At 36.1% G+C, this 124086-nt stretch overlaps 10 protein-coding genes across 23 annotated transcripts in view; 4 read left to right on the plus strand and 6 right to left on the minus strand.

Annotated features, from left to right (window-relative positions):
• Nucleotides 1-383: 383 nt before the first annotated feature.
• Nucleotides 384-26367, plus strand: grnd (grindelwald). 3 transcript variants are annotated; one of them, XM_074096352.1, is made up of 5 exons: nucleotides 384-472; nucleotides 10053-10258; nucleotides 15301-15366; nucleotides 17187-17320; nucleotides 17813-26367. In XM_074096352.1, the coding sequence occupies exons 2-5, from the start codon at nucleotides 10057-10059 to the stop codon at nucleotides 18128-18130; spliced, it is 720 nt and encodes a 239-aa protein (XP_073952453.1). In that variant the 5' UTR covers nucleotides 384-472; nucleotides 10053-10056; the 3' UTR covers nucleotides 18131-26367. The 3 variants fall into 3 exon arrangements, with proteins under 3 accessions (XP_073952453.1, XP_073952444.1, XP_073952433.1); XM_074096343.1 differs by lacking the exon at nucleotides 384-472 and adding an exon at nucleotides 1585-1748; XM_074096332.1 differs by lacking the exon at nucleotides 384-472 and adding an exon at nucleotides 8088-8377.
• On the minus strand, nucleotides 25182-30514 carry LOC141434083 (uncharacterized). The gene is made up of 2 exons (XM_074096366.1): nucleotides 30207-30514; nucleotides 25182-27794 (listed from the first exon to the last, which is right to left on the minus strand). Exons 1-2 carry the CDS (start codon nucleotides 30222-30224, stop codon nucleotides 27150-27152), a joined length of 663 nt encoding a protein of 220 aa, XP_073952467.1. The 5' UTR covers nucleotides 30225-30514; the 3' UTR covers nucleotides 25182-27149.
• A 133-nt stretch (nucleotides 30515-30647) lies between these two features.
• On the minus strand, nucleotides 30648-35032 carry LOC141434046 (uncharacterized). Of its 5 annotated transcripts, none has more exons than XM_074096300.1 (4): nucleotides 34903-35032; nucleotides 34706-34811; nucleotides 33023-33169; nucleotides 30648-32540 (listed from the first exon to the last, which is right to left on the minus strand). In XM_074096300.1, the coding sequence occupies exons 3-4, from the start codon at nucleotides 33026-33028 to the stop codon at nucleotides 31791-31793; spliced, it is 756 nt and encodes a 251-aa protein (XP_073952401.1). In that variant the 5' UTR covers nucleotides 33029-33169; nucleotides 34706-34811; nucleotides 34903-35032; the 3' UTR covers nucleotides 30648-31790. The 5 variants fall into 5 exon arrangements, 4 of the variants coding, with proteins under 4 accessions (XP_073952401.1, XP_073952393.1, XP_073952409.1 ...); XM_074096292.1 differs by having other exon boundaries at nucleotides 33023-33172; XM_074096308.1 differs by having other exon boundaries at nucleotides 33023-33172; nucleotides 34899-35032.
• A 3228-nt stretch (nucleotides 35033-38260) lies between these two features.
• Nucleotides 38261-40941, minus strand: LOC141439392 (uncharacterized). 3 transcript variants are annotated; one of them, XM_074103677.1, is made up of 4 exons: nucleotides 40845-40941; nucleotides 40638-40757; nucleotides 39597-39780; nucleotides 38261-38613 (listed from the first exon to the last, which is right to left on the minus strand). In XM_074103677.1, exons 2-4 carry the CDS (start codon nucleotides 40644-40646, stop codon nucleotides 38294-38296), a joined length of 513 nt encoding a protein of 170 aa, XP_073959778.1. In that variant the 5' UTR covers nucleotides 40647-40757; nucleotides 40845-40941; the 3' UTR covers nucleotides 38261-38293. The 3 variants fall into 3 exon arrangements, with proteins under 3 accessions (XP_073959778.1, XP_073959784.1, XP_073959789.1); XM_074103683.1 differs by having other exon boundaries at nucleotides 40638-40768; nucleotides 40845-40932; XM_074103688.1 differs by having other exon boundaries at nucleotides 40638-40750; nucleotides 40845-40927.
• Nucleotides 40942-46288: 5347 nt separating this feature from the next.
• Nucleotides 46289-47338, minus strand: fln (flightin). Its single transcript, XM_074103694.1, has 3 exons — nucleotides 47223-47338; nucleotides 46924-47109; nucleotides 46289-46820 (listed from the first exon to the last, which is right to left on the minus strand). The coding sequence occupies exons 2-3, from the start codon at nucleotides 47088-47090 to the stop codon at nucleotides 46514-46516; spliced, it is 474 nt and encodes a 157-aa protein (XP_073959795.1). The 5' UTR covers nucleotides 47091-47109; nucleotides 47223-47338; the 3' UTR covers nucleotides 46289-46513.
• A 15329-nt stretch (nucleotides 47339-62667) lies between these two features.
• On the minus strand, nucleotides 62668-74279 carry LOC141434089 (uncharacterized). Its single transcript, XM_074096376.1, has 3 exons — nucleotides 74190-74279; nucleotides 69749-70047; nucleotides 62668-63388 (listed from the first exon to the last, which is right to left on the minus strand). Exons 2-3 carry the CDS (start codon nucleotides 70034-70036, stop codon nucleotides 62906-62908), a joined length of 771 nt encoding a protein of 256 aa, XP_073952477.1. The 5' UTR covers nucleotides 70037-70047; nucleotides 74190-74279; the 3' UTR covers nucleotides 62668-62905.
• Nucleotides 74280-75119: 840 nt separating this feature from the next.
• LOC141434099 (V-type proton ATPase 116 kDa subunit a 1-like) lies at nucleotides 75120-89982 on the plus strand. Of its 2 annotated transcripts, XM_074096391.1 has the most exons (16): nucleotides 75120-75432; nucleotides 77871-78042; nucleotides 79661-79837; nucleotides 81139-81293; nucleotides 81709-81871; nucleotides 82110-82286; nucleotides 82426-82638; nucleotides 83758-83908; nucleotides 84319-84480; nucleotides 84857-85065; nucleotides 85490-85599; nucleotides 86003-86127; nucleotides 86709-86944; nucleotides 87659-87881; nucleotides 88476-88650; nucleotides 88936-89982. In XM_074096391.1, the coding sequence occupies exons 2-16, from the start codon at nucleotides 77926-77928 to the stop codon at nucleotides 89069-89071; spliced, it is 2529 nt and encodes an 842-aa protein (XP_073952492.1). In that variant the 5' UTR covers nucleotides 75120-75432; nucleotides 77871-77925; the 3' UTR covers nucleotides 89072-89982. The 2 variants fall into 2 exon arrangements, with proteins under 2 accessions (XP_073952492.1, XP_073952484.1); XM_074096383.1 differs by lacking the exon at nucleotides 75120-75432 and having other exon boundaries at nucleotides 77798-78042.
• A 2754-nt stretch (nucleotides 89983-92736) lies between these two features.
• Nucleotides 92737-124086, minus strand: part of LOC141439424 (uncharacterized) — a 49272-nt gene continuing 17922 nt past the window's right edge. The window contains exons 1-8 of one of the 5 annotated variants that reach the window (XM_074103730.1): nucleotides 121913-121979; nucleotides 99661-99829; nucleotides 98901-99062; nucleotides 98371-98551; nucleotides 97745-97996; nucleotides 97352-97426; nucleotides 94665-94780; nucleotides 92737-93012 (exon numbers count right to left, since the gene is read on the minus strand). In XM_074103730.1, coding sequence (XP_073959831.1) covers nucleotides 92827-93012; nucleotides 94665-94780; nucleotides 97352-97426; nucleotides 97745-97996; nucleotides 98371-98551; nucleotides 98901-99062; nucleotides 99661-99828 — 1140 coding nt within the window. In that variant the 5' untranslated portion in view covers nucleotide 99829; nucleotides 121913-121979 and the 3' untranslated portion in view covers nucleotides 92737-92826. Of the gene's footprint in view, nucleotides 93013-94664; nucleotides 94781-97351; nucleotides 97427-97744; nucleotides 97997-98370; nucleotides 98552-98900; nucleotides 99063-99610; nucleotides 99830-100323; nucleotides 100410-105388; nucleotides 105462-121912; nucleotides 121980-124086 lie in introns of those variants that run through there. The other 4 variants (XM_074103724.1, XM_074103718.1, XM_074103713.1 and 1 more) reach the window with 4 other exon arrangements.
• LOC141439417 (lipase 3-like) lies at nucleotides 113527-116085 on the plus strand. The gene has a single exon (XM_074103706.1). It carries the CDS (start codon nucleotides 113558-113560, stop codon nucleotides 114887-114889), a length of 1332 nt encoding a protein of 443 aa, XP_073959807.1. The 5' UTR covers nucleotides 113527-113557; the 3' UTR covers nucleotides 114890-116085.
• On the plus strand, nucleotides 118274-119848 carry LOC141426574 (lipase 3-like). Its single transcript, XM_074085618.1, has one exon. The coding sequence runs from the start codon at nucleotides 118274-118276 to the stop codon at nucleotides 119846-119848; it is 1575 nt and encodes a 524-aa protein (XP_073941719.1).

Here is a 124086-nt window from a genome sequence, read left to right on the forward strand (position 1 = left end):
CCCGCGGCAATTAAGGCCATTGTTTTTTAGTACACAGGCATGGAATAACGTCATTGACGAGCAAGTATGATGAAAAATACTATGCTTTATTATATATGTTACTGAATTTGCACCATAGAGCATAGAACTTGGAACAGACGTATAACGTTAGCTATTATTGTATAGTTTGTGACCATATAATTGACAGATTATACTGGAGTAGAAAAAATTATTAAATACCTACAGGTTAACTGAATAAGTGATAATCGTTAAAAAGTCTTATTTACCTACTTGTTTACAATATACCTACCTAGCTATTACCTAAAAGGCCTCTGTATCAGAACGCCATTCACAGTCATAAGTAGCATAACTTTCGTTGAAGTCGTTTCTGCCAGCTCTTGGAAATCAATCTTTTTAGATTACCTATTATTTATTTTGTGCTTGACAAATGTTTCAATTAAATAATCAACGTTCAAAGTGTATCGCGTTAAAGGTGAGACCTTAGAGCAAAACGCGGGCTTCCTTCCGGTAGGAAGCCCGCGTTGCTCTAAGGGTGAGACTAGGTACTACATTATGACTCAAAAAATACGATGAAAAAAATTATATCCTCTTTCCAGGGGTAGGTAAGTAGGTACTCAGTAATTCTAACCGTGAATAGCCGTGAAACTTTAAGATACTTACTGATGACGTACATACGTATAATAAGTAGTGAAATTTGGCATCAAGTAGGTAAAGCATCACAACCAAAGTAAAGGTTTAAACGCGCACTTTAAAGTTGAATATTTCGCAAACAGATCACTGAATCGAAACATTGTCTTAGCAAACCCCTAATGGTTTTAAAAGACCAATCCAACGATACCCCACACTATAGGGTTGGATGAGAAAAAAGAAATCACCCCCACTTTACGTCTATGGGAGGTACCCTAAAAAAATTTTTTTTTAAATTTTTATTGTACCTACCATTTTGTCGGCATAGTTTACATATAATATCTGTGCAAAATTACAGCTTTCTAGCATTAATAGTCCCTGAGCAAAGCCGCGGACGGACAGACAGACAGACAGACAGACATGGAGAAACTATAAGGATTCCGTTTTTGCCATTTTGGCTCCAGAACCCTAAAAACACCCCCACTACCCACTACGCTAATTTTTATTTATTTTACCACTTTGTTGGCGCGACTACAGTGTTCATGCCAAATTACAGCTTTCTAGTACTTACTAACGGATTCTGAGCTTAGCCGCGGATAGACAGACAGTCGGACAGACATGGCGAAACTATAAAGGTCAAATATAGGAACAAATATCGAATCAGAAAAATATGTAGATTCTCTATATAATTTTTCTAAGTAGGTATGTAAACATTATTTCTTATAAAAAAATTTTTTTTTTATTAGACTGGATAGCAATATTTTAACAAAATACGATTGGCTGGATTTATTCTTCTGAAGTACCGGAATCCTTAAAACTGTGTAATTCGAAACCTCTGTTCTACCGAGTATGCTTTACTGATTAAGTTGACTTTACACGCGCACGACAATGGCTGTGCGTAGGTACTCGTATTGTGTCAGTATACACCCACACAGCCACAATAGCAACACCAACACAGCGCCGTGTTACCTGCGCAAGAGCCGCATTCCGTTGCCCACCTCCACGATTGGCCGTCGGTAAGGCTTCGAAGCGTTCGAATTTAAAAGTTAGAAAGTTATCCGTTTTGGTGCTTGTGTCAAGTCAGTGTAGAAGTTTATAATCGGCATGAAGAAGTTATAAAGGTAAGTTATTGCTAATTGGCTTGCTTAATTTTTTATAAGTTAATTTTAAACGTTTTGACCTCGGCACGAAGGAAAAACTATTAAACTTATAGTCTTATCGCGTCCTGAATCATAGTTTAATTACATAGTCTTTGGATACCTACTCATTTTTATAACTGAAGCACCTGCCGTTTCTTGCACCTGCTCGGCTACTTTCCAGTTAGTGTATATATTTTGTACCTACCTCTTTATAATTATGTCTGCTCGTATGTAAACTCGACATTGTCTCTGTCAATCTCACGTGATTTTAATGATCAGGTTCTTTAGAGTTCCTTCAAAATGACTCATCTACATAGTTAACGCGCAAAATGCCATTAACAAGTTAATATCTGCTATAATCGTCATTAATTTTATTATTACCAAAACTACTCACAAAAGTAATGGTTCTAATCATTATTTCCTTCTGAGAACTAAAAGAAACATGTTAGATAATGATCTAGGTAGTAGATATAATGTAGTGACCGAGATAGGTAATCCCACTTATAGGGTCCAGAACCAGTTCTATTGCTAAAGGCTGCCAAGAAGATAAATTTGCGTTAAAACGAATATTGTCATGACATATACGTACATGTCCTCATTGCATGAATAGCTACATTAAACAGCGAAGGATGCAGCAAGCATTACCTTCAGTCTGTTAAGTTGTCCGGATATTTACCTAGCACTTGCAGTTATTTAAATTAGCCGAAAGAATCTGTGTGATCAGATCACAATGTGTAGGTACCAATAGGTAGGTTGAATTGGTATACTCGTAAGGTGCAACATTGGAGTGTGAAGGCTAGTATTCAAAAACATTAAGCACAACCTCTCGTACAGGCCTACCTAATTTACAAGTGTATGCTTAATGAGCTTAGGCCACTTAAGACAAATTTTAGAATTCTAAGTAAGTAAGTATCTTTGGTTTCTTTGCAAAGAGATCAGTGCTAACATAGGTAAACCTAAACATGCAAAATATCTTTTAGTTGCTCATATACAATTGCTGGGCACAGGCCTCCTCTCATCCTGAGAGTGGCAGTGGTGAGCAGTGGGAATGTGTGCTGGGATGATTTTGGTTAATCATCAGTATTTTTCAACCTTTTTCATGACACGACCCCTTTAATATGAAGAAATATTTCGCGACCCCCCTACCCGTTGTTTTTTTTTCATGTATTTTATTTTGCGCCAAACATTTTGTAAATATTTTTAAACTGAATGTTTTTTTGACTGAAGTAGTTTTCGCAGCAACTTATAGGGGCTTCGCGACCCCTTAAAGAGGCTTCGCAACCCCGGGGGTAGCGACCCGTAGGTTGAGAAACACTGATCTATATAATACCGCCCTTAAGACACCCTGTCTGACAGATACGTGGCATAAATGTGCTATCATGTAGAATGTGACTCCTTCAACTTTTAGAATCGCGATAAGTATAACAGAAATGGTAATTCTTAGAAAAAAAAGTATGAAGACCATATTTTTGTAGATCATTTTAAGATCTATAATTTTTGCCTAGGCTACTTTTTGATAAAACTTAACAACTACGAAAAAAAACAAAACACGTCAATTTTGACCTTTGACCCCGAATAAATTTTTTAGCACACATGGGATCAATAGGGACTTTTGAAACTTTATTCCTAAAAATTAGTATACCTACCCAAGGTCATCACCAAAATTCAGCGGAATTTATGTAAATTGAAATGTCTACATTGACCGGAGTATATTTCTTATTATTATTTATGTTTCTGGTGCTGGTGGTCAGAGAGAGATATTAGTTACATCTAGATATTTATGAAACTAACATTTTATAAGTACCTACCTAAATATAACTCGGTAAAAAACTGGCCTGGTGTGAGTAGTACTCGTGCACCGAGGGTTACAAATTTGTAGGTAAGTATGTCAAAATATACTACTTACATAATTTTATTATTTGTATTTTTTTACATTATTCGTTGAAACAAATTAATTATGCATATAAATTATCTTTCTATAAAATTGTATTACGTTTCATGACAGACGAAATGACATACAGCGTAGCGAAATTAAAAGGGTTCCATAATATTAATTTGTCACCTTTCAGGTACGTAACGTTTATTTTCACAATGTTACTTTACAACTTTTTATACCAATAAAAAATTAAGTACACCATTACAATTATGAAATCAATGCGCTGTAAAATTCAATTATATATATTTAGGAAACACAAAAAATACAATATTAAAACTACTTAAGGATTTTGTACAAAAGTCAGTGCATTTCAATTCACCATTTCGGCGTAGTCGATGGCGGCGTACCTATGTGATTGAAATACAATCCGCACTCCGGATATTACGACGGGCCAACTCAAATACAACGTCATGTGGTTTCCTGACCGATCGGAAAAGCAATCTCCACTGTGCCCCTGGACAAGACTGCAAGCGTAAATGTACACACGTAAATTTAGCAATTCGCGGGGCCGGCCTTAACATCTCTTTCCACCCATTATACCGTGGCATACCATGACCGACGACCGTAATAGCAACGTGTCAGTCAAAAATATATACTTTTCATCACATTTGCTCGTAAACAGTGTCGTAACATGCAGGCTACCTTAATTGCAACCCCCCAAATAAAATGTGCTGCAGCACACGTAGGGCACATGTTGGGGGGGTGTTCAAGAGCAATTTGTGAAAAAATATTAGTTTTTCTTTTACAAATATACAATTTTACTCGCAAATGTGATGAAAAACATTGTATGTCGCACGGGCGGTACTAGAATTACGAACATCGACTCAATAAAGCCCTCAGTCTTCGACTTCGGGCTTCTAATAGACTCTCGTTCGTAATTCCTTATTTACCGCCCTTAAGACACAATGTACTTTTGTATCGAAAAGTATGAGACTATGCCCACTAGGTAGCACGCTTCCTAACCGACCGTCGCCCGTCGCCGTATTTATGCGCTTGACATTCCGTTCCTGACACGTTCCTATTACGGTCATGGCATGATACGGTGCAGTGGGTAGAGACCTTTATGCATCTAGGCGCCGCGGGCGAGTCATGCCTTTAGCACCTTTTTAGATACGACAAGCCACAAACAGGGACTCCTATACGTACGAGATGAGTTTATAAAAGCTAATAAGTATTCTGTGTCTGTTATTCCTTTAAATCGATAGGTAAACATAGGTATTCAAAGTGGTTAAGTTGAACTGGCGCGCACGACGCCATAAAATGAAATAGGGTATATTTTGAGATGACTGGAGGAGGAGGAGGAGTGCGTTGTATCAGTGTTAAGCTCCCAATCCGCATTGGGTCCGCGTGGAAAATACGGACCAAACCCTTTTATTCTGATATATCTTATTATGATGATACTTGCTTTTGCCCGCGGCTTCGCCCGCGTAGAATTCGGTTATCGCGCGCTGTTCTCTCGGGAACTGTGCATTTTTTCTGGGATAAAAAGTAGCCCATGTAACTCTCTGGCCCATAAACTACCTCTATACCAAAAATCACGTCGATCCGTCGCTCCGTTTCGACGTGAAAGACGGACAAACATACAAACATACTTTCGCGTTTATATGTAATATTACTAGCTTTTGCCCGCGGCTTCGCCCGCGTGGGATTCGGTTATCGCGCGCTGTTCCCTCGGGAAATTTTTCTGGGATAAAAAGTAGCCTATGTCAATCTCTGGCCCATAAACTATCTCGAAGCCAAAAATCACGTCGATCCGTCGTTCCGTTTCGACGTGAAAGACGGACAAACATACAAACACACACACTTTCGCATTTATAATATTAGTATGAATTAAAGGGGAAATAGTTTTATTTCCCATAATCCGGCGTGTGTCTCCGTTCTTACCTATCTACTGGCAGTGGAGCTCTATTCAACAAGATCAAAGTGATATGGAACCCGAGAGACGCCGATGCTGTATCTTATTTCTACGATCACGGATTATTAACGGAAATACGTGAGTTATCATAGACGAGAGAAAGACCACATTATAAGCGGAATCAATCACCTGTGGTGATAAGATAAATTAATTATCTTGCTAGTCACTTCACTATGCGATAACACGCAAAACCTAACCTGTTTATTTCAGAAAACTGACCCGTGATTAACCCTTATCTCACCTGGTTATTCTTTTATACCTGTCACCTCCTTTATCTATTACTTATACCTTTGTTGTGAGATTAGAACGTAGGTACCTACCCATCTTGCGTTGAAGCAGCAGACGTCCTATAGATGGGAGGCCGAAGCTATGCTCGCCGTCTCAGCCACTCACGACTACTTTCCTTGCATACAAATGAGTTGAAAACAATAATATAATGTGATTGTCATTCGTGCCAACTGCGTTCCGTTTGCACTTTCCTTGACGTTGGCCAACTTTGAAGCTAGCATTTGAATGGCGCAAAGTATCTTCGATTTCAAAGATTGGTTTTTATTCGTCTTTCTTATTTAGATTATTTAGGCACCTATTGCAGTGTTTCCCTACATAAGTAAACTGTCACAAAATTATGCATTTTAAATATTTTATACACCGTGTTATTTTGATTTCCGTTTACTTTAAGGGGGAAATCTACTTTACGGGTCCAATGAAGTTAATTTCTCTAAGTCACTAGTGGCCTAATAATTTATGATGTTTTTTCAAAGTCCAAAACTAATCCGTTATTATTTTACAGATATTTAGCAAATGAAAGTTTAACATGTGGATTTTATGTCATGCCAATTTCACTTGTCAAGTTTGATAATTTTACAATTTTAACTATTAACAATGTCTGCGAAGCTGTTATATGCATGAAAAAAAGATTTTTCACTTTTCATGCTCGTAAAGTTAACAAAAAAGACAAGTTTAAAACAAGTAGAAAGAAGAATTAAATACACATTTAATTAATGAACTGCAACAATTACTTTGCTTACCCGCGCCCTTATGATAGCTACGTTTATGCAAGAAAATGTGTGTTCATACAGTTCCTCCACCTCCACACGGTAAGAACACCCACAAATCACACCCATGGATCACCAGCCACCCCACCACACTACACTGACACTTTTTCAAATTGGTTCGTAAATGACGGAGTTATTTATTATTTATTTATTTATTCATTGCATTGCATATTACATTTATACATAGCAGTTGTTACAATTTGGTATTAGTCACATGTGACGCCCTGCAAAGGCCCAGCAACATGAGAGGTTACTACTACATAATTATATCACTCAATTATCGTCTTAAGAATATTCTACGTACATTTAAGAGTATTAACATCTTATTAATTTATTTCAGTATTCATTTATATTTTCATTGAAGTAATCTCTTAAGTTATAAAAACACCTCTCGATGAGGAATGCTTTTAACTGTTTAGAAAATATCACCGGTTTGACCAAGTTCTTAATTGAGTTTGGTAAATGGTTGGTTGTAAACTGGTGGTTCTGAGGTAACAAACATAAAAAAATACAACCGAATTTGTAACCTCCTTTTTTTTAGGGTTCCGGAGCCAAAATGGCAAAAACGGAACCCCTATAGTTTCGCCATGTCTGTCTGTCTGTCTGTCTGTCTGTCTATCTGTCTGTCTGTCTGTATCAATGCTAGAGCAAAATGGTACAGTTAAAAATTCAAAAATATATTTTTTTAGGGTACCTCCCATAGACGTAAAGTGGGGGTTATTTTTTTTTCTCATCCAACTCTATAGTGTGGGGTATCGTTGGATAGGTCTTTTAAAACCATTAGGGGATTGGTAAGACGATTTTTCGATTCAGTGATTTGTTTGCGAAAGATTCAACTTTAAAGTGCAAATTTTCATTAAAATCGAGCGTCCCCCCCTCTAAAACCTAAACCGGTGGGTGGAAAAATTTGAAAAATTTCAGGATGGTAGTAAATATATCATAAACTGAAACTGATAAAATTTTCTTAAGGCTTGAAGTAAAATTAAATAATTATGTACCTACTCTAGTGTAGTGAGCGTCGCAAGGAGGCGCAGGCGCAGTCCTACGCCAGCCCTAAACGTGCGCCGGCGGCGGTGCGCCAAGGTGATCAGGCCTGACATCACCACGCGCCTCATCTGTCACGTTTAGGCACATTCTTGCGCACAACTTTATCTTTTGAATCGTGGCTATACGTATAAATAAGTGCTACAGTAGTGATCGTTGTAATTAATTCCCCTCAAGCAAACGTACGTAATGCAAGAATGTACTTAAGAATGTACTGTGTATTGCATTCATTAACAAAGAAACTTTAAGAAATTAAGGAAAGTAAAGTTTATAAATCATCTTAATTTTGTAACTGTCCGTAAAGTATGTAGGTAGATCAATAGGTAGTAATCAAATTGTTTAAAAGGTTTTTTTAATGTAGATTATACCGGACACACGATAGCAAAATGATTAGGAGGCGCGGATAAATCATTGGACCAGACTCCAACCAGACCATACCAGTTTACAGGTCATCGCAGTTTTTTTTTTCAATCCTGGAATCGTTCGAACTTCATCGCCTAGCAACCGAGGTAACAACTCTCACGTTCAGCAGTACAATGTTCATTGCAGCCATGTCCAAACTGTTTGAAATACTCGAACCGACATATCCCCCGTGAGGTGTGTGAAGTGCTTAGTGCGGCATGTGACACAGGACATTCAGAGTGATGAGCTTCTGTCCGAGGTAATGGTTTTCCATTGATTATTTCGTACCTACACTTGAGATCTACTACAGAGAGATTTAATTAACCAGCCAAAATAGAGAATAAAATCTTGTTGGCTTTGGTTATGTGTTCGTTTAGCGTATACAGAGGTAGATATAAATAAATATAGGTGCAACTGACAATTAAGTACCTACATAAGTAAATAATGTGTAGGCGACTTTCACACCGGCACTATTGCAATTACAGTGAAGTTTTTTATCTTATCTTAAATTTCTGACCTTTTGGTAGCTGTAGTAATTATTTTTTGGTTTTGAGATTGTGTCTCATCTTTTGTTATCAGCAGGAACTTGTAACAGGTGTCAAGTCAACGGTCCTGTTAGGGATTCGTTTTGTTGGCACCCGCCTTTGAGGCGCCGTCAGGTAGGGTGACTCATCCTCTTTACTATGCAGCGAAAGTAGCTACCTGCCTATTATTTGATTTGGTTTGGTGCGAGTTATTAGGCGGCAAAACCATTAATTTAGCCTCGAAGTAAAATCTAAGAATTATTAACTTAAATTATTACCTACTTACATGTGTTTTCTTCAGTCTGATTGCCTGTCTAAGCTGCTTCCTTAACGGCCGGGCCGGTTTGACTATAAGATAACACCAGATTATTATTATTATTAGCCTATTCTGTCCCACTGCTGAGCAAAGGCCTCCCCCCAATACTTCCACTGCACTCTGTCCCCTACATACAAGGGCCAGTCCTTCAAGAAGAACACCAGATGAAAAATTTAAAAACCTCCGACATAAAAAAGGTCAGCAAAAATAATAAGAAAACGCCCGAAAAAAACGCAGCCAAAAAGACAACTAAAAAGTAAAAAATAATTATGCACTACCTAGCTGTTGCCCGCGACTTCATCTGAATTCGTTTATCCCTATCCCGCGAGGACTATGCTGATTTCCCAAAAAATTAGCCTATGTTAATTTAGTACAAGTACCTAGTAATATTTTTTTATCTAAGCGTCGTCGGTGTCGGGGGACGGCTAAGGTTAACAGGAAACTAAAGTACATATATTGTATTTTTTTAAGTATAAGCACGGTAATTGGTGATCGCTTCAACATAGTTTGTTGACGTCCGTGACAGGGGTTGTGTGAAAGTAATATTGATGACTTATACGGCACGCGGGGCAGTTGTCTCACCGCCGGCGAGGAAACGATTGGCTATCGACTATTATCTCGCTCAAGAAACGAACAAAAGATATAAGATCCTGTGTGAGTAAAAGAGACATATATATTAATAGTTGATCGCTGGCGGTTCACACTGCCGGCGAGAACTCGCTCTTACATCTTTTGTCGCAGCGACCAGAGCTATAAAACTCGCTCAGCGATACTGGCTCAGCGATACTCGCTCAGCGCTGTTAGCTTGGCGGCCGCCCGGCTCGAGCGAGTGGAGCGAGTAATCGCCCGTCGTGCTCGAACACTCGCTTTTCACTGCTCGCCCACTCGTTTCTAGTTACTCGCTCTGCTCGCTTCTCGCTCATCGTCGGCGGTGGGACAAGTGCCTTATGTTCCAAACAGCTAGTCAAGTGCCGTAAGGTACATAGATGTCAATGGTAGAAGGTCAATGGAATGCGATTGCGAGCGTCAAAGCGTTAGAGAATTCGGCCTCTAGTTCCAGTATGGTCGATTGTTTTACGTGTTCGTTATTTCAGAGAGATGTCGCGACTAGTGTGTCTGCTGGCGGTGGCGGGGGCGGCGTCGGCGCAGCTCGTACTGGACGGCGTGCGCTGCGGGCAGCTGCTGTGCCAACTGGACGAGTATTGCTCGCCCGAGACCAACCGGTGTGCGCCTTGCTCCATCATATGCAACAAGACTCATCATAACTATGACTCGGGGATGTGCATCAAAGAATGTCAAGGTTGGTACATACATAATAAGTTTTTATTGAAAAATAACTTTGAACTGTTGACTGTAGTAGTCAAATATTTAAAGGAAAACTATCACAGCCTTGCAGGTTTTGCAAGTTACCGAATAATAGTCGATTCAAACTTAGCATTGAATATTTATTTACAGTAGATATTAGTACCATAGAAAAAGAGAACAAGTAGGTCCACTCCGACCCTTTAGGAGACTTAACTGCCTACTCCGGCGCGAACGTCTATTTTAGATTAATTACCTACCGGCAAATAATTTTAGTACGAAAGTTAACTTAAAATTGTCTAATGGCTGTGTCTAGACTAGACTAAACTAGACAGATTCAATGTCGTTATTATTATTATTATACTAAAATTAAAAATATTATTTATAAATTCGCCGTAACGGTGATGGCGACAGTACACATAATACTATAACTATATTGTTTATAGGTAGGTAAGTATCTATTATTTTTTATGTGTCCTTGCACAAAACTATTACACTACACGTATATACCACTAATTTACACCTATACCTAACACAAAAAAATAAGTACGAGTACGCGAACGTAAAAGGTGATCACTTTTGTTTGTATAGTGAGCCTACTTGCTCTCTTTTACTATGTTAGTACTGAACCCAATACTGCGCAAATCACATCAGAAGAAAAACAATAAGGTTGACTGTCACACTGTCTTGGAAGGGAAAACAGCCGTTGAGTCAAGAAACTGACATTAAGTAAATATCATTATAATTCGGTGAAAATCTGAAATGTTTCGGTGATACAAGTCAAAAAAAGTTCCACAAAATATGTGGTATGAACTGTCAAATTCTGAAACAAGATCTAAAACGTATAAAATTGTGACATTTGTCGAAATTTCATGCAATTATTAATTTTAGTTTAAGTAGTGTAGTAAAGGAATTTATTGGTTGAATATGAAAAGATACATATACTCGTATGGAACAATTGGCCCATAAAACATGTCAGCGCGCAGAGAGTGTAATTAGATAACCAGGTGTAAACAAAATTCCAAGAACAGCGCCATTTTCCGGTGACTTATTGTGTACGATGAAAATCCTCGACTCAGAGTCGAGTGATGACTAATATCTACAAACAAATAATAGGACCATTAAGTTGTTAGACGATCTACAATCAACTTAATCATGTGAGACATAAAGTCTCTTATCACCTTAGTGAGGATCTGTGAAACTGGTTTCGTGACCGCAAACCTCCTACTACTATGGTTGCTCTCTTCTAATCTTTTGCAAGTCTCGTTTACTCGTGCGGCGAACAGCATGGCCGTTTCAGGTCCAATGACACTTAAGTCAAACCACGCCATAGAACTACGGTCCACGCTTATTTTTTTTATAGATAGGTAATAAATGTAGCGGTCATATTTGCGCACGTTTTTAACTCAAAACGAACACGTGAACAAGTTAAGTTAACCTTCATTAAACCCCGACGCAAAAGAGGGGTGTTATAAGTTAGCCGTTGTCTGTATCTGCCTTTGGCCTTGTACGAATGGACCAATTTTGATATTTTTCTTTACTGGGAATAGGTATAGGAAGGATTAATTTTGTTGTTCATGGAAATTAAGTTTACTTAACCTACTTATACCTTCATGAATTACTTACTATCGTTTTAAAAATACCTACTCCTGTTGATGGTATTTGATTGCCTATTGAATTTTCATCTGAGCTTTATACCTATATGGACCAAATATCAAGTCAATTTGACCACTGGAAGAGGCCATAAATCGAGTTACACGATTTTACTTACCTACACACAATGTAGTTTACTAGACCTAAAACTAAACTTAAAACCTTGTTCTTAATAGGAACTAATTTTCAACAAATTAAGCTAGGTATAGCTATACCTAATTTTTCTTTATACCAGTAACTTGAAGTTGTACCCCGTTTAACGAGAGAGGGGTTAAATAGAGTGTTCACGTCATATTCACGAACTTGCACTACTATAAAAGTAATTTAACATGCAGCAGGTTGATCCCTCGTACCAAGTTATACGTAACTCATGTACTTTTCGTTATCTTCTATGGTGCAACGAGCGACATCAGAGTTGAAACCTTTTTATTGGTAAAGGGTACAACAATACCCTAGGTGATACGGTCTGTTGACTCCGACAGGTACGGCAACGGAACACACACATGCGCGACACTGAGCACACAGTGAAACCATACGAGTGTGCGTTCACCACCACACTAAAACCTTGCATTGCATCGACTTCATTAGTGTGAACCAGTCCATTAATATTTCTTTATTTTTTTTAAAAGCATTCATATCACATCCTAAATATTATTAGTTTTGATGAATACATTTTATTATAAATACTTCACAATGCTCATTTCAAAATTTCGTCGAGAACTATAATTAAACAAGTTGTATCTGTGGAATAGCAAATGTAAGTGAGTGTTACTACAAGCTTATTTTGATTTGGTCTATGCTAAATTATTTTTTGATGAGCATCAAAACAGGTTGGCAGGTAAACTACTAATTGCGCATCCGAAGACGTAGTAAAAATTATTCGTTAAGTGAAAATGTTAAGTATTTTTTTACCTGGATGTATTTACTTATTCATTATATGTTTCGCAAATCATCGCGCATATATTTGCGCAAGAATTGACAATTTTTTTTTATGAAATCTGGGATAAATCATAATGATGTAACCCGAATATTTCAAGTTTGACCTTTATTACAAGCTTTTATTTATCTTGCCGTGGTAATTTGGAGAAAACATCATGGAAGTTGAATTTTACCCACTTCCAGTGGTTGAATTGATTTGGTATATGTACGTAAGTCAGTTGGATGACGATGTTAGTAAAAGTCAAAAAGTACAGTTAGCAAAATAAAGTCGTCTTCTAATTTCATATTTTATGAAAAACTCGTTGAAGTTTCTAAAAATCCAGTACACTGTTGTTCGTCCGAAGTCTGTCCGCTGCGCTGGCTGTTTAACTTTGACTGCCTTGAAGTAATAATGGACAAAGCATAACTTTTTGCTTAGTTTTATACACTGTAACTTCAATAATAAAGCGTAGGTAGTTGATTTATTAATAGAAGTCGATGTGATGCAGGTTTATCTAAAACTAAGTATTTAATTACTTAGATATTATACACCGGCGTAGTTACTTTAAATTATTATTTTAGTAGTAAGTACGTAAAATAGGCTCTTGTATAATAAAGTTAATAAAAAATAATCGGAATGCTTGAACTCTGAAATCGGAACACCATGTCCGTGTAGCAAAGTATCATGTGGTGCGCTGATGAGTGGACAGCGTCACGATTTAGCTTTCAATATTCATCGTAATAATTAACCCTTGGCAAGCAAAAAAATTAAAATTTATATTATGCTGTCTTTTTTCAAACTTACATAGTTCTAGTAAATCATGAAAAAACACTAACAATTCTATTTATTTTATTGTGGAAAAAAAACCATTTAAGTACCTATGTCACAGCATACATTGCCAAATTAAGAGTTGTTATCGTGCAAAAAGTACAACAATCTTTAGTAGCATATTACATTATTATTTATTTAGGAAATACATAAAACGAACATTATCAAAGCTTTTCTTTAAAAAAAACAGTAAATACTCTGTAAAAAAAGAAAAAAACGAATACATCGTCCTTTTTCTCCAGAAACATAACCCAGAAAAAATTTACTTAGTATGAAAACAAAAAATATAACCTCGTATACTTAAATTAACGAAACAAACGTAGCGGTGACAAATTCAGTGTTTCGTGTCGTACCCCAAATGACAATTTATTTCGTTTTTTCCAGCAACAAAATACAGGCGAACATTGCACTTCATGTACGTAGATCACACTGATAAATTTAGAGCAATGACGGCATCTGCCTTGTGTGTGTGTGTGTGTGTGTGTGTGTGTGTGTGTGTGTGTGTGTGTGTGTGTGTGTGTGTGTGTGTGTGCGCGCGTGCGCGTGTGCGTGTGCGTGTGCGTGTGCGTATGCGCGTGTGCGTGTGCGTGTGAGCGTGTGCGTGTGTGTGTGTGTGTGTGTGTGTGTGTGTGTGTGTGTGTGTGTGTTAGGATATCATTTACTTAACTACTTAATTCGGAAACTAGCTACTCTGCACCAATCTGGACAGATTCGGGACTTTTATTTACCACAGCTAGACAATTTTGAACTTTCTCTCTGCTTTTGAGTGTCCCGGCACCGAGACCGGCTTACGGTCACCCGCTAATTGCTGCGACTGCCGAATCCGTGTCAAAATACCATGGAGTGTCGCGGTTTCGGCTTCTGGTCTCTGGTTGACAATTTGACAAATGTGTTTGGTCTCTTTTAAAATCCTACACTCCACACTCAGGGCAATCCGTATATGCATGTCAACACCACGTAAATTAAAGAGGAAATGAACACCAGCGGGGACATTTAACTATAATTGGGCTTCAATCACTCCTGCTGGCTCAAGCTGAGGCACCGACTTCAGATTGGTAGAAAATTATGTTCATGGTTTTTGTATTCGGTTAAATTTTTAGTTATATTTTTTTTCAATTAGTGTAAACAGACAGTACATTTTAGGGTAGTAAAGAAACTGTTAATAGACTGTTGGATTTTGTCATGCCTTTTTTTGTTACTAGGGCAGAGTCTTTCCGAAACAGTTCAATTATTTCTAATCGCTACGGTGTGCGGGTTGTAAGCACTTGTTGCTCGTTGCTCTGCGCTATACCTATAGAGCGTTATTTGACCAGACAATGTTGACATGGTTCCTCTGAAGCTGTCCGTGACTTTTATTATTAAATTTATCTTGTTTGTGCTCCACACTTATCCTGCATCTTCCCACAGGGAAAATTTTAAATATCTAACGAGTGCCTTGTCCCTACGTTACGCATAGGTACCTAATTTTTAATTTCTTATCGGGATAGGCTGGGGGAGGCTATGTTTTTTAATGCAGTGCTTGCATGTGTGGGTGTGCTTGTTTGAGCTCTAATGGCTGAGTAGGTGTAGGTGTGTAGGTTTACGCGATGTTTCTGTTGTGGTGAATAATCAAATTAAAAAAATAAAATTTTGTTTTTCAGGATATCTCCTTGATCTGAGGTACATGCGAAGGAGCCAGGATTCGGAGTCGTCCGAAGATTATGGTAGTAAGTATTTTTATCACAATTTTTAGCAAAATATGGTTGGAATGATAAATTTTACTAGTCAAAGATTTGACATTTTATTCTGTGTATCTTGACTTAAGTTAGCGATTTATGGGACTTTTTATTTTTTAGACTGGTTATCAATTTGTATTTTAATACCAGTTCTCTAATAATTTTACGTCTTACTTTTGCTGTGCTTATTTATCTAATTGATTTTTTTTTATGTAGATCTTTGATTCGTGCTAAGCGAAAACTTGTTTTTACCGATAGAGTAAAAGGTACTCTCACATAAAAGAGAAGAATATAAACGGAGCCATTTTCAACTATTTGATTTATAAAGTCTCTAACCTGAGGCCGTATTGCCTGACGTTTCTAACGCTCGCGATCGCAATCAAATGACAGTGATTGTATGCGAAATCTGTCATTTGATTGCGATCGCGAGCGACAGAAACATTAGGCAATACGGCTTCTGTTTATTAGTCATGCTCGTAAACTTCGTATTTAATAAAATGTTATACTCTAATGGATAAAGTGAAATCTTTATCTAAGAAAAAGGCAATTAAGCGCCAACAGTCATGAATAAAAGACAAAATAAATGTTTTATTTTTATAGAATAAAAATTAAATTGCAATGCACAAAATGAGATTTCTGTCAATTTACAGCTGAGCGAATTTTTTTATTAAGAGTGAGTAGGAAACTTTGTTTTTACTGAATATAGAAATATGCATTTTTAAAACACTGCCTCAATAAATAATATGAATTTCCTACACCTATAGTTAAAATCAGGAGCAAGCTATTAATTTGATTAAATGCATTTGATTTTGAGTTCATGCTTTTTGTGCAGGTTATTTTTCTTGCCTTTCTTACTTTATTTTTTAAATGTACCATATCTTACATTAGAATTTGATAAAATGTGTGTATTGTCACAGTGATTGACTCAGAGCACAAAAATAAATAAAAAGAAGAATATAAATTTAGTGTGTATTTTCTTCCACAATCGATGCTGTCAGTTTTTAGCATTCTCTCGCTGTCAGTGAGCATATTATGTTTATTCATCTTTTCGTGTTGATTATCGTACTAACCAAAGAAGTGGGTACCTAATCCATTAATCATCTTTGCAATAAATATTTTTTCTTACATTTTATTTACAATTGTCATCGTTACAGGCTGAGCTGGTAAAATTAACATATGGCTTTTTTGCCATATACGCGGTCTTATTTTTATTTGGCTTTTGTTATTTGTTCTGTGGTTCAGAATACTGCTTTTTCTATTTTTCTACTTGTTTTCAATTAGTTAAGTACTACTCGTATGCACCTACTTCTCTTAAAATATTGCTAACGAATTTTGTAATTTACTGTTAATTTCCTCATTTGTCACTATATTTTGAGGGCAGCTAGTCGGGTCATGATTATACACAATATAAGTGATTATTAAAGGAGAAAATGCTTGAAAGTAGTTGTGCAAATACCTTTTGTCACTGACTGACAGTCAACTTTTACCGAACACACTACCGTGCATCTTATAGTGTTTAAAATGGAGTGCTCGCAGATTGTTCTGTAAGAAGCTTTTTTATTTACGAACTGTTGTTGTTATAGGTAAAAAAAATTAAGATGTTGTATGTAGTATTTAGTGCACGAAATTGATATGGGGCTTAAGTCATTTTTCGAATATGGAATGTTGACTTATCTAAACGGACGCGTTACTACTACATACAATAGGTTATCTTTTTAAGCTTTTTACCTACAGCCTCAAATGGCTTTTACAGCTTACTGCAGAGAGAGTTTGTATGAAGCAAGTAATTGTACGAATTTTGTATTACAAAGGTGTGCAGCGGCAGGCGCGGGCGGCGCTGATCATGAGCGGGGTGGCGCTCGCGGCTCTACTCCTCGTGATCATCCTAGTCTGCCGCTCCAAGTTCTCTTGGAGATACCTTAAACAGAAGTTCCAGCCGACTAAGGTAAAGTAACCAATATAGAAGGCCTACGGTTAAACGAGCAAGATCAATCATATTAGTATCAATCTCTCAAAGGGCCGACATCCTGTTGCGAGTGTCTATGAGCGGTGGTGATTGCTTCCCATTAGGTGAGCCGCATGCTCCTCTTACATAAAAAAAGAGTTCACAGATCCTAGTGTAGACATTTATTTATTTACACGCTTAAATGCAGCGAACAGAATTCTATGTACTCGTATCTTACTCTAACAGCTTGCTTGTTTATGTTACTAAAAAAAACTTTCATTTTTAGAAAGCTAAATTACCACTAATTTTTACACCAGAAAAATGCAAAGTTCCTGCGGGAAACAGATAAAGTTGAAGCCAACAGAGATTACATACAATAATACTTATAATCTACTGATAGTACGTTTCCCACACTAATAGGTGCTTTTTAGTGTTCATAATTAACCATAAGCCGGGCAGCATACTGTATCATAGACTATATTCAATTTGCAGAATCGAGTGAAGCAGTACCCCGCTACTGGTCTGACGCACCACAATCCACACGCAGAAATGCCGAAACCGAAACCCGAATTGAAACTAGACATTCCTAATCCCGAACCATTGAAACGACCGCAGCCGTTAAACGCGCGGGACTTAGAAACGAGGACCTCGCAAACTGAGAAGAGCCAAGGAGCAACAACCCCTAAGACCATGAGCACGGCTCTCAGCAACCGGCACCCTGCAGAAGACACTACCCTGGATTTCTCGTACGATAACATGGGTATGAATGTCACGCCTCCAGAGCGCACGAGTGCCACGCACAAGTTCTGAGTTTCTTGAGCTTTATTGATTTGATAATGGTCATTCTTAGTTAAATGTCTATCTAATTACCATTTCACTTATTTTTCTGCAAAAGCAATATGGTAATTAGATTAAGCGCGCAGATCTGGAGAAAGTATGGCAGCGATGTTCATTGCTCTGTGCAATTAAGTCTAAGGCTGCTCTTTGAACCAATAGAAATACTTCATTTACCTATGTGTCCTCGCACAGCACAGTTCTAGTGAAAGCATAGTCTAAATTAAGCGTTTCTATTGGTTCATGAAATACACATTCCTGGCAACACATCCTCGTCGCGCACATCGCTAGTAGCAAAGCAGCCTAATGCTCTAAGTAGTGCGAAAAAAGCGGCACGGTAATTAGAATAAGGTGAATGAGAATGGCTGAATCAATGTTTTAATGTAACGTTTTGACCTATAAGCTACTACTATAACATGGATTCACTGCATAAGGTACATCACAATAGGTTAGGTTTGTTTTACAATAGCGGAGAACGCACTGGATCTATAGTTTAATAAATTAAGTTAGCAATACATTTGGACATTGGCTAGGGGAGAGAAATCTGCGTTAACTAGGTATAGTCAGCATCAAAAGTAGCTGGTTACTTTTGTACTTTGTCGTTTTATAGCCACGTACTTATCGCCATACAAGATTGACAAATGTGTTAATGTGACAGAGTAAATAAGTAACCAGCTACTTTTGATGCTGACGGTAGACTTCAGAAGTAAAACTTTAAAATGGGATGGTATTCAGGTAAAATAAATATAGTATCAGGTAGACGAGGTGCCCTACATTAAATTAATTCACATATCAATGTCTTTTTTAATAGATTTTCATCCTCGTAGTTTTGAGTATTAAATAAATCTAGTTTGAATTGACGAATGCCATCCAAATTTTGTTTAAAACTACATAGCAATTTTCTTAAGTTGTTTAATTATCGCTTCATTATATTTAAACGTACTATGAATCTTATTATTAAGGGCCAGTACAGACGGACTGCATTCCAACTGCAACGTAACTGCCAACTGCCGACTGCCCATACTAGGGTGAATATTCGGGCGTTTGTACCGCCGTCATTGTTCTCAACACTTTTTTTATCAGATTTCTTAAGAAATAGGTACAATAAACATCAACATGTGTCAACATTCATCAATATTCACCAACATTTGTCATTGCAGTTCCATTGCAGTTGGCACAACTGCACGCTGTCTGCAATAACAATGTATGAGCAGTCGGCAGTTGCGGTTACGTTGCAGTTGGCACAACTGCACGCTGTCTGCAATAACAATGTATGAGCAGTCGGCAGTTGCGGTTACGTTGCAGTTGGCACAACTGCACGCTGTCTGCAATAACAATGTATGAGCAGTCGGCAGTTGCGGTTACGTTGCAGTTGGCACAACTGCACGCTGTCTGCAATAACAATGTATGAGCAGTCGGCAGTTGCGGTTACGTTGCAGTTGGAGTGCAGTCCGTCTGTACTGGCCCTTAGTCGTCCTTTATAAATTAGGCCTAATTATTATGCAATAATTTATTTTAAGTTAATCACAATTTGACCCTTCACATCGCAGCTCAATTAATGTTTATTTGAGATTATTAATTTAACAATAATTTTAAATATACACATTAGATAATTCCTATCTACTTATTAACTATGTTTTCTGAACATCAGTAGGTTTTTTTATTATGATTTATATTTTAGTTATGATGAAAAAGAAAGTGCTTGAAAGAGGTCGCGTAAGAATATCCCACTGCAATACCTATCGGTTTTTTCTTTGAGCTTGTCCGAACGCACCTGCCGTGTGTTTTGATAATATATGCATCACAATAGAAAAACATTTTTTGGTCTACCTCCAAGCCATGATTGTTGGTAGGTACTCATTTTGGATGGATTTAAACTTTGAAATTTCACTAAAGAATCTACATAATCGCATAGTGGCTATTGTTAAATAGAAGGTACTTACAGGTTTAAAAAAAAAACACCTTTAGTCTATTTGGTATTTGTAGACAAAATTCAAATTAGAAATTAATAAAATGAGATCAATTTAATGATGAATTTTTAGACATTTTCAATAAAATATACGGAAGCAAGGTTAGGTTGTATTAAATAGGTAGGTCTATCTAGTTATTTCTTGAATTTAAGTTTGTACGTGTATTCTTATAGCAATAAATCCAATTTAATTAGTATTGTAGGTATCTATGTAATGTCACATATTCGTAGATTAGTAAGTAAGGTATAATTTTTTATAATGTATATTTATTACACTCGTACATATAAAAAGATTAAAAAGTGCACTTGAAGTGCGGTCAAAAAGAGAGTTCACGTGCGCTTTTAAACTTGTATAAGTGATGAAATTAGTATTAATGTAATGTTATATATACAATAACTATGTTATCTGAACGGGACTTTGTCGCGCAATATATCTAACTTTATATACATTTATATATTTTATCTCAAACTTCTCAACTTGAAATGCCATAACCACTGACTTTTTTGTCCGGAAGCTTTATGGAAGCGTAATTTAATATGAATATATATTTACCTAGCCCGTTGAAATTTTTCGTGAAGGCTCTTTACTGGTCCCGTATCTGATAAAAAAAGAGCTAGTTAAAATATCTTCAGACCAACAATACTATCTAACGCAGTAATTGAAAATTTACCTGTATTTTTGTAGCTTATAGTGCTATGATTTGTATGATAGCTCCATTTTACAGTTATAATATCGTTTTACATTGTTTCTTTAATTAAATATATTGTACTTAATGTATTTGTGATTGTAACTTGTCGAGTTCGACTCTGACTCAAATAAATTCAGCATGGCTGAGGTCGTTTTTTACTGAGGGGTATGTTGTGTGCTTTGATGAGTTACAGTTGATTGCAATGTTGATCGTGAATTTATTTTATATGTGTTAGCTTTTGTGTCGACTACGATAATTATGCTGTGTTAGTGTTAATGTTTTATAATTGTCATTGATGTATTCCCTTGCTTTATGTTGTGGAAGCTAGATAATTGACTGTTTTTCTCTGACAGTGACATGCACACACACAGTCACATGTCACTGGTAATGACTTTTATTATATTATCTTCAATGATAATTATGATCCTTTATTTAACAGTAATTTCTCAATGAATTTGAGAGTTACTTCGTATGACGGTACAAATTGAGATGAAAATATTATTGCAAAGCTCTTCTGAAAAACACACTAAACTAAAATATCTAAAACCATGATATTCACTATTTGATCTGTAGGTACTGTTCAAACTAAAACTGTGCTGTTGTAAAACTGCTCATTCATCTGTTTAGCTACAGGTACACTTTTTTTTCTAATTCTTGATCTTGCAATCAATCCTTAGACTATAGCAGATGGGTTGAAGTGAGATTGGCTTGTCCAGGAGGATCCCCACTGGGAGCCTCATCTCTTTTAAAGCTATACATATGTATAAATACATTGCAGAAAGCATTCATAATCATAAACCTATGTAAAAGGTAGCACAGTCGTCGTGTGCAAAGCATTCAGCTGATTTGAAATGGGCAAGAATGTGTCAATACATGCATTCCATGTATAAGGACGCTGTTATACAATAGTGTGTCAACCCTGATTAATTCTGCAATTCCTACAATGTCAACCCTTAGAAAATAATTTTAACAGTTGACATTGCATTGCAAAATGACAGTAGGTTGACTCAGTCAGTATTGCAAAACAGCGATTAGCCTTTGGCTTTATGTTCCGCTAGAACGGTACATTAATATGTTGCTTTAAATCGAATGTCATACATAACAAACAACCTCGAGCAGAATCACCATATCACCGAATTACTTTTTGCATATATTTTTTCACATACTATCATTTCTCATAAATTTGTAAAGCAGATCATTAACATAATGTTCGAATAGTTATTACGCAGAGAGATATATCTCATAGTATTTGAAGCGTTAAAAACACCCGGTGCGGTGTAATTGTCATCATCATCATCATCCCAGCCTATATACGTCCCACTGCTGGACACAGGCCTCCTCTCAGAACAAGAGGGCTTTTAACCAACCTAGCCCAACCCACTTATGTAGCGCTGCTGTTCTGTTCTAGTGCTTCGCCTGCTACTGTCATAGCACGCTTACTTTTTTGGCCTTACTTTAACCTTAACCCATTTATATGGTAACTGTTCTTTCATTTTACTGTGTAGTTATGCCATATTAAGGTCAGCCCTATTTAAAATTCCGTGAAAATACATTAGTCCAAACTAGTATTTTGCTATGCCATTATGCCATACAAAAATCGGCGATACTAATGTTGTGCTATTTATTATTCCGCTGAAGTAAATTCGGCGATAACAGTGTTCTGCTATTTAATATTCTGAGAATTGACTATTATTTGAACTGATAGTTATGCAAAGTATATGATAAAGCAAAAGTATTATTCGGATAAAATTATGTGATAGCTACCTGTTATGCGAAGTGTATTTCGGAGAATCGATATTATGCAAGATAAAGGGAACCCAAGAATAATTGTGGTTCAAAATTTTAGTATTACTGACCCTTCTCTTACAGTTGATGTGCTAGTTTGACAAGCCAGGTTTAGCATAATTTACGCAGGAAGGAACGCCAAAAAAGAGAAAAAGTGCTTTTTTGTCCTTAATTCGTGCTAATAATCGAGCAATAGGGAAAATACAACGTGTATTTTTGATACTACCTCGAACTGTAACCAGACGAAGATATATGTGCTGCGAACCGATATCAAAGCAAATTGTTAATTTAAAATTAACTACCAGACCGTAATTAATTTTTGAAATATTTTCGAGCAGCAATGTAATGCGTACGATAATTTGATACAAGACAGATAACGTTCTGTGACAGCTCTCACGTCAACAAGTGCGACGTATTGAATAAAAAAAAAAGTGGTATCACGTAGTGATACATTGCGTGCTAATTAATTTTGTAAGGAAAATAATAAGTATTGCTTTTTACTAAAACACAATTAAATGTGATTATAAGGGCCTTCACTAACCATCCTTAAAGTTTGAGGTAGTATCAAAAATACACGCTGTATACAGGTTTCGAAGTTGTTCATGAAAAATTAAATAGTTTCGTTCAATTTTGACAAATTTTGCAGTAGCTGAATCAAAGTGATTTTAAATTGAAAATTTATCAGATTGAATTTTGAAGGTCATAGACCTTTGCTAGCAGACTACGAGTAAATAGAAAGGAATATTGTTAGTACAGTCACCAGCATTAATATCTGCTACAGCAGAATGTGCAAAAATGTACTAAAGTACCTGTTTCTTGTCGGGAGCGCCAGCGAAACACATGCTATTTCCGTGACGGACGGTAACAGCTACGCTTTCATTACGTCATCCACCACATGAAGGTAGAACAATGTTGTACATTAGTGTTGGTTTTGTACTCTAGGGATTTACAAAAACAAAATAAAAACAAAAAGGTTTGCATAATTAACATCGACTATGACGCTAGTTGTTATATAACAGATTTCGAGTAGGTATGTCATCATGTTTTTTTTTTTTATAAATAGGCAATTTCTCTTTCCCATGTTGAAAATTTGTTTGAGCATAAATATACTTTTTTTAAATTCACAATTCATTGATAACGATTTTTCTAATATCCCAGAGACCCCAAAATGCAGTAGGAAGCTGTAATTGAAACAGTTTAGTATTAAGTATGTACTTTTAATAAATATTTTTCTGACTGCATTATGGCAGCTAAATATTTACGTGAAGTACTTTTACTTAAAATGAAGTGGTTTTTTATGACGATTTTATTATCAGGGCTCTGAGGCTCATGCTATATTTTTGGCTCATCCTATGATGTTAATTCATTGTGTTATCATTACGACATCTAGATGTCATCTGTTAAGTTTTTCCTAGAAATACTAATTTAGGGTTCCGTACCCAAAAGTTCCAAGCGGAACCCTATTGCTCTTACTCGTGTGACCATCTTTTCAAGGCCCTGATTTTCATTTGATTCACATTTCACAGGATAACCGTTATTGCAACAACACCTATAGGCATTTTAATGTTCGAAAATTAAAACAATAAATTCTACACTAAATTTAAAATAATGGGTAGTTCTACGCGCGTTTCAACCGCTATCAGTTACCTGTCGCATATGTTGAAGAAATGAGACCGTAAGAAAGAATTTTTAATGAATTGTAATTGTACCGCACGCACATCTATATTTAGTTTTATAAAGTCCTTTTACTTAGCCCATTTCTTTAGTATAAGCGACCAGAAAAAGTAAAGCGGATGAAACGGTTCTAGAACTACCCACCACTATAATATTACTTCTGGTAATATCTATCCATCATCTCAGTCTCCTTGGAATTATCTCTAAACAAAAAAAAAACATTCGTTATAATATATAGCCTAGGTTTAATTAGAGCGGTAGATATAGGTAGTTAAGTTTTTACGAGTATACAACCGTCCATACATTACATTCCAGTAGGTTTAAATAATATACATAGCATTTAGTTTTATGGTAGACTTAATTGTAGTTCTTAGATAAGTTCAGGGTAACTTTTAACTAGATACATATTAAATTAAAATTAGAAATAAATTCTACATATGTAGGTAGCTATTTTTTATAACTAAATTGTTATGTCCAGGATAGGGAAGAGCGGCGGAAGAAAGGGGAAGCTTTTGCCCAGCTGTGGGACATATTACGGGGTACATAAAAAAACAAATTTTTACTGGATTATCTCTTTCTCGGCAAATGTTATGCGTTTTGTTTCAGTGAATTAGTTTGTGCGTGTACAGTCACCTCCATTAATATCTGCTACAGCAGAATGTGCAAAAATATCTGACACGTCCTACCGGCCTTAGAAATAAAGACACTCAGATATTTATGCACGCATTTTCGTGTCAAATATTAGTGCTGGTGATTGTACTGTACATACAGGAGCCAAGTTTGTTACTTCGTAATTAGTCAAGTTTTGGGTTGGTTCACTTTCAAACGCAGCCCTAAATCTTCAGACGAGGTTTGTGTAGATAATAATACCCCTATTTCTATTTAGTATTTTTTTAGTATGGAATAGATCTGGTACGTAGGTACTTATAGTTTAAATTTATAACAAGTCCGTTACATCACGGAAGTGAAGCGACTATGTCTCGATTGATTTCCGAATAAACTTCAGGTCAAAATGTTATTATCATGATTTTATTGTTTCTAAAAATTTCATTTATATGTGGTTCAAATGAAGCGTGGGATTGATAGTCAAAATGATTTATTCGGCATCTCTATTTGATTACGAGTACGACTGTAATGTAAGAGTACCCACTAATTCTTAAAATATCTCAATAAAATTAAGAAAAGATTTCCATTGCACTAGGTACGTTTGAGTTGCAACCAGTTTCATCTTCTTAATGTGCCCAAAGTTAAGGCGGGCGCTGCAAATCAGCTTTCGGTTAATACTGTTCGGATTGCTTTCCAAACCTTTACTCCCACTAGGTAGTCGCTCCAAATTTACGGCGAAATGTATTGCGTATTGATTCCATCAACGTGTTCTAATTACGAATAAACACACTCCAAAACTCGTCTCAGCAATCAAATATGAGAGAGAAATAATTAGGTACGAGTAGGTACTTACTTACTCGTTCTTTTTAGTCGTTAGTAGATATCTGTATTTCTTTTTTGATACATTCCCAACAAAATTAAATGCATTCAGTTTTTTTTTTAATAAATAAATGGTATATCAATTGGACAGTTTTATATCCATTTATATACCTATACGATTTTTGTATTAGGGTATTTGTACCTAAATAATTTAGTCTAATATTATCGTCGCTATAGGCACTCTTGTGGCCGATTGTACTTAAAAGTAGAAGTGAACGTTTCAGTAGCAGATTATAGAATTAAGTTGGCAGTGAATCAGTATCTGTACCTGTACTTGCGTATGTTCTATTGAAGATCTTGTAATTAGCGTTATCGAAATATATTAGGATATAAGTAGTTAGGCGGCATGTGGTTCACTAACATTGAATTTTATGAAATATATTTCTATGTTAGTGCACATTTATACATTTAAGTAGCTATAACTTATTAGAATTATTTATGGAGAATATAATTGTATATTTTATAGCCTTCAGGAAATCCGTCCATTAATTAAGGAAAATAGACATGATTCGTATTCTGTCTTTATACCTAGAAATATTTCGATAAGTCACGTTTTAAAAGATTCTTACCGCAGAGTTGTATTATAGTTGAAATAAATGTTTACATTATTACACATTGTTTTGATGAAACATACCATTCATTGTTTCTGGTAGCCTTACTGAACAGACACGCCAAAGAATGGAACAATTATTGTGTCACTGTTGTTCGTTGACATACTAAAGGTCACAGCTCATTAGATACTGCCGGCACCCGACCAGCACCGTCTTGACTTTCGGCGTCCACTTGTTGTCGACAGGTGGTCCATGGGTAGACGCCGCGTTGACAACGAGTGGACCTCGCGTGTTCAACGAGTGAATGTCGCGTGGTCAACGAGTGGACGTCGCGTGGTCCACGAATGTCCGTGTAGTATATTATGAAATGAGGGTGGGGAGCGCTGCGCCGAGCTATCACCGAGCGGTCTACTCGCTGTCCGCGCGTGGCCACCTCGCGAGCGAGGCGATCAGGTGACGCTGCGGGCTGCGGAGTTGATGTAATGAGCGCATGCCCATACAAAACCATATAAAGAATCGCTCGCGGCGAGGCGGTGCTGATCGGGTGGCGGGTGGATCTAATGAGCTGTGACCTTAAAACTGTTGTTTGTACTGTTGCTGCTGTAACACAGATAATAACGGGTATAATGTTATATCAAAACTATACATAGAAGTCCACTTGGTTTTACCGACTGGCAGAAAACAGTGTTTAAGTATGTATTTATCTAATAATATACGTATGTTTATCTGTTGCCTAGTATCCATAGTACAAGCTTTGCTTAGTTTGAGACTAGGTCATTTATTAGTGTCAAGTACCCCATGATATTTATTTATTAAAGTAAATAAAAACAATCACACTGGAATTAGTAGTCACTTTCATAACATCTATTATGATGACATTTCTTTCGTCTCGAATAATTATCATATTTGTTAAGAAGTTTCTGGAGCCTTATTCTAATCATTTTCTGTTTATGATGTTCCAGTAGGTCTGCGTAAGCGTCCGAAAATGGCAGAATATTGATTCCGCCATTGGGGGATACTAGTCCTTCTATCCCTGGCATGAACCCTGCTTGGGGTAGTGGAGCGGGCATGATAGGCGGGTACATCGGAGGTGTGGGGTACATTGGAGGCGCGGGGTACATTGGAGGCGCGGGGTACATTGGAGGCGCGGGGTACATCGGTGGTAAAGGTGGATAAGGTGGTATCATTGGAGGCAGCGGCATTGGTATTGGTAAAGGTAAAGGCATGGGTATTGGTAGAGGTCCCGGCGGAGGTGGCGGTCCTGGTGGAGGCGGTGGGCCTGGCGGCGGCAGTGGCAACGGCAGCGGCGGCGGCGGAGGTACATTGCAGTCGGCAGGAATATGTCGCGGATACCAGTAGAGTGGATTACAAGGGTCTTCTCCTCGAGGAAACTGACGGTGCGACGGACTCAAGTCCATCGCGTCTCTGTAGCTTAGACCAGCTATACTGCATGTCACCAGCTCCACTGATATTGCTATGAATGATATCTAAAACAACACAGCAATTTAACCTGTTTGTTATGAAGTATTTTCTGTCTATTTATTAAAAAAAATTATCCCGTCCGTTATACTGGGTGTGACCTGTAATACGAGCAAAAAATTAAAACATAGATCGTCCTCGTCAAACTGAACAACATTAGTTCAGCGACTTTTAAAAATAATGGAGTCTTTGAATTTTTCCTTTTTCATACAAATTAAATACTGCTGGTGAGCAAAGTAATTGTGTCAGTGCGTTGAACGTACATGTAAAATTTCTTATCTGTGCTATCAGCCCTTGAGGAGTTCCGTCATCAGCAGACGACCCTGGCTGCAGCATCAAGTGGTGTACATCATATACACTCATTAACATTGAAGTTTAACAATAATGTAAAGTCTTTTGTGTGTGCCATCAACTTTTGAGGAGTCCCCTTCTATAGATACGATTATGGCCAGGATGAGCAGGATGTCACTGCAATATTATTGTATTGCTACCAGATTTACATCAGTTAGCCAAATCTCCAGTCCCTAGTTTTATTAGTTTAGCTTTGCGTTTTCTGATTGAGTTGGTATATGAAATCTTCTTTATTCGTTTTTTCCCGTGAGACTTTCGGAAAATCATTGAAACAATTTTTATTTGTTAGCATTATCTACCTGCATACTAAATTTGCAGTCTCTAATATTTATAATTACGGAGTTAGAGCCACTTTGAAGCGAAAATATAAAACCCATTAATCCCCTATCTCGTGGGAACTTCGAACAATCCTTTCTTAGTGCTCATTTACATCATGAAAGGAACCCCTGTACCAAATTTCAAGTTTCTAGGTACAGCAGTTTCGGCTGTGCGTGGTTGATATATAAGTCAGTGTGTCAGATTTGCCTTTTATATATTTTAGGCGTTTTCAAAAAAAAGTATACCCTTTCTTTTTTTTGTAATTGTAGAGATTAGAAAAGGTTTTTTCCTGTTCAGAATCAAGAGCACAATCGATTCCGATCGTTTAAAAAAATGACCCCATTTTTTCATAAAAAAATTGAGTCAGTTTTGTCCCGCCCATACTGAGTGTATGGAAAAAAACGTCGCAAAACTGTCATTTTTTTGGGGACATTTTCTTAAACTATCGGAATCGATAATATTGTGCTCTTGATCCTGAGAAGGAAAAACCATATTTTGTTCAAAATTAAAAAAAAAAACTAAATGGCTCACTTTTTTTTAAAACGCCCATATACAGTGTGGAAAAATAAGTCGGGCCCTGGAGGGAAACTACATTAAATCCTTAAGTTGAGTCATTTTACTTTAAGGAGATATTCCTTTATTTTTTAAAAAATAAACAAAACTGCATTATTTTCTAAAACTCGCTTGCTTCGCCCGGGACTCGAACCAACTAAAATTAAAGAAAACAACTACTCCAAGTACAAGATCGAAAGTCCAAGTGGTAGGACCTTGTGCATGGTACGCCCGGATTGCTACCACCATCTTGCTCGCTAATCCTGCCATGAAGCTTGCACTGTTGGGTTTCGTCGTGGAGAGTAAGACAGCCGGTGTAATTACTGGCACTTGAGGTATCCCATCTTAGGCCTCTAGGTTGGCAACGCATCTGCAATCCCCCTGGTGTTGCCTCTTACCATCAGCAGACCCGTTTGCTCGTTTGCCATCCAGTCGAATAAAAAAAAGTACAAGATATCCATGAAGAAAACCTATTTAGTAACCAAGTTCTTTAAATGAAAATTACCTAGTACTTACTGTTCACTTTTAACAAGTAAAAGACACGTAACAGTTCTCTTATCTTTCCAACATTCAAAAACTTCGTATGAAGTACACGCTTGCTAATTTATTGCTACATACCAAATGTTTGCTAGACAAATTTTATCCTGAATAATAATCCTATCGATTTTTTAAATTTTAGTTGGTTAGAGTCCCGGGCGAGGCTAGCGAGTTTTAGAAAATCGTTTTGTTTCTTGAGCCAACTTAAGGATTTAAGGTAGTTTCCCTCCAGGGCCAGACTTATTTTTCCACACTGTAGATTGGATTCGGGTAAAAACTAACCTAAATTTACTATTTAAATTGATATAATCATTGAACCCCTGATCTCCATAGTGAACAAGCTTTTGCCCGCGGTTACGCCCGCGTTACGCACTTACGCAGTTACGCACTTACGCAGTTACGCACTTACGCAGATACGCGTTACGCAGTTACGCACTTTGTTATTAGCTAAAAATTCATTATTATTAAACCCTTTAGCCGGGCGATATCAAATTTTTATACCACTGATTGAACGGCACCCACTCTTTGCATAGTGTGAAGTTACCAGTTATAAAAATTATGGTACCTACTTACTTAAAATAGTAAAATCAACAAGGTAATCCTTAAAATTTATTTCAATTTATCTATTTGACTCCATAAAAATAATAATAACTTATTCTTACCTTTAAAAATGTATTCATAGTGATTTTTCATGAAATCTGCAAGACACAGAGCTACCGACAATATGCGATATCCTAACTACAATGGGCTATTATCAAACGAACACAATGCGAGCTTGCAAAAAATCATCAACAATTTTGGTCTTGGAATTTGGTTTTGGACTTGATTTATCTAGAGAAACAGTATACTTACTTTTTATTGAGGATTTGATAAAGATTTCATCATTACACCAACACTCATGTAAATGATTGAGAACAGTATAAAATATAACTATACCCAGAAGTTAGCCTTAATGTAAAAAAAAACATTTTCAATAAAAATAGGTAAGCTTTTGCATACTCTAAAAAAATGAAACTAATTATGATTTCAATTTTCAAAGCTTGTCGCGCAAATTACGAAAAAATTATGTAGGTAAGTACGAATATCTACACAAAAAAATCATATAAATTGTAATATAATATGTATATTAAATCGATGGGTATGGTTTTCATGAAGTTTATTTTCTTATTTTAAGAGCATTTAATTGTCCAAAAATAATGTTTTTTATCTGTAATCAATTTTCATCTTTTTAGTTATACCGGGTGTGGCCTGGTAATACCAGCAAAAAATTAAAACATAGATGGTCCTCGTCAAACTGAACAACATTACCTAGTTCAGCGAATTTTAAGAGTAATGGAATCAGAATTTTCCTTTTTTCATACAAATTAAATACTGCTATCAATCACGCCATCCTAGAACACAACTGACGTCGCGTGTCACGCTTCAAACATCATGCATTTTTCTTTACATTGCTTCTTCGAATAAACTTGAAAGTGTAATAAAAATTAAAAATTTAATTATTTTTAAAAGTCGCTGATCTATGTTTTAATTATTTGCTCATATTACAGGCCACACCCGGTATATCTCATCAAATCATGTGTATCCTAATAACAGTTATTTATGCAACTGTATCGTAATAGGGGTCCTTTAAAACACGAGTGTGGTTTTATGAAACGAGGCGTAGCCAAGTTTCATAATAGGGTCACATGAGTATTTTAAGGCCTAATTACGAACAGTTGCATACAATATTTTATCTACATCCATATATTAAATCCTCTATCATGCATTCAAGAACCATTGAGAATGACCTGCATTAACGAGAGCTAGGTAGGTAATGTCTGTCCCACGTGCTCCGTCCGGTGCGCGCCACCCTACTGCACCGGTAGGTACTTTGATGATGTGTGAAATCTCATTACGATACAGCCGTGTTCATTATAGAATCCAATGTCGTAATGCTGCTCATTATCTATATCTATGGTTTTTGAACGCATAATGGAGGATTTACTATGAGGGTGTAGATAAAATATAATGTCGTCAAAACTAAAAGAGTACCTATTTATGCAAAGTTTCGTATTAATGCTATCAACTAATGAGGAGTTCCCACCTACGGAGACGATCTAGGCCGGATCACCAGAATTTCACAGCGAATATTGTATTGTCATAGATTTATAAAAATAAACAAATTTCAACCCAATCCGGCCACGTGAGTCAAAATCCCAATCCAAAGCATTGCAAGTTTTTTAAAACTTGTAAAAAAATATAAAATATCAATGTTTAGGTTTAGTTTTTGATAAAGTAACGAAACGACCTTTTTCTGTTTTCTTCCAGCCTTTCTTGAGAACTTTGTTCACTACGTCTTTCCATTTATTTTTGTTGATGTCTTCCTTTCTATTTTTCTTCCCTTCTTGGTCGTACGGGTCGCGTTTATATACAGGGGCCTCGCGGGCAGCCCCACCATAGGTTCTTGAAAGTTTTTTTATCATTGATTCACTCTTTTTGGATATAGGTTGATAGTATAATGCAACAGGACCAAGGTTAGGCATGACTTGGATTGTTGGATAACTAGGTTGATTGCTTACGTCTCTTCTAACTGATGCGAGCATTTTCTCGTACGGTGTCATCTCACGGTTCATACGGAAGCCACGCACTGGCTTGATTGGGTACGGAAAACTTGGAAAACTTGGGGTATAGAAGTGAAAGTTTCCAGTGTATTCGAAATTGTAGGGTATTTGGTAGTCACCGTCACTTGAGAAGCTGTCGTCTACATACACAGGTCTCCTTTCTTTTAAGACCCGAAAAGCACCATTCTTGGGAATTTTGGAACGTATTAATTTCTCGTACATGTCAGCACAGTCCTCAGGCAGATGTAGGGGGTGCCAATAGAAGGGGTCGCACTCGTGAACGTGTCGGTATCTCTCCTCAAAGTCGAAATGATCCATATAAGTAACGCCGGCTATTGAACTCTCACTGCTTCTCCATAGCAAATTTAGTATGCATACGATGTGCACGACATTTATCTGGAAAAATAGGTACGGGTAAATAAATAATTAAGTATTTTCAACCGTGTCTTGGGTGTTGTAATTGAAATTTAATATTTAATTTCAGAGACTTTCAAATAAAACATAAATAACGGGTCACTCACTATTATGATTTTTATGCAAGGTTTCCGTTATCTGTTTTGCTTGTTAGTAAACTTCGTTTTTTTAGCATTAGAAAAAGGGTAATCAATCTTGACGAGTCTTTTTATTGAAAACGTTTTTATTAAAACAGTAACTAATACCAAAAGCATGTAATTGGTCATATTATGTCCTTGCTAATTGTTACCTACATATTTGCTGTGACTTATTTTTCAAAAGTGTTTTTCAATAAAAAGACACATCAAGAATCACTTACCTTCTCTTAAATGCTAAAATAAACGAAGTACCTATAGGTACCTATGCATACCTAGTGCTTGGATTGCCGATTTTTGCAGTAGGAATTTAAAAATAAAAATGCTCACTTTCATTGTAGCGGTCTCTGATTTTCGTAAAGTGACAACTCCTTTCAGTCGCACTCTGTTAACACCTGCTCAATGCGATATTAACGCGGTTTCGTAAGGAGTCATTAGCTATGTAATATGCCACCTGCCAGATTATGTGCACCCGGACTTCTGACGAAAAAAACGTGTAACAGGTAGGTACATAATTTTAATACATAATTCGTACCGGTACAGTGGGCTAGAGAGAGAAGTAACTCACCTGGATAGAGTTGTGGCTATAGATTTTTATGAGTTGTTTAAATTTACAACCGATGTTACGTAGCCATTTTTGAAGGCTTGAAATTGATAAAGCATTGAATTCTAACCGTAATATCGATTAAATTAAATTTATGTAAACTAGCCGCGGCTCGCGGCCTCGCTCGCGTTCAATAAGATTTTCTAAACGGAGGTACACTATAAATTTAGAAGCTAGTTTATTTGTCACTAGCCGTTACCCGCAACTCTGTCCGCGTAAAATTCGTTTATCGCTATCCCGCAGAAACTATGCAATTTTTTGAGATAAAGACTATTATGTCCTTCCCTGGGACTCAAACTATTTGTATACCAAATTTAATCTAAATCGGTTCATTAGTTTAGACGTGATGAAGTAACAAACAAACAAACAGACATACAAACTTTCGTATTTATAATATTAAGTGGAATTCTTCGGAAGCTTACGCTTTTGGGATAGAATTTGCTTCTAATATGTCTATATTTTTCCGTAAAGATTATGTAAATCGGCAATATAGATCTTTTTTTCGAACACACTTTTTGTTCATCCCTTGGGAACAGCTATTTTATCCGGGATAGAAAGTATCCTCTTATTTATTCGGGATTTCTAATATGATGTACCTATGCGAAATTTCATGACAATCGGTTTTGTATTTACCTAAGGCGTGAATGCGTAATAAACAAATTAAACTCACTATCATGTAGGTATTAGTAATTATTCCCCTTATAATTTATCGAATGGGCATTTATACTTTAAATGGTGCAAAAAAAATTTTTTTTTTCTTAATATAAGGTCATTTTAGCTTTCTCCTTACTCAGAATTACGACTACTATTGATTTTGACTAAAAAGAAAAAAAGGGTCCCTGATTATTTTCTCAGTGTCGTGACTTTTTTCATACTTACCTATAGTTTATATGGGCGTTCGTTACGAAATGGACACATTATTTTTTAAGGAAATTGGGGACTTTTTTTCTTCGTCAAAATCAATAGTTAGAGCTCGTGATTCTGAGTAAGGAGAACCCAGGATTAACTAATTCTGAAAAAAAAAATATGTTGCACCATTTAAAGTAAAAATGCCCAAATACTTAGGTAGTCATTTATTGGGTTCTGTACCTAGTTAAGAAACTTTGCCAAGAAATTTCGCCATATCCGTCTTTCCGTAAAATTATGATCTTGGGCAAACGTAAAGTAAAGTAAACGTAATTGCCAGATTTTCTGACAGGTTCTGAGAAGGTCACGTGGAATGGAAGGTTCCTAACAAGTTGGTAGCGGCTTTTATGTGCTTTTTAGGTTTTGATCGTAACAGGGTAGTTACTTTTCCCTGCTGCTGGCTGTACAAAGGGCTTTTTTTATCGAGGGAGGTGGAAAATGCTCAAAGAATACTGCCGAACCGGTCCGGGCAAGGTTTGACCGTGAATAAATCAAATACTTACTGAATAGGTCGAGATGTATTTAAATGATCTACGTCAATTTTAGGATACCTCAGTATTTTTATGATCACTGGTAAAATTATAACCGGAGGTTTTTCCATGCAAGTTTCTGAAAAATTTAATGGAACATTAGAAGTGAGGTACAGAAAAGAATAAAAAATATTATTTAATAACATAATCAAAGTTGATTACGCACGTACTGTCATCATTTGGATCTTCATCACAAAGGCAGAAGTAATAACTTGCTATACAGAGCAAAAATAATATTGCCAACTGCATTGCTTTATATTTTAATCGCGCTTGATATAGCTTCAAAAAATATAATTCAATTCAAAATGGAATCGATACATAAAATCTTTACCTATAATAAAATAAAATATTCTCGAACGTTTTTAATGAAAATTTGCCCTTTAAAGTTGAATATTTCGCAAACAGATCACTGAATCGAAAAATCGTCATTGAAACCCTCCAATAGTTTTAAAAGATCAACGACCCCCACACCACACTAGAGGGTTAGTCGGCAAAAAAATCACCCCAACTTTACGTCTATGGGAGGTACCCTAAAAAAATATGTATTTCATACCAAATTACAGCTTTCTGGCACTAACGGTCTCTGAGCTTAGCCGCGGTCGGACAGACGGACAGACAGACGGACAGACATGGCGAAACTATAAGGGTTCCTAGTTGACTACGGAACCCTAAAAAAAAGTTAAATAAATCTCCATCTACAAAAAGTGAGTCATACAGAAGATGCTGGTAGGGAACCTTTTCATCTCATTTTCTTCATTAATACAGCCATGAATAGTCGGAGCGGGCAGCTAGTATAACAAAAATTCTACCTTAAACCCTTAGGCATCCTGATGTAAATATTAATGGTTCCGGAGGGCAGGGGGTTGGCTAGTGGAGGGAGTGGGGGTAACAGGGTCATATATATATATATATTTATAGTTTTTTACTTATTTAATTGGATCATTTCCTGGAAATCATGAAAAATCGCTTCATACAATTTACCCCGTCCTGGTTCGGGAGAGAAACAAAACTTTGCAAAAATGAGTTACGATATTATAGAAATTAAGATGATCAGTAGTATCTGTAGGTATTATTATCTTTAGGTATACATAATAATGCCGCATCCGCATGGTTATTGTTATTTGTTTCTGATTGCAAACATTTTTGTATCGATTGTTCGTTGATATTTATTATTATTACAGTCGGTCTTGGCCACTAACTTAATTATCGTGGTATCGTGGTATTGGTATCTTGGTTCTTATTAAATATACAAGAAATTCACGTTCGATACTATAAGATTGTGTAAGAGATTAAGAAAAAATGGAAGACATTCATTGATTTGTGGGTTAATAGTTATTTGTGCAACAGAGAGCAAAGTTGTTTTTAGTTGCGAGTGTTGATTTTGAATCCTGAGTATAAGCGAAGGATTCTATAATTGAATCACAAGCGTTAGCGAGTGATTCTAGATTAGAACCCTGAGAGCAGCAAGGGATTCAAACACACGAGATGCAAAAAAACTTTGGTCTCATGTGATACATGCAATTTTTCACCTCAGCAGCGAGAACATAATTTAAATGTAACATAACAATAAAACCACATATATACCTACCTGTTTAAAAACAAACACATCTTTTTAAAAATAATACAATTATTAAGAAACAAATTTATTTAATCACATTTCAAACCCTTACTCAAAAATTATACGTACAGTCGCGATTACATTTTTAAAAAGTCACCAGAAAGTTAAGAATGCCAAACATTGTTGAAAAGCGGTAAGTAGAGAAGGTTTTGAATTCGGAACGAAAAAGTGTCCAGTAGGTACAATACAAATCTCATATTCATAACATGCATTGTAATTTAAACTTAGAACTTCTTGTAAAAGTCATACTTATTTTTTAAATACTGCAAAAAACCTCATCTTTGGGGTCATTAAAAAGGTTGAACAATAAACGTATAATTTATTATAAATGTTATTAAACCTTTAAATATGATTTTAATAAGATTTCTATTACATAAACATAAATAGATTTGTTACAAATTCATTCAATTTGACAAATATTAATTCCAACTTTACTTACTTCTGGTGGAAAGGGCGCAGCGTGCGGTGATTAAGGTGATGCTAAGGAAACCTTGTAGGTTTTCTACAGACGCACTCTTCCGTGAGACTAGATTTCTGAGAGTCAGGCAACTATACATCCTAAAAGCGACAGTACGAGCACACACCAACTCATGCGCAACTTCTAAAAAAACGGACGTTTAGGAGTCCCCGTCCCGCCGAGAAAGTCTGCCTTTGCAAAGCGTTCCCCAGCATATATGCATCTTCGTGTCTATAATAATGTTTGTAAAGTGTGTGACATCAAACAGCACCCCATAGGAATGGTAAAGGCTATCCTAAAAAAGTGGTTAGTGTCCCTGACATATAATGACACAGAAGCTCTCCTTCATCCCTGCATGTAGCGATGAAATACACACACACACGCACATACACACTCACTCACACACACACACACACACACACACACACACACACACACACACACACACACACACACACACACACACAAATCTTTTTCTTTAAAAATTGCATTTATATTAGATATTAATTAAGATTTTAGTAAAATGAAGCGTAATTGTGTAATAAGCTTTTTTGTCTACCAGTTTGTTAACCTGTACTGTGACGTGTCTCCATTGTAAAACATTGTGTATACAACGCACTGCTAGGCCCCGAGATACAGGCTCAGCCTAGTTCGGGGTCTGACGGACATTCCAAAGCCATGGTGTTTACAAATAAATTTATTATTATTATTATTATTAACTGTAGAGGCATTATACGGAATTCTTTTATAAAAATAAACCGGCCAAGAGCGTGTCGGACACGCCCAAAATAGGGTTCCGTAGCCATTACGAAAAAAATAATTAATATTTTTCTCTGGAAGCTTCCAAGTTTAGGTATATTTTATACCTTAGGCTGCTATTTTCTCTTAAACTACTAATAATTCTCAAGCAAACTTAGCCGTTTAAGTTTTCCTTGAAAGTTTGATATACTTACTACCATCCTGAATATTTTAAAATTTTTCCACCCACCGGTTTAGATTTTAGAGGGGGCACACTATAGGGTTGGATGAGAAAAAAAAATCACCCCACTTTACGTCTATGGGATGTACCCTAAAAAAAAATTGTATTTGTTTTTTATTGTACCATTTTGTCTGTATACTTTACATATAATTATATCCGTGCAAAATTACAGCTTTCTAGTATTGATAGTCCCTGAGCAAAGCCGCGGACGGATGGACAACCAGACAGACAGACATGGCGAAACTATAAGGGTTCCGTTTTTGCGATTTTGACTCCGGAAGCCAAAAAAAGCCCTTTGAACACCAAGCAGCAGGGAAAAGTAACTACCCTGTTACGATCGAAACCCAAAAAGCACATAAAAGCCAAAATGCGATTTTGCTCACTGATTTCTCATAGCAAAACCTGCCTGTTTGAGGTGCTGAGGTGAAAATAAAATTGTACTTAAGCTAAATAGAGCCATGTAAAAAATTTAAGGACGTTAAAGGAAACGTTTTTATTTCAATACATTTACAGAGTCCGAGGCAAGGTATTTACATGAGCATCTTCCTCTCTTCTAAAAGCAAGGTCATCTAAAACATTATTGAACCGTCTCTCGGCGACAAAAGTAGGCATCATTGCGGTTTGCGGGGGACAGCAGCACTGTTCTGAAGGAGCCTTGTCATTATTTCTACGCATTCGAGCGGATCTTTCAAGGACCGACGATTTAGTCTTCTCTTTAATAATTTCCATGTCGTCTTTAAATTGCTGAACTTCTTTTTGGTTCAAAACACCTCTAATGTTTAATAAATCTACTGCTTCTTCATTCAACTTAAAGTCTAGCTTGCATTCTGTGAAATGTTGAAGATATTAGTTGGTCTAAGACCCCGCCTACGTACGACCGACCCAGTGGCATCTTTAGCCCATGTAGCGCCCGTGTGCAATTGTTACTTTAGCGCCATCTAGGAAGCGCGCAGTCAAAAATGGAATAGGTACAAAATGGGTACAAAGTACCGCGGCCGGCGCCCTAACACCGCTGCGCCCGTGTGCAACGCACACCCCGCACTATAGGTAAAGACGGCTCTGGATCGACCGTCATCCATCTGTTAAAGGGATGAAAAATATTACCTGTATCGAAGATACTATATTTTTAAAATGTCGCAAATAGTTGGCTTAAACATACGGTCTAACTATTTCATTGATTTACGTGCCAAACGAAATAGTTTTCTATCCCACTAATATTACAAATGCGAAAGTTTGTAAGTCTGTTTCTTTGTTTGTTACGTCTAAACCGCTGAGCCGATTTATGTAAAAAAATTAAAACAGATAGTTTGAGTTGAAGGGAAGGACATAGAGTTGTTTTTATCCAGGAAAATTGCATAGTTTCCGCGGAATAGCGATAACCAAATTTTACGCTGCTGGAGTCGCGGGTAATGGTAAGTTAAAAATAAAATGCCTATGAAATGAGAAACATTTAAGTTATCTACTTTTTGGAAAAAAAACGGCCTTCTACGAATCCCTACTAAATGTACAACTTTATTAGAAATATTTAAACATCGTTAGGTCACTAATAAATTTAAGAGCTCTAGAACGATATCTTCCAATAAGACGTGGGAACTTCGATATAAATCAATGTTTAATGTAAAACTAAGTAAGTATTTATGTTAAGTACCTACCTACTCCTTTTATGTCATGTTTATATAAGTACTAAATTAACAACATTAATGTGTTGGCGCCGCCGTAAAGTTGATTGCCAAGGAATTTAATGCCCTTTCGGATTAACGTAAAATGTTTTTCTGAAAAATATCGTGGCGCGTGGCCTGTTTTTACTGACCTTCATTGGGAGGACATTCACACACGAAATGTGGTGATTTTACGGGCATGTCGTTATGTCTCCGAAAGAAATGTTCTATAGGTCCTTGAGGCACATCCCAAGACCACTTGTCCCAGGGTAAGTGAACTGCTACTATGGGGTTAGCGACAATCAGTAATGCCATCCAAGTGGTACTGGTAGTTACCTGTTGGTATTTGAACAAGAATCACGTTTAACGTAACTACATACTCGGTACTAGAAGATGAAAAACACATGAAGTTTTACATACACGAGTCGATACGATACTCTACCTATAAAAAGGTTTGAAACAAAACAAAATTATACTGTGAAATTTGATTTATTTGTTTGATGTTTTTTTTTTAATGTTTAATTATCTTAGGCAACTTTATAAATGAATCAATGTGGTACTTGAATAGTGCGATAAGGCCTGGCCTTGTAATGATTTCTGTTTCTGTTATATCCAGCGCCTTGTCGATACGGTCGTAGCCATAATGGACGTAAAGTCGACCTGAGTTTCATTGTGAATTTTGAAGGCGTATTCTTATGGAAATTTTGGAATAAAGAGTTTGTCCGGAGGTTATGTTTATGTTGCTTTGGTTTGCATTTGGCTAGCTTGGGACAATTCACTGTTACAGGTGTTTTTACGCTTGTAATTAAAGTAGTGCTCTCTGTTTTTTCATTTGAAGTATTAGTCATTGTGTTGGAATTTTGAAATGGGGAACAAGTAGTATAAGGCAATCTAGTTTGCAATGGTTTAAACGGCGCGTTCCTGTTCTTGGCCGTAGAATAGTCTCTTGGGTAGATACTTTGATAAGCTGATTTCCCTTTCTTCCCTACGAACAGGGGGAAAACCATTGCAAAGTTGTTTTCACCCTTACATCCACCTTCACACAATTTGTAAGGTGCAGTGAACACAAGGTATCCGGGGTTTTCAGATATTTCTAGAACAAGTTTTTGTACATTATCTCAAAATTACCTGATGTCAAAGAGAACTATTTTTACCCGACTGCCCGAAGGAGGGTTATTATAATAAATACTTACTCTCTCCATTGACAATTCTTTTGAGGAAGAGCTGGCCGTCGGTGGCGTTGTGATCGGTTCCAGCAGCTGTGGTGCTATTTTCCGAAGCGGCTTCCCGATTATTTGTAAAACAACTAAAAGCTATAAATATTCTTAAAAAAGCAAATGACATGTTTGTATTGTACTTAAATATAGTTTAAACTTAGTTTTAAACTTATAAATTCTTACTTATATTTTTGTATAACAATCACAACTTATCCGTAACAGTGCCAATTGAGTAAACTTGAAAACGATTTTTTATCTGAGTCGTTAAAATATTACGAAATGCTATAAGAATATTTTGTTTATTACAATGTCCTACTGTGTGCCTACTTTGTTATTTTATATAAGATGTATTTTTAGAGAACTTTACGTAATTTCCAATGCCGCTGCGTAATCAGTTTTCCTTAGTCATATGGTTGTACGAGGTGGAATGCTGAAGCGTATCGTCAGACAACATTATATGTGAGCACATTAATTTATGTCTGCCACTGAGTCGGACGTCTTTCCAATTGGCGAAAGAGTTTACAATTGTTTCACTGGGCACGCAGTATAAATAGTCGCCCAAGACCGTGGCCCAGAGTGAGGGAATGTTAATAAATTTATCTGTTTGTGACATAACTCATACGCCTTTCGGTTTATTCTGGACACGACAACAATGTCCCACAGAAAATTTAAATCATCTTAGGTTGGAAAATAAATATATTTGGATTCGTTGGATTTATTTTTGTATGATTATATTAGATAGCTGTTACTCGTAATCTTTGTGATTTGAAATCCAACTTGTTTTTGACTAACAGTAGTTGTTCTAAGCCTATTCAGTTACAGCTAACTACAGCTAAGTATTCTGTGAAATTTTCAAAGAGCAACAGTTGTACCGTAATTATATAATAGCCTATTGAAAACTTAACACATGTATGGCTTAGATTTTGTACAATGGACACCCAGTTAGTAGCCTCACGGGGGACGGGCTTATTATTCATTAACAGACTGCATTAGTTGCAGTTACACAAAGGCTTGTAAGCCCATAAAGTACCTACTCACAGAATCACACATCTCTCCTCTGTTAACTCAAAGTATATTCCAAATTTTCAAGCTTTGGTAAGGGTATTACAAAATCTAAGCCACGGGTGTTCCTTGTTTGTACCGATAAACTTTACATCGAATATCATTTTTATCGAAAACGATTCATGGAACATTTAGTTGTTCTAGTATTATCTTTGGTGTAACTTTGTTCGGTGACCGGTTCATTCCAATTTGTATTATTTCATAGAAAAACTGTCCAAGTAACTGTTAGATGTTATGTCTATTTGGCAGATGATTCGTTTTGTAACAATATGAAATGGAAGAATTACTAAACAACGTTGTTCATTTCTTCGAAGTTTTATTACAACACGTTGTAATAGTACATTGTGTCTTAAGGGCGGTAAATAAGGAATTACGAACGGGAGTCTATTAGAAGCCCGAAGTCGAAGACTGAGAGCTTTAATGAGTCGATGTTCGTAATTCTAGTACCGCCCGTGCGACATACAATGTTTTTCATCACATTTGCGAGTAAAATTGTATATTTGTAAAAGAAAAACTATTATTTTTTCAAAAATTGCTAATACTGCTGACTGCGCTCTTGGCAGTGCCAGCTCAGCATGTGCATGGCGTGCGTGTGCAGCGCGCGCACGGAGCAGCAGCACACCATGCAGTAACAAACTCATTTACCGACCTTGGGCTTCATGACATGAAAATTAGTACGGGCAATGACTTATTTACCTACCGACCACGGGTTTCATGACAAGCACATTAAGGTCGAGGGTTTTATTAGGGGGGTTGCAACCAAGGTAGCCTGCATGTTACGACACTGTTTACGAGCAAGTGTGATGAAAAATAATCGACAACACGTACAGTCGAGGAAACTGAACCTTGTGTACTATTACTAGCTGGCTCTAGGGTGGAAACTTTTCATAATACATTTTATAAATATTATCAATAGATAGATGATAGAACCCTTACCAGAACAGAGTTAGAGCTGCAACCCTTGCATAATCAAACTATTACTAGAAAAGTAGGTTAGGTTAGTTTAGAACTGCGACCCTTGCAGAATCAATCTGTTAGCAGAAAAGTGGGTTAGGTTAGATTAGTACTGTGACCCTCGCACAATCGAAATGATACCAGAAAAGTAGGTTTGGTTTGGTTGGAACTGTGACCCTCGCACAATCGAACTGATACCAGAAAAGTAGGTAACCAATTTTTTCCTCTCCGTCAACAAAGAAAAAGGTTCGATTATTTAAGTGTCGGTAAATTGATGATAAATCCTACTAACTAATTACAATTACTGTCCCAGTGCTTTAACGTCTGGCACGGGAGCGCAAGCAAATTAACAGACATTAATATTATAGTCATTGAAGCTGATCGATCATTCGGTCCTCTGTTTAGATTTATGTGTTTTGTCCAAAGAAACGATATGCTGATAGATTACCTATATATTATTTTTATATGTATTTATACGCAGTGAATTAATTTCATTCAATTACTGATGTAGTTTTTTAACAGTACAGTCAACATCAAAAGTAGCTAATCACTTTTATACAGTCGCATTTCCATATTTGTCAATCTTGTATGGCTGTAAAACGACAAAGTACAAAAGAGAAGCTACTTTTGATGCTGAAGTAAGTGATGCTTTGATAATTGTAATTACCAATTATTCTCGCTTTTTTTGACAGTTACGAATCATAAATCGTGTGATGTTACTTTACTTTGATATGTATAATACATGGTTATTAATATGTAATGTCTTTCGCATATTATTAGTGTTATTACTTTCACTATTTAGAAGTCTAAAAAACAAACAGTAGACCAAGCCGGGTTAAGACTAGCAAGAAAAATCTTACAAGTTCCAATACATCGTGAGGCCGTAAAGCGAACGAGTTTGAAGTGGTCAATCGAGCGTCGCAATGTAATGCAACTTGCAGGATTTTTCTTGCAGGTCTAAACTTGCCATCGTAACATTTGTTTGCGTCATGCGATAAGCGTTATTATAGACACATACATATTAATCATCTACTATGATGGGTTCTATGAAGACAACCTGACCTTGACAATGAAAGCTCAAGGTTCCGGGTTCGAGCTTGGAAGTATTGTTGAATTCCTAATAAAAGTTTTTTGCTGACTGTACTTTTTATTGACCACGTTTTCATTTAATTCAAATTATTCGTACCAGTTGTTATTTGTCAATTCGAAATTCAAATTGCAAGATATGACCTTAAAAAATATACAAACAGACATTACAAGTTAAACAAAAGCTAATAATGTACCTATTTACATAGGTTAGGAGCTAATACAAAGTGCATGCCAAAGGCAAAGGTATAAAGGTATAACAAAGTTAACAAAAACAAAAGATGAGTTGAGAGTGCTAGTACCTACTGATACCTACAGCTCTATGTTATGTTTACAGCAGGTTTGTCAGCAGCAGAGTAAGAATAATTTGTCGGCGAAAAGAATGCACTTGCGGCGACCGTGATATCCTAGTATCGATGTCGCAAGCCACTTCTATTCTTATTCGACCACCTAATCGATGTCTAGGCTCCGTTGGTCATTGTAACATTTAATTATCTTCAATTTGGCCGTTTGCCTGCTTTACCTGCTAGGTATCCCGTCGTTTTGGCCGCCTCCCAAATGATTACATTCACCGAACTGTCAAAGATAAGTTATTTTAGATGCCACGGGCGTTGAGTGGATGTGTCATACAGATTTTATGTGACATTGGATTAAGTGTCATTTTACGTTTTTTTTTAATTGTCTTTACAGTCAACTGTCGTCTTGATTGAAGGCAATTGTAGAAGACAATTTCGGTTTCGATACTCACACATAACCCACACTTTTCTTTTCAAAGAAATATACGTAATTTTTGTTACATGAATTAAAATTATCAAAGGTTACTTATCTTCTTAACCGAATAAATTAAAAAAAAACCTGAAAATTGGAGTTTTTATTTAAATGATTACATACACTAAGTAATTCTAAGTCTATCATGCTTTGAAAGATATCTACTTTATTTAAGTGAGTTCAGCAGTATGGATTATAAAGTTATCACAACATTTTCCGGTTAAAAAAAAGTTCGAGTCTCTTTCAATAACTCGGGATAACCCTACTTAACGAAATAAGATCAAAAACTCTGTAAAAGAGGTGCTTAGGTCATTGGGAGGAGTGGAGTATAAATCAAGGTTTCTATTATACCTCGTTGAGTTTCTTGCCGGATTCTTCTCAACAGAGGTTTTTCTGAACCGGTGGTAGATTTTTTTGACATTCACAAGTGCTTGTTATAGCCTAAATTTAATAAAGATATTTTGACTTTGACTTTGAGTTTGAATATGTAGACGAGATATAAATAGTTGAAAGCGATACGCGGCAAAATACCAGGATGTCATGTGAGGTCTGCAGCCGGAAAAGGCACGTACGTTCAGCATGGTTTATGGTAAACTTCTCTTCTTTGTTTCTAAGTGCAGTACTTACGTTTTTTCTTAACTAATGTGCGACTTAATGTGCATCTCCGTCTATTCGAACAAAACAAATGCATCACACCTAACCGCCAGTTAACACTAATCAGTGGATGGTGAAACAGCCCCTAAATATAGTATACCTACACATGTTAAAGAGACACTTGGACTGCCGCTGTGTTCCGCTGTCGCGATGTCGTTGTCATGGTCGCCAGCCTATCTACGAGCACGTCCCAGTTGGACCCTGGCATCCTTTAGTTAGTATGAGATGGATCATAATATAACTTTCCCAGGCGTTTTTCAGACAGGAACTTCATACACACCACTAAATTGCTTCAAAGCGTCCGTTCGCGATGTGTTTTCTTCACAGAAAAGCTCAAGTCAAAATCAAAAAGGTAAATGTTAAACGGATCAACCTTATAAAAATGAGGTAGGTATTTTCTCGATTTACCAGCAGCAGGTGAAACAACTCATAACTGCATCGCCGTAACTGTATGGTTATTTAATGAGTGGTCTGTGCCTAACTTTGAGTGCTGGTTTTAGCTTGGTCGGGGTCATGTGGGGTCGAAGTCCGTATGAAAGAAAAATGTGTAGGTACGTTTTATTGGTTTCAGAGCTCTAGATTTTTATTTTTAGATTAAATGCGAAAAATGACCGAAAATGTAGTACCTACTGTAGCGTCGGTGAGTTATAAAGTAGGCACAATCCGACATTATAAACATAGATCCGCAATACGGGCCCTTAACTTTTTTTTTTATTCCCACAGATCTTGCTACTGGATCAGTCTGATCTGTAAAATTTCTTGAGTACTCTATGTTGATCTACTGACATCGCATTGCACTAGTATCAAGTAAAAAATTAAATTTATCTCGCTTTGCATTGCTAGAAATGTTTCAAATATCGTTTATAAATTAGGTTACGAGTAGTCAATCATTATTTAAAAGGTAAATATTTAACAATGTAACAAAATTTACACCTGACATGATAATAACACACGAAAAAAAAATTACTCTAGCAAAACACAGCAGATATATTTAGATTACCTGCATATAAATAAATCAAGTACTTCAAACAGTGCGTTGCGTTGTTTTGCCTCGATAGGTAATTGATTAAAACGCAAGCACAAATAGAATAATTAAAACGAAGTTTAGTAAACTTAAACGTTTATTGCCTTACCAACAGACAAAATAATATAGGAATGCGGATGGATTCCGATCGGAGTTTGGTTACTCTATAGGTGTACCGCTCGTGCGGTGAAAATTGCGGGCCACGTCACGCCAACGAAATCCTGTAACAGTACCACATCATAGGTCACGCGGGAGCCTGGGAGGAGTCCACGGAGCGAGGCCAAGCGAGGTTGTTAGAGCGAAGCTAGATGGAGACGGTGTTAAATCCGAGCGTGGAATACTTCCTCGAGATTAAGGACTTGCTGTGGTAGCGGTGGAAGCGGGCGCCGGTGGAGACGGCGCGCAGCAGCGCCTTGTCGCTGCGGGCGGCGCGTGCGCTGCTCGCTGAGCCCGAGCGCTCCAGGTACGTCCGCAGCGCCCGCTCGCCCCACGTCTGCGCGCGCGGCGTCTCCGTCGCGATACCCTTGTTCCGTCGGTCCAGGTAATTGATCACATCGTCGTAGTAATTGCGTCGGTAGTCGTAAAGGTAGTTGTATTGGAGGAATTTAGGTCTGAAAGGCAAAACAATTCGAGTTAATCAAACAAAAAGCGAAGCGGCACCAAAACTAACTCCTAAACTGTTATACCACTAACACACTTGTTATGCTCGCTAACCTGACCCAATGTTTGAATATTAGTTTCTTAGGCTCTGTTCCCTTGACGACGGCCTGCGGGGGTTCCGGTTCGGCCTCGGGCGCGGGCTCCGGTTCGGGGGCGGGCGCCTCCTCAACGACGGGCTCTGGCGCCGGGGTCTCTTCCTCAACATCAGCGTCGTCCCACATAGTGAAAGGTGGTGGGTGTCTGGGTACAAAAACCACTACGTTATTACAAAACCACAATGCACTATTTTAATTTGCACTTCAGATTATTGTTGAAATGAACAAAGGGGTAACACAGCACTATGGTCCACGAACCTAACTGGGATTGGAGAAACGTGTGGATCGGGTGATCGCTTATCTACGACTGGTAGCGGCGTCCCTCAGTGTCGCACGGAGCCTCCCGATTTATCTCTTTGCGACCCCACCTGGCTGTCGCAAGCGCTGCGTGTGATGTTAAATAGTTGCCAATGACGTTCTGTCAATACGTGACCATGCTTCTCACGAGCGAATTCCTGTCGCTTTATTGCTGCCAAATATTGTGACGCTTATGACCGCAACAATCGATTTTTATAAACAACTAGCTGTTGCCCGCGGCTTCGCCGCAGCTCCAATCTTTTTTTTTATTTTTTTTCTGTACAACATTTATCGTAACTATAAGGAACCTAACAAAAAATCCAATTCGGTGCCGTCGTTCTGAAGTTATGCGCGTACATAAATAAATTTGGGCGATTCATTTTTATTTATACTATGTAGAAGATAGATAGATTATTTTATGCAGTATGCAGGAAATTATTTTTCTATAGACACAAGCAAGTATTTAATTGGACTGGTAAATAAATGTCGCTGCAATGAATGGCCAGTTAATATGTCCGTAAAAAGGCGATTATTCGAGCGTTTCAAGCGCCTCATTCATCTGGACACTTTTCTGTAAAAATGGCCCAATATTCTGATATAGTTTTTTAGTTATCTGGTAGAAATACAGGAACTCTTAACAAACAATCGAAAACGACATCAAAATCTACAGCCAATTCGAAAAAATGTGACCAGACAAATGAGGCGGTTGAATCGCTCGAATAAACGCCCAAAATAATATTCAATCCGAAAAGTAAAGATACAGAGAGCGTGTTTGAATATTGTAGATACATATTATTTAATTTTTGTAACAAACAAATATTCTCTGAAGCGGTAAGGCCGCCTATTGCTTACCATAGAAAGTCTCTACTCTATGCATATCTCTATGTTCTCTCTGTGTTTTCTGTACTGCTTACTGTGTTGGTGTGCAATAAAGAGTTATTGTATTGTATTGTATTAAATAGGAATTCTATATACGTATGACAAAACAAGGCGTGTTACAGGTGTGAAACTTCCATGCCTATCCGTCAGCGTCTCGTAGCTCCGTAGACATAGATAAGCTCCTATTTCGGTAAACAGATTACAAAATTATTTTTTGTAGTATAACGCTAAATAGTGTTTTTAGTGTGATCTGTTCCGCAAATTTTTAGATATTTTATGGAATAGGTATTTTTTTGTAAAGTTAGTGGTTACATAATAGTATTTTATGCAACTGTTGTATAAGTATGGTCTTAAAACGCGAGTTGGCGTAGGTAGCGATATGAGCCGCGGGCAAATATCGCTATGACAGACGCCACGAGCGTTTTAAGACCAAGTGATGCAACGTTGTACTTTAAAATCATCGTCATGAGGCTAAAGACTTCCATTTCTACACACATCTGACACATTGAACACGGTATGAAATTAATAGTACATTGTGTCTTAAGGGCGGTAAACAAGGAATTACGAACGAGAGTCTATTAGAAGCCCGAAGTCGAAGCCCTTCCCCCACAGCATGTGCATAGGTATATAGGTATATGGACAATACATTTTATTTTTAAACGATTATTGATTAGTAACTGCATAAAAATAAATGTTTGTGAAATAATTTCAGTTTAATGTTGGTAATACTGTATTTATTCTAAATAGAGGTTAGGAATCCTAAATTAAAATAGTTAACTGTCAAAGGAAGGTTATTGAACTGTATTATTATTATTATTATGAATTTCAAAGCAATTTCAAAGCACCCATAGGACAATATAGTGTGCTTTTATGAGCCATAGAGTCATTAACTTTTTCCCGGTCTTATTATGTATATTCGTATTCGTGAACCTTTAATTGTCAAATAAATGCTCAGGAGTAGAAAAACTCTATGAAGGTTTTTTGGCAGCAAAAAAGTGGTATTTATTTAAACGAAGAACAATGATTAAAATTAAAAAGCAACGGAACAAAGTTATTAATGTTTGCAAAGTAATTCGTGGAAAAGAGCCAAACTGGTGTTATTTTGTCACATTTGTAAACTTTTGATGTTTTTAGATAATTATGTAAAATGCTACCCACATCTGTCACTGCACGCGACTTTGTCTGTAACATGTCTGTAAGGATTCGAGACGTGTGGAAGCGTTCTGTGGTGGATCACAAATGGTTTGACTCTACAAATAGGTATAATCAAATAAACTGAACCGCGTACCAGGGTGAAATCTTTTCGCTATAAATATTATGTTCACAGTTAATCCATTTGCCAAATAGATTATCTTGAAATAATTTAATAAATAAGGTATAATAGTTAAGACAGCAACAAGTATTTAGCCACTTTCGTAGTCAAATTAAAAAACCGGCCAAGAGCGTGTCGGACACGCCCGAAATAGGGTTCCGTAGCCATTACGAAAAAAATAAGTAATGTTTTTCTAAGGATTTCGTATTTTGTACGGAATATTCCAAGTTTCGGTATATTTTATACCTTAGGCTGCTATTTATTCTTAAAGTTCTAATAATTCTCAAGAAAACTTAACCGCAATAGTTTTCCTTGTAAGTTTGATATACTAAGTACCATCTTAATTTTTTAAAATTTTTCCACCCACCGGTATAAATGGATTTTAATGAAAATTTGCACTTTAAAGTTGAATATTTCGCAAACAAATCACTGAATCGAAAATCGTTTTAGCAACCCCCTAATGGTTTTAAAATACATATCCAACTATACCCCACAATACAAGTATGGATGAGAAAAAAAACCACCCCTACTTTACGTGTATGTGAGGTACTCTAAAAAAAATAATAAAAAAAATGTACCATTTCGTCGGCATAGTTTACATATATATTCGTGCAAAATTACAGCTTTCTAGCATTGATAGTCCTTGAGCAAAGCCGCAGGCGGACAGACAGACATGGCGAAACTATAAGGGTTCCGATTTTGCCATTTTGTCTACGAAACCCTAAAAAGACATGCGAATCAAATACTTAACACATCGATACATCGCCGCATATTGAAATTGATTGTAAATAGGTTCCATCCTAGTGTACGCGATTCGGTTTCCCAGAACGTACATACATAAAATAAAATAGGTAGGAACGTTATCATCACTAATTTATCATAGCCTTTAGCCTTTTTTTCAATTTTCGTCTAGGTTAACACTCCGGTTAATTTATTAGATAAGGGTGCTTTACATTTTGATTGTTAACAGAAGAATTTGATACGCCTAGTCGGCTACAGCATAAGATTCTGTTCTAAGTTCTCTAAAATAAATGTTGGTAACAGCAAGTTTTGCTGTAAGTAAAGGGAATATCATTCCTAGTTTAATTCCGGTCATATCCATACTTAATAATATAAATGCGAAAGTGTGTGTTCGCGTGTATGTTTGTCCGTCTTTCACGTCGGAACCGAGCTACGGATCGACGTGATTTTTGGCATAGAGATAGTTTATGGGTCAGAGAGTGACATAGGCTACTTTTTATCCCGGAAAAATGCACAGTTCCCGAGAGAACAGCGCGCGATAACCGAATTCCACGCGGGTGAAGTCCCGGGCAAAAGCTAGTAATAACATAATGCAATTACATAGGTATAAATCCCACTAATATTATAAGAGCGAAAGTTTTTAAGTCTGTTTGTTCGTCACCTTATAACATCAAAACCACTGAACCGATTTAGATGATATTCGGTATACAGATAGTTTGAGTCGCGGGGAAGGACATAAGATAGTTTTTATCCCGGTGAATTGCATAGTTCCCGCGGGATAGCGATAAACGAATTCTGCGCGGACGGAGTCGCGGGTAACAGCTAGTACCTAAATAGATCTGGGAGTGTGCATGTTACTACAGTTGAAGTTACGAAAACACCCAGTAGGTATTAACTAGAAGAACTAGAAGTAAGAAAGAAGTAAGCTTTCTGAGGATTGCCACCTGGGTCTCATAATTATCTCAGTACTGTGTCTTATCTTAGTAGTCAAAAACGCAAGTAATCGCTTGCAGAATTTATTAAGCTTCAAATTGAAAATTTGTTACTGTCCAATGTGCACTAAGGTAAGTTATTGCTATATGATTGGAGAAAAAACCGGCCAAGAGCGTGTCGTACACGCCCGAAATAGGGTTCCGTAGCCATTACGAAAAAATTAAGTAATATTTTTCTAAGGATTGCGTATTTTATACGGAATCTTCCAAATTTAGGTATATTTTATACCTTAGGCTGCTATTTACTCATAAACTACTAATAATTCTCAATCAAACTCAGCCGTTATAGTTTTCCTTCAAAGTTTGATATACTTACTACAATCCTGAATTTTTTCAAATTTTTCCACCCACCGGTTTAGATTTTAGAGGGGGGGGGGACGCTCGATTTTAATGAAAATTTGCACTTTAAAGTTGAATATTTCGCAAACAAATCACTACATCGAAAAATCGTCTTAGCAAACCCCTAATTGTTTTAAAAGGCCTATCCAGCAATACCCCATACTATAGGGTTGGATGAGAAAATAAAAATCACCCCCACCTTACGTACTATTTTGTCGGCAAAGTTTATTTATATATCCGTGCAAAATTACAGCTTTTTAGCATTAATAGTCTCTGAGCAAAGCCGCGGACGGACAGACAGACAGACAGACAGACAGACATGGCGAAACTATAAGGGTACCGTTTTTGCCATTTTGGCTACGGAACCCTAAAAATCACGGCAGTACTTACATCGTATATATTTATACTTTTTTTTTATTCGATTGGATGATAAATGAGCAAGTGGATCTCCTGATGGTAAGAGATCACCACTGCCAGGAGTATTGCAGTTGCGTTGCCAACCTAGAGGCCTAAGATGGGATACCTCAAGTGCCAGCAATTTGACCGGCTGTCTTACTCTCCACACCGAAACACAACAGTGCAAGCAATGCTGCTTCGCGGCAGGATTAGCGAGCAAGATGGTGGTAGCAATCCGGGCGGACCTTGCACAAGGTCCTACCACCTGCAACACTATCCATACGCCATACTATCGTATATATACCGTGTTTTTCTTAATTTCCGTTAACTTCTACAGACGGCTCGGTTCGCAGATAGAAACTACGAAGCTTACGACTTACTTACTTAAAAAAAAATATTAAAAATTTACCGCAAGTGGGTTGGATAAAAAATCCTGGCCAAAGTAAAAAAAAAACAACCGTCATGCAAATTCGAATCAGATTTTTGCAGCTAGGTAACCCTAAACCATAACCATGCGATACAAGTTTTTTTTTTATACATATGGGTGATAAAAACTAGAATTGATTTAAACCTGCCAACTTGTAGTTATGCCTCGAGAAAAATAGAGAACCCAACGTTTATACATTTTACAGCCTTCATTCATACTATCGATTGGTATAAAATTTTATTCGTGAAATTCATGAGTATATGAGTTAAACAAAAAGAAATATTTCATTTTTTGTATTAGGTATAGTTTGGCCACGAATTTTTATCAAACCCACTCGCGATATATTTTTAAACATACTAAATTTGATATAAAATATTTTTCATTCATTAAACAGATGGGTGCAAATTCTCTCTAATTTGGATCTTAAGACTATAAATAAGGAGCTCACAAAAAGATCGGCAAAATATAAAATTACAATAAAATTCATGATCTAAATAAAAAACATAAATTTTTACTCATAATATTAACAACAAAAAATATGTCAATGTGTAAAATCAATTAAATAATGTGAATACAAACGAGTATTGAGTAATATTCGCCAAATTAGTACAGAACCCTATTCTGCGTGTGGTACTGGCAGTTGGCAGGTTTTTATGAAATGAAATAATGTAATTTGTGCGTTTTCGTCATTTAGCGTAATACTATTTATAATAAATCGTAGCTAACGGTTCTTCACGAGTTTACATGGATGATTTCTTGTTGGCAGACGATTATATGTTAATTCAATGACATTTTATTTACGGCAATATAATTTGAATGAAGTTATTTATAAAACTATTTGGGCTAATTATCTCAAACTTTCGTTTACCAGCACCTGCCAAATGAAAACAATATTTGCGATTTCAAAATAGACGCGATTATTCATTTTGTTGATCAAAGATATACATTGCCAATTCTGATTGGCTTAGAATAGATTGTTATGAGCAACTTGAGAATGTCGAAGGTCTGAGTATCGGCAGGTAAATAAAAGATGTTCATGCAGAATGCACTGGGATATATTTAGCTGCATTAAAAATAATTCTGTTTGCTCAACATGTTTTTGTCCAATCACATGATTTGACCTAAGATATAGCCAACGGGACATTTGATATTATAAGATGAACCAGTGCAATTACTTTGCTCACCCGCGATCTTATGATAGATACGCTTATGCATGTTAAGCGTGTTCATGCAGTTCCTCCACCTCCACACTATAAGAACAAACATAAATCACACGAACCCATCTATCACCACCACCACACTACAATGACGCGTTTCGAACTCAACCAGATCTCATCTTCAGAGGAACACACCCGGACACCCTGCTGGTTTGTGTGAATTATGTGTGATCTTACAGTGTGGACGTGGAGGAACTGCATGAACACGCATATCTTGCATAAGCGTAGTTATCGTAGGGTCGTGGGTGAGCAAATTAATTGTTTTAGTTCATTAATATGGACCCCGCAAAGGACCTAACGCCTGATTCAGTAAAGTATTATAAGATATCGGAACTGCACTTAGCTAAGTAACTAGATATCATTAGGCACTGAAATCCCTCTCAATGCAATCTCTCTTTGTAAGAGACATTGGAGAGGGAGAATCAAGAGAGAGAGAGAGAGAGAGAGAGAGAGAGGTCACTAAAGCTGCGCGACCACTGCATCGGAATCGGAGCGTACGGAGCGGACGGATTTGTTGCTTTGTATGGATTTCTATGGTACTGCGTGCACTGGATCGGCATTTCTGCGCCATAGAAATCTATACAAAACAACAAATCGGTCCGCTCCGTACGGTGCGTACGCTCCGATTCCGAAGCAGTGGACGCGCACATTAAATATAGAGGTGACATTACAATTTACTTTGTAGATGTATGTCTTTTGAACATCACCATAACAACACACACGTTACAACAATAATACGTTTAATGTACACACAGTCGTTCAATTAAGTTGTAGGTATAATGGCCACGGTTACAATAAAATAACAATATTGGACTTATGCAGCTTACCTATTAAACGTGTATTAGTTGCAATCGGTTGTTTAAGTCAGGGCAATTTCATAACTAGGTAGGTCTGTCTACAGGCTGCATCTAAGTATAAGTACTTGTACTATTACGTATTCTGTGTTATCACCGCAAATCCCTCAAGGATAATAAAAAATATTTAAAAGATTAGCTGATGGATACTGTATAGTACAGTGTAGGTATAGGCATTCATTCATACTCCGGGACTCTCGGGGCACGGATGATTGACATTAGCCAAAGAGTAGGGTATAGAGTTAAAAAACAGGGTGCACTAGCTGGTTTCCTAAAAATACATGATAATTTAAAACTCAAAAAATATTAAATTTTCGTAAGATGACTTCGGTTCAATCTTAATCAAATTAAGTTAGAAAAGATTTTTAATAAATAATAATTTATTGAATCAGGCGTTACTTTGCGGAGGTCCAATCAATGAACTAAAAGAATTTCCTTGCTCACCCGCGACTTTACGATAGCTAAGCTTATGCAAAATATGCGTGTTCATGCAGTTCCTCCACCTCCACACTGTAAAAACACACACAAATCACACAAACCCATCTATCACCACCACCACACTCCACTGACCGTTTCGAACTCAACCAGAGCTCATCTTCAGAGTGACACAACCGTACGGGCGTATGGGCATACGGGGGTGTGAGCTTTGGTTGAGTTCGAAACGCGTCAGTGTAGTGTGGTGGTGGTGATAGATGGGTTTGTGCGATTTGTGTGTGTTCTTACAGTGTGGAGGTGGAGGAACTGCATGAACACGCATATTTTGCATAAGCTTAGCTATCGTAAGGTCGCGGGTGAGCAAGGAAATTCTTTTAGTTCATTAAATGGTTTTATGGCGTTAAATAAATGTATTTTCTTTCTTTCTTTCCTCTTTCTTCTTTCTAAATTGAAGTTGATTTTAAATAAGAATTTTGGCTATAGCACACTACACATCATGAACGAATTGTTACAAGGCAATGAAGTAGAAAGCCGTGGTGGCATAGTGGTTTGACCTATCGCCTCTCAAGCTGAGGGTCGTGGGTTCAAACCCCGGCTCGCACCTCTGAGTTTTTCGAAATTCATGTGCGGAATTACATTTGAAATTTACCACGAGCTTTGCGGTGAAGGAAAACATCGTGAGGAAACCTGCACAAACCTGCGAAGCAATTCAATGGTGCGTGTGAAGTTCCCAATCTGCACTGGGCCCGCGTGGGAACTACGGCCCAAGCCCTCTCGTTCTGAGAGGAGGCCTGTGCCCAGCAGTGGGACGTATATTATAGGCTGGGATGATGATGATGAATGAAGTAGAACTGCTATCGCACGCAAATACATCGTGCAACATTGATTTCTTCAAGATCGTTCATGCCCTGAAAGCCCCGGGGTATATGGCTAATGTAATTCGTACTCCGGAACTTTTATAACATTAGGTACGTGTCGGTAAGGATTTTAGAAAGCACTAACGTGCTCGGAGTTACAGTGTTTAAGGGCGTACCGAACGTTCTGGACATGTAACCAAACCAGTAAACTATAGATCGTTTTGTTTTAAAAAAAGTCTTATATAATATGTAGCAAATACACTATCTGGAATAGGAAACATATAGTATGTAGGTCCTTATTTATTTCATTTTAAAACAATAATACAACTATTTTAACCGTCTCGTCGCTCTGTTGCCCTACAGCTACCTCTACATAAACTTTGACAGCTTCAAGTATGAACATGTTAAAGTTAATAACTTGAAATATCTGAGTTTTGTTTTTTTTATTATCCTTAAAGATATTTCGAGCTTTTTGTTCTTCTTTTCAATATGATTTTAGGAGATACGTTGATTATTTTGCAGCTGCGTGCTAATGCACTGACGTGAGCTAAGCTTCCTTGACTGACACCATCTGCTCGTCTGATGCCCGCCGCTGAGTGATGACTTACTGAGTAATGTCACTGTGATAATTATTGTTTTTGTTTTACTGTTCATTAAAATAATCTGACTGTTCAATAAGAATATTCTGACATTGAGTTCTTTTTCGACAAGGTTACATGTTTTTCAAAACTGCATCTTATTGAACTACCCCTAATTCTACTTATGTTATGAGTGACCGTGATTGCTTTCTAACAGGTTCGTTCGTAACCTGTTCGTTTTCTCCATAAGCTATATAAAAAAATCGAGTATTAGTACTACTTAGCTTATCTTTGATTACCCTGGGCCCCGGCACTGATTGATTCGCGTACCTACCTACACTGAACCGTATTGACGAATAATTTGGCTTCAATCATTGGGTCACAGTGACCTAACGCCGATGCCAATCTACAGGCCGATTAGATTTTTCTAAGAAGTCAATATAGTGATTCGTGAAATTAAAATTAAAAAGTAATTAAATCAGACTTTACTTTGCGGTGGTTTATTTCCTTTTGAACTAATTATCTAGTTATACTTCGCTACCTACTTTAAATGTATCTAAATAAGAAAGCTGAATCTGTGGGACATGTATAATATATTCTCACGCTAAAACCCACCCAACCTAAGAGAGTAATTTCAATATTTTAATCATAAATCCAAATATTGTTTTTTAGAATTTGTATCTGTTAATGTGTGTGTGAGTAATATATATATAACGCAGACCCAACTATCACTTACACAGGTGTTTCAAACTCTACACGAGTTCATTATGAAATCCTAAAAATACTGAAAACGAGCGTATCTTATCCTTATTAATGAAATACTTAATATACCCAACATTACTTAATTAATATCGCGTAATTAAATACTTCAATCTTTCTTTTATATTTTCAACACGAAACCTTATAAGAGATTGAGGATAGTTATTTACTTAAAGTACGAATTTTGTAGGATGGTATAGAGAGCCGACGGTGGAAAGAAGGTATAAACCCACTACATAGTGGAACTTCAGAGTTATGCTTTAAAAAATACAAAGTTGTATAAAGTACTCAAAAGACTTTAAATACCTAGGTCTAAACATCAGAACAGATAGCTAAACTTAGCCAGTTATTTCTTCATAAAATGGTGTTATAAAGAGCGGTACGTAAGTATTTACTTAGTGCATAGCCTAAAGTATTTCCCAAAGTTCACTCCGAACAGTGTGTACGAGTAATGCACATAATATATTGATTGATTGTCATAAGAAAACTTAAAAAAAATGAAGACAGAAAAAACAAAGGGTATAAACAAACAAAACTGACAAATCATTAAGAAAACTATCAGTCATGACATTATTCCTCCTATCTGTTAGTCATGGTTTTTGTTGCTTTTAATAGTAAGTAAAAAAAATATTTGGTGCATACCTATTACTACGGAACTCTACACTGCTCGTAACCCAACACGCACTTGGCCGCTTTATTGCTAATATCTTTAAATTGAAAATAAAACGATCGTGTCATTCTCAACTTTTTTTATAAGCCGCCTGTAGATTCGCGCTCGATTTTGTAGCTCTAATTAGTCACTTGCTGACCTTGTGCTAGCCGTGAGCTGGCTAGAACTAAATTTATGGATTTTATCATAATATAAACAATATACATAATTTATTTCAGTAAAATTCTGTCATAGAAAAATATCTCCTTATCATTTTTAGGGTTTCGTAGCCACAATGGCAAAAACGGAACCCTTATAGTTTCGCCATGTCTGTCTGTCTGTCCGTCCGCGGCTTTTAACTATGCCGACAAAATGGTACAATAAAAAATAAAAATAAAATTTTATTAGAGTAGGTACCTCCCACAGACGTAAAGTGAGGGTTATTTTTTTTTCATCCAATCTTGTATTGTGGGGTATCGTTGGATAGGTCTTTTAAAATCATTAGGGGGTTACTAAAACGATTTTTCGATTCAGTGATATGTTTGCGAAATATTTAACTTTAAAGTCAAGCTTACATGGAAAACTATAAAGGTTAAGTTTTCTTGAGAATTATTTCTAGTTTAAGAGTAAATAGCCGCCTATAAAATATACCTTAACTTGGAATATTCCGTACAAAATACGAAATCCTTAGAAAAAATATTTTAAATATCACTTAATTTTTTCGTAATGGCTACGGAACCCTATTCCGGGCATGTCCGACACGCTCTTGGCCGCTTATTTTTCAAATGTTACATTGGCATCGTACACGTGAACATTGCCTAATATATAATCGTCACTTAAATAGTCTCGTGACTATGATTTTTATATAAGTACGCTTTAATATGCAAATAACAGACACTGCCCTCTGAGGACTGGAGACCTGGTGACCCGACATACAGGTTTCCCCTAGTTTAGGCACCAGACTTCACCGCATAAGTAAGTCAACTATTTTAAGACTGTGTTGTACTTGCTGTCTCTGTATTGTACTTTGTAGTGGAGTGAATAAATACTTTTTACTTTTACTGTCATGATATCTAATTAATTTGACTTACAATCTTAGCTCAATTATTTTTTCATGTCACTGCTAGAAAAGGTGGCCATTGATATGATATTGATAACGATTGTATTAACATAATAGGTTGTAATATTTTAAGTCAGCTAACTTAAAATTGTATACTAAATATTAATTAATTAAGCTAAAGTTATTGTCCCCGTCATGTTGGTTACATTTTATTCTAGAAGAGCGGGTTCTCCTGTCACAGGTATACTCCTATACCTACTAGGAGATCTCTAGCCTTTTTGCATGCATCTGGATGTTGAAATAAATAATTTTCATTTTCATTTCATTTAATTTTTTAATTGATACCTAACCTAAATCCAGTACACAAAACTGCCTATATGTACATTTACAGCTGACTTATTTATGGCTCGCAAAACACGATAACAATGTAACACATTACGGTAACAGGTTGTATAAATATATGTTTTCATAGTACGATATTGGTACGATACGACTTTTTAGAACATATTTCAGAGTTTTATTCCCGGCGTGCTGAAACCGACAATCGGAGCAATCAAAAGTAATCGTCTGCTGCATATAAAATTAAATTGAACAATGAGAATACGTCATTTTTGACTTACTTACGAGGTGTTTTTTTTTCTTAAACGCATAATATGCACAAATTGCTTTATTTATTTTTTAGTATGAAACTAAGGGCTGAACAGCCACGCTGCTTAATGCACGAGTACTCATCCTCGTCATGCTCGTCGTGCTGCCGCAGGGACATGACGAGGATGACGTTTTTATTTTTTAAATATGTGGTTTGGGTACTGGATACTAAGAACGGACACGTTTAAAAAAATATATGTCACAAAAGAAAAACAAATCGGCGGGAGCAACGCAGTCTTTGGATTGTTATTGTTTGTTTTGTGATAAATGTTTTTATTTCTTCGCAGTGGTCGTGAAAAGCACAATGTTTAGTCTCAGGCAAAACTGCAATAGATGAACTCGTATTATCGAAGGCCTCCCCTTCGGGCCGGCCTTCAAACTAACTCGTTCATCTATTGCTTACTTTCCAGCCTCTACAACAATGTATATAACTATCTCTACTAGACTAAGTCCGTGCCGTGCCCGGTTTTAGAACAGGACGGCCCTATTCTCTTCTCGGGCGTGTCGTAAAAGGCGACTAAGGGGCCTAATGTGAGATTGGGCGTTCACTATTGCCAACTATGAACTCCGGACTCCAGCACTACATTGTGGAAGGCAAAAGGAAACCACTACTATGTTCTACTAAGTACTATGTTCCCAAGAAAGGCGTCATGAAGTTTCACTTCTGATCCTCAACTGGCACCACGACCATCTGTCAAGAGCAAAGCGACTTAGAAGAGAGACCTAAGCACTAAGTGGCAGTTTTTAAGGCAGTTTCATTCGTTGTAACGATTGATGCCTCAATGCCGAGATAAGGTCTCCTGTGTTTTCTTCCATTCATCTTTCACAATTTAGGGAATATACCTACGAGTATGAAGAAGCGAAATTAAATAAGTATTTCTAGAAGAAACCTTTTCTATTGAGACTGGAACATTTTCTGTTTCAGGTTTCTTACCAATTATTTCAAAATATTTAAGGTCTTTAAGGAATTTAGATATTCCCCAATACTTTAAACCAATTATCGTTCATCGTAGGCAAGTCAGCCTTTCGATTACGGTTGCAATCACACAATTTAAAATATCACAACATAGACTACCATCTGGTGACATTCAGAGAAACTAAATTGGGCGATCGATTGGCTTCAGAACAACGTTTACTTTGTGCAATCTTCAGTTTTTCATGCACAATAGTATTATTTTCTCTTAGTGGAGGATAGATGGCAGCAGTGTAGTAAAAATGACAGCTCACTTAATTGAAGAAATTAATTTCATTTTTACATTCACAACGTTTAGGCATTTAAAATAACCGACCAAGTGCGAGTTGGACTCGCGCACCCAGGGGTTCCGTGCAAACCATTGTAGGTATGTTGTAGGTAGCTTTGAATATTTAGTGAATGCAGTATAGGGTCGTTTTAGATGGTTATTGACATAAGTACCCTATAGGTTTTACGGTCACTGCAACTTGTATGAAACACTTTTTATTTCCTGAACTATAACTTGCAGCCAAAAAGGCGATTGACGTATATTATCAATTACTTAGGTACTTAACAATATAACTATAAATATATATAGCCGCTTTGGAAGGCTGAACTAATTAGAGTTGTCTGTTTGTTTGGTTGTTGTATTTTACAAGCTTCTATTTAGTTCCAACTGTCCCGTTGTCTGTCTATCTGTCTGTATGTAATCAAAACATTGCAAGTTAAATTCGACCAACTTCTAGGAGTTGGATCGATTTGAAATTAGGTAAACTTAATACTTATGTAAATTGCGTGAAAATAGGTAAAATAATCTGATAGTGACATCCTGGTAGTCAGGCCAGGATCGTCTCCACAGGACGGAACTCTTCAACGGTTAATGCATCGACCAAAAATTTGTATGTAAATGTAGTTTGGGTGACAATACAAGTACAGTCAGCAAAAATAGCTTAGTATTAAAAATGAAATATTTATCATAAACTTATTTTGCAATGTACTCAAAGGTACAGTTAGTCAATCGACCACCAATCAGAGATAAACGCTTTAATCTTTATTTTTAGCGAACATTTGTTCGGCTGTAGATACAAGTACGATATAAATACCAGATACAATCTATGTAAAGCAGCGGATTGGACTATGGGGCTGTTTCACCCCCCCCCCCTATTAGTTGGTTATTGATTAGTGTTAACTGACGGTTAAATGTGACGCCGTCTCTATTTATTTTGTTCGAATAAACGAAGACGGCATCACATTTAACTGTCAGTGAACACTAATCAATGGATGGTGAAACAGCCCCTAATTCATTTAACAAATAACAAAATCATGTCGAGCGAGAGCTGTCTAGTAGGTACTCGTAGATACAGGTCTATGGTGAATAATGTTTTCCATCATATTTTTGTTCGGATAAGTTCGTATTTATCTTTCTTTTTAGGATTTCGTACACAAAGGATAAAAACGGGACCCTATAATTAGTCTTAGGACTCCGCAGTCCGTCCGTCTGTCACCAGGCTGTATCTCATAAACCGTGATAGCGAGACAGTTGAAATTTTCACAGATAATGTATTTCTGTTGCCGCTATAACAAAAAGTACTAAAAACAGAATGAAATAAATACTTAAGGGGGGCTCCCATACAACAAACGTATTTTTTTAATAACGGCGACATTAATATTTCAAGCATCTACCTGTTAGATGCTTGAAATATTCATAGAATATTTTAGTCGTATATTCACTTTAAAAATAATAATAAAGTTAAAATAAAATAAATAAATATTAAAGGGGGGCTCATATACAACAAACGTTGTTTTTTGCTACATAATAATGTCTAATGTTGTATAGATAATGGTACGGAACCCTTCGGTTTTTCAATTAACAATTACCTTCAGTCAATTTCAGTTAGATAGTTGAAAAAGCAAGACAAATACGAACTTTTCTGACAAAATACGATGGCAAAAAATTATTCACTACATCTATCTGTACATGCCATATTAGCAATTTCAACTGCTTGCCTTGACACAAAATATTGTTCATCCCAACTAATATTGTAAATGCGAAGGTTTGTAAGTCTGTTTGCTTGTTTCTTTGTTTGTGACCGCATCACGTCTAAACTGCTGAACCGATTTAGATGATATTCGGTACGTATACAGATAGTTTAGTCCCCGCGGGATAGTGACAAAAGTCGCGGGCATCGGGCAACAGCTACTCGTAGTTTGGATAGCAATGTTCTCTTTGTCCTAATTCATCATTATCAGCCTCTTAAGAACAGACATCCTCTACAGGAGGCATTATCTATGTATAAAAAAACTCAACTAATCACATTTATGTTTTATTTTCGTAAAAAACAATAAATAAAACGGGGCAATATGTAGCGCTTTATTCTATCCAACAAGTATAAAATTATCATCGACTCAACCATTGTACAAAAAAAAATACAGGAGCATACTTTCTAGCAAACTCTTCTATCTCAAACAATATTGTATAAACCGACCGTACATGACATCGGTTTAAATCGTTAGACAGTCAGCAGGTGAAGAGTTAGGGACGTTCGTGTTTAGAAGGTGACTTGTTTCTTTTCCCTCTCTGCCCTGATGGTGATCTTGGAGGCTTGAAGGGTGGATTCGGAGGCGTCAGAGTCGGCGACGAGGGCGCGGAGACGAGCGGCGCGCTTCTCACGCGCGGCGCTGCGCTCTGTCATTTCCGACATCTCGTCCTCTAAGTCGGTGAGGCGCGCGCGGCTGGCCTTGGCGCGTTGTGACGCCGCGCTCTCCTCCTCTCCCTTCAATACGCTCCACTTAGTCAGTGAGTTTTCTTCATTCAATCTGCGAGCGATACGCTTCTCTGTGCGCTCCTCGTTTTCTTGCAGCGCCCGTCTGGCGCCACTCACCTCAGACTGACCGATGCCGACTGTCTCCAAGATTTTGTCCGAGATCCTCATGCGGTTTTCCAGATTTGATACTGAGTTCTCAAAGTCGATGTCCTCTGCGAAACGCGATTGCTTTTTACCGGCGCGCAGACGCTTAAGCGATTCTGTGATCTGAAATGAGAGATTTGCAGCTAATTAACAATACGTACAATCAAAATTACCTATGTACCTACATATTATGTTGTAATACATCACCAAATCTCAAAAATATGCACACAGACTTTACTGCGGCAAAAACGTCTGTACATTTTCATTTTTTTCGAAACTTTTTGCGGATATTATATTGAGGACTCTAACTGTACAGTCGAACAAATTGAATCATGACCCATGGTGGAACCTTTGTGCTTCTAATGTCATGTTGACATCTCATACGTTTGTCAAGGAAATCATAGTGAAATTGATTATAAAAGGTTCCACCTTGGGTCATGATTCAATTTGTTCGACCGTACCTACGAGTACATAGATACATACAATCTGTAGTCACCCGTAAAATAATTTGGTTGCAATGTAGTAACTAATGTAGGCAACTGTTGTAGTAGGGTTATGGGAACGGAAGCGATACGCATGCCCTCCGGACCGCTCTGCTTTGAGAGCATGACATGAGTACGGGTGAGCTAAGTTTGGGGGCAGCGGGCGTAAGCTTGCCTGCGGAATCCAAAAGCTTAAAGGTTACCTACTTGACCTGAAATGTATAATATATCAGAATAATTTTAAGTATATTTATGACATTGGGAGACTAAGGTAACGGCGCCTATTACCGTGGTACTTAAGGAAGTTTTCAAATGCGTCCAAAAAATTAAGGGTATCAAATCTCCTTTACAAACGAGAATAATTTTTATATTTAAGATCGTTTATTGAACTTTTAGTGTCGTAACTTTTCGGGCTCGTTTTAGTTATTAGTACTTATTTGATAAAATAAATACCCAAAACTTCTATTACCGTGGTAATGGACAGGCTGTGATTCTATTACCGCGAATTGAGGATTTATTACCGAGGGTATAAAAAAACAACAATTTCCTACCATCGGTAATAGGAACCCAACTCATTATTTGGAACTTAATACCGATGGAATAAAAAATATAATGGTTTTGGTTCTGTATATTGTACACCAAGTTTTTTTTTTGAGGAAAGTAAATAAAAAAGTAATATATGATTTACATAATGTATCCAGGCCACTATACATATGTTTTTATGCTTATGCCACGAGTAGGTAATATTATGATTTATGTATGCTGAGTAAAAGTCACAACTTTAACAAAGAAATTCGCCTTTACGGTACCCTAAATATGAATTATTTTAACAGAAAAATAAAATGTCACTCGGTGATTAATACTTCTTTAAGAACCTATCACCGACCCAAATAAAATTGAATGGGTCGGTAATAGATTCCCATACATTCTATTACCGAGGGTTATGCGATCATACCATCGTTAATTGGCTTAATTTGGAGTCTTGTAAAATCTAATTCCGACCCATAAAAACAATAGGATAGAGCTATGTTTGCATTACAAATCAAAAATGCTTATTGCAACCTTGGTATATAAAAAAAATTACATAACTGTTAAGTAAATATAAAATGCTATCGCAATATTTAAACAACTCGGCAAAATAACGGTTTCTATAGAAACTACAAATTCAGTACTGAAGTTTTTGTTAAAAATTAAGAGTTTGTTAATACTTTTCATACCACGGAAATTGTTTTTTAAAAGCGTGAACAGATCAAGATTGGAATAACTGTAACAAATAATATAAACGATAATTTATAAAAAATAAAGGATGAAGAACCAAAATCAGCACTTTAGCTATTACCGTGGTATACCACGGTATTACAATCCACAGTTAAAAATGGCGCCTATCGCCGCTGTATTTTATTTTCCATTTTAATCGTATTTCCGGGCCAAAAAATATACTAAAAGTACTCAGAACTCGTACAAAAAACTATAAAAGGCCATTTAAAAACCATAACATTTGTTCAATTGCCATAACTATTATGTAAAACACTAAATAAGATTCGAGTCCGCTTGTATGTGTTGTCACGCGTTAGTATGGCAAATCCTCATCCTACGATGCCGTTTCGGAAATTGACGAATTGCGAGATCATTGATTTATTCACATACACAAGCGCTCATAGATCCGTGAGTCAACTAAATAATCAGGTCATTCCGAAAGCGCTGGTGGTTTAAAAAAGTGACGTGTAAAAGAGCCCATTGTGACCTACTTACCTACTGAATAAATGATTTGAACTTGAATGTGAGTATAATTAAAGTGATAAAAGTTTTTCCATGTCAAAGTTTTTATGACAATATTGATATAAAATTGATTTTTACTTGGCTTGTGTAAAAATATTTTTACCATATGTATAAATGTAGTAAAACGCTTTTTTAAACAGTGTATGAATTGCAATGAAACATCTCTAAATTAAATTATAACCATTGTTTAAAGTTCAAACAACAGGAAGTATTGAGAAATGGAAATGGAAAACGTGAAATGGAGTAATTTCACTGTGGATATCTGGTAACGACGTAGTAATTAATACTTTGACACGTAGAAAAAAGAAAAGTCTTACTCGTACGTCCGGCGAAAATACGAATTCATTTTTTACGACCAGAGGGTTTATTGGATAGCGGTTACATGACAGTCACCCTTCAATCGGGTGTAACGATATGTGGCGAATGCATTAAAAGTTATTCATCGAGGAATTCTGGATTAGTAAGGGTTTAATTAAAAATAAAAGATTAATTACTACTCTGACTTCGTTGCTCTTAACAAAGGAATATTAAATGCATTTACGGTATTTAATGGACAACGTTTAATTGCATGTAAATTTATTTACAACTGCCATTTTGATCCTTTGCGTAAATGCTGTTTATCATTTGCATGAACACTAAGTTATGCAAATTAGTACGATTAAAATCAAACAGGAGTGAAGCTAACTTCAGCAGGTGGTATTCGTTTGAACGTGTATTCATAGAAGTCGGGGTACCTAAACTAATTCAAAGTCTAAATTAATGCGAGCTTCTCATTGATCAGAACTTACATGTTTCGTGTTTGTAACATTAAGAATCTCCAAGTTTCTGAACATAGTGGGGCTTAAGTTGGGGAAGCGTAGTATGAACTAAATTTTAACATTGGAATTTGTAACCCTTGTTACGGACTGGGTGTGTGGTGTGGTGGCCAACAACTTATTTCTTTCGATTTAGTTTCCCACGAACATGGTTAGGAATTTAACATTCAAACCAACCACTATTTAGGTACAATGAGTTCATGCGAATAGAGTTAGGTCAATTTGTTTTAAGATTCCGTAGTCCTTCAAGAGACCCTTAAAATTGTTTCTCCATGCCTATCCGTTCACCCGCGGCTTAGCTTACATAGTCTGTTAGCGCTAGAAAATTGTAATTTTGCATAGGTATTATGGATTAATTTATTGAATCAGCGAACTGAAACAATTAATTTGCTCCCCCGGGACCTTATGATAGCTACTTTTATACAAGAAATGTGTGTATATCTAGTTCCTCCACCTCATCACTGTATTAACACATACAAACCACACAAAACCAAAAGGAACCTATTAAATCAAATGAGGTTTTCAACTAAGTTGATATCTTCCTCCTCTTTTTGAAGTCCCTTAAAAATAAGGTACACAATGTTTTTGTGCTGTGTTATTCATATCAGTTGTCTAATTTATTAATATGTATTTAAGTATGTATTTATCTATATAAGTATGTTTATCCGTTGCCTAGTATCCATAGTACAAGCTTTGCTTAGTTTGGGACTAGGTCAATTGGTGTCAAAATGTCCCATGATATTTATTTATTTATTTATTTATTTAATTTATAAGGCCACTGTGCTAAAGAGAATGCCCGAGACACAGCGTTACTCAATACCAATAAACAAGGATTAACCGCATGCATGATATTTTTGGCTTCAATAACCTGTTATAAATAAATGTATAAATTAATTAGTAAAGCCAAGTAAGTAATGCATGTTGTAAATCTTGTTCATCGTCTATTTATAAACAGCGTCAACGTCAACGAGCCAAATAAACGCTTTTAGGTTTCAGATGTTTTACGAAACCACTATGAGAATATATTTTAGTCACTTAACCTGTACGATTTCAAAATATGAAAGGACTAGCCAAACAATGAGCTACGTGTTGATTTAGTTGATGCATTTTACCCAGAGTGTTCGTTATTCGTCATTGTTAAGGTGCTTGTGCTTAAAATAGTCAAAATATATTTAATATCTTTATCGCAAGAAAAAAAGGATCCCCGTGTTTATTCGTTCGCTAAAATATGTCCAAGTCTTCAATAATATTTTGAATGATTTAAAAAAATATAAATTAATCATTTCTATCATTTGTACAATAGTATACTTAATGGTGAGGTTTTTTATTTGTCTACTACATAAAATAATAGTTCAATATTTTTTTTTTATAAGTAGCTTCTGTCCTTCAATCAATTGCTTTTATTTTCCGTTTTAAGTGTACTTGCTTTGATTTCAAACTAGATGATCACATTTTGTATGTGTAAACAGAGCGCAACCAATAACTCACTAGAAATTGAGATACCATCAAAACATGACATAGATTATATTGTGGTAGTCAGTACCAAAACAATGTGTTTTCTTTAAGTACTTACTACAATGCATACCTAGTAATATTTTTGGGTACCTCACATGATCATACATGTATGCATCACGCATGAGCTTACCAAACATTTATATTCAGATAGTGATTTAATAATTATTAGTATAATGCTATAATGTTTTGGCTCGCTGGGAACGTTTGACTAATTATAAACCTACGTGTGAGTAGACGAAGAACGTCACAGTTAATGTGCACTCTAAATGTAGATCATATGTGTTCTAAAAATATGATTTGATAAATACTAGTACTACCTTGAAATTTACATTCGTATAAATAAATAGAACATCACTTGAACGAGTAGTTATAGACTTTTTGTCGAGTGACTTAGCTAAAATGAGCTTAATGTCAATGAAAATTACGAGATACGTCAACGAAAAATCACTTGTGAAGTACCTACGGGTTCAATTTGCGCCAATCAAGACAAGAACCAATATCATCAATTAAGTGAATATAGGAAGGTAGGTTAGACAAACAGATAAACAGACAAAAATTCTAAAAACTGTTGAAACGTGTTCTGTTATCGATGCTATGTATCCCCAGCCAACTTTTTTCGGATATATACTGTACTGTATTCAAGTATGTATTAATCTACCTATATAAGTCTGTTTATCCGTTGTCTAGTATCCATAGTACAAGCTTTATTTAGTTTGGGACTAGGTCAATTGGTGTCAAGTGTCCCATGATATTTATTTATTTATTATATGTTCCATGTACAGACTTTCGACCCACTTCAGCTTTATTATATGTATGTATAAGTAGATACGTGGTAGATACTATATTGTTTTTATATTTCTATATTATATTTTATTTATAATATTACTGATATACAGTCTAATTGAGAACCTTCTCGTTTTTTAGGTACCGGTTATATTGAAAATGAATAAAAAAAATGTGACAGTTTCCAAGAAAGTAGTGAACTCATTTAATTTCGATTCTTTGTCTGATTCGTCTAAACATCCAACCAAAATAAATATTGCTTACGTCACGAACAGATTGTAATAGACATTTCTAGTGCCTACTACGCTTTAATTTGAGATAACGCACGTTTCAATCAGACCCAATACACAGAGTACTCAAACGTCATGTTGATCCAACCAATTTTTTTATAATACCTAAATTATAAGCTTGGTTTAGAGCGGATTACGAAACGTGCTCAACGGCGACGATAGGTTAGTGTCAACATTTATTTCAATTTAATAATCTGGTGAAATTGAAGCTTTGCCGGAAAACACTGTTTATAACAAGATGTTGCCTGGTTTAGTGCTTTAATTAGTATGAAATATTATAGAAACGAGTTTTTAAATACTATACGTATATGAATACATACTTAAATACATATTAAACATCCAAGACCCCAAAACAAACATTCGTATTATTCATACAAATATCTGCCCTGGCCGGGAATCGAACCCGGGACCTCAAGCTTCGTAGTCAGGTTCTGTAACCACTTGGCCATCCGGTCGTCTAATTACAGACCAAGTCAAACCACGAGACGACGTAGAGTCATGTCGAGTCATGTCACTTTTACCTACTGCTAAATAGGTAGAACTAGCATTTCAACCAGATTCATTAAAGAACTAAACTACTGACTACAACACACCGCAAGCACACCGTATTGACCTTTCGTATGGTGTGGCTCATTTCTTCAATAAATGCGACAGGAAACATTTAAAATGCTGGTAGAACTACTCTACCAACTGAATTGCTAGTTACAGGTAAAAAACTATTTTGGTCTTCGCGATTTTCAGTTATATTTTATAACGCTATTAAGTCCTACTAGGAGTGGAAGTGTTTAGCTAAGTATTGTGTTTACGAAGTTAACTTACATCCTCCGAGAGGTCGTCCTCTTCAAGAGCCGACGAAAGTGGCCTGCCACGCGGCGCGCGAGCACCCCTCGAGTCGAAGAGTTCGTCGCGCGGCGCCTCGATGTCGTCCAGCGCACTTTTGATGCGGTTCTCTACATCGTTGCGTATGCGCTCCCGATCAGGGTGGTCAACCGCCACGCTGGGCGATTTGCCGTCCAGCCTGTCCAACACAGGCCGGTAGTAGCTCTCGCCTTTGTCGTAGTTGCAATCGTAGACGCGCGTGCGCCGGGTTCTTCCTAGGCGGCTCATAGTTGTTGATCCTAGGCAAGACATGTTCGAGTTTTAAATTAAAGATAATAGTCAGCTGTTTTTTTAAATTATTTTGTTTATTTAATTAAGTTTATCATATTTTTGGAATCTGCTTTCTGAAACCGCTTCACGAAGCCTATTTCTCCGAACGGTTTTCGATTTTATTATACGTTGTCAAAGTTGGTACATCCCAATGATGCCAAGTTCATTTATCGCTCTATTGCAAACATCGAACGAACCTTTGTTCATTGCAATCTTACATCTCGTATTCCATAGAGAGTACAGGTAAAGTAGGACTTAATACGACAGTTTGGCGGCAAAACATGTACGTACTTGAATGAATTTGCCGCCAAAATATCCTATATTTCCTATACTACGAGTAGTACTTAGTATACTAAGTCCCGTATCTTTGATGAGTAGGAAGTTATACTCGTGACAATGCGCTGCAATGTAAGCTGCAATGCTTACGGCATGCAATACATAGCTATAATTATTGGAAAAAATTGTGTAACACATTGCAGTGATCTAAGTAAATGGAGTTATTGGTACAGGAGGTCAAAACGGAGTAGAGGTGAGACGTACTAGGCCAGACGCTTACCAAGTCTTCGGAGTTCGCATCCACAAAAATACTAGATCCAAACAATAGGTCCACGAGTTTTTACGAGTTTCTACGGGAATTTGAATTTGAATTTGAATTTGAATTTGAATTTGAATTTGAATTTGAATTTGAATTTGAATTTGAATTTGAATTTGAATTTGAATTTGAATTTGAATTTGAATTTGAATTTGAATTTGAATTTGAATTTGAATTTGAATTTGAATTTGAATTTGAATTTGAATTTGAATTTGAATTTGAATTTGAATTTGAATTTGAATTTGAATTTGAATTTGAATTTGAATTTGAATTTGAATTTGAATTTGAATTTGAATTTGAATTTGAATTTGAATTTGAATTTGAATTTGAACTAACGGTCTAAGCTTGGCCGCGGATAGACAGACAAACGGACAGACATGGCGAAACTATAAGGGACTACGGAACCCCAAAAACGTATTTTGGGAAGAAATAGTATTGGAAATATGGGCGTTTTAATTTTATGAAGTTTAGAAACGCTTTTCATTAATGTGTTGTCGTTTCCTTGAATTAACATCAAGCGTTTATTTTATTTTAATCGGTTTACAATAAAAAAGATACATTTAAAGACTTATCGTACACTTCGGTTATCTTTTATTTGTCGACGCGCAAACGTTCGGTTATGAATTAGGAATATCGGAATATCACTACGCCATATTTTGAAATTGGGTTTGAAATTACATCCATACCGGATGTGGCCTGTAATACGAGCAAATAATTAAAACAGATCATACTCCTCAAACTAAACAACATTAGTTCAGCGACTTTTAAAAATAATTAGTTTTTAATTTTTATTACACTTAAGTTTATTCGAAGTTTATTTGTAGCGTGACAGGCGACGTCAGTTTAGTTCTAGGATGGCGTACATTGATAGCGGTATTTAATTTGTATCAAAAAAGGAAAATTCAAAGACTCCATTATTTTTAAAAGTCCCTGAACTAATGTTTTTTGTTCGTATTACAGGCCACCCAGTATAAGGTCCAGTTAATGCAAGAATTTAAGTCAAACAATTTAAATTTCCGCATATCGTTTGCCGAAGTTGGATCGCTTTCATCATCTTGTTCTCTTACGAAACCCACTTCCACCTTAATTTTCACTTAAATTAACAAAATTGCAGGTCAAAGTCCCAAAGGAAAACACCAAAGGCCTTCATTCTCCTAAAGTAACGGTAAGGGTGGCAATTTCAGCTCGAAGCATCATTTGGACCATTTTCTTTGAAGATTTTCGCGGCCGTGTGGTCACTGTCAACTATCGGGTATATGCGAATGTTAAGGGAGTTTTTGGCCACACAGTTACAAGAATTTGTTGTCTATAATCGAAACACATGGTTGCAGCAAGACGGGGCGACTTGCCACACCTCTAACGAGTCTTTACCGGTGGTTAAAGAATTGTTTCCCGGTGAACTTAATTCACGGAGAGGGGCCATTTCATGGCCCCCCATGAGTCCCAATTTGACACCAGCAGATTTTTATATATGAAACATCGTATTAATACGAATAAAAAATGTCACTACTTCAATCAAGACCAAACATTAGAGAAGAAATGTCTTCAATTTCGGTGCTCGTTTACGGGAATGTGAAAACCGAAACAGCGGTCATTTAGATGATGTATTTTTTTTTAAATAAAGTCCCATTTATTGTTATTCCAATGAAATAATAATTCGTAACATAAGTGTCATAGCTTAATTTGTATAAAATATTTAAATGTTAACAAATTATGATATTGTGCAAGTGCGGATCTGGAGGCTGTAATTATGTGCACTAGTTAATTATGCAAAATGCACCGAATCTACAGATGTAAATCGTTGGCATTCAAATATGTTTGATAATATTGTTTTCTAGAATGACGTTTTCAATTTAACGATAGTGTATAGAGTATAAGCACTGTTTATTTATATACTACTTGTAGAGTAATTTATTTATATACTACTGAGAACAGTACTACCTAAAAATCAGAAACAAGTAGGTCTAAATAGAATTTGAATATTTGAATATTACTACACTTAGCAATTTAGAGTCCAGGTGAGCTATGATTTAAATCAAATTAATTTAATTAAGTAATTAATATTTGCAAGTACTTGCAAATAATGAAATGAACGGATTCGCTGGAACAGGTTGCTGTATTTTACTTCCGCCGCTCTGTTGTACGCATAATTATTATGAAAGAAGGAGAGTCGTTATGAGTTGATTGATGAAAGTATTTACCTATTGAAAAAAATGATTTATTTACGGTTCAATATCTGTCTATAAGTAATTCATGTTTTTCCTACAAAAATGATCAATGTTATAATATATTTTTATTACCAGGTCACACGCGTTAGGTTTTCTTTTTGGAACATCCCTAAGTCACATCCATCAACATGTTTTAATAATTAGGTACGTTCCATAAAATTTAATGCTTGAATAAGTAAATACACTATTTAAAAAATATCCATTGTGAAAATATACTTAAGTATTAGTTTAGTTTATTTTGCTCTCAATATTAAACTTAAGACAGTAGAAAATAGGAGTGGTACAGTCAGCATCAAAAGTATCGGATCACATTTTTATTCTGTCGCATTCACTCGTTTGTTATTCTTGTGTGGATTAAGTAGGTGGCTTTAAAACGACAAAGTACAAAAGTGTTATTTTGATGTTGACCGAGTCTCTATTAATTGAAACTGGTATCCTAAAATAAATAATAAATAAAAATTACGATTGTTGTATTCCTCATCTAAACCATGCATTTAAAAATGCATTTATTTTAAAGCAATCCTTAAATCATTTAAAGAATAAAACAAAGTACGGACAATACATCCCATTACCTCTTCCGCGTCTACTATCCTTTTCTAATTTCAGGCCGGATTCAATCATAAAAATCTATTTAGGAAGAACGCGAACTGGCCGTAATTATAACTGGACGTAATCCCCTATAGTTAACTCACTATAAAAACTACCAAAACTTGGCAACAGCCCGAAACAAAGTCAATGAAAATATTAAGCTTACTTTTGTAGGCAGCTCGTTATTTAGTAATCATGGGTTTGCGATTAAATATTTATCGCATTTAACGAAAATATAATCTGACTTGTAGAACTTTGATTCGGCAGTTGAACAAATAAATCCGATCAATCATTCTCGCTGATGAATGATTCTACCCAGCAGCGTGAACAGTGAAACATTTTCAAAATAGATTTCGCAAACATTCGATACGGGTATATTTTTAGTAACGAAAACCCGGTTTTTGTCTGTCAGACACGAGGTATTGTGATATGCACTCGGTGAATGTTGAACGGCATAGCTAAAAATAAATCGAACAAGTAATCTGAAGCACTAATTCAAGAAATAACTATACGACGTAAATTTAGTGAAATTGTATTAGAACGTAATAAACATAACAATGCACTGTATATGCCATTAATAGGAGAAAATCGCAATGCATTGGAATCGTCACTTTAAAATAAGTTATCAAAATTTTCGCTGATCACAGCATGCACTAATCGAAGACAGTGGTTTTATTATTATAGTAAAATATATAAAACTAACCTGGTGCGTGTTAAGACGTTGAGCGGGCGGATGGGACTGGGAGCGGGCGACGATTCTGGCGCGTGAGAGGTGTGGGTGTGACTATGTTTAACTGTGAGCCACGCTCAAATATACTTGCTGACTTTTGTTTAGAATGGTTTTCTTGTCGGAAAAGAAAAGAAAACTAAGCCCGGTCACAGAATTCGTGGAGCATATTTTACGGTGTCAATTAGATTTGTCAAATTTGAAACATCGCCAATTATCGACGGTAGCCGTTATCATAAAATAAAAATTTGGATTAAACTTCGTATTTTATGATTCGAGAAAAACAAATAAATGTGAATGTATGAAATAAATGTGTCGAGAGAAATGTGTCTCACTTTATAGTCTTAGATAATTTTAGTGTATTTAAGTGCCGAAGTGCCGGAAGTGGCAACAACCACACGATGAGTTTAGACAACCCTGATCACATTTTGTATTAACCCTCAACTGTTGGGCACAGAGCTCAGAGGTTCGTAGAACAGGATAAAACGATTTAATGTCAATCGGTGCTAAAGGAAAATGTCCACTTGAATCAACCATTTTGAATTTGGACCATAATAAATATCATCAAAAGTGAATTCTGTCAAAACGTAATTGTGCTGAAAACTACTTACAACCAAATTTATTTTTGTTGTAAATTAATTAAACCCAAATGGAATATTGTCCAATATAAATTAGGAGCAGAATTAAATAAGCAGTAATTGAATATTGTCTAAATCAAGTCATAACTTAATATGTAGGCCTAAAACAAAATGATATTGGGTGGAACATATTCGTCATATTTCTGAGTGTTCGTAAATGTAGAGGTTCTGTGACCTGTAGACCTTGTGAGTGAACTTTTACATTTTAATTTTCATGGTTGCATAACTTTCATAATTTTCTAAAAATCCAAATAATTATCAAACTTGCTCAAGGAGAACAGCCCTAGCTGAAACGGAGACGCTTCGATTGCGCTTCACACTTCCTTTGTTCAAGATTCAGTGTTGCGGTCTTCTGACACCCTTTCGTTGCCTGTTACTTCTGCACTGTATGGGCGGATTCTGTGTCTCAACGCTGAGCACTGACTAGTACTGACTACGGCACCACACGACCAACGTCTAGAAACCTCAGTCCATATATGCCTTCGAGAGATCTACTAGAAAACGGGTCAAGATATAGTTGTCAATCGAACGCAACGCTCAATGTGCTAACAAGGTTGGATAAGCGAAGAACACTCTAACGGGTAATGTAATGATGTCAGACAAATCAAAACAATATCTGATGCTTCTTGGTAAAAAAACCTACTGTCACTAACCTGTTGAAAGATAACATAACATAACACAGATGTTATTTTTTTTAATTCAACTGGATGGCAAACGAGCAAGTGGGTCTCCAGATGGTAAGAGATCACCACCACCCATAAACATCTGCAACACCAGGGGTATTGCAGACGCGTTGCCAACCTAGAGGCCTAAGATGGGATACCTCAAGTGTCAGTAATTTCGCCGGCTGTCTTACTCTCCACGCCGAAACACAACAGTGCAAGCACTGATGTTTCAAAGCTCACCTATATTAATGTTCTTAGAAAATAAAACCTGTACTGTTCGTTCAGTATATTTAACTTGCTTCACCAAATTCTTCCATCATCTAACCAAATAATGCTTTAACAGAATTTTACTTTATTTACTTTTCGAATTTCACATTTATGCATTCAACTATAATTTACGGGGAGAAAATAGGCCCACTTACCCTAGGGAGATACGAGCCCACCTCAAAACATAGTTGGGAAACAGTAAATTATTCGGCTGTCTGGGGATCCGAAGAATAACAGAAGAACAAGTAGCGAGAACGTAATCGATTGTTTCCTGCCCGCCATAGGACAGTACAGTACAGATCAAATAAGAACAATACCTATCGAACTTTCAAATGTGTGCTTGAAATTGAATTAATTTTGTTAAAAGCTTTTTTTGATTTGTTCATACCGAGTAGTACGTACTTAGCAAGTTGCTGTTCATTAGCAATAATTACGTAAACATTCATTATACGTATTTAGTAGCTTTTTTACCTCAGTAGTAGGTATCAATTGTGGGTTTTAAAATAACCTCATCATAAAAAAAACATTTTTAATACAAGATTTTTTTGGTGAATGTACTTTTTGTTGACTGTACTTTCATTGTCACCTAAATGTTGATGTTATTAATCGTTGAAGAGTTCCGTCCTGCGCAGACGATCCTGGCTGGACTACCAGGATGTCACTACTAGATTATTGTATTGTCACGCGATTTACCTACATAAGTATTCCAAATTTCAAGTCAATCTGACTACTGGAAATTGGTCAAATTTAACTTACAAGATTTGATTACAGACAGACAGACAGACAACGGGACAGGTGAATCTAAATAAAAGCTTGTGATTAGTGGGTAATTTTTAGAACTAAATTTTGTAAAATAATAATTTTAATAGGTTTAAGTTTTTTGCTGGCTATACTTTTTGTTGATTGCAACGTTATTTGTTTGTTAACATTTTAATGAAAAAACAAAGGGATGAAACAAGAATTAAAATTTTGTGATGAAACTGTTATCGCCAATCTCTTGCCACATTCAAGCATTTTAAGTAGGTACTTTGAAAGGTTCTACATTTTTATGTCGATGCTAGATAGTCGTGCGTAGAGATGGGTAAATCCGGATCTGAAGATTCAAAAGAGTCAGATCCTCAAGCGGATCCGAATCCCTTAATGACTCCTTTCAAATCTTATCGACTCCGGAGTTACTAACTCCGACCAAGTCCGGCCGGATCGAGCGGCTCGTGATCGCCGTCACACTCACTCGCTCCGCTTTCACTCTCGGCTCGGATCGGATCGGATCGGATCTTATTACGTTTGGTCGGGCGCTGAGTGAGCCGGTACCTACGTCGGTACTCGGACGGACTTCTCGTTCGGTTATGTTGGAAAGAAATGAGATAGAATTAAAACACAATATAATATGACCAGAGCGGGCGATGCATATTGAACACTGTTTTCAAGCTTCAAATAGTCAAACAGAAAACTAGTAGGTTCTTAAGTAGCTCATAGATCTTTAAAAAATACACAATTTAGAATTGTTCAACATTAAAAGGACGAAACGAATCGGTACTTCAGTTCAGTACCTTGACCTTGGTACCTACCGAACCAATACCGAACCGAGCCGGGCCGCATCGGCCATAGATAAATTAATAATCGCTCGAAAGAACCGGAGTCAATAAAGGAGTCGGATTCAATAAGCGGATTCGGTACCGACACCGGAGCTGGATCTAGTGAGTCAGATCACTTCGCGGAGTTGAGATTACCCATGTCTAGTCGTGCGCTTGCTAGCATGGAAATAATTCAAAGCTAAGGAAGATGAGGCCGTATTGCCTAACGTTTCTGATGCTCGTGAATCGCGATCGCGATCGTAAACAAATGACAGTTTTTTTTTGCGAATTTGATTGCGATGCGAGCGTCACAATAGTTAGGTAATATGGACAATAAGGTCTTCAGCCAAGCCTCAGCATAAGGAAGCTGCAAAAATGTCTATTCTTATTATGAAATTTAAAAAACAAGTTCTCTGAGCAGTCTTTCACGTCACAAGTGACTTACGTACGTCACTGTTTTATAAAATAAAATGAATAATTTTTCGTAAAAATAAATGTAAGAAATAATTTTAGCTACACCTGGGTAGATAAGTTTGCCACTAGACGACCACCATTAAAGGCTATCATCATGGGTGCTATGTTAAGGAGTGACCCTATGACGCTGTGCGATATGTACATTCAGCCTGAGGCGGCATTTGAGATTTTGTCAGGTCTTGGTGAAGAAGGATGCGTACAATTTCATGATGTAAGTAAACCTTTTAAATCCATTATCATTACAGCACGTGACAGACTGACGTATCTCGCAAATATTGTTCAAGTTACTGATAAGTATAGATAAGCAATTCAGCTTACAAAACAACCAAAAAATGTACACACACACAAATATTCTTTTCATCTCTCCTTTTCGGAAAGTTTAATTTTCATGGGTAGATTGGCTACAAATTGCGTTTTCATCTCTAGGGTGGAAAGTATTTTTTTTTTAAATTTAACGATTAGCCACGGAGTCGAAGATAAATTGAGTTACGTGAATGACACTTTTTATCACGTTTCGGCATGGCCATCTAGATGCACGTGACCAAGGAGCTTATATACAAAACTGGAGGTTGAACGCCCAACATCCGTTTGAAACAAGAAATTTGATCTTTATTACGTCACGAACATATTCCATCTCTTTCTTTAGTTAGGTTAAGAAAGAGATGGAAGTCATTCGTAAAAAGTGAAAGAAAGAGATGGAGTATATAAATAAGTCATAAAGGTTAAATTTCTTTTTTCGGCGTTCAACCACCAGTTTTGTATATAACCTCCTTGGTCGTGACCAACTCGATTTTTTTTATTGTCGGCCGTGGCAAGTGGCCAGTCGAAAAGGTACCGTTGGAGGTTGGATATAAGTAAATTCAATTTATTGTTATTCTAATTTTTTTTGCAGTATATTATTTTCCTCACAGTCGAAATGAAAAGTAGTGTCTAACTCGAGTGAAATTACCCATTTCCCCTCGAACTATCGGCGCTCTCACTTCGTTCGAGCGCCAGAAATATCTCGGGGCATATGGGTCACTTTCCACCCTTGGTTATCAATCTACTATTGTCTTCTTTACTCCCGCTATGAAGAGCATATGACTATAATTGACAATTTTTCAACTGACTTCAAAAAAAGGAGGAGGTTCTCAATTCATCTGTATGTTTTTTTTTGTATGTTGTTACGTTATACTCCGCGAATGGTGAACCGATTTTCAAAACTATTTTTTTGTTCAAAACAACACACTTCCAAGGTGGTCCCACTGTCATTAAATCAGGACCTGATGATGGAATCCTCTAGGGCATCATCAAATCAAGGGCAGGCAGCCTTCAAATTTGATTGTATCTGGTGTTTTGTGGCCGAATGGTTTTTAAATACAGGCCTGTTTTTGAGTTTATTTTTCAGATTTTCGTAATACTCAATTTTTGATGATGTGACCTAATAATGCCAGATACCTAATACGGTATTTGACAACTCCTGATTTTGCCATATCTTAATATTATTATCAAAATATAGATAAACAGATAGTGTTTAGCGAAGAGAAAATTTAAATCGGTTGAAAATTGGATTTATAGTGATTTTTTCAAAAATCTATATACCTGTCTCATTCTCAAACGCTTTTCTCTATGCAGCAAGTATGGCGGTACTGGCGTGTGACGTCACATGCCAGTATGTCTTTCTCCGTCTAATCTTGAATTTCAAACCTTTATAACTTTATTTGTAAAGGTAGCTTAAAAATTGTTTTTCTATTCGATAACAGGTATTGTGTAGTTTTAATTTATAAAACATGTACAAAATAGTCAAATACCGTATTATAAGTACATAATTAATTGTACATGTTTTTCAGATGAATGAAGGTGTCCAGGCATTTCAGAGGAAGTTTGTGCCAGAGGTATGCCGATATGCAGAAATGGAGAGAAAACTCCACTACATGGAGGAGGAGATGACTAAGGACAATATTTATGTACCACCTCTACTGTCTGAACCCAAAGCTTTGGAGCCTACAGAAACGCGAGCATACGAGGTATTTTCCTATGTCACATGCACATAATTATACGATTTGCGCCTGCCCTATTACAAAAACCTCCAAGTTCTTGCTATTTTCTTTTCTTATGGTTGTCTTAGGAAATAGTGCACTGAGTGGCAGGTTCTTATTGCGTATCTTTCTGTATTCGTCACTAATTCTTTATTTATCTTGTGTGGACGTGTAAACATAAAAAAGAAAATTCACCAAGCAAGTATACCCTTTCAATATAAATAAAAATAAAATAAATATCATGGGACACTTGACACCAATTGACCTAGTCCCAAACTAAGCAAAGCTTACTATGGAGTCTAGGCAACGGATAAACAAACTTAAATACATAAATTAAACATCCTACCCGAGAATAAACATTCGTATGAATACATACAAACATCTGCCCCAGCCGGAAATCAAACCCAGGACCTCAAGTTTCGTAGTCAGATTCTCTAACCACTTGGCCATCCGGCCGTCATACATACATGACATGATAGATTTATAACTGTATACCTAGTGCCATCCTCGAAGACGCGTGATTTTGTCAAAATCAGACATTAATGACATTCTAAAAAGAATCACGGCACGTGTCATCGAGAATGACTACCTAACCTATATGAGTAACTAACTATTGCCCGCGACTCCGTCGGCGAAGATTCTGCTTCATAAAACCATTTAAACTGAAGCGTAGCGAGGGCGGGTCGCTAGTCTAGTAATAAATATAACCTTTGTTACTCAGGGATAATGTAGCATTTTATTGGTGAAATAATTTTAAAAATCGGTCCAATAGTTTTGAGTTTATTCGTTACAGACATATCTTCCCTCTTTACAATATTATTTAATGTAAATAGTGTAGATAGTGTAGTGTATATAGTGTGTATTAAGTTCGTAATTGTATAATTAAAATTAAAACGTAAAGTCCAAAATTTCAATGTGTTTATTAACTATGAATAACCGATCCGGTCAAAAAAGATATGAATAGCGGAAAGACGTACACAGCGGAAAGAGTTGCCAATAACGCCAAAAAAAGAAAAAGACCAATAACGAATGTGACTAAAGTAAAAGTGCGAATAATACTAAAAACGAGAGATAAAAACAAAAACATAGCCCTAGGAAGACTTATTAAGAATGAGACAAGTTACAGACTTGAACTTAGGATGATAGAGAGTGACGAATACAGAATGAGACGAAATAAGAATTGAACGAAAAACGAATGAAACGAATTACTCTGATACCGTGCTAGTCCACTCCTTTGTTCTACAGTTCAATAATGTGGCCTTTTTCTCTACATTGACGTTTCTTTTTAGAGTGCAATTGAAAAATGGTCTAACGATATTATAGCAATATCCACCAACCAGAAAGAACTGGAGAAGAATTACTTGGGGATGACAGAGATGCATTACGTTTTGGAGCGCATCGGGCCTTTGCTCGGTACGGCAGATATCCGTTTACGAGCAGCAGGGTAATGTAACTCTTTACGCGTATTTAGTAAGTTTCTCTTGAAGTCGTCAGTCTAGATAGCTATCAACTTTCTAAATCTAGACTTGCCGTTAAACAGCGACGCTTACTACTGTGTCTCGGTGAGGGCACGAATGCTGTGTTTATTAGCTACGAGAAAAAACATTTTATTTTATGGCTAAGGGTTGGCAACGCTTCTTCTACGTACCCTACGATCGCTTATGTACTTAATTCTTCTGATTTTGCTTCGCAGAACTGATTATTCATGTGACTCGCTTGCTCATTTTTACACAGTTAGAAAAACACGTTTGTTGTCGTCATCTCATTCATGTACTGAATCCCAACAGAATCAAACCAAATACAGGAAGCAAGTGAAGATTTGATAACATTGAGTATTTACTTACTTGCTTTTTAATTAGGAAAACCGCAGACATTGAAAGCAGCGGCCGGCTCAAGGTCATCACGGGCTTGGTGAAGCGCCAGCGATCCTTCTCGTTCGAAATGATGTTATGGCGAATATCTCACGGAAATGTTTTCTATCGACAGACAAGCGTAGATAAAATACTTCATGATCCCGAGACAGTATGCTATGACTTTTTTATTTATGTAGTCACATTTGTCATTATACTAGTGGGAGGTACTTTTTTTGCTCTTCTGAAAAGTAGCATTTTTCAATCTGTGTCTTTATTCCACGAATGGTGCGAATTACTGTTTTTTTTTATCTAATTAGATCTCACGTAAAACAACTGCGTTAAAATTAAAATTCGGTGAAGTAAAATTCAACGACACAAGAGTCCAACTCGGGAACTTTCTTTTTTAGGGAGGTGTCGTTCGTAAAGTCGCTTTCCTAGTGGTGTGCCAGGGAGAGCAACTGAGCGCTCGAATGGAGAAAGTGTGCGCAGGTTTCCACTGTAACTTATACCACTGTCCGACGGCTCACAGTGAGCGGGTAACCCTTATGAGTAGACTGGCAGTCAACATCAAGGATCTAGATGCGGTAAAATAACACTTTCTTTATTTTGGGTTGTCATTTGCTAATTGTAATCTGACGTAATTTTTGTCTGAGAAATGAAAAAAAAGTTACCAAATTTTTCGTTATTTTGTCATTGTTAACACTTTTTTCGTTTTTTTCAAAGGTCTTGAGGACTACTCGGTTTCATCGCTGCAAAGCGCTACGCGCTGTGGGCAGACAGTGGCCGATGTGGATGATTCAAATTAAAAAAGCAAAAGCGATCTACCACACAATGAACCTATTCTCACTTGATATCACGAAGAAGTGTCTAATCGGTCAGTGCTGGGTACCGACAAGGGATTTGCAAAAAGTGCAAGGAATTTTGGATTCTGCTTCGGTGATTATGTCATGCTTTAATATTAAAGTGGAACTAAAGAGGAAGAACCATTTAATAATTTAAAAAAAAATGCGGGTCTCTAAGTAGCTGTTCTGATTTTATCAATTGACGTACTGACGTACGAAACCTTAAAAATCAATAAAAACTAAATCTATACCTACGCTTAAGTTATTATTTAGCGTTCATCAGTACGAAAATTTCATTCAGTGCTTATAACGCTAAAATTGCTTAAACCACTTCGAACGTTTGTATGCTTTTGCATGACATTAAAGGGCTCTTATACATAAAACCGGCCAAAAGCGTGTCGAACACGCCCAAAATAGGGTTCCGTAGCCATTACGAAAAAAATAAGTAATATTTTTCTAAGGATTTCGTATTTAATACGGAATCTTCCAAGTTTAGGTATATTGTATACCTTAGGCTGCTATTTACTCATAAACTACTAATAATTCTCAAGCAAACTTAGCCGTTATAGTTTTCCTTGAAAGTTTGATATACTTGCTACCATCCTGATTTTTTTTCAATTTTTTCCACCCGCCGGTTTATTTTAATGAAAATTTGCACTTTAAAGTTGAATATTTCGCAAACAAATCACTGAATCGGAAAATCGTCTTATCAAACACCTAATGGTTTTAAAAGACCTATCCAAAAATACTCCATACTATAGGGTTGGATGAGAAAAATAAACACCCCCTTTACGTGTATGGGAGGTACACTAAAAAATTTTTTTTAAAATTTTGATTGTACCTTTTTGTCGGCATAGTTTACTATATTCGTGCAAAACTACAGCTTTCTAGAATTGATAGTCCTTGAGCAAAGGCGCGGATGGACAGACAGACTGGCGAAACTATAAGGGTTCCGTTTTTGCCATTTTGGCTCCGGAACCCTAAAAACGATACGATATCGCGCCGTGTTACGACGCGTCATCGTTTCACGATGCAACACGTCGCATCACGTCGTGGCAATCTACGAAGGATTGCCCCGTGATTTTCCACGACACGACGTCGCATCCTGATATGTGATGGAATTTCGTAGTACGACGCGATATCGTATAGATATTATGTGTTAGAACTCTAAGCGGAATGCGGCACAAAATTATGCCTAAATATGTATTTTCAGCTTAAAGTGGAATCGTCTGTGCCATCGTTCTTGTCTAAGGTGGTGACTGACGCCGTCCCGCCGACGTACCATCGCACCAACAAGTTCACGAACGGATTTCAAGCGCTTATCAATGCCTATGGCGATTCCTGTTATCGAGAACTGAATCCAGGTTTATTACGATATTTAATTTCCGTACAATTTTACATCAGATTTTTAACCCTCGACGCAAAAAGGGGGGTGTTATAAGTTTGACCGCTATGTGTTTCTGTCTGTGGCATCGTAGCTCTTAAACAGGTGGACCGATTAGAATGCGTTTTTTTATATTTGAAATCAAGTTTTTTAGCGATGGTTCTTAGACATGTTTCATCTAAATCAGGTTAGCCGTTTTCGACGTATTGAACTTTGAAGTGATAGTCGGGGGTTTTACAACTTTTTGTTGGTTAGGATATTTGGTTCCTTTTTATCGCTTTGTGTTTTTTGGCGTGTTCTATGTAAAATGGCGTGTTATAACTACTTAATATTTTTTAAGGGAATGCTTTTAAATATCTGTCATGTGTAATGTGTTTTTTACTATTACAGGCCTTTACACGATAATAACGTTTCCATTCCTGTTCTCTCTCATGTTTGGAGACGTTGGCCACGGCTTTATTATGTTTCTGTTTGCTGCATGGATGTTGAAAAATGAGAAAAAATTCATGGCGGAGAATTCTAACAATGAGATATGGAACATTTTCTTTGGAGGTGACCGTTTTATTATTTAATTAATCTTTTCTGCTTGATTAATTGCTTCTCGTATGGGAGCGGCTCTCAAACTTTTTGGTGAGGGGACCCTTTTGGAAAATTAAAATTTGCCGGAGCCTTAACACTCAAAGCTTTAAAATAACCTTTTCATTTAATGATAGGTTGTACTATGCGAACTCGCGGCCTCGCGGAGGGTCAAGGGCTGCAATCACAAGATTTAGATAAATTTATAGAGTAAATTATTTGTAATCTTAATTGTATTTCTATTGCATTTATTACCAGGCGGCGGTTTATTGCAAAAGCATTATAGGATATGGATGCTTTAGATGTTGATTTGTTTTGATATTTTATTCTAAGTATTATTTATCACTTTCAGGTCGATACATAATTTTGCTGATGAGCCTGTTTAGTATTTACGCTGGTTTTATTTACAACGACTTATTCTCAAAGGGTGTGAAACTTAAAACTTCTGGCTGGTCCCATGTTTCTTATTCGGAGGAAGAACTCTTAGCAAGTCCAGTTTTAATGGTGGAGCCAAAGGATTATGGTTTAGTGTACCCTTTCGGCGTTGATCCAGCTTGGAAGGTAATGAGGCTTATGTCTCGGCCGCAACTTTGGGCGAAAACCATCGTGGCGCTTTACTTTCTAATACATTGCACATGCTGCACGCTAACCTTTGCGCGGTGAGCGTCTTGACCATGCAATGAATATAGTATTGCCTAGTCTCACTGCTAACAAGAGCTGGGGTAGAGCGCAGTCATATTATATTTGACGCTATGGATGTATAGTGTATCGACTGTATGTATTATGTAAATGTAGCAGTTTTAGCAAGTTGTCTATTTTTAATCAACCATTTTTATTGACTTATTCAAACTATGAATGTGGGCTCTTTTATTTTGAATGATCCTTTAGCTCAATATCAATAAAAGCGCCAACAGGAGCTTTACACTTTTTATTAAAGCTGTTGGTTCATGATTTTAATTTTTTTCATAAATATCTTGTTTTGTAGTTAGCGGAAAACAAGATTCTTTTCGAGAATTCTCTGAAAATGAAGTTGTCTATTATCATTGGTGTTATTCACATGATTTTCGGCCTAAGTCTGTCTCTGTTCAATCACATGTAAGTATAATATAATTAAGCTTGTTTTTCTTGTTTATTAAGAATAGTATATATTTTTGACTAACAATAGATACTTTTCTCTTAATTATTCCTAAACTGGAACAAATTGAAATAAAACCCCAATAATTATCTGTTCTTGGAGCGATGTGGCCCGCCTATTGCCACTTCTACTTGCATATTTTTCAAACAATACCGGCGACTTTATTTCTTCGGCAAATATACCAATAAGCCTAACGATATAAATATAATAAAATTCATGTGGTGGATTCCCCGATATGTTTGTTGATGAAATATGCTTGCTTACTTTGAATCATCGGTTTACTCATATTTATTTGTATTACACTCACCTAGTTTTACTTTTGCTTGTCAACTTATACTTCTTTGATGATCATATATTTTTCAGGTTTTTTAAAAAGCGATACTTGATTATTCTGGAGTTCATACCACAAATGCTGTTTTTGTGTTGTATTTTCTTATGGCTTGTTATTCTCGTGTTTATGAAATGGTTTCAATACGGAGGTGCAAAACGTAAGCGATTCACAATATTACTTTCTAACTTTATTAACACTAGGAGATGAAAGATTGCGTATTAATTATTATGGTATGTAATGTACAATCATTTTGCGTTTGAAAATTATAAGAATCCTCTCTAAAGAACTCCATAAAATAAAAACTATTTATAAATTGTCTCGAAGTTGGTGGAATGTGTTCAGAATCGTGCTGCGAGGAAAGTGTTGGTTGCAGCAGCCAACTTGAGTAAGTACGACACGGAAATGCTTATGGAAAATTTGCCCAGCTAGCTTCAAAAATGGCGTTGATAACGTTCAGGTTGGCTGATGTAACAAGAAACATTAAAAATTTAAGCGTGCGTATTTTTCTAAATAATATTTTGTTCTATCGGCCAATGTAAGGTATTGCAATGTACGAAACTTGTTTAAAAAAGTAAAATAAAAAACCTGAACACATGTGTATGAATACTTGTTAGTAGCGTTAAATTTTGTACAGTGTGGATAAAATAAGCTGATTGTGTTACTTGTATTTTTTTAATTGAGTTAATTTATACCCGTTTTACTTACAAACTTTATCTTATCTTACTTTACCTTTTGCAGCTGTGACTAAGGAGAGCGCTGGATGTGCCCCCTTGATTCTCATCATATTCATTGATATGTGCCTCTTCTCCACCACGAAGCCGGTGGCCGTAGAATGCGACGCATACATGTTTGAAGGGCAGCAGTCCGTCCAGAAGACTTTGGTATTCGTGGCTCTTGCGTCTGTACCCATTATGCTGTTTGGACCACCGATTTTTGTCAACCATAAAAACAAAAAAAATCGAGTTAAAGTAGTGGTATGAATAAAACTGATTTTACACATACTCAAAAAAATGTACTCATATTTCGTTGTCGACATAATATAAGTTTTGGTCTTGTGGTACAAATATTTCGTGGAAATGCGCGGAAATACAGGTTGTCTTTAAATTTGGAAGAATTAGGTTGTTAAAGTCCGTGTGGTATTTGGATTTTACTCGCGAAATTGTGAGATATTTATTTATTTTGTAATTTGGCAAATACAAATACCAAAACAACAATATGCAACTACCGCTTCGAATCAGAGTTCTCTTAATTCTATACACTTTCAATTTCTTATAGTAAAAAGGTTGATTTATTTCGACAACAGAAAAAAAATACCAGCGGTAGTTTCATTTACCCGATAAGATGAGATCGTGAAGATTTTTGAAAGCTTGCCAAACCTGCCATGTCTGCTATAAATTCGGGAAGCCATATATTTTTTTGTAATTATAGGGTGAATACAAAAGAGGTAGACAGGTACAGGTAGGTATAAAATAGCCATGGTCTACTAGCTCAATATGTGATCGCTTGAATTGGCCCTCGTTACAACTGTAGTGTATCTATGCTTGCAAATTGGCGGAGTCAGAAAAGAGTTAAATTTTCGGCTAAACAGAAAACTTGTTTAATTAATGAGACTAAAACAGTGTTCCGTATTCACTCTATTTGAGATCTCTAGATTATGCTCATGTTTCAACAAAAAAGTGGTATTTTAGGTCGAAACCTCGAACTTTCGGAAGTATCAAGCAAAATCTATAGAGAATGCGGCGGCAGTGGCCAAGAAGATGGAAGAGTTGGAGGAAAAAATGGACAAGCTATCGGAGTCCTTTGGTGACCTGATGATCCACCAAGCCGTGCACACCATTGAGTTTGTGCTCAGCACCATTTCTCACACAGCTTCATATTTACGACTCTGGGCGCTGTCGTTGGCACATGCACGTTAGTAATGTGCCTACTAATTAACATACCTCATTATCAATGGGGCGATTGCATTGAAATGATTAGGACTGGCGTTAGACACAGAATAAATCAAAAGCCATGCGCGTATCTTTTAATGAAGCCAGTGTTATTACTATTATTGTCTCCAAGAGAATACGAGTAATCTTTGAACAATCAATACAATCAGCAAAAATAGATCCGGAATACAAAATATGTTACATTTAATATGTCCATATGCTCAATGTTTCCAGTGTTGCAACTTTTAACGACGATGATAAGGAGAAGATCAAAGTGGTCACTCTTGTCACAGTACGCCGAGATTGTACACGGCTTTTGGTTTATTCTACATAATGTGTATTTTAGGGGCTGACATGATAATATTTAAAAGTCCATATTCATTAAATCACATAGTAACAAGGTTCTAGGTGGCATACACTCTCGTTTTAAATTGTGTAAATCTCGCGTTGTCACTCATCATCACGTTGTATACTTTAATTATTGTAAGCGAAAAGATAATTAGTCCAATGTATAAATACAAAGCAGTGAGATGGAATTACCACAAGTGTACTTATTTGCGAATTTTGTCTATTCCAGAATTATCTGAAATGCTTTGGATGATGGTATTTTCAAAAATGGCTCTCCAGGATGCTTCTATGGCCGGGGGACCGAAAATAGTCGTCGTTTTTGCCATTTGGGCGATGTTTTCGTTGTCGATTTTAGTGTTGATGGAAGGACTGTCTGCGTTCCTCCATACACTACGTTTGCATTGGTAAGTAATAGATGTGGAATAGATAAGTGTTCTGACAAAAATAACAGTAAATACGGCTCTATAAATTAGTCGCATACATTTATAAATAAGTGGAAAACTTTTCTCACCTGTGTAGGTAGGTGGAACAAAAAATGTTGCGTTCGAAAAAAATAAACGGATTCGCGACAGCGAAAATACAAATAAATAATCGTTTCTGGTAAGACATTACCAGAAACAATTAATGCTTGTGAATCGAGATGATTGATTTATACAAAAAAACATTGTTGTTTTTTTGACTTATTGCAGGGTAGAGTTTATGAGCAAGTTTTACGGAGGCTGTGGATATGTATTTCGTCCGTTTTGTTTCCGTGCTATGCTGAAGGAGCAAGTTAAAGAGAAAATGGAAATTTGCCCAAGTTCTAAGCGAAACCAAGGTCGTTAAGCGCATTTCATAGTTTTAATGCTTAGTAAGGTTCGTTATGTTACTATAATTTTATTTTATTTTTATTTTAGTTTTAATGCTTAAGCGATTGGGTCTGTTATGAATAGTCTTAAGTTCAGTACTTCCAGTGGTCTTCAGGTGATGATATTTTGGCTGACTTTGACCTGCGTCATAGGGCTATATGTAGGTATTTTCTTGAAGGTACGTTTAAACCAAATGACAGACCGAACAGACATATATTTTATAATTCTGAATAATTCTATACAAATACTAACAAAACGTGCGTATAATAAGATAAAGTAAGAATTAAAAAATAAAAGAAGTAAAATTGTGGGCTTCTGCAGCAAAAAAAGCTAAACCGAAACAAATGAAGACCATTCTTTCGTTGCGGGGTGTATATGGCTGTGTTGTCTATGGTTATATATTTTACATTGTTCTGGCTCTACATATACTACGAAGTTTGAATTCGAACCTCGTATCTTGCCATTCCGCTGACGCTTTAATACGAGAGTGAGAGGGACAGTAGATACGAACTTAGAATTTCGTAGTAGCCCCCCTGGTCCAAATGAGAAATGTAGTATTACCTTTTTCACCACAATAACATTCGATAATGCTTATATTGCTGTTTCGGCTGCTTTTTGGCCTAAATGTACCTTTGTGTATGCACTAATTTAGTGTGTTCAGTGCGTTCGGTAGTCGGCGGAGGACAAGATAGTTTCAATCTGTCATCCATCATATATCGTATTTGTAAGACGTGGCTGTTAGGAGTGTAGGTGTATAAGGTGAGTACCTAAGCATCTAAGTAAAATAATGACAGACCTTTTAGTTATTGTTATGTTAATGTTATGCGAGCAAACTTGGAATTAAGTGTTATGTTTTTATTTAATTTAGAATTTATTTTAATTAAATGGCTTTTATGCAGTTATTTACGTAATTTTTCTCTTTATATCTTGTTTCGCGGAACCACAATATTGGATGGCGTAGCATCTTTTCATATTGTAATAGACAATGGACAGACTTGGACAGAGAATAATCTCAAACGATTTGCAAAACAGATTCTTTCTTTTATTCCTCTGAATTCATTGTTTTATACTTATATTAAGTATTATGATTAATGTAGATAAATTTCTGAGCTTTTGTTTCTTTGAGTTCCCTTTTTAAAATAGATAATATTAATTATCACAAAGATAAATTATTATCACTTTGAAATAATGCCGCGCTCAGCAACGTCGACTATTTAATTGTGGTTAAAAATTTGACCAATGACAGGGTAAATCGTTAGTAACTGGCCACTTTACTTCCTAGCTTGCTTTATGTTTATTGTGATCACTTGTAAAGAGATATCGACCATAATTATTATTGTTTTAGGGGAAGCAGTGAATGTTGAAAATAATTAACATGTGTTTATTAGAGGACGATATTATTTATTAACTTAAAATATTTAATTATTTTATTGGAAATTACGTTTAACCTAACCTTAACCTAGATGGGAAGCAGTTATTTTAGGATATATTCTAAATTATTTCATAGATCTTGCTATACTACGCTAGCATCACTGGAGGGATTTGGAACTGTTATTTACCGCAGGAAAATTTTGCAAGTATCCCCCTATATAAGAGATTGTTTTCCTTCCCTTTATGGAGTACATAGTATGACATCTTTCCGAGAACGACTGAGAGGCTACCGAAACCCCACAGAAACAATAGGTGCTTATTGTGCGGTTTGGTTTCAGCGCACTAACTATTGACATAATATCCCACTACATATCGTGATATCCTACAATACAGTGTCAGCGTGTGTTAGAATTTTGTCTACATACTGGATAGAAACACAACCACCAATTTTTTTACATAAAACTGACCGTGATTGACCCCTATCTCACCTGATGATAAGTGTAGATGAGGCCAAAGGTGTATCTCACTGGTCATTAACAGCCTATTCACTCTAGCCTTGAAGAGCCCTAGATTGTATTTATCCGGAAATACAGACGACGGGTGCGAGTTCCATTCCATAGCAGTTCGAATAATGAAAGATGAAGCAAACCGCTTCGTGCTGGCTAACGGAACACTAACTAAACAAGGGTGAAGACGCTCCCCCCGTCTGGAAGTCCGTTGGCAAAATGGACATGGAGGAATAAGATCATGTAAGGAAATGTAGCCATGTAGCCATTCACGGAAATCACCTTACTACGGCTACTCGACGATGATTAGCTGCGCAAAAATTAGCGTGGTACAAATGGTTGAATTGTTTTTTATTTTATTTATGGTATTCGCGTCGGTATGGCGGGCTGTAAGTCTCACCGGAGAAGTATGGCATTACGCTACCGCCTACTTCTTTTTTTATCGACTATCGGAAAATACAAGCATTTTTGTGGAATAACGATTTATTTATCCGACACGTTCGATTAACGCCCACGCGATTGGGCCGCCGGTACCAGCGCTATGACCATCATTTTCTTTTTTGTCATTCCGTAATTAGACCCCTGAAGAACCGCCATAAGTACACAAATGAGCTAATATTTTGTGTCACCATCTCCCTGTCTACTATTGGCTCTGTGCACGACATCAGCGCCACCTAGCGTCGGCAACTTTGTAGGCTCTGACGTTTTGAAATTTCATCGCGTCTTTGTGACAAAAATCAAAAATATCACGTATTAATTTATACTACAAAATTACTGTGATATAGTGATTTTTGGGTGGACAAAGGGTTGGGATTTAATTTTTGGTCATTACAATTAATAATAATAATAATAATAAATATCACGCACAATTCACACCAATTGACCTAGTCCCAAAGTAAGGTTAGCAAAGCTTGTGTTATGGGTAATAAGCAACGGATAAATATAGTTATATAGATAGAGACCCGAGAACAAACATTCGTATTTTTCATACAAATATCTGCCCCGACGGAATCGAACCCGGGACCTCAAGCTTCGTAGTCAGGTTCTCCAACCACTAGGCCATGTGATCGTCTATAATTAAACGGGGTTTTATTTTGGTTATGTCAGGTTTTGATTACTTCATGTTTAGTCGTACTTTTACTGTAAAACAAAAAGATAAAGCTACTTTAATGCTTTCTTTAATTAATAGTAAACTTATATAATTGTTCTTCTATCGCTAGTAATAATTTAAATATGGTTTTCAAATCTTTTTGAAGACCGGGTTTGTGAGTATCACTCAAATAAAATTTCAACCACAAACCGTTTCAAAAGGAAAATTGTTGATATGTGCTGGACATGTCCGGGATGAAGAGGAATTAAGAACAAAACAGGGACTGTGTTCAATAATTCAAGCTCGCATCATAAAACAAACATCTATAACTAAAATAAGGTAGTTAAGTCTAAACAAATTGCTTTGTTAATGACAGATCTATACTCGTATGACAGATGACATAGCCTACATTATTATTACTTTTGGCCACTATGAGCGCTGCGATATATTTTATTACCCCCACCTAGTACTTCCACCCAGCGAATATATAACGCTGGAATTTTACAGAACAAGTCAAAGTGTCATCGCATTTCTTGACAAGGGAATTCAATATAACCCTGTGAGAAAGTTTTACGGTGGATTCATCGGGAATAAAATGATTTGAAACCTACCAAGTAAATAATTAAGTAAATGAAATTACAAAATGTTTTTTTATATATTTATTCATATGCCTGCCGATTTAGCCAATTATCGGGTATTTTGAGTGCGATTCCATTGAACAATTTTCTTGGAGTTGAGGCACTTAATATCCCAGATACATCGTTTTTACTTGACGACAACTTTTTTGCTGCTGCGCGACACGGAGGACGCACCGCTCTTGACAGAGGCGGCGGCTCCGGCGGCGGCTCCCGCGGGCTCCTCCGCGGGCTCTTCCTCCGCCATCGCAGGAGGCGCCGTCACGGACTCGTTGCCGAACTGCTCCTCGCGCGGAAGGTAAATGCCGAAACGATCCTGGGTGAATGATTTGGAATTTGAATTATTTATCAGCTTGGCTATATGTGTAAGCCTGCGAACAAGTATAAGCGCAAAAAACGGTGAGCGATGAAGTAAATAAATAAACAGTGAAGTAAAATAAATTCATAAAAAAGCTCTATGTTCAGTCGAGAGTATAAATATATGTAACTATCTGGCAACCTTACGCTTACTGGCATAAAGGTGTATTGATATTTTTGTCATCTCGGTAACGTACGTTTTATTTATGACCTTCACTGAAGATGCAAAACTCCTCAAAGGTTCGCAAAATTGCAATATACATATAATATATCAAAGAAGATATGTAAAAGTGATCACTAGATAACATAAAAAATGTAGCATTAAAGTTTTAAATGATCGCCATAATTAATTTAACCACATTTTAAAGTGGTAAAAATATTCACTAGTTATTTCGGAGAATACTATTGAGATGAGTCCTTAACGAGATTGCTATCTTGGCATCAGGGCAGCATACCTATATACCCTGTGGATCTCCGGAATGCCGTTGTTACCAAGAATGCTTTGTGACAAAAAATGTACTCAAGTAGATCCTAAGGTCCACAAAGTCTAAAGAATCTTAGTTAACAACTATTCGAAATAAACCATGCCTTAGGAGCTAATGCATACCTACAGTATTTCTAGGGTTTCATACTCAAATCACGAGGCTTTCTCTTTGACATACCTAGCCGGTTTTCATAGAATATGTGATAATTTTGCCGATGAAGTACTGATCCTTAATATAATATTACAAATTATGTAAATTTAAGTTTGTTTGTTCGACTTTCACGTCTTAACTACCGAACCGATTACCACAGAATTTTGTATTCACCATATTTTCGAAGATTAGAATAAATAAAAGGAATAAGTTTAATTCCGAAAAAAATAGTTGTTCTTGAAAGTGTGCGATAAACGAATTCTTCGCGATAGACGGCAATAGCTATTATTATTTATTAATATAATGAAGAGGTAAACTTCATGTATTTCTTTATTTGTATGGAGGGAGGTAATCTCCGAAACTCCATAACCGGTTAAAAAAATTGGTGTATTTTCAGTTTCGATTCCCAGAACGTCACATCCACTTGTAAGAATTCGTATGAATTAACCAAACTAGTCTAGAAGTAATACTGGGAATATCTAAACTAAAGAAAAATTCTACTAATAGAAAGCTGCGCTGAGAGAAAGCTAACAGAGAGCTATCATTGAACAACTAGGCTAGTTTTTATCCCGCAAAAGTGGGAAGTTAGATGAAGTTAGCTATAGTAAGAAATAAATCACTACTAAGTGGTAGTTGGGTCAGCGAAACAATTTAGGAAATACTCAAATAGTTATACTATAAAAACCATAACCGCGGCGACAATACAACACCCACTTAGGTTTTTTTTACCCGACTGCCCGAAGGAGGGTTATTTTACTGTTTGCACCTTCACTTCGGGAACCTATTGTATCCAAAGCGACCTTACCATCGGGAACCTATTGTATGCAAAGCGACCTTACCTTCGGGAACCTATTGTATCTAAAGCGACCTTACCTTCGAGAACCTATTTGTATTCAAAGCGACCTTACTTTCGGGAACCTATTGTATCTAAAGCGACCTTACCTTCGGGAACATCTTGTATCCAAAGAGACCTTACCTTCGGGAACCTATTGTATCCAAATTGAGGATGACACTTGCACGGGCGCGGCGGGGGCTTCTTGTAACTCTCGTGCGAAGAGATTTCGCTTTTTGGTGTCGGCGGTGTTTCGTAACCTGTGGTTTATTTTAATTAGTTTTAAAAAGTAATTACAGTATGTAGTCATAAAGACATCGACATGGCAAGAGTAACAAAAATATGTATACAGGACCTAAATATTAAGCCAATAAAGTCGTGTATACAAATTTTCCTAACTTTGGCAGTATCAATCTTTTTGTACTTAACTGTACCTCAGGGTTTCAGTAAAAATAAAATAAAAAAAACTTCATTTAACAACTTAAGATTGGCTTCTTAATATTTACATGTATTCTTTTGAATTCAAAAATAGAGGAATACCAACTCCTGAGTGGCAAAACTAAAATTGCCACATTATTGCAACTACATCAGGAAGTCTTTTCTTTACAAAATAAAACCTAAAATATACAGCCGCATTATTTATTTTATTTCTATGATTATATACAACTACCTGACCATTACCCGCGGCTTCATATGCGTAAATAATCAGGTCTAGCAATTGAATTCGTAGTAATTCCCATGGGAATTGCCAAAAAATATATCGTGTATTTCCAGGCCACGTCGCGCCAAATTTAATGTCCCTAGTCCTAGCGGCTGTAATATTAATATGCTAAGGTTACATTAGAAAAGTTTTCTTAATTTTTTTCCTTCTCAATGCAACTATTAACTAACTTAAAAAGATGGATGAAATTGGTTAAGTCGTTCTTAGGTTATGGGATGAACAAGATAAATAACAATTTTTATTTTTTTATTGTAAGTCTGCTAACCATAACAGTTTTAAAGTATACTCGGGTTAATAGCGATCGACGGTGTAATTTTCAATTTCATTGCACCCTCTCCGTGTAGCTAAGAGTTATTGAAAAGTTAGAGATTTTCTCTCATGCTATTATTACAGAGGTTGAAGCTGCGGAACTGAGTTATAAAGTAAAATATTTCCTTATTCATAACGTATATAGAAGGCTGGAGCCATACCACACACACACACATACACAACATACAACACACGTTAACATATGGCTTCTTCATGATTATGATTCATATCCATATTTAGGAATTCAAGTTAATCTTGTGTCTTCAAACAAGCAATTCTTGTGTATTTATTTGCATCTTATATTCTTAAGCGGACAATTCTAGTACATTTATTCAACAGCTTAAACGACTCCGACGAAATTTGCTCTTTTTATTTACCTATTTTTTCATTTACCTACCTAAGTGTTGCCAGTGATGACATATGGATTCGAGACGTGGTGCTTCACTATAGGTCTTATAACAAGCTCAAAGTTGTTCAGCGAGCTATATGCGGGGAGAGCTAAAGCATGCTTGGGGTTTCTCTATGGGATCGAATCAGAAATGAGGCATACTTAGAAGAACAAGGGTCACCGACATAGTCAAGCGAATTAGCTCGTTGAAGTGGCAATGGGCAGGACATATAGCACGGAGAACAGATGGCCGTTCGGGCCGAAAAATTCTCGAGTGGAGATCGCGAATTGGCAATGGTCTGCCTCTAATTAGTTCCTGCTTTGCAATTCTTGTCTACCTCAAACGTGGGCACATAGCGCTTAACTAATCCGCGCAATTTGGGCCGACTCCTCAACTGCCATACCCAATATTGCATTTTCTTCATACGGCTTTTCTGAACATTAAGGGGCTGTTTCACCATCCATTGATTAGCGTTAACCGACGGTTAAATGTGATGCCGTCTCCGTCTATTCGAACAAAGCAAATAGAGACGGCATCACACCTAACCGCCAGTTAACACTAATCAATGTATGGTGAAACAGCCCCTAAGTCTCAATGTATGTATACTCGTGTCAAAATTTGTTACGTTTTACTACAAACTCGGAAAACATACACAAACTAGTCATGAAGTAGGTAGTCAAAATAAAAGCCTACTAATGCTAAGCCGACTGCTGGATAAAATTAAATATACCTACCTAGTGTTTAATTTTTTTCCTGCAAGAGGAGTTAAAAAAACAAGTTAAAATTGCACTAACATAATGTACTTCGCATTGACAATATTAAAAAAGGACGTTGTTTCAGAACAATCAGTGAATTAAACTCAAGGATCTGCTGCTCGTAACACAATAAAATAGTATATATCAGTAGGTACATAACTTTATCCGACATTGCCACTAGCACCAGCTTCAGACAGTTTTGAATTAATAATTCCCACGCATTACTCGTAAGTATACTAGGATCAGTTATTTATTAGTTTAATGTCTAAATGCATTTTTTGACAAGTATGTCGAATTCGGACCATAGACTAGCGATAATATAGTTTATAAGAACAAAATACGTTTTTGTATTGGATCAAAATGTAGAAAACTAAATCAACGAGTAAAATCCAAATTGTTTTTTGTTAGGCTACAGTAAATAAGTACATAATTTAATGAAGTATCTTAAGGTTTATATACAACTTGCACAATAAACTTTACGTCAACTTTTCTATGACTTGTTAACATTGTACAGTCGAGTTCATAAACTTGTGAGCAAAAATTTGATCAAAAATATCTGAACACGACTCAATTGTTAACGGCGTAAAGCGTGATCAGATATTTTTGAACTAATTTTTGCTCACAAGTTTATGAACTCGACTGTACCTACTGTCTTACCTTTGAAGTTTTTTTGGCGTCTTAAAGTTCTCTTCAGTTTCTTCCTCATCCTTTTTTCCCAAGCAATTTCAGCAGCTGTCAATAAATATTGATACATTGTATATATTTACAATTAGGTACCATCAGCCAAATAAGTGGTCTATCAATTTTTAATAAAGTTCCTATCAAATGATTATGTCGCTAAAGTCGAACGTTTAAGTTGACAGACACGTCTATAGGCATTATTGTTTTATGACGTGCAAACGATTATCAACTTTAGCGTGATAGACCACATATTTGGCTGATGGTACATAAAGAATATTTATGTAATGGTTGGACGGATCAAAAAGATACTAGTATAAAATATGAAACAGGATTGTAATAATAAATAACGTGTCATAAAAGTGCTTGTACCTATTCTTTCTTTCTCTGTAATAATCATCTCGAACATGTTATAGGCACCGAAGAACAGCTCAGCAATGTCTGTCTTGATAACTTCGACAGGTATCTCCATGGCCTCTTCCACGGCCTTCATTACTTCCACGTACGCCGTGTCGTATCGCAAAGCTAGATCGTCTACCCGACTGTATATAGCCTTGTCTACTGTATTAGAGACGACTACGAACATGACCTCAGACAGCGTCGGATCAGGAGTTTTAACAGGCTCTAGTGAAAACAATACAAATTAATTACAGTGTCGTCTTATTGAATAAGTAGTACATTTATATCTCATGCAGTCAGTACTAGAATGGATATTGGGTTTCTTTGTATTTCGATTTTTTAGGAAAAGTGGTGTGATGAGTTAACAATCTAGATCTGTCTTTTTATCGAAAAAAGCTTTAAAAAATAACCAATTTTCATTGTTACTCGTCGTTACTCATTTCATCAAAGTATTTTTCAATATTTAATAAAGGTCTAAATTGTGTGGTCATTTCTATTGCTAAATAAACAAGTATAGTTAAGGTTATTTAAAAAATTAAAAGACTACTATGTAGGGCGGTTTTAACATTTTTCTAATAATATTTTGTTTATTTTATTACCTGGAGTAGGCAACGTCGTTTCTGAAGTTATAATGGAAATGAAAGACGATGATAGGGTGTTCGGAGTCGAAAGTATAGGGGTGGGAACATTCCATGGTTCAGGTGGGTAATGTTTGGTGATAATATTTTTTAAATCATTTTTCAGCTCTTCATCTTCATAGTAAAATGGGGGCATATTATCCTACAAAGACAAGTATTAATAAATTTTGTGGATGAGTGTACGTTGAGCTCAAATACACGACTGTATTGCCAGGGTTTATAACCACTTCTGCACTTCCACTTCGACTTCTGCTGCTGAATGGTGACTGGACAAAATCTTTTTGCCGTGATATTGTCACAAGCTGTTTTTAATTTGTTAGTTAAGTTGGTGAGTAAGTAGGTCAAACTAGAGAAACTATCTAATATTCTAATGGACTTTAAATTACCTTATTTTCATATAAAATATAATAAATTACAATCTTAAAAATCCGATAGTCAACGAAAAGAAGATGGCAGTAATGAAGGTTAAACAAATGAATATTATAAATTACTTTTGTATAAGGTCCTGTGGTTGGTATTCCGAGCCGCTTTCTTATTTCTTCGTCTAGAGGCGGAAATGGTTGCGTGAAGTGTAGAGCGGATGCTTTCAGAATTTCTCTTCGTTTTGAACAGTTCACTATTTTAGCAATAAATATTTCCAACATTGCTATTATCTGGAAGCAAATGTTTATTTAAGTATTGGCCATTGCAAAATGTAATTGGAGAAGAAAATGTGGTTTTAAAGACTTTAGATAAGTTTATTGGACATTTTGCAACGATCGCAGAGCAAGCCTTTCGAGACTCATCGCTTGAGTAACGAGTCTCGTGCTTACAATAAAACGTGTTTCAAAGCTATACATACAATACGCCATATTATAAGATGTCTCAATGATCTTGAATGTAGACTTATTTTCTAACCGCATTGCCTCTGATTTCGTCTATTGTAATCAACCGAGGATAATTTAGAACTGTTTATGAATATACTAAGTGAATGCTTATACTATTCCAAGCTGTCGATTTTCGATATCATCGAGAACTATCTTGATTGCAAGATTCTATAACTTCTTATGTTCTCAAGGAAGGCGTTATTGGGGTATCCAAAGTCTCAGTGCTCCACGCAGCCTAATCCTCAGTATAGATATGAAAGCAAGATCGTGCAAATTGCTCGATTGACCACTATAAGCACGTTCGCTGTATGACCTTTCAATGTAAGGAAACTTACACGGTTTTTCTTACAGGCCTAAACTGGGCTTTACGGTAAAATGGAATAACCTCAGGGTGTTGTGTAAGGTACGCTTCCTGCTCCAGCTGGATGGTCATACCCAAACGTGAGACGCACTCGCGTTGACACGGCGTCAACGCTGTCCAGTCCATTTCCAAAATGCCTTTCGCAGACAAAATGTCGTTACGCTGGCCCTGCATAAGTCGTCGGAGAGGCATGCTGGTGGTTTAAAAAGCAATTAGTTATTATATTCAATTTCCAGTTTTGTTTGGTAAGATATCACAAAAAATATGACGTTTGTGTCAAATTTGATTACACTGACACAATAAACGCAACGTGACGTGATCAAATTTTAAAGATTTAAAATTTCAATTTCACACTATTGGTCATCGTTCATCTACCATTACCTCTCATATTTTGTTATCTAGTTTTTTTTAACCATACAACGGCATAATAATATATGGACTGAGCCATATTAAAAAAAAAAACAACAACATCCATGCCTTCCCGAAAAAAAAACTAATATATCGCAAAAGTCTCGCAACGCATTGAGGCTACAAGGGATTAACTAACCTCATTCCTATGAAGTATTGTGTAAATATAAAAATCTACGCAAACAAAGTCGTGGGCAAAAGCTAGTGTATTATTATAATTGTCCAGCAGTAACTGACATAGAAACACTAATTTTGTGCCAATCACATGTAAAATTTTACCTTCTTCATCATAATTTGCTATCTGCATTTAGTCGCAACTTCGCAGCTGAACAACCGGAATCATTGAGTCAAAGGGTCAAAGCGGGCATCCACATTATGAACTCTTTATTTTATTTGAACACTCAAAAGTTTTGAGAGAACTCCAAAATTTCGCTGTTTGCTCTAGGTTGTTATATGCCACAACACCGTCAGGTACAGTAAACAATATGAAGTGAAGTGCGAACGAGGTCGGAAATGCAGTATCATGTACTTAATTAAGTAAAACGTGACGAAACGATTGACGACCTGTAGATCGGCTGTCAATATTTTCAATCAAGATCAAATTTAATTATGAATTCACTTGAAAGAAATGGGAGTACCGCGAAAATATGTAGAACGCTTTATTAATCCATACTAATATTATAAATTAATGCTAAAGTGTGTGTGTTTGTCCATCTTTCACGTCAAAACGGAGCGACGGATCGACGTGATTTTTGGCGTAGATATAGTTTTTGGGCCCGAGTGACATAGGCTACTTTTTATCCCGGAAAATGCACAGTTCCCGAGGGAACAGCGCGATAACCGAATTCCACGTTGGCGAAGCCGAGGGCAAGAGCTAGTTTTATATAAAGGCGAACATACAATAAAAATGCAAATTATTTTTAATACACCCCTTAAAACTATTTAGTTTACGTTTGGGCCAGCTATTGTACAAGATCCACAATAAATTAATGACACATTTAATTAAACTCCATTATTCATTTTGTAACGTAATGATGTCCGTATAAAACTAATAACGCTTTTAAATTCAAGCAGGAGTGCTCCCCTAACTTTCGTCCAAAACATTTGAATAATTAAAAATACCTAATAATAGCCTGGCAAATAAGGCAAATCTTGTAATGTTATGCATATTTCACAAACTAATTTGGTTCGTCGTGTCGATCCAATTATCGTAGCCCAGGCATACGCTCCCTTTCCCCCCGGTAATAATTTCAATATTCACCCTTGGGTCATTTTAAGTTGAATATAAATTATTTTTATACATACTTACAGGTATTTTTTATTATCTGTCAGCTATGTTTCATAATTGATATCCTAACCTAACCAACAAAAAGTTGGAAAACCTCCGACATTGTCACTTCAAAATTCAATATCCCAAAAATGGCTCAACTGATTTTGATAAAACATGTTTAAGAACCATCGCTAAAAAACCTGCTTTCAAATAATATAAAAACCGCATTCAAATCGGTTCACCCGTTTAAGAGTTACGGTGCCACAGACAGACACACAGACACACATATTTTACATTTTGGACTACTCTCCTGAAAAGTCGTTATTAGACGGTTACGTTAATGAATATTACAGGTGATGTATATTCTATTGAAAGTAAAACAGAAGTAGAGTTATATCAATTAAAAGATTACGCTTAGGTAAAGAAACAAAATAAGGATGAACGTCAAGACGCTTGCAAAATAAAGCTACAACGTGAAAGGCAGTTAAGTAAAATGTTTTGTTAAAGTACCTACCTATTTTTGCGATCGGGACGGGACACGGGTGTTAGTAGTATCTAAGTGTAAAAAAGCTGAAAATAGTAAAAATAGACAATTCTCATCTCTTAAAAGCCGTGAACATAATTTCCACGCTTCACGGCAGGATTAGTGAGCAAGATGGTGGTAGCATCCGGGCGGACCTTGCACAAGGTTCATGAATGGTAAACTATGGTTCCCCTTGTTTACGCATATTTTTTATGTCTTAATTCTATTTTGCATAACCTGTTTACGCATAATAGTATTTATGTATATAAATATTTATATACATATTTATTTATATAAATATTTATATACATAAATACTTACATTTTATATGTTAACAGTTTACGCAGAATTCTCTTACGTATAACCAATGTAAGCCGAATGGGCGGGTCCATATTGGCTCATATATAATTTTTTTATTCGATTATTTATAACAATACCGCTTTGTAATCATAATCATCATTTCTCCGAAAACTGTTCGTTATATATTTTCAAAATATTTATTTTTATTATTGTTCACAATGATACATATTTCGATTTTTTATGTTATTTGGGAGAATTTATTTATTTAAAAACTTATTTCAATCATCGCAGTTCTCACCTATCCTAACCTAACCCACTTTTCTGGTAGGATTTCGATTCTGTGAGGGTCACAGTTCTAACCTAACCTAGCCCACTTTTCTGGAAGTATTTCGGTTCTGTGAGGGTCGCAGTTCTAACCTAATCCATTTTATGGCAGCATTTATATTTTGCAAAGGTCTCAATTCTAACCTAACTGGCTTCTCTGGCTTACTTTTTTTAGTTCCTTATTCTGAATTTACTTGCATTTATAAACCAATGTATGTTTTAAAATATATAATTATAATACCAAATGTTATTGCCTGAAATCGATATATTGAATAATGATTTATACGTAAATAGTAGTAATAAAGGTATTTATGTTGAATAACATTATGAATATAATAAATTCGGAGTTACAATGATTATTATCTAAAATAAAAATGTATGATGATCATTAGGATGTAAAATTGTATGAGATAAATTTTCGAAGTTTCAATAATCGAATTTGCAATTTTATATGATCTTTGGCGCACCCCGAATGGGCTTTACGCATAATTTGTGAATTCCGAATATTGTTTAGGCAGAACATTACTTACGCATAAATTAGTTACGCAGAAAGTTACTTTCGCATACTTAATGTAACTTTGCCTATGCCTAACTATAATTATTAAATAAAAGTTTTTTATTACCCAAGCTAATAATGCATACCTAATTCAATCTACTTCTCTGGAAAATAGTAACTAGTGGGAGCTAGTATGGTGTTCCCTTCTTTCACAGACAGAAATTTCGCAGAATTTCGAAATGTTTTTATTTGTAATAAGTTTTTATATCAACTAAATAATATAAGAATAAAGAATATTTGATTTGTTATTCTATGAAATTAATACCTAAATAAAGAATTTTATTTTTAACAAAAATCAATGATACAAATTTCTTCAAAGTAAGTGTTCCATGTATTGATGTTGGATATGTAAAACCTCTATCAATTCAAGACTTTCAAGTCATAGTTTCTTCTAATGATCTGTCGTCCTATCTGACTCATTTAAAATGCGAGCCGATCGTACAAGTCCTAATTAAACCAGATTTACAAACCTCAAACCTCAAGGTTACCACGATTTCGTTAATAACATACCTAGGTAAGATACACAATACAAATAACAAAAAGATGTATCTGTCGAGAAACCCGAAACAAAGTTTTAATTTTAAACAACTTCTTAGGATAGCAATAAGGATGAAGTAAGAAGCCTTCTAATTACCCTTATTATTTCTACGAGAAGGTCTAAGTTGGGACTTAATTGGAAGAAATGCAGCGTCGAAAACTTTAAGGGGGTGTAATTTGAGATTGCACTCAGTCGCAATTAAAGTTTTGACTTGAAACCAACAAACTTCGCACAAAACATCAGGCTTCCAATTTATGAAGTGAAATCAATGCCGTTTTTACTTTGATGAAGCATGGTTCTAAAATATGACATTAAAATGAAGGCTGAACTTTCATTGACAAAAAAAAAATAGATAAAAATCTGTTAGCGGGCTTTACTTGCAATTGTCGCTCTACGCGAATGTTTTATGTTCCCCTAAAAATGTATGTATTTAATTTAGCTTATTCCCCGAGAGTTTACTATTATTATTACTACTTAGCCCAGATTAGTATTATAATTACTACTTAGACACTTTTCGCCTGCTGAGAAAAATATTGCTTGGCTCTATTTTCGAACTTAGAATGAAAATAATATTGTAGTTGAAATATAATAATCACTAGCCTTAACCCGCGGCTTCGCCCGCATTAGAAACAGCTTAATGCCATCTTAACTTAACTGTTGTAAAGTCGTATTATGCCCGTGCAATTTTAGAAATATACAATGACGATTAACAGTTCACTTACACGATGTCTTAAAGTTTGGCCTGAACACGCCTGAAAAAGGTTCCGGTAACAATTTGAAAGGACAACGTTCACTCGCACAACGCCATCTACTGATTGCAAATAAAGTTAACACGTCACGTCACCTTGAGAGCTGAGTTACATACGCCAGAGTTCGTGGAAAGTGCCCTCTATTCTTGTTTAAACTTAAAATATTATCCCAAGGGAACGTATTACCGGGATATCAAGTATCCCATGTCTCAATGCAGATCTTTGTTTATCTGTACACCAAGTTTCATGTAAATCCGTTCAGCCATTATTGCGTGATTCAGTAACAAACATGCAAACCTTCAAACATCCAAACATCTTCACAAACTTTCACATTTAGGTATAATATTAAGTAAGTAGGATAGGATAAGGGTGCATCCGTTATCATAAAATTATCATAGAAATTTTTCGATGTTCATTTATTTCGATTGTAGGTACCCAAGTGATTTTAATAATTAAAAATAGAAAGGTAAAATTCCTAGAAAAGTCAAATAATTATGATTATAACAAGTATAACTAGCCTCATTATATCACTCGTTTGAGTCTTGTTTGTGAAGGAGGTATAATTAATTAAATTTTCTAGACAATTCATAAAAGTATGTGCAAACTTGCCATACAACGAGGAAACGCAGCCAGCCTTATGGGCACCCTGCCCTATAGCAGCGACTTGGGTGATATTTGTAGATATCGATTTTTAGGATAGAGTAAGTTAGTTTTAGTTCTATTTTATTTATTTCTGTTAATTATTATTATATTATTTGTTTTTTTATAAATAAATTTGCCTAATAAACAACAAAAGACCAGCTTAGTTATCATAGAGTCGAACACGTGTCGTGCACGACGAAGGGCTACCCCTATAAGGAAAAAAAAACATGTTTCTTGCAAACGTATTGTGTTTAGTATTATTATTTGATGTTATAGCGGTCATAGTCTTTAAACTTCAAGGTTCTATCTATCAAGATTCAAAGAATGCTTACAACTCTGTGACAAACGGACACCGGCAGTACCCCTTTGGATACGGGATCCAAAAACTAAGTACTCTTTGGTCCATATACCTACGTACCTCTATCTAATAAACACCATGTACCTGCTTTTTGTTCTGATTCATAACATATCAAACTGGTGCAAGGCTTCTAGCAGGGCCTGTGAATAAAAAAATGATGCCATTGTTAAGAGTGAAAGTTTTTAGTAAAATATTTCTTTTAAACGTACAATAAAACCATAGCAGATTTATAAGTCACTTAAGTATGAATGAAATAAACTGATGATCCAGACCAGACCCGTAGATAAATTTAATATTTTTTTAACAGTGAAGGATTTTTTAAAACTTATTACAACTTTTTTCAAGCCTATTTATGTTACCGTTGACTAAAGGAGGAATTATATAAGTAAGTATACATGACCAAACCAATTGCACTGGACATTTTGTAGATAGTTGGCATTACTTAACTCAATTTCCTTCACAGACGATGGCGGAAGTAGGTTTGCAGATATGTCCTGCTCCTTGCACATTCATTTATGTATATTAAAGCTTTGTGCGGAATCTGGTTCACGGTAAATGTTACGGATAACTTTTTCAAGGTATTAATTCTAGATAGGTATTAGCTAAATCAATATCCGCAGTGTCAATGGATTCTCTAATCTTAGGGCTCGATATTGATTAGCTTCATAGGTAACTCCGTGCTATTCAAGCAGCGTTCAGCCTGGCAGCCGATTGATACCCTCACTATTTAACTGAGTCGGAATATCCACCTAGAAATGGTAATTTACTAAATTAGCTCTGTGCGCTTGTTTGTTTTTCTCGGTACGCTCAAAATTTCGTCTGCTGACATTGCTTTTGTCATTAGTCTACTAGCGCTATGATTCATTTTAATACTGCTTTTTCCCCTTAGGTATTTTTATGAGACTGGGAAGGAATATAAGCAATTAAGTGAGTCACCTGCCCTTAGACACCCGCAACGCTAGGCAGAGGCATTTACACAACATCGCTAATCTGATAATATGGTGCCTTTTTGCCCTTGTAGTTTCACTGGCTGTTTTATGCTCCACGCTGGAACACAACAATGGAAGCACAAATGTGTTTATATAGTAAATAAATACTATAGTCTGAGTTTCGTGGCATGCAGGACTATAAAACCAGGACATAAGCAACAGAAGTAGCAAGTAAGATGGTACCATCCTAAAAAAATATCATGCTAACCCCTATTTTCAGTCACGTGGATACAAAAGGTAGATATCATCTCAAGTCATCTGTACAGTTCAGTAGGGTCCGGTTCGTCCACAAGTCAAACAGTATTCCAGCGAGCGAGCACCAACGAAATTGAGCCAGAATCATTTATAAATGGGGGGATAACTGGGAGGCGGAGGGGAGGGGAAGGTGCGCCGCTGCATTTTGCATGAGTTGTCGGTCGCTAGATCTGGTATATTTCTCTCGGCGTACAGGTAAGCCATTTATTGTTTTTCATAATACTCTCTTTGTTCATTTATCTTGTAAACACAAGTTAGGTGTGTAATTTTGAAACCGAAAACAAAAGGCTCTGTTCCTATTTGGATAAAAAAGACTAACACAACTACAGATCAATATACCAGACCTACAGCTAAATATAAATATGAGGAAACCTTTAACTGCTTTTTTAAGTATTTTATGATGGTAAGTACTTTTGCTTGCTCACAGCAACATCATCAAGAGCTTAGTAGGCACTGATTGAAATTCACAGCAAATCAAATAACAAGCGCTATTGGGATACAATACGTATATAAAGTTGATAAACGATTCCTTGAATTATGCGTACAAGTGAGTCTGCCTCTCAGCCTCTCACTGTATGTATTTATATTACGTACTTAGGTAGGTTATCAGAAAATACTCTTAAAAGTACTTCAAGCAAAATATATAATACACGAATACTCTACGCGATCATTCGTAAGAAAAATTCGCCCACCTAATAAAGTTAAAAATGCTTAGAATGCTCTACACACAAATTAAACAGAATTTATTGGTGAACTAAAATAATTTCCTTGCTCACCCGCAAGTTAATAAAACATGCCTTGACAGTAAATAAATAAAAATCAAGGTAGTTTTGAAGGACGGTTAAAAAAATTATTAATAATTTGTGGGTAGTTTTGTTTTGTTTCATAAAACGTATGTGGGTACTTGGGGAGTTACAGTGACAAGTTAAAACGGTGGTTGTGGTTCGTTAGTCTAACAACTGGTAGCATGGTGTACGGTTGTGTCACTCTGAAGATGAGCTCTGGTTGAGTTCGAAACGCGTCAGTGTAGTGTGGTGGTGGTGATAGATGGGTTTGTGTGATTTGTGTGTGTTCTTACAGTGTGGAGGTGGAGGAACTGCATGAACACGCATATTTTGCATAAGCTTAGCTATCGTAAGGTCGCGGGTGAGCAAGGAAATTATTTTAGTTCATTGATATGGACCTCCGCAAAGTAACGCCTGATTCAATAAAAAAATTATTGGGTTTGCAGAAACTACCAGTTGCATTAAGATTTTTTGTTTGATTTATTATCAGAATAAGGGTGTGTAATGTTTGTCATAAGAACGATTTGCGAATTTTCATTTCTCATAACACAAATTTCAGAATTTCAATCTGTCGAAATATTGAGAACGTATAAAAACAATATGCATATAAACAAATTGCCGAATATCAAAGTACTGTATAATAGTCATGCAGCATACTTAATCAAAGTTCATAATAAATATTTTTTATACAAACATCTAGGATAAGGATCGAACAGTATAGAACACCTGGCAAAAATGCTCGCTTCGCACGCTCGCAAAAACATTTTTTTTTTTGCATTTAGCACGCATGATAAGTCTAATCATTATTCTAAATGTTGTAATAGGTTTTAATAATTATAATATGATTAACCGAATATTCAAAATGAAATTATTGAATATAAGCATTAAAGCAGTTGTTGTTACGTCCAATTAATGTTATGTTATTTAAAGCTTATGCTTGGTAATAATATGAAATCCGTTTTTATGCTAAATGAATATTATGATTATTGAACGTAGTAAAATTTAATTATGCTAAAAGTTTGTATGACTATTGAACGGCACCCTCAGAATAAAGTATCAATTTCAAGATCGTAGTTAGTCTGAGTCACAAGTTCAAGATCCTTAATATAAATGAAAATATAAGTTAGAGCTCACTGGCACAGACTACTTAGAGATTACTACGTTGATTTGAGACCCACTTAAGATCGAATGTCTGTCATTTTGTATGACAATTCAAAGGATTTTTTTCACGAAATGGGTCCCAAATTAACGCCCGTGGCCGTATCTCACTGGATTCGGAATAAGGCCTAGAAAAGTTTACACCACGCAAAAGTCGTAAAAGTTCTTTACAAATTAAGGTCCAAAAGTTTACTACAGTTTTTTGTCTATAAATCAAAAGTGGTTTAAAATTAAAAAAGGTTCTCAAAGATTTAAGAAATCCAAAATATTGGAAACGTAGCTCAATTATTAATCAATTTAATTTAACGATGATTAATCCTTCGTGGATGATTTTTTTTTTCATTATAATTTATTACAGTTAAAGGATCTAGATAATTTAATTCATTTGCTAAACACATTTCCTAGATTCTAGAAAATAATGGTTCCGCTGATCTCTATTTGGTGGGTTACTTTCATCGGCGGTGATGCACCATCGTAAATGCCGTGCGGAGACCTATATTCAGCGTCAAATTAAAATTATAATTAATGGAGCTACAATTCTACGACTTATTTTTTTTAATTTGTTCTCTTTAAAAATATATTTTTGAATAAAACTTTTTTTATCTTAGTTTTTCATGTGTTGTAAAATCCTTAAAAATATTTTTTTCCAGACGTCATTCTGTATCCAATGAGCTAACTCACGTATTTTTATCAAGAACTAAAATGATTTTGAAGTTGTGAAACAGCTTAAGTTTTGGCCTTCATTAAATGTAAAGATTAACTTAAGTAATCAGAACAAATTACCTACCTTACAACGGAAACAAGAAAATTGCTTTTGATTATTGAAAAACTTAAGGATATTGTACAGCTACACCTTTTTATCTTATGCCTAATCTGTTTTAGGTACACAGGCCTCAGACAAAGATAAACTTCACAAATCAAATAATAAGAGGAATGTGTTTAGATATGTTTTCGTGTCTGTTTTCTTCCACAATCGATGTCGCCGCTTTATCGCCTCCCCCGTTGTTAATTTTAGTAGATTGCGGTTTTCACCAATAAGATGGTATCCTTTTTAATCCACCATCTCTGCATTTCTTGAGTAGTTAGGTAAGTTCGTTATGGACTACTGAGTTAAGAAAACGAATATATATATATATATGGCTTTTTAAACATATGCGTGGTCGCGTTTTATGCACTCGTGATATTTCTGTTTCTCTAATGCTCATGCAATGGGTAATAGATGGAAATTTTAGAAACGCTTGAAACTTTTTTTATCGACAGGAATAATCTTTCTAATTAACAGAAAAAAAAAACAGATTTTTAAGTAGCATCAATTAATTTAAAAAAATGAAAGAGTTTTCCTTACCACCAAATTACGACAGTCCGGTCGGTTACGGGTTGTTCCATAGTCCAGAATAAAAAACATTAAAAAAGAATTTATGTGTCTTTGACTCGATCGTTTTGACAGGTGACACTTTTTACAATACCGACATGGAAATACCGACCCTGTTTTTCATCTACACACCCATAGAAGCTCATGTCAGTTTCTATGGGTGTGTACATGAAGGGTCGGTATATCCATGTCAGTACTATACGGCCCGGTAAAGATTGTCACCTGTCAAAACGATCGAGTCAAAGACGCTTAAATTCTTTTTTTATGTTTTTTATTCTGGACTATGGAACAACCCGTAACCGACGGGACTGTCGTAATATGGAGGTAAGGAAAAATAAATTGTTTCATTTTGTACCATTGTGTACATTAAAAATCTGATATTTTTCCTGTTAATTAGAAAGGTTATTCCTATCGATAAAAAAAGTTTCAAGGGTTTCTAAATTTTTCAGACATTCCCCATTATGTGCAAATCGCGAAGGTAGTTACTTTCTGTTCAGTTTAGTTTATAAGATTCATATTATAAGTTTAAATTCAAAGAAATGAAATATACTGAGCGGCAAAAATCTGGCCCTCAAATGTATGCAGTAATAGGTAATTTTATATGTAAAGCGGGCAAAATTTTGTGCCGATGAGTGTATTACCGACATGTTACGTAATGAGGGCTATCGTTTTTTGTCTCACTAGATGACGCACTGTTGCGTGAGGTTTTTAAGTGTGGCTTTCAGAGTCTGTTATTACGGGCGTTAAAACAAAGTTTAGATTAAAATCATATTTAATACACCTTAAAACCGTACCATAAAAATATCCAGCAACCACAGTGTTGCTTAGTCCCGTTTTGTTCCGAAAAAAAAGGAGGACAAAAGTTTCCGAAAGACAAAACTGTCTCAAAACACAGACATTCATTGCCCCGTAACGCATAATTGCCATAATTAATTTCAGGTAATGCAAAATATTCACAAAATAATTTTAATTATAAATAAACCCGCGTAGCTCACCCAAAAACTATGAGATTTGACATTTCGGAGACCTCACGCTACACTAGCGCCTCTAGCGGCGAATTCATTCGCGATAGCCCTCATTGCACCGATCAGTTGTTAGACTTACACGTATGAAGTGCTGCTTCATGCAATTTTTCGTATTTGCATCGCGGACATTTAATCCAGTCACTTAGGGAATCAGAAGGGGTCAATCTATTTATTGTTAATGATATTCCAATGACCTAAAACTTTATACAAGGTTTTATTCACTGAGATCCACGATTGACCTAGGTTGCATCAGTCAATATGGCTAAGCGCTGCGGGTTCTGTGCCCTCTATCTCAAAAACCGTTGGACGTACGTATTTTTTTTAACACAATATTTGTTCCAAGTTTAATGTTTTACAATTTTGTAATAAATATAACATCACTGGAGCTATAGTAACCGAGATAAGCGCGAAAAACTGTCTATTTTGACATTTGAACTTGAATAACTTACGACGCGCGGACACGAGATTTTATGACTGACCTTTGAGACAACATTTAGGACACTAGAATAAAGCTGTACCTATACGAGTTTCCAGCTTATTATCTCTCATTCCGAAGTGAATCTCCTAATATGACTGCTTAATAGAATGGTAATGGAAAAACGGCTACAACTTCGATGAATAACTACTTAGCGCGTACTTTTCCTAACGCGTGAGTGAAGGAACACCCAAGTGGCGCAGTACCGATACAATACTGGCCTCAACTATGAATGGTCGCCGTTCCCACTGTATTATCTGAAGAATGGAACTCTCAAAACAAACTATTTTCATACATGTGCGAAAATGAAATTTTAGTTATGCTAACCTATTAAATCAAACCATAAGCTAGTCACTTTTTAAATAAATTATTTATTATTTTTAATATAACGACGTATAACGCCCAGTTTAAGATGGATTTACATCAAATATATTTACTGCTTATTTTAATAAAACCGACCGACAACCTAATAGGCTAGCAACATATTTGCAGTCCTCTGGTAGGTATCCCGGGTGTCCTTGGGTGATAATGCTCACAACCCTGTCCCATAGCTATGTAAAATATCCTGATCATTATAAATAAATGAATTTAAGTCTTACAATTTTTAAAAATGGGGAAATAATACAAGTGAATTAGTTACGAATTGTTGTGGTTACGAACGTATTGAATTACTTAATGTTGGTCATCGTGACTTGAACATCGGTGTTGAAAAATATCTAAATACGCAGTTAAGCTATGGTTTCATAAAATATTTTAAAACGTGAAAGTGAGTCGCCACATATTTACTATAACACTGTCATTTGGGTATTTGCAAGAGATTGCTATTCCTTTCTCTCGTTTCAGGATTGCCGTTTTATTTACTTCTATACACATATTTCTTTACTTTCAAAAGACTTTAATTAAGATTTTTATTGCCACCAGGAAAATAAACTAGGTATAAAATCTAAAATAGTTTTGTTCCTCAAAACTGTTTACTCATACTTATCAAAAATACGTAGGTATATCCGTACTAATCAATTTTACATAGCAAGCACGTCTTAAGAGCAATATCAATATCTTATTTACTATGTTTACGGCATAAGATGTACCGTGGCCGTACTAATACATAAAAATCGCATCACTATAGTAAGGCACGGGAGCGTAAAGGGCGAAAGTGCTCATAACAAGCAAAATAATCTCCACGAAATAGGTAGTTTGCGGAGATATCTCGGAGTAGTGAGCCACCTAAAGTTTTTTGAACGCTCCGGGCTCAGAATTAAGGGTGAATTTTTTATAAGGACGCAGGTAGGGGCGCGGGCGGGAGCCGGGAGTCACCGGCGCGGTCTGCATATTGCATTAGATTTAAATTGTTTACGTCGTTAAGAAAGAAAGTTTTCCCGAACCGGGCGAGAACCGAGAAACTTCTACGCGAAGTTGGTATATTTAATTTTTCCGCATAATCGTATGGGAATTACTACAAACTCTTTGTTGTTTTTCAAATACTACGTGTTCTTCTTTGAAATAAAAACACAGGAATTAGAACAGGCATGTGTTAGCTGAGTGTACTGTACGTACGAGTACCGAAGTTAAGTGTATTGCAACGTGATTAGTCTTCTAAAGGTGGCTAAATTACTATTTCTGTACCACCATGGGCATTATTATACAGAGTTAACCTTGTACAATAAAGAAAATATTTTTTCCTTATACTCGTAAATATACCGCGCAGTAATAATTAAGATATCTTAAGCCAATCGTTTGCTGGTTTGTTTTACTGACTGAGTTTATTTTCCTGTAGGTACCATCAGCCAAATATGTGGTCTACCACCCTGAAGTTGATAATCATGAATTTAACTAATTTTCCGAGGTTAGACGTTTTATTTAGCGCAGAGCTTTTGAACTTTATGTACTAAATATGCTGAATCAGTTCAAAACTAGGAGCGGATAATACTTAATGTTAGGTACCTACATACATAGAAAAAGTGCGGGACGATATTTCTTAAACACCTGACGACTTAGATTAAATACCATTGATTAGCGGTCAGTGTTATTTTATAACACATTCAACTATGAATTACAACAATATTATAGCCACTGATGCGAAATGCACACTTGGAAAGTCTCATTGTTTCGGCATATAAATATGGGTCGAAAACTAATCAACGGCATACATGACTGAATATTCAGTGAAGCAAGTACAAATTTTGACGAATTCATCATGTATAAAGTACTCATAGCGTTTATTATTTTGTTGAACAGTTATCAAAATGTTAATTGTACATTTTTAGATTTTATGTACGATCAACTCCATGAACTAAGAGGCAATTTGCTGTCACATCTAATGGATTTTTCGCATTTCCTAAGATCTAATATCGTAAGAGATAAAGGGCTTCCACCAGTAAATCGAGATATAAATAAAGCTATGCGAATGTACAGGCCCAAGGATCTTGAAACACAAAACGTGCAGTTTAATATGGCTCACCGACGGATACTGGACTCGCACGTCGTTACAACCAGAGACGGTTACATTCTCACATTACATCGTATATCCACGGGGAAAGCCAAGGAAGAAAAGACTGGCCACCGGATAGTGCTGCTTCATCACGGGCTTTTGGGGAGCTCAGAGGACTGGTTGCTTCTAGGACCTGATAAATCTCTCCCATATCTTTTGTCAGACGCAGGTTTTGATGTTTGGCTGGCAAATGCAAGAGGCAACTGCTACTCTCGAGGCCATGTATCAATAAACACTGACTTCAGGCAATTTTGGAACTTTTCTTGGCAAGAGATTGGAGAATACGATTTACCAGCCATTTTACACTACATCAGGAATACGACAAATACTACTCAAGGGATCAATTACGTTGGACATTCGATGGGTGCAACTGCTCTTTTAGCCCTACTGTCCACCGAGCCTAAATATAATGAATATTTTAGATTAGCAATTTTGCTAGCTCCTTTAGCAATTATGACCCACACACGCGGTCCCATGAAGATGATGGCGCCTATAATGGCTAATCCTCCGGAAGTTTTAATAACAGAACTCTTGGGTGACGGAGAATTCATGCCTACGAGACAAGTTCCTTCATGCATGGCGGAAAAATTCTGCGAGAAAATAACAATGCTTTGTATGAATTCCCTATTGTTTTTTAGCGGTAGCTTATTGCAAGAAGGCTCTAGAGATGCAAATTTTATTGCCCGGCTTCTTTATCACGTTCCCGCAGGCGGTTCGACAAATACAATTCTGCATTATGCTCAGTTGATTAAAAATAAGAAATTCCATAAGTTTGGAAAAAAGGATTCAGTATTTAACCTGAAAGATATAAGCACTCCTGTTGCGATTTTTAGTTCAACCGACGATTGGTTATCAAATGAGATCGATAACCAGATGCTGCTCATTAGTATTACAAACCCAGTCGGCCATATTATTATTCGAGGGAAAAATATCAGTCATACTGAATTCGTCTGGGGATTTCACGCTGATGTATTGATTTTTTACAAAATTCTGGATTTGTTAGGATATGGTTCGGATATAAACAAGGTATTACAATAAATATATATATATATTTTTGTTTTTTTGTTTCCAATGGGACTAAAAATCAGCAGATTTTGTGGTTTAACTAGGCGTGATATATTGCACGGTGTGACGGAGGGCCACCGAAGGCAGTTGAACAATCAGCCTGTCAGAGGCTAAATGCCCTCAGTTTTACTGGGAATGAGGTGTTTTATTACTGCTGGTGCATCGCAATACATGTACGGACTGTAAAAAGCATACAAAGAATTTGTATACAGCATCTGTATTAATCGTAAATTACTGCTGAACTCACGCAGTATTGCTTTGTTGTTGCATAGTGCCCCACTGTATCGATATAATCGACAACAACCCATCTTATTAGAGATCACTTCTACTCTGTTCCGAATATACTCCGATACAGCCATAATACTTTGCAATCAGTTGATTTTTGTTTTAAGTATACCGAAACTGTACAAGGTTAGATTTATCAAAGTTTTGTAAGTTATCTATGTTGTTTATGTTAGGTCTTTTTTATTTAATTTCGCTTATTTTTGGCGCGATAGCTAATATTTGTTTATTAAAAAATGTTATCCAATATACAATGACGACTATATAACCCAGGTGTTAGAGCAGGTGCTGCGTAAAATGCGGCTTTTACGCTGGAAGTACGAAATCATTTTTACCCGAGCTGAATTATTGGAGACACTTCGCTCACACTTTGCGTTCACTTGTTTCATTATCTATCTTTTGATTCATCACAATATAGTTCAGAACAGGTTGGACATAGAAACGTCAACAGACCCGTCTTAAAGATAGAGCTATGAATGGCAAGGTAATTTGTTTCAATTCCCTAAAATGGTTCCTTAAAGTACATGACTGTAATATATTTGGCCAAACAGGCATAACATCCCGTTGCAAATACAAGGTGAAATTTAAATCATGATTCAAAATCAGTGTTTCAAGTTCAGTGTCTCAAGTTGTATCGGTTTCACTGTATTACTGTATTATTGTGTTTTTTTTATTTAATGTATGATGACCAGATGGTCTCAAAGGAAGACCAGCGCCGTTCGCAAGACCGGCAGATTGCTGATTTGGGACCATTTCGTGACATGCATAACTTATTTTTTTTTTGTCTCTTTTTACTTCTTTTATTCATTGTTCTCATGTTTGTCACGAATAAATATTTTCTTTCTTTTCTTTCTTTCTTAGTTAATGCTGCACAATGTACTCGTAGTGAGAAAAAAAGAGAGAAAGAGAAATATTTATTTACACATATTCGATATTTATTTATACATTATTCATATTCAATGGTGTATGTGAAGTTCCCAATCCGCACTGGGCCCGCGTGGGAACTATATAGGCTGGAATGATGATGATGATATTCGATGTACAGAGAAATACCAACAAATGGGACGATGACAATGTAAGGAGAATGAAATAAAAAAAAGGAAATCACAGAAATAATTTGCAAAACAGATTTGCGTTTATTTCAGTCGGAGCACATTAGTCGGGCCACATTGTTTTACTGGAACTCCTTTATTTTAATTATCCTTTATTTTTCTACGCGAAAAAAGGATTCTAATGCAAATTGGATTCAAGAAAGTATCCCGAGTTTATGGCAAAAGGCAAATAATGGGTCCCGGCTAAGCTTACGTCGCCACACAAGGTTAATTATAGAAAATAATTTAGCTCTCATTGCGTAGTGTAGAAGAAAATAAATAAATAATTATAATAATTATTAAACCGTATGACAAATGAAATGATAATTGAGATTTGCAGTGCGTTAGACAGTAAGGCCTCTGCATTCCAAGCCATGTAGCCTAAAAGCCATTGCCACTTCAACTTCCATGCTCTTCAAGATATAGGTATGTATTCTATACAGTAGCTGATAAATTGAAATAAGCAGCTCCAATCCACCACCACCGCCTCCCTAACAATTTGACTTTTATTTAATAATACGTATTTGTAGGTTCTCAAATGGCAAATGTCAAAATTGTACTTGCCACATTATGCTCGTGTAACCTCACACCTATTCGGTAAAAGATTTTCTCGTTCGTTAAACCTATTGCCGCAATTGTTTTTACCGTCACCTCCTTCGACTGTTAGCTAAATTGTAATCACAAATCGAAATTAATTTTGCAATGAAATCATCATACAGACAATGAAGTTATAATGAACACAATAATGTCATATTACGTCACAATTTAGCAACCAGAAACATTGTAATGTTTTTGATGGCTTGTCGAACTGTTTACGATGTTATTGTACATAACACATAATAAGATAATAAGATGTACAAAGGAAAACTTATCCCTTTAAGTGATCTCTCCCAGTTAATCTTTGAAACAGTTTTTGACATAGAAATATCAACTATCTACCTAATAAAGAATATTTACCTAATACAATGCTGATAAATTAAGGTTTTTTGATACATCCATACAATTAAAATATTTACTTTTTAAGAGCTATGAAAACACGATTTTCCGCAGATTTTTATGGTACCTAATAGTGAGCAGTGCCGTCACTTAATTGCGAACCATTTATTGATTTCTGTTATTAACTTCTTAACTCAAATATCGATTGACTTACTTACTACCTTTTAATGGATTTCAAAGCTCACATAAAAACCTATATAGACAATCTAAATAGACAATCGATAGGTATCTAATCTATATATCTATAGATCTAACATATATAGACAATCGATGAACATTTGTTTAAAAGTATAATTCATGGAACAATGTCAATTTAGGCATGTTAAAGAAGTGTTTATTTTATTTTATTTTAACGCCTAGTAACCCATAGGTAGTGCCACCAGAGCTGAAGACGCACACAAAAACATGTCGTGTAATGAAATGACAGCAGGATTTTGACATTTACGTATTAATTTCATTCATTCTCCAAAAGGAGCAAGTGCAAGTGCAATTATAGTTCTTTTTGTAGCGGTGTGTGTAATCATTCAGGTCAACTGTCGTTGCACTACTTATACACTTCGACATGTACGGTCACGATCGTTAATTTGGGACCCACTTAAGATCGAATATCTGTTGTCATTTTGTATGACAATTCAAAGGATTTTTTGACGAAATGAGTCTCAAATTAACGCTCGTGACCGTACAAGAAGCACAATACAATACAATGACTCTATTGAATTCCAACTCATAGGAAGCAGTACATAATAGATACTCATAAGTATAATACATTCGATACGTAAGTATAATAATATTTGCTTTAGTAGATGTCTCCATCCATAAAATAAAATTATTCATGTAAAGTCACGGGAAAAACCTATATCTAGTATGAATGTGTCAGATGAAAACAAAATATTAAACAATCAATTGTTGTTCGAGTTGATTATTGTGCTACGGACATTTGCAATGTATGTCCTCATTCATTGAATTGCAACAGACCGGGTTAGACTTGATGTCGGCTATCATGCCCCAAATCTGCATTAATAAGTTTTTTTTGTTTGTTTGTATTATCGTCATATTTTTGAGCGTGGAGACAAAAAGTTCATTAAGAGAATATTTGGAGCCGGTTGTAAAATTCAAGAACAAACTTGCACTCTGCTTCGGACCTTTAGAACAGAAAAGGCAACAGATAAAGAGAGCGTTTTATAAATTTATACGCGATGTTTTATCTGATGGTACGATTGACGAATGCAAAAAACCAGAAGATAGTGACAATAAAATTATCCCTGAATCACTGAGAAACAATGGCTCACTGTTATTGAGAAATTATTATCAACAAGAGACCAGTGATACGACTATTATACCAAAAAACGTGAGCGACGACATTGAAACTACTACTGTTACTTTTACTTCTACCATTACTTCCGATACTATTACTTCTGCTACTACTGAACATTTGCAAGGAGACAGTGAAATGAATTCTAAAAAAACTGCATCAGACCTTATAACTACACACGGATACAAAGTCGAAACACATACAGTGATCACAGTAGACGGATATAAGCTTACCGTAAATAGAATTCTGGCTATTACTCCAGGATTTACATCAGTAAGAAAAGTAGCTCTGCTGCATCATGGGTTACTGGGCAGTTCAATAGATTGGTTACTACTTGGCCCAAACAGGAGTCTCCCATACTTGTTGTCAGATCATGGATACGATGTATGGCTAGCAAACGCTAGGGGAAATAAGTATTCGAAAGACCATCTAAATTTAGACATAGATACAAAAGAATACTGGGACTTTAGTTGGCACGAAATAGGACATTTAGATATGTCAGCTGTGATTGACTACATAAGAGAAAACACTCGAAAGAAAGCTTTAATACATTTTATTGGTCACTCGATGGGAGCAACAGCTTTATTAGTTCTACTATCAACAGTTCCGCATTACAGTCTTTATCTGCATAGTGCTATTTTACTTGCGCCTTTATCTTTTCTATTTCAAGTTAAAGGACCTTTGCGGTATATAGCTGAAGGGAGAAATAATAGATTCTTAGGTAACAAGGAATTTGTGAACGCGTTTCCGGAACACATCGTTAAACAATTTTGCAAGGGTGAAGAAGATCTTTGTACAAACCCATTGATTTTAATGGCAAACGGTGGAATTGACACAAATATCCAAAGTGTGAAACATCAGTTATACGATCAAACACCAGGAGGAGGGTCGACTAAAACAGTGTTGCATTATGCCCAACTGATACAAAGTGGTTTATTTCAGAGGTTTGACTATGGAACAGTTAAAAATTTATTAGTGTACGGTAAAGCGGCTCCCCCGGAGTATGCTTTGAATGAGATAAGTTCTCCTCTGGTGGTGATAAGTTCCCCGAGCGACTGGCTGTCGAGCACCCGAGACGTGGAAACTCTGTCTGCGCACCTCACGTGTGACGTCACACACCACGTCGTCAAGCGCCCCGGTTTCAGCCACATCGACTTCATTTGGGCTGATGATGCCCCTTTACTAGTTTACAGACTTGTCCTTAATTTGTTACAAGAAATAAAAGACAAATCCGAGGCTCTTATGATTTGATTGCGATAAAAAATTAGAAATTGAAATGTTGAATGGTTAAACTGCTAACTGATTAAGTGTGTGTAATTATATTAAAATGAATGATTTGACATATAAATATTTTCTTACACCTGCCATGTAAAAGACAAATAAGTCTATTTATGATCCAAAAATAGATAGGGACGTTGTATACCTTACGTTTATATATAACTAGCGGACCCGACAGACGTTGTCCTGCCCGAAATATCAGCACTTCATTCAATATGATAACATACCGACAGCAGCGCCACACCAACCGGGCCAATTATGCTTTCAAACCATCCAGGAACCTATTGAAACTTACACACAAAATTTAATCTAAATCGGTCCAGCCGTTTAGGAAGAGTTAAGTGACAAACCACATAGGTACAGAAGAATTATATTAAGATATTTTAAGGTCAACGGAAAGTACTGTTTGTTACATACCCTACAAATTTTGATTCCTTTGAGTGTCGAAATATACGATTTTTGCAACATAAATGGCAGTATCTTTTTTTAAGTTAACTTAGAAATTTTATATTTTCTCAGCTTTAAGGGACTGTAGGTGTATGTTTAAATTTCAACCCGATATAAAGCTCTTGACAGACCGACGGACGGAAAAAACATGAACATTTTGTATGGGAAAATGTTTTTTATTTTATTATATTTTTTCGTCAATTTTCTAATATTCTTAACACTTATTATCCTATTCCTGACGAAGACAAATCCAAAAACACAAAAATCATAAAATTGATCCAGCCGTTCTTGAGTTAAATATAAATGGTATACTATTAACACGACTGCGTATTCCTGTTGACAGCAAAAATATAAACAAACATCAGCCATGTCCGAAAGATGGCTGCGTTGGTGTTCACCTACTGCATGTGGTACCTACATGTGTTGTACAGCGACGGACACAAGCTTATGATTTCTTTACAAAAATCTGTAAAACGTAAAACTTTTAAAGGTACCTATTAAATGCTAGACTTTACCCGCGGCTTTGCACGCGTAAACCATTAGATCCGGATTTTACTAAAATCCCATGGGAATCCTTAAATTATACATCATAGATTAGGTAGATTAACGTTGAACTGTATTTCATGACTCTGAACTTAGCGGTTGAGAATTCAAGATTGTATTTCGAACCCTCAAAATATCGGAATAAAAAGTAGCCCATGCTTTGTTCAAGACGTTCAGCTATCTACATACCAAATTTCATCTAAATCCGTCCAGCCGTTTTAGCGTGACGGAGTATCTAACAAACAATACGCACATACACACATTCCAACTTCCGCAATTATGATTATTAGTATTATTTAGTATATTTTATTATACCTACTACTCGTACCTACTAGGTAGGTACTTTACTTAGCATGCTCTCATCCATCTTGTCAATCCTCAAATTTGATTTTCATTGGGTGCCGACTTCTATTAACAGATGGTTAAGCCAGTGTCCACCGAGGGCGATACAGATATAGGTAAAAAACTTAAGAAGATGACCTGTTGTGTGTATGTATGTAGTAGTAACTTGTCCGTATAGATAAGTGTGCACTACTACAATAGGTCATCTTAAGTTTTTTACCTAGGTATAATACCTACATGTTGTCCTGTATGTTATAAATACAGCAATGGATACGAACTGCTGTTATCTTTTTGCTACCATAAACAAATCTGTAAAACTTTTAAAAGTATGAATCCAGTTCAAATTTTGAAAAAATTACATCATAAATTTTTGATAATTCTGCCAAAGTCGAGGTTGGTTAAGACAGAAGAAGAGGTTGGTTGGTATGTAGGCGAACGTCTTGGTTGATATATTTTTTTTTTATATATTTTTTTAATCTGCCAGTTTTCGGTGAGATAACTACAAATGACTATCTGCAATAAAGATACACTAGGATTCAACCACTAATCAACAAAATAACGTGTGATGATGGGTGTACTTACAATATGTTACAACAGATCACTACAGGTAATAAAATTGTGAAAAGAATAAAAATTAAGAAAAAAGATACAGCTTGAGACTTCTTTCTGCATTTTTAAAAGTATCAAATATATAAACTACTTTACATGTTCCTGTTGAAGTGGTCTTTAGCTGGAAATATCGATATGTCATTGGGCGCCGGCCGCGTTTGACAGATGGCCACGGCAGTGTCCGTCGAGGGCGGCGTTACGTGTAACACGTGTGTTTTGCTGCGACGCCGGACACAAGCAGCTGATTTCCCTGGCGGCCTATTCACGCTGTCGACTGTTAACGGGCCGCTCGGTTGCAACCCTGTAACTATTCATACTGTTAAAATAATGTCGCCGACGCCGAGTTGTTTTTTCTCAGTAATTTTAGGATAGCATATCGAGATACGAGTACCTACCTAAAAGCAAAGTAGTATATATAGTTTCTCTTATATTTTTGTGGGTTCCTTAGTCGTGGGACTACCTACAAGGAACCTTTATATTTTCGCCATGTCCGTCTGTCTGTCCGCGGCTTATATATGTACTCTGTGCCGCGGCTTAGCTAAGAGACAGTCTGTGCTAGAAAGTTGTAATTGTGCATATGTATAGGTATATTAACCACGCCGACAAAGTGGTCAGGATAACTTTGAAAAAAGAAATTTAGGGTACCTCACCTACACGTAAAGAGGGGATGATTTATTTTTCTCGCCTCAACCCAAAGTGGCAAGGTATTTCAAAACCCTAAAAATCATAGATTTGCAAAGCCGATTTTTGAATTTAGAGATCCCGTAAAGGTTTGTAATTTTACATGAAACTACCGTGAGACACACTCATATTAAATATATTGACCCGGATAACTCACGTCTTAAATACAGTTTTGCTCGACATGTCTCGGGCTAATCCGTAGCCCTTCGTCTTCGGAGCAACGCTACTCAGCGGCTGCTGCAACACGCGCGTTGCTCCAAAGACGAAGGGCTACGGATTAGCCCGAAACATGTCAAACTAAACTCGATTTAAGACGTGAGTTATCCGGGTCAATATATTTAATATAATTTAGGGATCCGTTTGAAAAATATTAAGCTTTAAAGTGCAAATTGAAGAATCAGAAAAAAAACTTGAATTTAAAAGAAAGCCTAGTTAGGGCTTTACAAGTTAACGAGTAATAAATAGTAATATCGATCAAAACGTACAGAAACGTACGGAACACTAAACTGCAATGACCCGACACGCACTTATCCGGTTTTTCTTGTATACTGAAATGTATCAGTTTATATTTTTTTAATCTATCTGAACTGTTTTTTAAAAGCCGGTAAACAGTTAAATTTTTTTATTATACGTTAGGTGCCTAAATGGCTTAGTTTCATTTTAAGATAAACTTTTACTTATTGATAAAAATTTAACAAACTGAGATTTAAGTGATCAAAATTATATGTATTAACAAGACAAAGCGGTTACAAAAATAAATATGTGTAATATTTGTATTAAAACTCACGTTCATGCCGGAAAATATAATAAGTACATCAGACAACAGTTTAGCGTTGTTTGACGGCAAAACATTTCACAAAATGCTAACGATATTGACACTACAAAGAGTTCTAACCAATTTTACACTTGCTTCATTGTACATCCTGCTACTGCTATTGCTAATAGTGATTTGGTAATGGGAAAAATGAATCTGAAATAAAATTGTTTGAGTAAACGTGACCATAATTTATTAACTCAAAAACTACAACAGTAAATATATTTTTTATAAATAACGTATTACAAGACGGAGCCCCAGAATGAGTACCTAAGTTATAATATAGAGATCAATATAGGTGTGTTCTTTTTGTTAAAAACGACTTAGTTAATATATCAGGTATCATTAATTACAGTTGCTTTAATTCCTTTTCATCAATTTCCATCTACATCTATAATACGGCTTTCAACTGAACTCGTATTAGACTGGTTTGCGGGAACCGGACAAAGACCACGTCAAAATGTCATTACTCCAACTCACGTCACGGGCTGGCAGAGTAATCAAGATTCAATACTGCAGGCTTAAAGAAACTAGCATGTATAATAGTGTGAGAGCACGTTCAGTTTGTAATTTGGTTGGTGCGAGTAATGCAGACCAAAATGTATCACTTTACATTTATCTATCTAGTTACTATCATAGTTGTTTTGGTACGTTATATAACCATGAAAAATCGACTAAGTAGTATGGTATTTTCCCTTTAGTAAAAATAATAACATTTTAAGGTTGGTTTTTGGAATCTTTTTGTAATTTTTTTCAATTCCAAAATTTTTGTTAC

The sequence above is a fragment of the Choristoneura fumiferana genome, chromosome Z, assembly GCF_025370935.1.
Source record: "Choristoneura fumiferana chromosome Z, NRCan_CFum_1, whole genome shotgun sequence".
NCBI classification, from domain to species: Eukaryota; Metazoa; Arthropoda; class Insecta; order Lepidoptera; family Tortricidae; genus Choristoneura; species Choristoneura fumiferana.

What these genes read in the sequence shown, in the direction of transcription:
- LOC141439417 (XM_074103706.1), top strand. Translation starts at nt 113,558, where the DNA reads ATGTATAAAGTACTCATAGCGTTTATTATTTTGTTGAACAGTTATCAA.
- fln (XM_074103694.1), bottom strand. Translation starts at nt 47,090, where the DNA reads ATGTGGGACGACGCTGATGTTGAGGAAGAGACCCCGGCGCCAGAGCCC. An exon ending in ATATTCAAACATTGGGTCAG is followed by an intron (nt 46,821 to 46,923) that starts GTTAGCGAGCAT and finishes TTTGCCTTTCAG; the next exon opens with ACCTAAATTCCTCCAATACA.
- LOC141434099 (XM_074096391.1), top strand. Translation starts at nt 77,926, where the DNA reads ATGGGTGCTATGTTAAGGAGTGACCCTATGACGCTGTGCGATATGTAC. An exon ending in ACATCAAGGATCTAGATGCG is followed by an intron (nt 82,287 to 82,425) that starts GTAAAATAACAC and finishes TTTTTTTCAAAG; the next exon opens with GTCTTGAGGACTACTCGGTT. An exon ending in CATACACTACGTTTGCATTG is followed by an intron (nt 88,651 to 88,935) that starts GTAAGTAATAGA and finishes GACTTATTGCAG; the next exon opens with GGTAGAGTTTATGAGCAAGT.
- LOC141434089 (XM_074096376.1), bottom strand. Translation starts at nt 70,036, where the DNA reads ATGAGCCGCCTAGGAAGAACCCGGCGCACGCGCGTCTACGATTGCAAC. An exon ending in AGGACGACCTCTCGGAGGAT is followed by an intron (nt 63,389 to 69,748) that starts GTAAGTTAACTT and finishes CTCTCATTTCAG; the next exon opens with ATCACAGAATCGCTTAAGCG.
- LOC141439392 (XM_074103677.1), bottom strand. An exon ending in TGAATGTCCTCCCAATGAAG is followed by an intron (nt 38,614 to 39,596) that starts GTCAGTAAAAAC and finishes AACATTTCACAG; the next exon opens with AATGCAAGCTAGACTTTAAG.
- grnd (XM_074096332.1), top strand. An exon ending in GTGCATCAAAGAATGTCAAG is followed by an intron (nt 10,259 to 15,300) that starts GTTGGTACATAC and finishes TTTGTTTTTCAG; the next exon opens with GATATCTCCTTGATCTGAGG. An exon ending in GTCGTCCGAAGATTATGGTA is followed by an intron (nt 15,367 to 17,186) that starts GTAAGTATTTTT and finishes TGTATTACAAAG; the next exon opens with GTGTGCAGCGGCAGGCGCGG.
- LOC141426574 (XM_074085618.1), top strand. Translation starts at nt 118,274, where the DNA reads ATGTCGGCTATCATGCCCCAAATCTGCATTAATAAGTTTTTTTTGTTT.